The 112984-nt window shown below is 43.6% G+C and overlaps 3 protein-coding genes across 6 annotated transcripts; 1 reads left to right on the plus strand and 2 right to left on the minus strand.

Moving 5' to 3' along the window:
* Positions 1–18806: 18806 nt before the first annotated feature.
* Positions 18807–54194, plus strand: CEP41 (centrosomal protein 41). Of its 2 annotated transcripts, none has more exons than XM_019751234.2 (11): positions 18807–18928; positions 30123–30186; positions 40038–40085; positions 44278–44339; positions 45343–45412; positions 49005–49149; positions 50677–50828; positions 51230–51297; positions 52369–52483; positions 53142–53357; positions 54029–54194. In XM_019751234.2, the coding sequence occupies exons 1-11, from the start codon at positions 18896–18898 to the stop codon at positions 54175–54177; spliced, it is 1122 nt and encodes a 373-aa protein (XP_019606793.2). In that variant the 5' UTR covers positions 18807–18895; the 3' UTR covers positions 54178–54194. The 2 variants fall into 2 exon arrangements, with proteins under 2 accessions (XP_019606793.2, XP_074171704.1); XM_074315603.1 differs by lacking the exon at positions 18807–18928 and adding an exon at positions 23814–23973.
* A 9179-nt stretch (positions 54195–63373) lies between these two features.
* On the minus strand, positions 63374–69969 carry CPA1 (carboxypeptidase A1). Its single transcript, XM_019750047.2, has 10 exons — positions 69815–69969; positions 69247–69328; positions 68588–68821; positions 68257–68358; positions 67745–67846; positions 67448–67558; positions 66678–66768; positions 65959–66158; positions 65357–65441; positions 63374–63642 (listed from the first exon to the last, which is right to left on the minus strand). Exons 1-10 carry the CDS (start codon positions 69901–69903, stop codon positions 63455–63457), a joined length of 1284 nt encoding a protein of 427 aa, XP_019605606.2. The 5' UTR covers positions 69904–69969; the 3' UTR covers positions 63374–63454.
* An 8712-nt stretch (positions 69970–78681) lies between these two features.
* Positions 78682–97090, minus strand: CPA5 (carboxypeptidase A5). 3 transcript variants are annotated; one of them, XM_019750061.2, is made up of 11 exons: positions 96975–97090; positions 95703–95784; positions 94521–94655; positions 86847–86945; positions 85531–85632; positions 84271–84372; positions 83809–83919; positions 83277–83367; positions 79816–80015; positions 79444–79528; positions 78682–78964 (listed from the first exon to the last, which is right to left on the minus strand). In XM_019750061.2, the coding sequence occupies exons 1-11, from the start codon at positions 97088–97090 to the stop codon at positions 78777–78779; spliced, it is 1311 nt and encodes a 436-aa protein (XP_019605620.2). In that variant the 3' UTR covers positions 78682–78776. The 3 variants fall into 3 exon arrangements, with proteins under 3 accessions (XP_019605620.2, XP_019605629.2, XP_074172272.1); XM_019750070.2 differs by lacking the exon at positions 79444–79528; XM_074316171.1 differs by lacking the exons at positions 94521–94655; positions 95703–95784; positions 96975–97090 and adding an exon at positions 92327–92418.
* Positions 97091–112984: the final 15894 nt, after the last annotated feature.

Genomic DNA, 112984 nt, shown 5'->3' on the forward strand with positions numbered 1-112984 from the left:
TCTCCAGTACTACAACACGCTACAAGAAATATTAATGAAAAATTTCAATCTGAAGAAAACATGTTACCTGAAGGAAAATTATTCCTGAAGGAAGGAACTTCAGACACACACACGTATCAGAAGTAGCAAGGATGTGGGTAAATAAATTTTCTCACTTTTATAATTTATTTAAAGTATAATTGACTGTTTAAACTGAAATATTAGCAATGTATTGCGAGATTTATATATAGAGAGTAAAATTATGTCAACAAGAGCACAAATGACCAGCGGGTTCTATAGAAATATACAGCTGCATACTTAATATTAAATGTAATATTATTTGGAGATGCAGTGTGTGATAACTTAAAGATGGATATTGTAAGACATAGAACAACCACAGAAAAATAAAACAAAGAGCCATGACTAGTAATGCAATACAGGTAGTAAAATGAAACACTAAAAAATATTCAATTAAAGCAAAAGACAGCAGAAAAGGAGAAAATGGACAAAAATCAGATGAAAATGACAGAAAAATCATAGCAAGATGGTAGACATAAGCCAGATGATATATGTAATTAAATAAAATGAAAACACTCAATTATAAGGCAGAGATTGTCCTAGTGAATTACAAAATAAGACCCAGCTATATAATGACTACAAGAAACCTCCATTGATATATAAAGAAACAGACTAAAATAAAAAGATGGAAAGAGACATAGCATGCAAACCCCTATAATCTGGAGTGACTATATAATATCATAGAAAGTAGACTTCAGAATAAGGGATATTGCCAGAGATAAAGTAGTACTGTATTGGTTTTCTATAGCTGCATAACAAATTACCACAAGCCTGGCAGCTTAAAACAGCACCCATGGTCTAGTTCACATTCCCTGCATTAGAAGTCCGGAGTGGCATGACTGGATTCTCTAGTCAGGGCATCACAAGACTGAAATCAGCCAGATTGAGTTTTCATCTCGAAGCTCTGGGAAAATAGTTTGCTTTCAAGCCCACTCTTGTTAGAAGAATTCAATCCCTTGTGATTGAATAGCTGAATTCCCTGTTTCTTTGCTGGCTGTCAGCGCATTGAATTCTCATGCTTCAGATAGCTGACTCCCCTTCTGTGACCAGCTGGGGAAAACTCTGCTCTCATGTACTTAGGTCAGGCCGACCCAGATAATGTCCCCCGTTTAAGGTCAATAGTGCCAATACAACATAATCTAATCCTGGGAGTAAAAATCCATCATGTTAACAGTCCTGCAGATTACTCAGGTCATAGATACAAGAGGGGAAGGAAATTGTGTGGTTCGTCTTGGAATTCTTCCTGCCACAAGGACATTTCATAATGATAAAATAACCAACTCATCTAACCATAGCAAAACGAAGTGTGTTTGCATCTAATCACAGAGCTTCAAGATATATGAGGCAAAAACAAATGAAGTCAAAAGAAGAATTATTTAATTCAGTTATATTAATAGTTGGAGATTTCAGCCTTTCTTTCTTAGTAATTGATAGAAATAGACAGAAAAGTAGTTAAGAGACAGAAGACCTGAACAACACTATGAACCAAATTGACCTCGTTAACATTTGTAGAGCACTACTCCCAATGCTTTTCAAATGGCCATTCTTTTCAAGCTTATGTGGTTCAGTCACCACTGTAAACTATATATGTTGGGCCATAGAACAATTTTCAACAAATGTAAAAAGGATGGAAATCATATATTCTCTGACAGCAAAGGCATTAAACTACAACTCAATAAAACCTCGGCTATAGCAATTCCACTATGACATGGAGTAACTCCAACTTTGTTTGAATGTCAATATGACGGTAATCCTTTGGTATGATCAAAGAAATATTAATTACTCACATAAAAGTGAAAGTCCCAAAATGAGTGGTGGGGAGCATTGCTCCCTCTGGGAGAAAGTCCCTAATAAAGAGAGTGAATAGTGAGTGTGCAACATTTTATAAAGGGAAAGTCCTGCCAGTATAAGATGTGAAATAGGTTCCACCCAGCATGAAACTTCAAAGGGACAGCAAGAGGTACGTGTGCTTGTGGAGCGTGTGGGTGATGAGCTTTATCAGGATGCTGCAGGAGGAAACCAACCAGGTAGGCAATAAGGCTTAAAGTTGTCTAGCACCAAATCAAACGGCAATGGGATTTTAAGTCTCTTTGGTCAGTTGGTTATGGCCATCATAACCCCAAATCAAAGGAAATTAAACAACAAACTTACAAATAATTTATGGATCAAAAATGAAATCACAAGGGAAATGAGTAGATATTTTGAGCCGAATGACAAGCAAAATACAATATATTAAAATTTCTGGGATGCAGCTAAGGCAATGCCTATAGAAAAACTTATACCTTATTGAAAAGAGATCTGAAATCAATCACCTAGGCTTCCACCTTAAGAAACTGGAATAAGTAGAGCAAAGTAAATTCATAATCCATAAAGGAAAGAAATAATAAAGGTAAGAGTAGAAATTAACAAAAGAGAAAAGAGATAGGTAATGGAAAAATTAACAAAGGAACTTCTTTGAAAGGTTCAATAAAAATGACAGACACTTAGCTGGACTGATCCAGGAATAAATAACATCAATCACCAATATCAGGAATGACAAGTTGTTATATCACCACAGATCCTATAGACATTAAAAAGATAATAGTATTTGGAATAACTTTATGCCAATAAATTTGGCAACTTAGATGAAATGGAGAAAATTCTTTAAATATACAATTTATAATTATAAATGATACCCAAAAAGCAAATATTTATAACACATAGATCAGACAAAGGACTTGTTTCTAGAATATATAGAGAGATCTCTTACGACTCATTAATAAGAAAGCAAGCTACCCAATTTTTAAATGGGCAAAGGATTTGAAGAGATCTTCACAAAAGATGTATAATTAGCCAATCAGCACATAAAAAGATATACAATATAAATAGTCATCAGGGAATTGCAAACTAAAACTACAATAATTTATCACTACACACCCATTAGAATGATTATAATTCTAAAAAGTGACAATTCTAAGTGTTGGAGAAATTGGAACTTTCGCATATTGCAGGTGGGAATGTAAAATGGTGCAACCACTTTAGAAAACAGTTTGGCAATTCCTTATAAAGTTAAACACACACTTACTATACAACCCAGCAATTCTACTCCTATTTACCCAAGAAAAATAAAAGCATGTGTTCACACAAAGGCTTCTACATGAATATTCTTAGCAGTTTTATTCAGAATAGCTAAATCTGGAAACAACCAAATGTCAAATAACAAGTGAATGGATACACAAATTGTGGAACATCCACACTCAGCAGTAAAAAAGGAACTAAGTACTGATACAGCAACATGGATAAATCTCAAAAAACCGTATGATGGACAACAAGAAGCATGCCATATAATTCCATTTAATGAAATTCTACGAAATGCAATTCTAATCTATAGTAAAAGACGATAGATCAGAGGTAGCCTAGGGCAAGGGTAAGGTGTATGGCCTGGACGGGGGCAGAGAGGAAATTTTAAGGGTGATGAAATTGATTACCAGTGTAGTTACATGGATAGAGACATTTGTCAAAATTCACTGAATCGCATGCTTAAAATGGGTGCATTTCACTGCATGTAACTCAATAAAATTGAGTGTAAAAAAAAAACCATAAATGAGGCAGACAATTTTGTAGGTATGCTCATAGCTTTTTTTTTTTAAACTTATATTTATTTTAAGTGTGTTTTTCCAGGACCCATCAGCTCCAAGTCAAGTCACTGTTTCAATCTAGTTGTGGAGGGCGCAGCTCACAGTGGCCCATGTGGGGATCAAACCCACAACCTCGTTGTTAAGAGCACCACACTCTAACCAACTGAGCTAACCGGCTGCCCCTAATAATATCTTGTAAACAATTCTCCCTCCAGCTGAATCTTGTCCAATTTGAGGTAATATTATGTGAGTGGCATGAGCCCCACCTGCCAATTTGACCCACACCTAATCACCCACTCTCATTTGAAAAAGCTTTGCATTATCAACACCCCACGCTCATGCCTATAGGATTGCATGTAAGGGTCAGAACAGGCACGCAGACAATGACATCACCCCTGCTTCCTGACTACTATGCTGAAAGATTTCTTTCATAGAAAGTGGCAATCACACTGGATTCTGGGGCTTGTTGTATTTTATTTCCTCAGTGAGCAACATCCAGATATTTGCCCCAGACAAGGAGAATTCTTGTCTGGAATCCTCCTCTAAAAACTTAAGAAACTAGTGAAAGGTGCTGCCTGCCCTCAAATCAGAGGCATCCAAAGGAGACGTCACCGCAGATTTTGCTTTTAACAGCCACCCTGAATCCCAGGGAGCTGCTCGCACTATCCTTAGGCAGCTGAACTCAACTTCTGTGCTTCCAAACCTGGTCACTTACCTAGGTCCTTTCAGCCAAGGTGAGTGTCGTGCGGGGGACCCTGCTCGTTGCACCATTTGTCATGCGGGGAGGCCTGCGGGGTCTCTGGTCCCGCTCCCCACACAAGAGCGCAGGATATGGTGAGGCCAAAAAGGAACACCCACGGAGCCATAGGTAGGGGAGTCATACCACTATATTCTCCTGGTGGCACTATACTCTCACTGGAGGCTGGATCCACACTGTCCGCAAACCGCCATCCGCGCTTGCCAGCCCAGCCGCCATCTTCTTGCTAGCCCCCATTCAGCAGTTATATTAGTGGCCAATGGCTCACTGGTTACAGCTGACGGCCAACTAGCCACAGCTGATGGCCATCCAATCACATTGATGACCATTTACTACCTGAGCCAGCACCTGTCTATGTGAGGCTGAGAGCCTGGAAACTACTTTCTGGGGCTCTGCCCCCACAGTGAGTCTCTTTCCTTGCACTTCCAAAGAAGCATCAGCCAAGCCACTAACACCAGAAAGAACATTATAGAAGGATTTCTCAGCACCACAAATCCCAAACCAAACCTTGGCTCAAGGAGCCCGGAGAAGGACAACCATGTGGCTGCTCTCAGCAGTGATAAGTTGGAAATGGTTATAAAGGCCTGGACGTGGGCCCGAAAGCCCCGCTAGCCAAAGCAGGTGGGAGAAGATCTAGTGATTGCCTTCTTGTAACTCAGGAGGAATAGCTTGAACAAAGAACCCACCAACAATGGGATTCAAGAGGTACCTGTGAAACCGTGGTGGAAACCTCTGTGCCTTTGTTGGGGAGCCATGCTCAAGTCAACTGTTCATCCACAGGTCTATGTTGGGTACCAGACTGGCGCCCCATGTTTTCTGTTCTTGCAGCAGTCCCTGAGACATCTGCTGGCTTCCTCGTCCCCTGCTGCTGTCAGTAATTAGGGTGGCCATAAAAATCTGTCATCCAAACTGAGACACTTCTGAGCATGTAAATTGGGTGCTATTAATTATTACACTGTGACCGCAGGTATAAACTGGGATTGTCCCAGAAAAAACAGTGTGGGGGCAGAGCCCCAGAAAGTAGTTTACAGGCTCTCGGCCTCACGTGGAGGAGTGCTGGCTCGGGTAGTAGATGGCCATCAGCTGTGGCTGATTGGCCGTCAGCTGTAACCAGTGAGCCATTGGCCACAATATAACTGCTGTGGCTACGCTAGCAGAAGAGAAAGAATGGGGGCTAGCAAGAAGATGGTGGCTGGGCTGGCAAGTGTGGATGGCGGTTTGTGAACAGTGTGAATCCAGCCTCCAGTGAGAGTATAGTGCCGCCAGAGAGAATATAGTGGTATAACTCCCCTACCTATGGCTCCGTGGGTGTTCCTTTTTGGCCTCACCATATCCTGCGTTCTTGTATGGGGAGCGGGAGCAGAGACCCCGCCGGACGCCTTGCATGACAAATGGCGCAGCGAGCAGGGTCTCCCGCATGACAAACAGGATATGTGGTCACTCTAACAATGATACCCCTACCCTCATCCCAAGGAATTCTCCCCCTCAAAACTAACTGGAAAGTCACAGTCACCACACCATTCTCTTTGCTGCCCCCCAAAATGCAGATAGACTTCATTGTAAAGACTTGTTTCTAGTCATTAGCGATAAATTGACAGTGAGGGAAAGTGAAAAGAATATAAAGTTCCTAACCTCAAGGTCCCTGGTCTGAATAGTCAAATTCACTGAGATGGCAAACTAAAATTTCACGGACCTTACTTTTAGATTTTATTCTTTTTCTTTATGTAAATGGCCACTTATTAGTGCAGACACATCACATGTGTATTGTGGAAAATTTAAAAATGTAGACAAACCAAAACTACAAAATAATACAGTACATGCCCATCACCAAGAGATAACCACTGTTGAGTGATGTTAGCAAAACTAGAACCCCCAAATACTCTCCTCCATAAAAACATTGAAAAAATAGCAAAAACCCTCAGAATCAACTTCTTCAGACTCTAGAAATTAAACAGCAACCCAAAGATCATTTGTTCAAGAAAAACATCTGAATCTCAGTAAGAACTATGAGTTTTGTGATAATTGAACTTGCCCTACTTCCATGTACCTCTTCCCAGCTCCGTGTAGCCTTGAAAACCAAGAGCCCACAATTACAGTGAAAACCAGCAGCTTGGCAGCCACCAGAGAGGACAGAATGGAGTTGGAACCCCTTCAAAGCCTCATTCATAAAGAATTGTCACTATTTGACCTATCTGGTGGTTCCCTGGGAGACCCCATGTGCAAGGATGGCTTTATTTGACTGACTCAGGATTCACCCAGTGCAAAAACCTTTTCCCCAGGACATTTATCTTAAAACAATTAGAGGTAATTGTTTAACCTCAGAGATGTCTGAGTCATTGGATAATGGTTGGGGCAAATAATAGACTACCCACAAAGCTTAAAAGGAAAATCTGAGAATGAAATGTCCATAGGGACTTTAAAAAGATCTGCATATTCCTGGGACTCGAAAAGGCCACTGCATCCACGGGGCCGTGGTCCTGCCGGGGCAGTGTGTACGATCAGCTCAGACCTTCGGAGCTCATTTTACTGTCTGAGCCTCTGGACAAGCCGAAAGTAAAGGCTGAGGAAGAATTTTCAACCACAGGGCTGAGTGTTGAAGGTGTGCCCCAACTTACACACTGAACTCCTCTACAAAGATGGCGAGACTTATTGGCTCCAAGCATTTAAGGAAATCTCTATCCTATTATTAGCTGACCACTAAGCTAACAGAGCAGAGACTTCAATGGTCATATACAACAAACAGTAGAGACATTCCAGAATTTATTTAGAAAGATCGCTCAACAAACAACAAACAGCAACAGCAGTGACAAACCCTGGGGAGAGGAGACAATCTGATTTACAGATTCTATTCCAAATTGCCAACCTGAATTCTAGATTATCGTTATATTGTTTTAAATGTCCAGTTTTTTGCAAAAAAATTTTGACACATGAATAAGAAATATGAAATATGGTCAATACAAGGAGGGGGGAGCCATCACTAGAAACTCCCTGAGGAAGCCCAGATGTTAGACCGAAAGGACAAAGATTTAAATCGGCTATTATAAATATGTTCAAAGAATGAAAGGAAACCATGCTTTAAAAATGAAAGGAAAGCATGAGAGGGCACTGTCTCATCAAATGGAAAATATCCACAAAGAGATAGACATTATATTTTTTAAAAACTGAACAAAAATTCTGTAGTTGAAGAGCACTATAACAGAAATTTTAAATTCACTAGAGGGGCTCTAAAACAAATTTGAGCAGGCAGAAGAAAAATTTTCAAAATTGAGTATAGCTCAGTTGAGCATATCCAGCCTGAGGAATGGAAAAAATGAAAAGAATCTCAGAGACCTGTGGGATACCATCAACAATTCAACAATAGTTGAAAACTTCAATAACCCACTTTCTGTAATGTGTAAAACAACTAAACAGATTAGCAAGGAAATAGAAGACTTAGCACCACAAACCTACTAGATCTAAGAGACATGTGTAGAACACTCCACTCAACCTCAGAATATAAATACATTCTTCTCAAATGCACATGAAACATTCTCCAGGATAGACCATATGTTGGGCCATAAAACAAGTCTTAATAAATTTGAAAGGCTTGAAATCATGCAAAGTTTGTTACCTGACCAAAATGGACTGAAATTATACATCATTAACAGAAGGAAATTTGGGCAATTCACAAATATTTGGAAATTAAACAACATACTCCTAAATACCCACTGGGTCAAAAAATGACACAAGGGAAATTTGAATATACTTTGACATGAATGAAAATGAAAACACAACATACCAAACTTTATGAGATGCAGTGAAAGCAGTGCTCCTATGGAAAGGTACAGCTGTAAGTAGCTATATTTAAAAAGAAAAAAGTTTTCATGTCAATAATATAACCTCCCACATTAAGAAACTAGCAAAGAAGAGCAATCTAAACTCAAAGCAAATAGAAAGATAGAAATAAGATTAGGGATGAAGTAAATGAGATATAAAATAGAAAAACAATAGAGACAAATATACTAGCAATAAAAAATTCAAAAATAAAACAAGGGAAACAATTTTATTTATAATAGCATCAAAAAATACTTAGGACTGAATTTAACAAAAGAAGTGCAAGACTTGTACAGTGAAAACTACACAAATATTGTTGAAACAAATTACAGAAGACCTAAATAAATAGAGACGCATGGTGTGTTCACGAGTTGGAAGACTTATTATTAAGATGGCAGTACATTGTTAAGATAGCAGTACTCCCCAAATTGATCTACAGATTCAGGGCACTCTCTATCAAAATCGCAAAATACCTTTTTTTGCATAAATTGACAAGGTAATCCTAAAATTCAAATAGCAATGCAAAAGACCCAGAAGAGCCAATCTTGATAAAGCTGGAGGACTCACACTTCCCAATTTCAAAACTTGCGACAAAGCTACCATATTCAAGATTGTGTGATTCTGCCAAAAGGATAGACGTATAATGAATAGAAGAGAATTGAGAGTTCAGAAAAAAATCCATACGTTTGTGGTTAATTGATTTTTGACAAAGGCACCAAGGCAATTCAGTGGAGAAAAAAATAGTCCTTTCAACAAATGTTTCTGGGGCAACTGGATACCCACCTGCAAAAGAATGGAACTGAACCCTTACCTCACACTATATACATAATACATATTCACATATATACCTCATACTATATATAAAAATTAACTCAAAATGAATCAAAGGCCTAACTGTATGAACTAAACTGTAAAACTCTTAGAAGAAAATATAGGGGTAAATTTTCATGAATTTAGATTAGGCATGGTTTCTTAGATATTATACCAAAGGCACAAAAGAAAAATTAGATAAATTGAACTTTATCAAAATTTAAAACTTTTGTGCTTCAAAGCACACTATTGAGAAAGGGAAGAAAAACCACACAGAATGGGAGAAAATATTTGTAAATCACATGTATGACAAGTGTCTATTATCCAGAATGTATAAAATAACTCTTACAGCTCAACAGTAAAAGACAACCTAATTTTTAAATTGGCAAAGGACTTGAATAGATACTTATACAAAGATATGCACATAACCAATGAACACGTGAAAAGAGGCTCAACATTGTTAGCTATCAAGAAAATGAAAATCAAAACCACAATGAGATACCACCTCACACAGAGTAGACTAGCTCTAATAAAAAAGATGGATAACAGTGAGCATTGCCCAGAGTGTGGAGAAATTAGAACCTTAGTACATTGCTGGTAGGAACGTAAAATGGTACAGCCCCTTTGGAAAACAATTTAGCATTTCCTCAAAAAGTTAAACATAAAGTTACCATATGGCCAACAATTCTACTCCTAGGTATATATCAAAAAGCATGGAAAACATATGTTCACACAAAAACTTGTACACAAATGTTCACAGCAGCATTATTCACAATAGCCAACAGGTTAAAACAACCCATGTATCCATCAATTGATGAACAGATAAACAACGTGTGGCATACCCATACAATGTAATACTATTTGGCCCTAAAAAGGAGTGAAATACTGATGTAGGCTACAATATGGATGAACTTTGAAAACATTATGCTATGTGAACGAAGCCAGACACAAAAGGCCATATATCGTATGATTCCATGTGTATACACTATTCCTAATAGGCAAATCTATAGAGACAGACAGTACACATTATTGTTTGCCAGGGGTGGGGAAAAGGGGGGCATGGAGGGTGATTACTAATGGGTATGAGGCTTCTTTTTGGGGTGATGAAAATGTTTTGGATCTATATAGTGATTATAGTGGCACAACCTTGTGACTGTACTAAAATGCTCTAAATTGTACACTCTAAAAGGGTGAATTCTATGGTATGTGAATTATATCTCAAAAAAGAGATACACTACTGCTAATACCCACATTCATACCTTTTTGGAACTCTATGTTTATATGTAATATGTAATATTTTAACCAAAATGACATATAACTAAATATATGCTTTGAAACCTTCTTTTTCTTGCCATTTCTATAAGTTTCATTTCATCTAATCCATATTCAAATCTCTCCTTTGGTTTCAAAAATGTGTTTTACAGCTGGTTTTCCCAAGTCAGTGGCCAATTCCCGGTCATACATTACATCTTGTTTTTTGTTGTTGTTGGGTTTTATTTTGTTTATTTCTTTTTTAAAATTAAAGTATAACTGACATACAGTATTATATTAGTTTCAGGTGTACAACAAAGTGATTTGACATTTATGTACCTTATGATGTGATCAACATAATATGTCTAGTATACATCTTGTTTATATGTCTCTTAAGTCTCTCTTTTTTTATTTAAGTATAGTTGGTAAGCAATATTATATTAGTTATATTAGTTTCAGGTGTACAATATAGTGATTTGACATTGTTATACCTCACAATGTGATCCCCCCACTAATTCTAATAATCATCTGTCACCATCCAAACTTACCACAATACGGTATTATCGACTATATTCCCTGTCACCTTTTCCACCCATTCCCCCATCCTTCTCTGGCTACCATCACTTTGGTCTCTGTTTTTTAGGAGTCTGTTTTTGTTTTGTTTTATTTGTTCATTTTTCCCTTTTCTATCACCCTGAGTGTTGAAGAGGCCAGGTCAGCTGTCTTGCAGAATATGCTACCCTCTGGATTTGTCTGGTTGCTTCCTCATGATATTATGCAGTTTGTTCCTCCATCTCCTGTTTTTCATGTAAACTAAAGGTTATAGCTAAACGACGTATGTGAGTTAAATATATTTGGCTAGACTATATCGTAGGTTGTACTTTATACACCATGTGTGTACTTTATACACAACAGAGGACACGTGCTATCTGGCTGACTCTCTCTTAGTAGCATTAAGATTGATCCCAGGATATGAGAGATGACAGCCTGACCCCTTCACTCTATGGTTTTTCACCTCGCCACTGGAAATCTATCTGTAATGTGTTGCTTTGGCACTACCCAAATATCAGCTCCCCAATAACAATTCACCAGTGTTTCAACACCAACTGAAACGCCTTGCCTGGAGAAATATTTTCATTAGTTTCTAAGTGATTGTTTTCCTAAATGTACAATTCCTTCTACATTTATTTGCTGTCATTCTTCCGGCTGAGCGTTTCCTTATCAACTAGGGCTATTGGCTTACCCTGAAATGGGGGGAGGATACTACAAGGGGAGGATAGATGCTTAATTCTTTCCATTTAATTAAAAATTTTCAGGGTTTTTTTTTCTTAAGGTAGGGTTCACTGACCCCACCTTCCTTCTCTCCACTTTCTCTGGATCTTCCTGTCAGCCTGCAAATGTGTTCAAGGCCTCTTGCCAACCCAACATTGATCCATTTGTCATTTCCTCCCAGCAATCCCATTAACTCAGCCCCTAACTTTTCCTAGAACTCAAAATGAGCCATTAAGACCAAGCGCCCCACAGAACACTCATAGGACTACCCAAATCATTAGTTGAGGTCTTAGGGCCGACAGAAATGGTCTAAGCATCCATTTCAATAAGACTAATTCAACCAGGTAGAGGCTGGTCTTCTTCCTCTGTTCTGATTGAACCTGAGCCATTGCCAGACGCATCTCCACTCGAATCGTGGTCTCTGAAAGTGTTGTTTCTAATCCCTGACCTTTGGAAATGATTACTAAGGTAAATAAACACGTTGTCAAGTAACCATGGAATGGGAAGATGAGAACTCTATCAATAGCAGAGGCCAGATTTCTGAAAAGGAGGGAACATCCCAAGGAAAGACGCTGCACAGCAGCACCGAGCGTGGGTCCAAAGCCCTTTTCCTCTACAAGGAAGGTGCAAGTGCAAAGCAAGATGGGCTCAAATCTGGAGGAACTATGGCTGACTTGTGATACTTTGTCCTCAGCCCCTGCTGAGAGAGGGTGCAAACAAAGGCGAACAAAACCTTGCTGGCAGGCTCAGTGAGAGCTGGGAGACCGAGCACCTCAGCAGCCCCTGGGGTGTATGAACTGACTGATGTATAAAGCAGAACGCCGATGTATTCATATACAAAGAGGACACTCCTTGCCAAATGGACCAGATGTTCATGTTGACTGGTCAGCGCATTCTCTCCTGTTGGAAAATCTACATGGAAAGCCAAATTATAATCAAGAGGTTGTTTGTGAGCATGAAATCAGAACAAAGGAGCTCTGTGGCATCCATAGGGATATAGGGTGAACTGCATATTTGTGTCAATGGTCAAAAAACAACTCTTTCCCTTGACAGGGCTGGAGACATAATGACAAATGTTTGTTCCTTGGCTCCACTTTTCAGCACTCCCTACAGACCACCCCCCTTCTGCTCACATATTCTTTCTTCAGCTGTTAATGCCATTGATTAGGTTACAGCTTTCCTCCACATTCCGTCATGCCTTGATTAAATTTCCAGGCACTGCTACATCCTGTTTCTTAGGATGACATTTGCAGACATTTAATCACATCCATTGTGTGTGGATTTCACTAGTTTAACGATCATGGGATAATATTATTTATCAGTTTGGGGGATACCTCACCATTATACTCGACGTACTGATACACCAGAGAGCAGGAGGAAAAGGGTTGCAACTGACCAGTGTGATAAAGGGGGAGATTTCCCTTGTTTTAATCTCTCATGTGCCTTCGTGAGAACTGTCACAAGATTTGATTCATTTGACAAATATGTATTGTCTGCCTACCATACGCCATGCTCCATATTAGGGACTAGGAATATAAAGAATGGGATATGGTATCCCTGCCTTCACTGATAGGGCAGTGAAGGAGGCAGAAAAGAAAACCACCCATTACAATACAGGGTGGTAGACACAAGTTGCCATGGAGACATTTAGAAAGAATATCTCCAGAAGTCTGGGATGTGGGGAGGGGTTAGTTGGGGTAGGCTCCCAGAAAAGGTGATTTCCATCTTGATCTCAAAAGGTGAGTAGAAGACAGCCAAGTGAAGAGTGGGACAACAACTTTGCACCCAGAAAAAAATAGCAAGCACAGAGATTCAGAGGCAAGAGACAACATGGCGTATTTGAAGCCATTCTGTTCTTCAGAATGGCTATAGATTACTTACCATGGTAAGAGATTAAGCTGAGATGACAGGCAGAGAACAGAATTTGATAGGTTTAGTCATGCTAAAAAATATAGACTTTGACCCTAAGACTATAGAGAATCACTGAAGAGTTCTGAAGTCTTCTTTGTCTAAAATTAAGATAGCTCATCCAGCTTTTTTTGTGTGTGTGGTAAAATATACATAATGTGAAGTTTATCATTTTAAACATTTCTAAGTGTGTATATACCATATTTTGTTTATCCATTCATCAGCTGATGAACATTTAGGTGTTTCTACCTCTTGGCTAATGTGAATAACGTTGTTGTGAATATTGGTGTGTAAGTATCTGTTCAAGTCCCTGATTTCAGTTCTCATGGGTATATATCTAGGAGTGGTAATTCTATGTTTATATTTTTGAGGAAGCGCTAAACTGTTTTCCCCAGCAGCTCCACCACTTGCATTTCCTAGCAGCAATGCACCAGCGTTCCAATTTCTCCACATCTTCACTAATACTTTATTTCTAGTTGTTGTTGTTTTTACATAATAGCCGTCACACTGTGTATGAAGTGGTAGCTCATTGTAGTTTTGATTTGTATTTCTCTAATGAGCATTTTTCATGGGCTTATTGGCCATTTGTTTATCTTCTTTGGAAACATTATTATCTAAGCCCTTTGCAGATTTTTTGAATTGGTTTTTTGTTGTTGAGTTTTAGGAATTCTTTATATATTCTGAATATTAATCTCATATCAGATATATGATTTGCAGATTCTACAGGTTGTCTTTTTATTCTCACATTCTACAGGTTGTCTTTTTATTCTCTTGATAGTGTTCTTCAAAGCACAAATGTTTTTAATTTTGATGAAGTCCAATGTATTATTTTTTGTTGTTGTTGCCTAACCTTTTGTTGTTATATTTAAGAAATAATTGCCAATTCCAAAATCAAGAAGATTTATCTCTATGTTTCTCCTAAGAGTTTTATAGTTTTAGCTCTTACATTTAGGTTTTAATCCACATTGAGTTCATTTTTGTATATGGTATAAGGTCCAACTTTATTATTCCTTATATACATATCCAGTTTTCTCAACACCATTTGTTGAACAGACTTTCCTCTCCTTTGTTTCATTAGTGTTTGTATGGTATAGTTTTTTACATTCATTTGCTTTCAACCAATCAATATTTTTGTATTCAAAGTACATTTCTTGTAGATAACAAAGTTGGTTTTCTTCATCCAATCTGACAATCTTTGCCTTTTAATTGAGGTATTACCAGAGGTTGGCAACTTTTTTCTGTAGAGGGCCACATAGTAAATATTTTAGGCTTTGCAAGTTATCCAGTCTCTGTTGGAACTGCTCAATTGTGCCATTGTAGTAAGAAAGAAGCCATAGACAATACATAAATTAATAGGTATGATTGTTTCAACAAAACTTTTTTTATCTTAAAACAACTATTTTATTATTTTTCACAATTTTTCAGTTGATTGGGACTCAGCTGGATCCTTCTTCACTTTTTTTGGTTTTTCTTCTTTTTCTTTTTTTCTTAAGTTGAGATATAACTGATATATTATATTATGTTATTTTCACGTGTATAACATAATGATTCAATTCCAATACAACTTATTTTACAAAAACAGACAGCAAGCTAGATTTGAGCTGAGAGCCATAGTCTACGCTCTTGGTTTAGACCATTTATAATTAAGTATTGATATGGTTGGATGTAATCGGAATATTTGCTATTCATTTTCTATTTGTCCTATTTAGCCTTTATTCTTTTTTCTTCTACCTTCTTTGGAATAACTGAGTATTTTTATTAATCCATTTTCTCTCCATTATTGGCTTATTGGTTATGACTCTTTTTTTAAGTGCTGGGCTTTGATCAGGTAATCAGGCTGAGAGCCGAGGATGAGGGGATGGACAGCTAATCGAACGGCATGTGCTGGACAAGAAGGTGGATTCAGGATGAAGGAGGGTCCAAAGAGTTTTAGGCTCAGAAGAGGACCTGACGACTTGATACCTAAACGCTCACTGACCAAGCACAGGAACACCTAAAACACGAACTGCCCTTAAACCGGCCGCACTTACCTATGTATCGGGGACTCCCACCAACTCTGCTTTTGAGACTAAAGCTTTTTGGAACACATACAGGGTTAAAAAGAAGACAGCAAACAAATGGAAGTTCACAAGAGCACTTCTAACTTCATGAAAAATAAGATTAATCAGTGGAAGTAGGAACTTTTAAAGAAAAGAATCAGAACTTCTTCTCTTACAAACAAAGATTGAACCTCTTAGCAATTACGACTCTGATTGCAAGGATCTCACTCAAGTGCTTGGAGAGTCTTTTACTGCCAAGAACGGGAGAGCTGCAATACTTTAAATAGCAGAATTACACAGATTTCAGCTCAGGTCTAAATCAGCCCAGGCAAACACCACAGACAATTTTCAGGCTGACGTAAGAATCAGGTTTTTTGTTTCTTAGAGGACAAATGTTTTCATTAGGGTATAAAATTAATTCATAGTCACTGAAGAAAACCTGAAAAATACACAAAAGTGTAAAGAATAAAACAAATATCCATATTCCATAATCCAGAGATGGTTCACATTTTAAATATTAAAAGGAAATTTTTTCTCAATACCTATTTTTATCCCACCAAATCAGGATTAAATAAAAAATTGTTTCCAGCTCTTTCTATTTACTATATCAGCTCTCCATTGCCTTAATTACCATGTTTCCCTGAAAATAAGACCTAGCCGGACAACCAACTCTAATGCATCTTTTGGAGCAAAAATTAATATAAGACCCGGTATTATATTATATTATATTAATTATATTATATATTATAGACCCGGTCTTGCATTATAGTAAAATAAGACTGGGTCTTACATTAATTTTTCTCCAAAAGACGCATTAGAGCTGATTGTCTGGCTAGGTCTTATTTTCGGGGAAACAGGGTATTCCTTGAAACATACTTTTTTAATGGTTCCATAATATTACTTTTTATTAATATGCCATCATTTATTTTAATCATTTTTAACTGATGAACAACTGGGTTGTTTCAATTTTTCATCATTTTAAATAAGATTCCATTAAACAGCTGTGGCCGTAATCTTTGTTCATCTCTCTGATTATTTCCTTAGGAGGAATTCTCAGAATATTAAGAGCTGAGGGTTTTTCAATACTCACTTCCAAATTACTTTGCAAAATGGTCACACTTCCTTTTATTCATACTGACAATGTATGAGCATGACACTGAGCATTATCATTAAAAATGAGAGTTGTCCATTTAGTAGTTGAAAAATGGGACCTAGCTGTTTGCTTTTGTATTTCTTTCATTAGCAGTTGGGCATTTCTTCATATGTTTATCGAACAGTTTTCTTCTGCGACTTATCTTTTTGTGCTAGTTACATATTTTTCATATTGGAAGTTAAGAACCTTGTTTTAATTTTGATGCTATATAGTTTTGCTACGGCAGGATCCAAAAGGAATTCCAAAAAGAAACTCATGACATTAAAAGCCTTTTGATTTATGGCTTTAAGCTTCTGGAGGATTCCATTGAGGCAAAATGTGAAGGAAAATGGAGGCTCCTCTAGAGCACAATCTCTCAAGGTGTGCGGCCCTTGGACCTCTTGCATCAGATTCAAAGGGTTGAATCGGGCGAACCTGTATTTAAGTGACAGATTCCTGAACTCCACCCCAGACACACAGGATCGGCATCTCTGACAGCTGGACACAAGAACCCACATTTCTATAATCTCTCTGTATGCTGCATTGTTCTTTAATTTGATTGCTGCATTACCATTCATCTACTCAGTCCCCCAAGTTAGAAAAATTGTAGCTATCCTCGATGCCTTCCTATTCCTTCCACCTCTTACCTCTTCCCCTGTATGTAATAACTTCATTTTACCAACAAATGTATTTAAATCTCTTTTCCTCTCTCACCACCTCTTAGTTTAGTCCCTTATTATCTCCCTCTCTTCTTTTCTTTCTCCTGTTTATTCTACCCATAATTTCTATCATCTCCCCACCCTCACAGCTCACCCGGGTAAGCACACTTTCTACGTAGTGATGTGTCCAAAAGCTTCTCCACGCTATGTAAAAGGTTCTAGATAAATATTCTCCCCATCACTCCCATTCCAATTTTTCACAGCCCCTCAACTGTTTTTTATTCTAAAAATAAAGTGGAGGGGTGAGAAACTGGGAATTTTAGAGACTGAAGGATGGGAGAATACTAGGGAAGTTCAGACAAAACTCAGTAGGCAAAAAAGTGCAAGAGACAGCTGTGGCCAGTTGAAAGTCCTGGAGGTCAACCAGCTGTGAATGACAACAGTTCAAGGTTTGGCCCTACGGGTGGGATGCTGAAGTGTCTGAGAGGACAGGTCATGTGAGACCGTGTTGAATGGTCATCTGTGCAGACCCTAAAATCACTCACATGTATTCTACTATTCACAAGCAGAGAGCCAGCATATATGAACAGCTCAGAGTAACCTTTCTCCCTCCCTGGAAAAACAACCTAGAGCAAAGGACAAAGGGTTACTGTGTTGTTCCTCCCATGTAAAAGGAAACAATAATTTTGATGGATTTGGTGGGACATTTTGGAGCCAAGTCAAACTGTGTGTGTGATTGTTTTGTAAAGGTGCTAGGACTTAATTTTCAGATCTGGAATAAGAACAGGTGGTGGCTGATGGCAGGAGTCACAATGGTTTCCATGACAACGGGATTGGGTTTTAGTCATCTTCCCATCCTCCACAAAACCTACTGCAGCTTTTCTCATAAGGTGCTTATTAAATATTTGTTAAATGAATGATGAATCACAGAACGGTGTGTGTACTTTGCAATTAAGGCTGCCGTGCTCTAGCCAGCTAAAAGCTTTTAAAGCAACTCTAATTACTGTATTTACACATGACATTTTGCATAATTTGCATATAACTTAACCTGAAAATAATAAACTACAGATTCCCATTCTTGCTGAACAACCCTGCCCCATACCTATGCCCCATGGTCGAAGAAGTCGCCCAGATGTGTGAAATGGCCTTAAGGTGGGGGGTCGTGCGCTGTACCGCATTTGTTCTTCCACATTTGCTAGAAACACTTGCTTTTCCCTTGCTCTCGAGCCCTTCCCCCACCCCGGGCTCAGCACAGCAGCCCCAGCGCAGGCTCCAGCCTGCCCCTCCTCCGCGCCCCTCTTCCCGCGCTAAGGCTGCAGCCCGCGCGGCCCCTCGGAGAACACAAAAGGCCTCCGCAGCCGGCGTCCCGCGTTGCCCCTGGCAACCATTCAGCGGTGTCTCCTACTCCCTTGACCCAGCAGAGAAATAGTAAATGGGGTCTCTATTGGCTGGCCGGGGAAAGCAGGCCAATCGGAGAAGAGGTTATAGGGAGGCGGCTGAGCGAGGTTGTGGGGGTAGGAAGCTAAGGTTAGAGGCTCCCCGTGAGGCTAGAACCCCGAGCGTGGTCGGTTGGAGCAAATATGTCTGCCCGGAGGCACATTGGGAATCCTGAGGTGAGGGCCAGGTCCGGATCGGAAAGGCGGAGGGGAAGGGCGCACCGGAAAAGGCCCCACGTGGGCAGGGAAGAGCAGCGGGCGACTTCCGCCGGCCGGAAGGCGGGAAGCGGCCGGCCTGAGGAGGGGTCTGCCGACGGCAGGGAGGCGGGGCGGGCCTGGGGGCCGGGGCAGCCCGGCTGTTATCAGGTCCTGAGAGGCCGTCGTCCCGCACATGCTTACTGCACGCTGGCGTTTATCACTAAGAGGAGCTAAGTGTGGAAGACGCAGCCCTCCCCTCAAAGGGCTTACAGTCTAGGAGTGGCAGTTGCAAAACATAAGTAACATACGAAGGAAGCCCCTGAACACTAAAAGAACAAAAGCAAAAGGAGCCATAAATTCTATGGGGATCCAGGGAGAGCAGGGATTAAGCAGACCAAGTCCTTTGGAAGAGACACAAAATGTAACATTAGTTGTACCCCCTCCGCATAGGTCCTTTTACTTTCTTGTCTGTTTCACCCCTAGTGCCCGGCTGCATTTGTGGCCATTTAATTTCAACAGATGTTTACTGGACTCCCACCTTGCAGTGGGTGCTAGAGAATGAGCCCAGGCCTTTGTCCTTGAATAAGTTCAGTCTAGGGAAGGAGACTTGCAAACAGGAACTGTGTACAATGTGGTGGGGGGACCAGATGTTAAGAGAGCAGGGAGGAAAGATAGCACCCAGCTTATGGAGATAGCCTGAAATGGCAAGGTTATTAGCCAGGTGAAGAAGCACCCCCGGTAGAACAGCATGAATACAGTTGAGGAGGTGTGAAACATGGGAGTGGACAGTACCCTGTAGAGGCAGGAGTAAAGTCTGGAAAGGCCTTCTGTGCCTTGCTGAAGTTCCTGGGCTTTATATTGAACAGGAGTTGCAAGTTGTTTCATGTCATGGTGGATACTTATGAGCTACGCGGAGAAAGTTGTGAGGCTGTGTTTAGACTCTGCAGGAGAGTGTCACGGAAGTGGGGGACCTAAGTGTGGAGAGAGGCAGTTTGGCTGCCAGATATTTATCTTGTCTGCTGCTCAAAATTCGTGAAGCTTCTAAGGAGTTAAGTAAAGAGTGACATGGTCAGATTTGCACTGGTGGCAGACGGCCGAGGTATATTGTGGAGAATGGATTTGAGGAGCCCAAAACTGGGGATAGGGAAATTGGTTGGGTGGTTATTATGATATAGACCTAAAGTAAGACCACAGAACTAGGAACAGAATTGAGAAATATGTAGGGGATAAAAATCATCAAGACTTCATGATTAGCTTTGGGAAATGAGTAATAATGGCTTAGGTTCCCAGCTTGGGCTACTCATTGGTGCTGATGACATACTGAGTTTAGGAATATGGATAACATCGAAGGATTGTAGGGGGAGAGGAGCAGGGATGACGTGTGTGATTATAGGTTTGTGTCCTCGATGACAATATCCAACTTATTCTCTTGTTTTAGTGGAACACAATTTCCAGTAGTTTCTTGAGAAAGAGTGCATGAGAAATTTTTATTTATGTCTAAAATGTTGGCATGTCTCAAAATGCTATTACTATACCACATTTATTTGCCTGAGAGTTTGGTTGAGTATGGAATTCTTGGTTGAAAATCACCAGCATTTTGAAAACATTGTATTGTGGTCTTTCTAGCATCCACTGTTGGCTGTGGAGAAGTCCAAAACCATTCTGTTCCTTTATATGTGACTTGATTTTTTCTTTCTTGAAGCTTGTAGAATCTTCTGTTTGTTCCCAGTGTTATTTTGTTTCACAAAGACATTCGTGGCTCTGAATCTGGTTTCACTCATTTTGGTGGGCACCAGAAACTCATGCTTTCCATTCTATAAAATTTTCTTGAATTAATTTGTTGTTGACTTTCTCCCTCCCATTTTCTCCATCCTCTCTTTCTTGAATTCGTTATTATGATGTTGCTTCAATATGACCGGTTTTCTAATTTTATTAAATTTTATCTCCAGTTTTCCACTTCTTTGTCTTTTTTTTCTCTCTTTGGGGGATTTGTTTAACTTTATCTTCCAATCTTTCTATTGAGTTTTTAAATTCTGCCATCATGTTTTTCATTCTTCAGAGCTCTGTTTTGGACTCTGATGTCATTTTTAAAACTTCAATTTTGAAATAAATGCAGATTCACAGGAATGTGCAAAAATCATCCGAAGTACTCCCATGTGCCCTTCACCCGGTTTCCCCCAATGGTCGTATGTTACGTAAGTATAGTACAATATCAAAACCAGAAAATTGGTGTTTGTGCAAGGTATATATAGTTCTAGGCCTTTTAATCACATGTGTAGATTTAATATAATCGAGATTTCCAAATGTGTAGATTTGCAATTAAGATACAGAACTACAATATCTCCCTCGTACTACCCTCTCTTAGTCACATCCACTTTCTTCCTCCTCATTATCCTAACCCCTGGCAACCACTAATGTATTCTCCATTTCTGTAATTTTGTCATTTTGAAAATGTTACATAAATGGAATCATGCAGTATGTGACCTTTTGAGATTGGCTTTTTCTCACTTCGAATAACATCCTTGAGATGTATCCAAGTTGTTGCCTGTAGCAATGGTTCATTCCTTTTTATTGCTGATTAGTATTCTGTGGTGTGGCTGTCTAACAGTTTAATTAACCATTCAACTATTGTAGGATATCTTGGTTGCTTTCAGTTTGGCATTGTTCCACATAAAGATATGAACTTTTGGGTACAGTTCTTTGTGATGTTAATTTTCATTTCTCTGGAATAGATGCCCAGGAGTACAGTTGCTGGGTTGTGTAATAAGCTTACATTTAGGTTTTTTTTAGAAACTAAGTACAGAGGATGGCGGTATACCATATAGTCTGGGTATTTAGAAGGCTGTATCATCTAGATTTGTATAAGTACATTCTATGATGTTTGCACAACAATGAAATTGTCTAACGATGTCTTTCTCAGAACATATCCCTATTGTTAAGTGACACATGGCTGAACAAGATTTTGTGTGTATGTGTGTGTTCATATCTCTAATAATAGTTTTTAAAACTGTCCCCTAGTCTATTTCCTCCATATTGCTATTTTTGTTCTTGTTTTGTCGTAAATATTGGTATTAGTAAATTCGAGTTGTCTTAACCAAATACCACAGACTGGGTGGCTTAAAAAGCATATTTACTTCTCATAGTTTTGGAGGCTGGGAAGCTGAAGATCAAAGTGCTGGCCAATTTGGTTTCTGGTAAGAGGTCTCTCCTAGCTTGCAGATGGCTGCCTTCTGGCTGTGTGCTCACATGACTTCTTTCTGTGTGCACATGTGGAAAGGGACCGAGTTCTTGACTGTCTCTTTTTATAAAGGACACTAATCTTATTGGATCTGTGCCCCACCCTTACGACCTCATTTAACTTTAATGACCTCCTAAAGACCCTATCTCCAAACACAGTTGCATTGGGGATTAGGGCTTCAACACAAGAATTTTGGGGGAGGGGCTTGCTGATCCTCATCTGTACCTTTAGCTCTTTCCGCTCAGGCTGGTCATTTTCCTCAGAAACCCCACTCTCCTGAGAGTAAAAGCCTAGTTGAATTCCTGCAGGAATTGGGGATCAGGGCTAACTCTCAACATTAGTACGCATCATTTACTTACTACCTCTATTTTCAGTAATGGTATCTCCACTTTTCCCTGTGTCTGGAGACCTCCCAATCCAGAAACCCTTTCCAGGGAATAAATCTGTAGATATCTGTTATGGGAGGGGCAGAGGCAGTCACCCCGAGGTACGGGAGATCCCACTGCTGCTCACTCTGCCGTCAGCCATTCTTCCATGTTTCAGCTACTCTCCTTTTATTCCCTTCTTTGGAGGTGCCTGGGGCTCTCGATTCCTTAGACTTTTAAGAATTGTTCTTGCCTCTCCATTTGATTTTCTTGAGACCATCAAGTCATTTTTACTTGGTGTGCTTTCTAGACTTCAGAAATCCATTGCTATCACTTCTCCCACTCTACGTTTTGGGGGGCATTATGTCCTTAAAATACATTCTTTTCAATGGGGCTTCACTGGGGCTTTGGAAGGAAGTGGAATTAGGTGCACTTGTTCAATATGTTCTCTTCGCCCAGTAGATCATTATCTGTAATGATTTCATTGGCTTATTTATTTCTGGCACACTTATAGGAACATAAGATAGGGACCTTGTCTGCATTGTACTCCTGCCTGGCACACAATAGTTAGTTGTTCCTTAAATATCTGTTGAATGAGTAAAAATATATGTCTGAGCTGGGAGAAGGCAGGGCTGGAGTTCACTACTTAGAAATCAGAAGCATATAAATGGAATTAAACCTAAGTGTTTGGCCCACAGAGAACCTATAGATTGAGAAGAGGGAATCCTGGGGGATACAGTGTTTAAGGGACTGACAAGAATGATCCATGTGTCAGTGAAGAACCAGGGAGAGAGATATCACTGAAGTCAAAGGAGTGGAAACTGAAGAAGACGGGGCCATATAACAGTATCATGCAGCACAGAAACGCCAAGTAAGTTAAAGACCGAAAAGTAGCCCTTCCACTTGGCAATTAGGGGATCTCTGATGTTGGCCACAGGAGCTGTGGTAGAATGGTAGGGACAGTAGCCATCCTGCAATGGATTGAGGAGTGAGGTGCAAATACCCGGTGTAGTCCCCCACCCCCACCCCTGCCCCAAGGAGCTTAGCTAGAAAGGAAAAAGAGTGGGGATATTCCAATTACATATTGGTTTGTCATGAATCACCCCCATAGTTAGTGGCTTGAAATAGCAATAGTCATTTTATTATTATCTCTCCTGGTTCTGGAGTTGGACTAGACACAGCTAGGTAGTTCTCACTTGGGATCGCTCTCATGTGGTTTTGCAGAGAGATGGAAGCTGGGGCCCAAGTGAATTTGAAGCCTTCATCATTCACACGTCTGGTTGTTCATTCAGCCTGTTGGCTGGGACCTCCTCAGCTGGGGCCGCCAGCCGTACCACCTACCAGTGGCCTTTTCCATGTGCATTGGCCTTCCTCGCAGCAGGGTGGCTGGCTTCCAAGAACAAGTGTCCCAAGAGACCCAGGTGGGAGCTGCATTGCCTTTTATGATCTAGCCTCAGCAGTCATATCACATCACTTCCGTCATGGTCACGGGGCTGTCCAGTTTCCAGGGGAGGAAACATAAGCCCGAAACCTTGATGGGAGGAGTGCCTACATCACAGTCCAAGTGGGATGGCAAATTCTGTGTGGCCATCTTGAAAAATAAAAGAGGCCGCAAGTTGTAGCTGCTGGCAAAGTAGGGGCTGCTGTATATGTGAACACAGGTCATGGTTGGTGTTTGAGATCAATAGAATTGGACCAGATTAAAACTCCCGTAATAAAAAAAGTTCTCCTTTAAAAGACCTATTTTTAAATGTCTTTGCCTTAAATGAGGCTGTTTTTGAAATTGACACCCACTCCCTTCATTTTATGGACTTCTCTACAAAGGAGATAAGTAGAGAAATTCCGAACAAAATGTATGATGGTGTTTTTTTACATCCTTTAAATGTAAATTGTATTACACATGTTGCAATTGAAGTGCGAACAACCTTGCGAGTTTCATTGTAAGAGAGGTGGGAAGTCAGAAAAGCTCATTCATTTTTAATGATTTGTGATTCAGACAATCTCACTCATTTTTTGGTGATTTTCTTTCAGAAAAATCCTATTGTCGACTTCTCATTATTCTCCCTTCTTCTCCAACATTCATGGATTCACAAAGCCCTGTCTTACTTTGCATATGTTAGTAATCTGCCAAAATACTCTTTGATTGTGTGGCTCATAGCTCAGTATTTTTAGCACCTTCCATTGTCTTCAGGGTCTCATCCAGACATGCATTCTCCATCCGGGGTTCTCCACTTGGAGTCTGCTTATCCATGTCCAGCCTTTAGCACACAATTCCATACACCTGTGATTCTTAACCCTTTGGGGGTTATAAACTCCTTTGAAAATCTGGCGAAAGCTAAGGAGCCTTTCCCCAGAAAAATGCACATACACTCAAAAATTTGCATACAGTTTCATAGGACTCATGGACCTCCTAAGACCCATCAGCGGACCCCATATTCAGCACTCCTGCCAGAATGAGGCTGTACAGTATGGCGTTTAAGAGTGCAAGCTCTAGAGCCCGACTGCCCAGTTTAAATCCAGGTTCCACCACTGTTACCAGCTGAGTACCTTCAGGAAGTCACTCCACCTCTGTTTCCTAATATGTAAGATGAGGGTGATAATATTTACCTCACAGGTGGTTACGCGGATTACATGAGATAATGGAGGTAAAATGCTTCGGGAGTCGCCTGACAACAGAGTTCAGTGCTCAACAAATGTTAGCAGCAATTACCTTTATTATTGTTGCTGTTGTTATTGGACCTTCTCCAGCAAATCTGCTGTTCTTTACACATGCTTTTAAAGAGGCTTTGCTATTAAAATTTGCTGCACATGGAATACTTTTTCCATCTTTTCCCCCCATCTTTTTATCCACAGAAGGTCAGCCCTCAAAACAGTTCCAGTGCCATTGCTTCCACGAGTGCGGCCTTATCACCCCCGTGTGTGAGCTCTCCCTCTTTCACTTTCCTAGAGCCCTCGGTGTCTGCTGCCCACATGGCACTGGCACGCACATTGCGTGTTGCTCAGGTCTTAGAACCACCTTCATCCATTTGGCAGTCCTTACTGCTCTCCCACTAGGGCAAGGCCTTGTAGCAGGTAAAAGGTCTACAAGTACAAGGAGTGTCAATGGTACCAAGTGCTGTGATGGTGCAGGCCAGGAGGAGATTTCCATCCGACTGGGGCCGTCAGAGGAGTCTTCTGGAAGATATGTTTGTGCCGGGTCTTGAAAGCTAAGTAGTAGTTAAGTAGCTAGGATGGGGTGGGTCGTCAGGGCTTTGTCTTTTGACCCTTTCTAAGGTGTAAGCTCTCAAAGCGTCTTTGGCGTTTTTGGTTACCCACAAGCAAGCCTGTAATAATAACCACAAACATGAACTTTCTCTGCTTCTCTCTCCTGTTGGACTTCATCATGACCACCTATTTATATCTTTATCTTAAATAGTATCTCCAAAGCTGGCCCTTCCACCCGGGCACTGGGTCTCATCCTCTCCCATTCTGTTCCCATACCTTCCTGCCTCATTTTCAGTGTCTGTTGGCCAGCTCATGAAGCCTATGAACATCCTCACATCTTCCTTTCTTACAAAACAAAACAAAAACTATTCCTTAGCAACTCTCAAGGGGGAAAAAAAAAAGACCATCTGGCTACTATCCTCTTCTTTCCTTCCTCCCCTCTCCTACACCCAACCTGCTGTTTTTGCTTCTGCTCCTGTCAATTGACTGTAACCGCATCCACCAGGCTTCTCACCAATGTCCTGGTTTGCTCAATCCAAATTCATTTTTCTGTTGTTCTCTTACTTGACCTGCATTCTTGTTCGCTTGTTCATATTTGACCTCTTGTTCACTGACTTGACAGCACCCATCACTGGCGTCTACTCCCTTCTTCCTAAAACTCCAGTTTTCATGACCCACTTTCTTCTGGCCTTTTGTGAGTCTCATCCACGATGCTTTTCTCCACCTGACCCTAAATGGTAGGGTTTTTCTTCTCGGTCTGTACACTCTCCAACGATGATTTGGTCCATTCCCATGGCTTCCCCTTCTGCCCATGTGCTGACAACCCCAACTCTTGTTTTTTCTAGCCAGGATCTCTCTCCTGATCTCCAGGCCACTTCCGTTCTGGGTAACTCACAGAGGCCTTGTACTCAACATGCCCCAAACGGAGCACATCCTGTTTTTCAATATGCTCCCTCGTTGTCCCTGTTTTTGCAGAATGGCATCACTGTCCCCCCCACACACACACACACACTGTTACACCAATTTTAAATCATATTGTTTTTACATCTTATAGATTTCCTGAGACTGTCTCTTCCTCCTCATCTCTACTGCTACTTCCTTAGGACCACAGATCCCCTTCGCACAACTGCCTCTTAACTGATGTTTATGCCTGTATTCTTGATTGTGATCCTATTACAGTGCTGCCACAGTGATCTTTCTGGAATGGAAATACAATCCCAGCACTCCTCCAACTTTCTTCAGTGACTCCCCGTCATCTTCACCAGGGCGCCTCAGCTTCAGCCCTACTGACCTTTTAGGCCAACTAATTCTTTGTTGTGAGGACTCTTCTGTCGTAGGATGTTTACCACCATGCCTGGCCTGTCACCCAGTTCTAACAACCTAAAGTGTCTTCAGACATTGTCCTTTGTCCCCGGGGTTAGGGGAGAAGGAAAAGCGCCCATTTGGAACCAGTTACCTACAGGATAAAACGGAGGATCCAGTGCCCTCTGTGATCTACCCCTGTCTGCCTCTCCAACCTCGGTTGACCCCATAGGGCCCCTATGCTCCAGGTCTACCAGTTACCGGAAACCCTGGAGATCGCACCCACTAGTTTAGCTTGACTAACTTCCTCGGCCCTCGGATTTCAGCTTAGAAGTCACCCCTCAGGAAATGGCTCTTAACTCTTCTGGTCTGGATTAGGGGCCAATCTTACAAGCTCCTCTTGTGCCTTCAGCTTCCCTCTCCTTAATTATCATGCAGTGCGGCATGTGTTCGTTCACTTGTCTTTCTTCCCAGCCTCAGTGAGAGCTAGGTGACGAGGGCTGTTTTACCTCTGTGTGCTCAGCACAGTGGCTTACTCCTAGTAGGCACCTAGTAGATGTCGCCTGAGCGAATGATTGCTGCTCAGTAAGGCTTTGCAGAGTGAATGAATAATCCTCCTTTGAAACAGCTTCTTTCTCAGCTCTTTCACTTGCCACCATTCCATCCTGTTTATGTAACTGAAGAAAGCCAGTTGGTCAGTAGGTCAAGAAACAGTCACCCCCAAAGCAAGAATATTAAGGAAAAATTATGGCAATTCCATACAATCTGTGGTGCTTTGCTTTTGTGGAGCACAAATAGTTTTACATTGTGGTTGGTGCTAGAAAGTCAAGAACAAGAAGTTGGACCAAAATGGGAAAGTGGGAAAGAAATAGTACATTTTTCTACTGCAGCATATGGATTTCTCATTAGTCTATGTAAGGGAAAACCGGGGGCGGGAAGGGCTCTCTGACTGCAGCTGTCCACACTCTCCCCATCATTCTACTGCCACCACACCTGGTCCCCAGAGACACCCTCACTTCTTAGCTATGTTGGCTTAGGTATGGACAAATCCCCTTGATTCAGCAGAGACTAGCCTGGAATTTTTTCAGAAGAAGCTTTGCTAGGAAACTAGTGGGAAAAACAAAACAAAAGTAAAAATAAGAAATAGCATATAGAAATTATAAAATTACAGAGTGAAAACAAAAAAAGAAGGAAAGAAAAGAAAATATCTTAGTCTAAGATAACTGAATTCTAGTATTAGCTTTTCTTGAGTTAATTTACCAGGCACGTGTTTTCCCTGTTTTTTTGTTTGCTTTTTTTTGTTTTTTGTTTTGTTTTTTGCCATGATATTGTCTCCCTCTGAGGAACTCATCCTAAAGTCCCCTTTAGAGACTTTGAATATTTTCCTTCTCTCACTTAAGAATCTTCCCCATCTTTGTCTAGGAAGGAGCTGTAATTGGCATTAGACTCACTTTCTCTTCTAGACAGCAGGTTACTGATCTGATGGAGAAACCTTTCTCTCAAGGTAAAATAGCTCAGGGGTTCCAAGACACATCTGAGGACCAGTGCTAAGTATCCACGGTGAAGGTTTTACTTGCCTGGGGTAAAGTGAAAAATACAGGCAATGTCAATGGGTTTTTCAATAACGCTCAAGAACTGACCTTTTTATTCTAAGATTTTTTTCTCTGTTTTTTTTTTTTTTTTTTTTTTTTAGGTATTAAAATAGTAGGTGATAGTTGTAAGGAATTCAACTACGTGCTGTTGTTACCTGTGTTTTCAAGGGCAAGTGATACAGGTTTTAGAGTTTGATGTTTCCTTCTAAGAACTACCAGGTCATTGCTGTAATATGGTCCTCATTCTAGATATTCATTTATTGATTGAAGATCAATAAATGTACCTACTACGTACTAGGTCCTAGGTAAATACAAATTTGAGTAAGTTATTTCCCTGCCTTCAAGGAAATCCTAGAGGAGAGAGGAAGGTCAAGGTGTACACCATGGTATAGGGTGTCCATATGCTGGGAGCCAGGGAGAAGAAAATACCTCATTCCACCCAGGACAGCATAGAGAGGAAGTGAAGTCTTCTCCAAGGAGAAGTGGAGCAAAGGCATGCTAGGTAGACCTTTGCTGAGACTGGAGACCTGAATGAGTGTGGCACTCTTGGGAACCTGTGGGTGAGTGGCAGAAGAGGAAGCTGGAAAGGTATTACCTGGCTTTAATTTCATCTTCCACAGCTACCTGTGACTGAACATATGGTTTTCATATTTGCAGGCTAGAAACAAACCTGAGCAAGAAAGCTGTATTTTGTCATGTCTTGATTCATTAGCCTTCCCTCACTTAATGGCTTTCGAAAATGCCACTGAAATTTAATATGAGTAAATGTCTCGTGCTTAGATTCAGAGTTCACTACCAGAGGAAAGGACAGGGGAGACCCAACATAGGTCTTTTTGCTGACCAGAAACTTACCCTGAGCCCATGATGTGCCCCAGCTGTCCCGAAAGCAGATGCCATCATACTGACATCTGTGGAGGCTTAGATTCCTGGCAAGCGGTGGGAAAGGCCTGCCTAACCGGGTCCTGGCCTGACAGCATCTGGGCACTGTGCTCAATCTGGATCCACATGCCACTGTTTAGGGGAGATGTGGGTAAAATCTAGAGGGTATTCAGAGCAGATGGCCTACAAACCATCACAGAGTATAGTTAAAAAGGACAAGAGGCAGAGTAGGATGGCTTATTCTAGGTTGCAACAGTGGACTGGATAGAAATTAGAGACCAATGTGGGCTCAATGTCAGGAATAATTGTCAAGAACTTTTATCCTAGTCCTTTCGTTACATAGTGCTATGAGATTATTTTGACAAAATAGGGAAATGTTTTGATAGAAACAAGATAACCATCTTCACCTGTGGACATGTTGTTGCATGCAAAGAGTCCTCTTTTGAGGAGACAGTCTACAGTTCCTTTCATCTTTAAATTCAATGAAATTTTAGCATTTGTTCTATTTTTTATGTATCTGATTCTTTCCCCATTTTGCCACCCTTATCCTAACATTAACCCAATTAATTGTGATTTTTTTGTTTGTTTTTTAGTATCTGACCAAAAGGATCCCACAAAACCCAAAGTATCAGCATGTCAAGTCAAGACTGGACACTGGTGAGTAAAGATTAGTAAATTGAAACTTTTTTTGTTGACTCCAATAGCTAATTATTGAGAAGCAGCAGCATGTCACACCTGGTATGACAGTTTCTCACTGTCTTGTCTGATGTCTTTCTGGGCTCAAGACTTATCTTCAAAAGTTATTTTTCAGATTATCAGTAAAAATTTCTGTTTACATAATTTTGCATATTAGAAATTGATGAAAACATTGGTCAATAAGTTGCAGGGCTGAGGCTAATAAATATCAGGAGGTCAGCCTCTATTTCGCAACACCTTAAATCGGTTCTCCTCGTGCACGTTTGTTCCATTCAGTATTTGCAGAGTGCCAGCTACATGCAAAGTTACGGCCCATGGGACATATAAAGATGAGTGTGGATCGTGATTTTTGCAATCAGAGTGCTTAGATGAAGGTGGAGGCAGACAGACTTGAATGAGTAACTGAAATTCCAGACAAAATTAAATTAGTGCTGCAATTCAGGTAAAATGAAATTTAGGAGTGCATTACAGCTTATTTCCATGCTGTTAACATTTTTCAGTGTTGTGACGAATACTATTCCCCAGGCACCTACTGGATTTGCAGCCGTGGGAGATTTTGGTTGTTGATTTTTTTTATTTTTTTTTTCAAACTTTCTAAGCCTGCCGTGGGAAATCCATCCTATTAAGATGATTTTGCTGGTAGACTGGGGTGTCGCATGACTTTTTAGCAATACTGAAAATTCTGCCGGTAGGTTTCAAGACAACTGCGAAGATACAGTGGGATGTTGTCTTTGTTTCAATCTCCTTCATTTTGTCGCCCTTTCTCCAGTCTCCTTCAAAATCATTATCTTCTACTATACATGTTTCCTCATATAGAAGACTTCCATGTGTGCATTATTGCCACACTTGCAGATACTATTTCTGGGGACCTTTCTTTCAAACATTTCCGTGCTGCACAGATATTTCCTGGCAAATATCCTGTTTGATGGGAGGTAAAAAAATATTCATCTTTTTTTGACAAAGAGGAAATGGTGGCACAGAGATTGTGTGACCTACTTGAAGTTGAGTGCAGGAGCTAGAGCTGGGATTTGTATACAGGATGTGGAAGCAGAGTTGCAGAGCTGAGGCAGGTCCGGTGTACTGTCCCTTTGGCCCTGCTGTTCCAATATTTCCCCAGCCTCCTCTGCCACAGCTGCCAGCAGCTTGTCCATCTCTACCTGTCTGCCCCTTAACTGCAGCTGTGATGTGCCCTTCTGGAATAAGCTATTCTGTGAAGGAAGCACTTTGATTAAAAATGCCATATTTTCCCTAAGGAGTCCAGATCACATTTGAAGACTACTATAAAGGCATGCATTTCTTTTAGAACCTTCTTAAAATTAAAATTCTTAAGAGGTTTTTTTTCAAGTCTGTAGGTTTGTATCTTCTGATGTGTTTCTCTTGGAAGTTGCACTGGGATTTGTGAATGAACACCCATTTCTTTCTCTTTTAATTTCTCAGTTCCTAACCAAAGTTTGACTCAGTAATAGTACCTGAAATTAATTTCAGCTTTTTTCTTTTTAAATTGAGATACTTATATCTGCTTTTTATAATACTTCGTAATTACTTATGTCATCTTATATTTTGAGATTTTTAAGCCAGTGTTCTTGCAAATTAAACTGTTTATTTTGAGGTAATTGTAGATTTATGTAGAATTGTGACCATAATGCATAGAGATTCTGTGTACTCCTTACCCAGTTTTCCATAGTAACATCTTGCAAAACTATACTGAAAAATCACAACCATGATACTGGCATTGATGGATACAGTCTAAATACAGAACCATTCCGTCACCACGAGGACCCTTCATATTGTCTTGTGAAAGCCACATCCGCTTTCCAACCTCACCCCCTCCTTAACTCCTGGCAACCATTCATCTGTTCTCCATTTCTATAATTTCTCAAATGCTATGTAAATGGAATCATACAGGATGTATGATTTTTAGATTGGCTTTTTCGCTCAGCATACCGGTGATCATCCAGTTTGTTGTGTGTATTAGTAGCTTTTGTGTTTATCGGTGGTGGTGGTGGTGGTGTTACTAAGTAGTAGTCCATGCTATGCTACAGTATAACCATTTGCCTGTTGAAGGACATCTGAGTTGTTTTCACTTTTTGACTATTACAAACAAAATTGCTATAAACATTTGTGTACAGATTTTTGTATGTATAAGTCTTCATTTCTCTGGGATAAATGCCCAGTATCTTTTTCATATTGGATGAGTTGTGGTAGTTTGTTTTTTTTAAGGAATTAGTACATTTCATCCAAGTTTTCAAATTTATGTGTATAAAGGTGTTGTTAGTGTTGCCTTATTACCCTTCTGATGCCTGTAGTGCCTGAAGTGATAGTCCCTGTTTCATTCCTGGTATTGGTAGCTTGGGTCTTTTCTCTCGCTCTCGCTCTCTCTCACATCTTTTTCTTCACTACAGGTTTGTCCATCTTATTGATCCTTTCAAAGAACCAGCTCTGGCTTTTATCAATTTTTCTCTATTGTTTTTCTGTTTTAAATTTCATTGCTTTTATCTTTATCATGTCCTTCCTCTGTTTGCTTTGGGTTTATTTTGCTCTTCTGTTCCTAGATTCTCGAGGTAAGAGCTTAGATTATTAAGACTTTTCCTCTTTTTAATGCATGTAGTTAGTGCTATAAATTTCTCTTGACACTGCTTAAGCTGAATCCCACAAATTTTGCTATGTTGTGTTTTCATTTTCATTCAGTTCCGTGTATCTTTCTGTTTTCCTGAGACCTCCCTTTCGCCCATGGATTATTTAAAAGTATATTGTTTAGTTTGCAAGTATTTGGAGATTTTCCTGTTAAATTTCTGTTATTGATTTCCAGTTTGATTCCATTGTGGCTGGAGAATGCATTTTGTATATTTCAATTTTTAAAAATGTATTGGTGTTCATTTTATTACACGGGATGTAGTCTGTCTTGATATATGTTCCATGGGCATTTGAAAAGAATATATATATACCCATACTTTTGCTTACTGTATTCTTTCCTTTTCTTGATATTCTAAGGCTCTGTTTTTGTTTTCTTGTATAATCAGTGAACTTCCTTTACCCTTTTTTTAGCTAGTGACAGTCTCTTAGTTTTCCTTCATCTATGAATGTCTTGATTTCCCTTCATTCATGAAGGGTATTTTCTCTGAGTATAGGGTTCTGGGTTGGCAGTTCTTTTCTTTCAGCACTTGAAAAGCATTGTGCCCCTTCCTTCTGGCTGCCATGATTTCTGATGAGAAATCTACTGTTATACAAACTGTTTTTCCCATATAAGTAAGGTGTCATTTTTTTTCTCTTGCTGCTGTCAAGACTTTTTTTTTTTTTCCAGAAATTTAATTATGGTGTGTCTTGGTTTGGATTTCTTTGGGTTTGACCTGTTTGGAGTTCACTCAACTTCTATATAAATCTTTAGGTTTATGTCACTTACCGGATGTGGGAAGTTTTCAGCCACTATATCTTAGAATACTTTTTCAGCCCCACCCTCTTTCTCCTCTTTGTGGTACTTGGATGGCATCTCACCACAGCTCAGCAACGATGGAAATTAAAGCTCCTACTTGGCCTTTACTAGCAAGTGAGGCCACAGCTTTTCTGTGGGGTTTGGCTGGAATAAGGCAGTTATAGTCTGATGGTTTTCTGACTTGCTAGGCTGCCCGTTTTCCTGGTCCTTTGGATGGAGACAGCAGACTTTTGTCAGGGATTTTTTTTTTTTTTTATCTGTTTATTGTTATTTCTGGGTTGCTGGCTTCTTCAGCTTCAAGTCTAGAGTATATGAGGAAAAAAACAAAACAAACAAAAACCCAGGTAACTCAACTGTCATATCCTTCTTTGGCTCCTGAGGTCCCTAGGTGGGGTGCCTTCCTCTCTTCATCTATCAGAGTCTTTTTACTTTTTTTTTTTATAAACAATGTCCGTGGGTTTTTTTGTTTTTTAATTAAATCTTTTTTTCTAATTGGTGTGTTATTTTCTTAAAATTAAGATATAATTTACATACCAGAAAATTCACCCTCTTAAAGTGTACAATTCAAAGGTTTTTAGTACATTCACAAGGTGGTGAAAACATCACCACTATCTAATTGCAGCACATTTTTGTCACTCCGTAAAGAAACCCCATGCCCAGTAGCAATCACTTCCCTTTCCTTCTTTTTTCCAGTCCCTTGTAAACACTAATTTACTTTCAGTATCTATAAGTTTGCCTGTTCCTAACACTCCCTCTAAATGGAATCATACGATGTATGGGGTCTTTTGTGCCTGGCTTCTTTCACTTAGCGTAATGTTCTCAAGGTTCGTCATTGTTGCAGCGTGGGTCAGTACTTCGTTCCTTTTTATTGCCAAATAAGATTCTTTTGTGTAGCTATTCCACATTTTGTTTATCCACTCACCAGTTGATGGACATTTGGTTTGTTTACACTTTTTGGCCACAACACCGCTGTAAACATGAGTGTACAAGGTTTTGTGTGAACATATGCTTTCAATTCTCTTGGTTATATACCTAGTAGTTGAACTGTTGGTCATATGTTAGCTCTGTGTTTAATTTTTGGAAGAACTTCCAGACTGTTTTCCAAAGCAGCCACACCACCGTACATTCCCACCAGCAATGTAGGAGGGCTCTATTTTCTCCACATCCTCAACAGTGCTTTTTATTGTCCATCATTTTTATTATAGTCGTCATTGTGGGTGTGAAGTGGTATCTCATTGTGGTTTTGATTTGCATTTCCCTAATGACTAATGATGCTGAGCACCTTTTTCTATGCTTATTGGCATTTGTATATCTCTTATAGAGAAATGGCTGTTCAAACCTTTAGCCTGTTTCTTTTTTTAATTGGGTTATTTTTCTTTTTTAATGTTGAATTGTAAGACTTCTTTTATATACTCTGGATACTAGACCCTTATCAGAAATAGGATTCGCAAATATTTTCTCCCCATTTTGTGGGTTGTCCAGGGTTCTTGCTGTACTTAGCTGGAGGAGTAGAGAAAAATACATCGACCTCATCTTCCTGGAAGCAGAGGTCTCCCAGATTCGTTTTTAATTACTATGGAAGGACCAGTGTGCTTCATTGCTTAAAATTCAAAGTAAGGTCAGTGTGGGAGAGAAATTGTATTCTATTGCCTGATTTCTTTCATTGTTTCATATTAAGAAATTATTTTAAAGTCAATTTAGGGGAAAGATTTTAATGTTCTTTCTATGCATTTTTATGATGTATCTCCCTGTGCATTCAGTACAGTGGCCTATGGGCTATGTGCCAAGATACAGATCCCTTCAGCCCCTTGGGTAGCCATCAGAGCCTGGGTTCTGTCCAAATATTATCACTTACATGTGTGCCATGAGGTGAAAAGGGTGAGCAGTCCTGGTTAAGAAAACATAAGAGTGATCTTATAGCCCAAATAAGAGTAAGGAGCTCCCATCTGTGGTATGCTTTTAAGCTCTGCCGTCAGAGCAGTGGAAATAGACCCAAGAATGCGTGAGCATTTCTCATTTCTAGGCTAAATAGATGGGTCTTTAATCTTTCCTTACCAAACAGTGAACAAATCAGAGTTAATCCCAAGAAATCAAGAATTTCTCGTGGTATCGCCTGTCTTACCCAAATCACCTTCTACTGCGTTCTTCAAAGACTGATTCTCTTCTTCCTGGGTAAAGATTCGTTTTTATTTTTATGCTTCTGATTCAACTTCTCTCCTACACGCAAACACTGACATAGAGCCATGGCTGGAAGTATCAGGATTATTTTGAACTTCAGGTATTTCTTTTGTTCCATAGGTGCCTGGGTGTATCTTACCAGCTCCCCAGCATTGCCAGCCTGTGCCATGAATGGATTATGCCTCTGATGAAATCCCACCATGGGGTTCTCGTGTATTCTCAAGCACCCACTCTGGGATTCTGTTCTGCAGCACCGCAGGCTGATGAAGGAACCCTTTCCAAACCCTTTGTTAGCCTCCTACACACTTTCATTGCCCGCGTTCCCCTCTCATGTCAATCTATATTCAATCTAATTTCAAATTTCTTGAGCTTCCTAAAATTCTGTAGACTTTCTCTACTCAGTCTCATCTAGCCTTGTTTTTTTTTTAAATTCACCTTCTTTTTGTTATCTCCACCCAAACTCATCTTTTTTTTTTTTCTTCTTTAGTCTTTACTTCTCCTGAATTTTTGCTAATAGCCTTGATCTTTAGCAGTCAAACTCATTACAAACTAGGTACTCTTCATTTTTATTTGGTATTTAATTCTGTTCCTTATGTCAAAGGAAGAAATGTATGTGAAAGCCTTTTACAAACCAGAAAGCACTATACACTCGTATAACTTATTGAGATTCACAAAGGACCACTGTGCCTCTCTTTTCACGCTTTCTGCTCCTTCCGAGCCAAAAGAACTTCTCTGTAGCAGAGGGAAATATTGAAGAAAAATAAAGCAATGGAATTGTCTCTTAGCAACCGAGTTCGTGCCTTATAAATCTTACTTTAGATTACTGCTGCTCAAAATCAATTGCTTTTCTTACTGGCTCAGTACAAATAATGTTATTAAATTATAGGAAAACAAAGGAAAAAAATCTAATGATTGAGTCACTCAGTTCATCGATTGTGTTCTATCTTGGCATAGCACTGTTGACGTTGTTGGATTCTCTCTTCCTCTTGATTCAACTTGTAAAACTTTTTATATATATATATCTTTTGTTGCAACTTAAGTTATAAACTAAGTAGAAGCTAAATACCACCTTATACATTTCTAGGTTACCTGGGTCATCTGTAGGTAGTATATAACATGTACTGAATATAAATCAGGTTGTGTGTTGCTTAGAGAAAATCGGGTGTACAAAGCTCAAACCAAATTGAAGTATATTCATTTGCATCCTAAAATAATTCATTATAAGGATTCTTCAAACAGTAGATCTTCATAGTATATTTCTTTAGCAAATAGTTTTGAGGGCCTCCTATACTAGACAATGGAAGGAATAAAGAGTGTGTGTGTGTGTGTGTGTGTGTGTAAATAGTCTCGGTAGATAAGACTTGCACACAAATAAAGGCAGTACAGTGATAAGTGCCTTGTGAGTGGTAAGCCGAGTGCTGTAGCGGGAGGGAAAGGCCACTCCCAGCTGGGTGAGCTATTTTGATTACATGGGCGATGGGACATGTTAAGAGAACCGAAGAGCAGCAGAGAGTTTGTCAAGTTTAGTAATTAAGGCAAGATTGAAGAGGTAGGTAAGATGTAGGTGGCTTCAGCATTCGAGCAAGGAGTTTAAACTTTAGTCAGTAAGCAGGAGGGAGCCACTGACATTTCTTTTTAATCGAAGTCTTGTCTAGGAAAATTTATCTCGCAGTGATGTGTAATTTCAATTTTTTTTTAAAAAAAGATTGGTTCACTGATAGTCTTTTAGGCTCCTTACTTTTGTATTAAACAAAGATGTGTTTATAAATCAGTCAACTATAGAACTGATTCATTTCTAATCTCTTTAAAAGGTTGTTAAGAAAAACTGTTTTCAGACAAAATTAGACCTGGTTAAGATAAACTACTTAGTTAAGATATAAGCATTATGTGAATGGGGTAAAATACTAGATTTCATACTTTCTAAAGTCATTTTTAGGGAATTTTGTGTCGATTAGTCAGCCGCCATCTATTGTCTCATTTCTCCAACTAAAACAATGCAGCAATCCTCCATTTCCCTTTTTTTTCTCCCTACTTGGGTAGATTGAATGTCTCTACTGAAAAGCGCTTATCAGTAGCCCTCTTAGATTTTATCTCAATTTTGCCAAATATTTGTATGCCTCTGCAAAAGACGTTGTTTTCCGTGCCTTCTCCTTTAGTGGGAAAAACAAACAAGCAGTAAAAATGACAGCCTACGTCACGGGATTGTTTGAGGCCCTGCCGGGTACTAAATGAAGTGCTGTGTAAATGCTCTGAAAATGCTGATTATTGCTGAGCAATGGATTTTAGACACTTTGTTAGTGGAAACTGCTTATAGATCGGAAATGCAATGTTTTAATAATAAAGACTATACAATAAGGTTGCCTATTGTTTTCCATGAGTGATAGGCCTTGGGGAATTTAGAACATAAAATGGTTCCCACCTGCTACTATTAAGGAAGTAACACTTCATACATATTTACCTCACGGTGGAAGCGTGTTTTTAAAACAACACAACTAGAGAAGCGATGTGTTTGTGTGAGCTCTATTAGAAACCAAGAGGTTGGGAATACTACCCCCAGCTTAGTTGTTAATGTGCTGTGTCACATCACTGGACAAGTCAGTCATTTTTTTTGGACCTCGCTTTCTGATGAGACGGCCTGCAGGAAACCGCCATGTCAACAACATGCAACTGTGCGGGACTCAGGGGCATATAAGCAAAAGCTATTGTGTAAAATTTTAAGAAAAAGACAGGGCACACGGTTTGCCCTGCGTTGTTCCCCCATTGCACTAACCACCAAGTTCCCGCGTGAGTTCAGCGTTGCAGGGGAGAGGGACGTGTGTGTCTAGGAAGAATTTGTGGTTTGCACTCTGGAGAGCTGGTCACGTCTCAAGTCAATTCCAGCCTGAAGAACCAGAAAAGATTGTATTTGGTTCTAATCCTGGTCTTTGGTGCTATTTGGACCTCTTCTGAGACGTTCTCACTGTCTCTTTTGAGACGGCTTAGGCAGTTACGTCTCGCTAAGCTTTTGAAAGGATACAGCCTGGCTCTAGGACTGAATACACTGATCCAGAGTGTGTGTCTTCAGATGAAAAAAAAAAATTTAACTCCATGATGAATTTCATTCCATGATGAATTCCTGGTAGAGATTTAATAATAACAAATGACATAAGTTGTTTTCTGAAAATGCATTTTGGGTTTCAGAGCAAGACTTTTTTTCTCTGCTTCTGACTTAAACATGAAGAAAAATTTGGAATAGTCCTTAAAAACATCAGTTCATGCCATTAATTGGAAGCATTTCTTTTATCTGAATTTGGGACTGAATCTGACTAGGCTTACAAGTTAGGGGCACAATTTTAGAAATGAGAAATTACTTTGAATATTTTCCCTCTTTGCTCTACCTTTTAGGTGCCAACTAGAGCTTTGCTGTGATGAACTGGACCAAATTGAAGCATGCCCAGTAAAACATAATCGCCACTGGCTAGAGAGCTAGACTTTAGTTCATTCAGAAACCAGAATGCTCCTGGCCCAGTTTTAATGTACGAAAACTCTCCAACCCACGTTGGCTAGAACTTAGTATTGCAGAACCAGGCTATAAAACATGAGGGCTAGGGACTCCACAGTATGGGAATCTGCTGTTATTTCTCAGCAAATCCAATCCACGGTGTGACCTAGTATGCAGGCTGTGTGGTCTAGTTCGGGCTGCAACATCAGCATGAATAGTGGAAGGCCAAGTTCAGGAAAGAGGAAAACCACAAGACGAAGTGGAGAGGAAAGGATTGCTTGGATAGCCACATCGGCACATTTTAGACATTCAGAAATCATTGCTTCTTTCTTTCTCCTCTGCGCAATCTTCCCCCAAAAAGGATTATGGGTGGGGGGAATAAAAGCAGGAAAGCCTTGACTCAAAAAGAAAAAAATAATGTGTGTGTGTGTGTGTGTGTGTGTGTAAAATGATCATCTGTACTGCCTGGGATTTCTTAATGTTTATTGGGTGTGCACCCCAGCTTAAACATATTTGACCGAAATATTTCCCCTGATTCCTCATCTTTTAATGATGCTGTATAATCCAGAAGACTGTTACTATCCGTGGTCCATTTGCCTCCTGTAATCCCATCAGAACAGGACAGAAAGACTTAGGGTATCCTTGTTCTCCATTCTGTTGTCAGAGTGTTACTCTTTTTTCCTCCCGTTAAAAGCATATCTAAAATCCTTCTTCTCTTTTTAGGTAACAGTATGACTAAATACATTGAGAAGCTAGAAGAGATCAAAAAAAGTGAGTAACACTACTGGTGGGCTGGGGTAATGGAACCCTGTAGTAGTTCTGTAAGTTGGCTTATTTAGCTGCCCTTATTAATAACTACTTATTAACTGTACTCTATAGCTGACACACTCTGCCAGCTAGGGGCATCAGGTGAGCCTGGCAGGTGCCTAGAAAGATGCGGGAAACACTTCACCATCCTGGCCAGCTGCAAAGATTGTGGCTTCTGGGTCAAGTTCTGCCTGACTTAGAGCCCGTTAGAGGTGTTAATGTTGGACTGGGGAAGGAGCTCCAGTTAAGCAGTGAGAACCTGAGCTTCTAGTTTCATTGTACTACAGTCTTTATGGCCTTTTTCAAGGTATTTAGTCTTTGTTGTTTTCATATTTTCTCTATACCCTAGGCCAGAGTAATAATACCTCTCTTATTTCATCACATTCTTTTGCGAATAAATTAGACAGTATTCATGAAAGACTTAGAGATGTGAGAAAGAGCTTATTCTTAAAGTGTGGTGTTGTTACGCATTATAAATTCATTGCAGTCTGCTTTCTCTTAATTAAAAATCATATTTCATGCGCATCCTTTTTAAAAAACGAATCTTCTGCAAAGATATGCTACTAGCCATTGAGTGCATTGCCCTTGCACAAAAGCATAATTTTTCAATCTGTTGTCCAAAACGGATGTAAAATGTACACATCAAGGCCAGAATTAAAGAAGTAGAAACATCTCTTTTCTAAAATGGATTTGCTCATATCTTCAGGAGAACACAGTGTTAGGGGATATTTAGCTAGTGGCTTACTCTGGCTAGCGTACTCCCACGGCTAACAGTTCAGGTTTTGGCTCTGGTCATACACCTCTGGGAAGAGACTATTACCAATCCAGAATTCACCAGAACTTTTGTTTTTACACAGCAGTCCTTTTAATTTAAATGATAATGTTCCTGTTCCTTTTGAATTGCTGAGAAACCCCCAGATAATAGATGTGGACTCTGGAGCCACTTTCTGCTGACTGTTATTTGCCTTGTCTGACTGTAAGGGCTAATGTGATAGACAGTTGTTTTTTAATGTGTAATGTCATGGTAGCCTTCTCTTTTCTTCTTACATATTCTATATTATATTTTATACATTGCATTGCTATTTTTTATAAGTATGTATATTTTAAGTCTAGATTAACAATTGTAAACTGTGAAGAAAATCTTGTTTACTCACCTAGGCTTTGTTTTTGTCGTCCTTAAGTTCATCCACAGCAGGCAAAACTCAGCGGGCCTGCTTCACTTTTGGCTTGGAGTCTCATTCACCTCCTGTCCATTTGTCGCTGAGTGTAAGCTCACATGTCCACACCAAAATTTGTCCCCTAAAAATGTTTCGTTCCACCTACATTGCAAAAACCCCGTTTAAAACAGGTCTTAGAAGCACAATGTGGTTTCTTCAGTATCTGAACTGTCAATGGAGCTTATCTCCCCAAAGAAATACCTCTGGAATAGAGTCCTTGCAAATGCTTGCTTCCCTCTTTAGAAGTTGTGGGCTTCCTTTTAATAAGACAGGAGGTTCCTCTCACCTTGTGGCACACACTTTGTGCCGATTCCTCGACTAGAATTACTTCAGATTCTGGTTTGGGATCTACATTTTGGAAGATATTTCCTTCTCTTTTCCCATTTTCTGTTGAAGGTGTCGTTTTGGGTCAAAAGGGAGGAGAATATTGCCTTGTTTCGTGACACCCTAGACCCATCACTTTTCTCGGGTTACCTTAGATGCCATGTCTTTCTGTGAAATCACAAACCTTGTTCTGTTACTTCCTTTGATTTGTCTTCCACTGTGAGCCCAACTTCCCTTTGCTAATAACGTGTTTTAACAGTACCCTGAAAACGTAGAATTCCTTTGTAATCTGAATATTCTTTCAACTCTTCCTGGGGAAAATAGACACTCTGTGTCTATTGACCGTTTACAAAGCCTATTCTTGGTTTCTGGTGGTTAGATGACACTAGTTGGACCCAGTGTGAAACATCCTAGATAGTCAGGTCTCTGTCCTTCCAGTAACTCGAGAGAGATTGACTTAGACTCCAGACTTACTGGAGAAGCAAAACTTGATAACATTTCTGAAACTGGGGTTATTTGTCTCCATCACGGAGTTTGGGAGAAGCTACAGTAGCAGAAGCTTCCATTCTTAAAGCTCTGTTCGCCCTTGCGAGGACAGACTGACAGAGCTTTCCAAGTCATCCTTTTTATAAACTTTAAAACTTACTGTAAGACGTCTAGTTTGATCTTTTATCTCTGAGTAATAATGTCAGAAAGTCCTAATGATGGCTGTCCTTCTAAACCAGAACCAGGTATGTAGAGGTGAGGCTCAAACGAGCAGCGGGATTTCTAGTGGCTTGTGAGAGGACGCTAGAAATGCCAATCATTTGAATGTAGCGGAGCCTATTTTTTGTTTGAGGTAATTTCTACTTAGTTCAAGGCGATTTTAATGTGTACATTTTGTATTTAGAATGTGAAGTATTGGAGAAGTATTTCAAACTATGTAGCCATACCAAAGGAATATGAATGGGTAAATGGCACCCATGCAAATTACTTGAAAGCTGTTGACAGTTTTCATTGGCTGATTTATTGCCATTTTGATGTCCATAAATTATTTTCGGTGGGAGGTTGGTGGCAATTGAGGGGAATACTGTAGTTATTCAGTTGCACTTTTTATAGCTTGTGTTCAGCCTATTCGGGTCTGCATCCTGGCAGGTTTTAGAATCCTTTGCATCTAGGTGTGTGTTACCTTGTTGTATCCAGAAGAAGCTGTTGTGACAATTTTCTAGAAGTAATGGTCAGTTATTAGCCAAATTGTTCTCTTTAAGACATTTTAGGGGGAAAAAAGACATTTTAGGACAGAGATGCTTTAATTCCCTATAAGAAAGAGCCTTGATATACTTACAAGACTAATCTTTAAGGTAATATCATTTCCTGACTCTGAGTTGTAAGGTGTTTGGGAAAGCAAGCTAACATTATCCTCCAGAGTAACTATCCGGTCTATGCTGTTTTTTTTTTTTTTTTTTTTGGAAAATTCATGGAAATGATTAGTAACACCAAGTAAACAATCTTAAATACCTTTAATCCTTTCCTTTGTTGCTAGGAGTTTTGGCTTATGAGACATTTATGCTGTGCAGGCCATAGTAATTATCCAGCTATCCTTTAGTAATTCTGAAATAATGAAACAGTCTTTAAGGAGTCGTGGGTTCCAATATGAAAACCTAGAAGAGGAGGCAAGGGTAAGAGTGGGTGAGAGTTCAATGCTGAAACCTTCAGAATTGGCAGCCATCATCAGAAAACTTTAAGGAAGATAACTTTGAACATGCTTAGATGTCAGATGAGGTGAGATTGGCTAATTTTTTTTTAAACTGTGTCATGTGATATGAAGAATTAGTAACACAAAGAGTTGTAGAAGTATACTCACTGGAGTTACGTCTCAGTACTATAAAGGTAGCACTGAATAAATATTGATGTTTTAGGTTGATTTTTATTTTTTAATTGCAAAAAACATATACCATAAAAGTAACCATTTTTAAGTATACGGTTCAATAGTGTTAAGTTTTTTCACACTGTTGTACACTAGATCTCCAGAACGAAATTGAATAAGTTGATTTTTACTGAAGTGGAGTTGAAGAGAGAACACAGTGTTGTCCTGTGTCTCTAGCATAGTTTTGTAACCTCAGGAATATAACTGTTCTCTTTTCAAGGCAGGGTTTGAGTAGTGGGTGTAAATATCTTACCAGCTGTTTGATTTGGGGCAATTCAGCTTCTGGATCTCTGTCCTCATTTGCAAAATGTAGGCATTTATTCTCTGCTTTGTTCTGAAAAGGATTTAAAGCAGCTGACAAGAATCCACGCGATACAATATGGTCAAAGTGGAGACAGTAAAAGGAAAATGGTAGATTAATAAAATACAGGCAGGGGGTAAAGTCTCTAGAGACAAAAAGGTGGCTTATAAATTCAACTGTCGGTTTCCTATTGGCCAAAGCCAAGGGGGGAGGGGAGGGAAGGAAGAGATGATACAATACCTGCCACTTTCAATTTCCAGGATACCATGAGGATCAAATGAGGTAATATACGTGAAAGCATATAAAAACTTGAAAAACGTACCATAGAACCTGATGACTAGAAAGAATTAATACTTCTAAGAAAGCAAAATAAACCTAGAAAAATATTTGTCCTATCCTGCCTTTCAGATTATAGATACAAAAAAGATGAGCTTTTCAAGAGACTAAAAGTTACGACCTTTGCCCAGCTGGTAAGTTTAATGATCTGATGTTGGAGTAAAGACTGTGTGATGTGTGCTGCTTTCTGTGAGTATATCTGAATTCGACCCCAGCAAATGTTTGCAGAGGGGTTTCTTCCGGTTCTTTTTATTTCACCTGTGCAGGGATCACTTGGCATGTGGTGTGTGTTCATTCGAGGATGGTGTGAAAATGTTCTCTTCTTGGATAAGAATTTTATAAAGTAAAAAGGGCGTTCTACTTTTAAATCATCCAATGTGTGGTTTAGGGTTTTTTCTTTTCTTTTTTTCTTGTTAATTTAATTGATAATATTTAGAATCTAGAATTCTGGACTCTGGATTGTTTGGACATTTTTCTCTGTGGAAACCAGGTGATCTGTCTTCTGTCACTGAACTCTTTCTCCAAGTCTTTCTGCCATGGGTTATTTTGTTACTTTTGCAAAGTTACCTTCTTCTTTCACTTGAAAATTACGGACAAAGTGTCTCTTTGGCCCCCAAACAAGAATTCCATTGATGTAATTCAAGATGAATCTTGGGTCTTATGACCTAAAATGTGAAAAGTGCTTTAAAAACTGTATGTGACTATACATTGTTGTAGTCAGTGTACTCATAATTACATTTATTTCTTCATTGCATGAAGAATTGCTGATACAATTCCGTTATTGTAAGTATCACATTTTCAAGAAATAACATGTCATATTGGGACTAGACCATATATGGATACAGTTTTAGACTCTTATTCATGTTTCTTGTCCTATGTTACCCCTTTGGTCTTTTAAGTTTATTGTGTAATGTTTTAAATTCATCATTTCTTCTGGAATGATTGTCTGCAGTGTAATTACCACTCCCAAAGTAAGGAGACCTGAGCTTTAGTCTCCAGTTGAGGACAGTGACAGTTTCTTAAAACTAGAGATCTTTGATGTTTGATGTTTCCTCATCTTTTGTAAGACAGAATTGCCTCTGTTTAAAGACAAACAAACATACACACATCTACACGTTTCATTCTTTTTTCTCTCAGGTCATCCAAGTTGCTTCCCTATCTGATCAAACGCTGGAAGTGACAGCTGAGGAGATTCAAAGGCTAGAAGGTAATGGGAAATGAGGATGCAGGGGAAAATAACGAATTGACGGTTTGTTTGACTGACATGCTGCCCCGGTGCAGTTGTGTTCACAGGGACTTGGGACTTTGATGTATCTACTTGCAATTAGGTTGTTACTCTCTGAGAAATGCTGTCTGGTACTTTAATTGTTCATTCGTCTTTCTTTTTAAAACAGCCATCTGGATTTCTGGCTCTAACATTTGTGTTTTAAATGTTTTAGATGTGTTTAATATACTAATTACTTTTTTCAACAAATATTGTTAGTGTTTTCGAGATACGCTACAAGTCACAGAATTAGGTGCTGTGAGGCTACAAAGATGAAAAAGCACAGCTCTGTGTACGTGGAGTTTGTAGTCGTGTGTGCATGTGTACACACGTGTGCGTGTTGGGTGAGGAGAATGGTAACAAACACAGAATTACTAACATGGCAGAAATTCATAATAGAGGACTGAAAGGAAACCATCATTTGTTGAATATACAGAGGGCGCCAAAATAATGTATACACATTTTAAGAAAGGAAAAAACTGTTATTAAAATTGTAATGCTCGATATATACCGATAACAAAAGATGAATACAAGTCATGTGTATACCTGTTTTTGGCACCCCCGGTATATTGCTAGGTACTTCACATGAGTTTTCTTATTGAATCTTCTCAAAAACCCTAGAAGGAAGGTACACTTTACAGATGAGAAGAAGCCCAAGCCTCAGAGGTTGAATGACTTGCTCAAGATGATACAGCCAGTAAGGAGTGGCCCTACAATACAAATCTGTGTGCCTCCCGTAGCAACCAGTGGCTTTGCTGGGGGAGTTCTGAGGAAGGAAGATATTTTCCAGTTAGAAAACGGAGGTAGGCTTTCTTAAAGCCTGGACCTTGAGGGTGAGGCTGTTGCAGGCTGACGAGCAGCCCAAGCAGAGGCACGGAGAAGAAAAAGCTCCAAGCGTGTCTGGGGAATCACGTAATCCAGTCTGGCTATGGTCTGAGGGAGGAATAGGTGCCTGGTAGGAGATAAGGCTAGAAAGATAGTTGGCTCCAGATTTCCTTTCTTAAACACCGAGTCGAAATAAAACCCCTTGGTTGTACTCTCATGAAAAGAATACACAGAGTGAAGGTCTTTATTTTATCCTGAAGTACTCAACAATCAATGTGTGGCTGTTTATTGAAGGGGAATGTGTTTTGTTAAGGTTGATGTAGGCCAGGAATTTGACTTCTGATTTCAAGACAAGTTTCTCAGGAAGTCTGAACACTGGGTTTGTGCAACTCAACTGTCATTTCCCTGGGCTTGTTTTTGTTAGGGAGGATAAAGAGAATCTGAAAAAGCCAGGAATTTATCTTTGACAGATGCCTCTCACACAGCAGAGAAATAAGGGCTCTTTGTAACAGAGATAATTGAGTCTCCGCATACAAGTACTCCCAATTTTACCCCGGTTATATAAGTACCTGGATTGGGTCTTTTAATTCATTATAGAGATTGCAGCACCAGGACATATGGGCACAGGCAATTTTCTCTTCTGAGATGAATTTGCACAGCAAAATAGGCTCTTGTAAAATAGGACACCATAATGTGTGAGTAATATTAGTGGTTTTCTAGTGCTCTACACAGAATAATAACTCACTCAGGAATGCCTGTAGAACAGATTGTATCTGTTTGCATATTGGCTATCTTTGAAGGATTAAAAAAAAAATCTCCTCTTATAATGTTTATTGTTGTGTCCTAACTGAAAAGTATATTTTTAGAAAATCACAAAACTGCAAAAAATATATAAAGAAGAAAATTAAAGTAACTAATAATCCCTGTTAACATTTTGGTCTTTTTACCCCCCGTCTAACTCCTACCCAAATCCATACTCTTTGTATATAGTTTTGTGTTATACTGTTTTCAATTAACGTTTTATCATGCCTACTTTTCCTGTGTCATTAAATGGACTTCCAGAACTTCAGTGTAAAGGCTGTGTGCTCATATAATGTCTATCCTTTGGATATACCATAATTTATTTTATTTAATTATCATTTATAATTTATCACTGCTGGGCATTACAGTTTTTCTAAGGTCTCCCTTTTATAAAATACTGCTGCAATATAAATACATAAGTGTTTGTGTGGCTCTGATTATTTCCGGAAGGTAAGTCGCTGCGGGTGGACAAAGGGTGGAACCATTTTGAGACACTCAGTGTTGACTCCACATTATCTCCAGAATGGTTCCACTTGTGTGCATTCCCACCTAGTGAATAACTAGACCTGTTTCTCCCTGTCCTAGCCAATGCTGAATAATTACCATTTTTGTAAATAGTCACCAATTTGATAAATGAAAAATACTATCCGCTAGTTTTATTTTGAATTTCTCTGATAGTGAGATTGAGCTTTGTGGACGTGTGTGTTTATTGGCCATACATATTTCTTCTTTTCAGGACATTACAGGTCCTTTCCCTTTTTTTTTTTTTTCTCCTGATGGAATGTTCACCTTTTGCTTACTGAATTATGAAAGCTGTATATAGTTATATCTTTTTACTTTGGGAACCATTACAACCTTGGAAATAAATGAGAAAAATCTTTACTTGATGATTTGAAACAGTTGCCAAGCTGTATTAAGTAAAAATTAAACAACAAAACAAGAAAAACTAAAAGTATAGAGCAGTATGAATGGTATTCCCCTGGATATATAAAAAAGGGAGGAAGTGAAATATATGCAAAAGTATGTAGTTGTTTTATTTCTGGAAGGAGACATAAATATCTGAAACTGGTTCCCTGAGGGCCTGCGGGTCTGGAGTGGAAAGAAGACTTCCTTTCCATATTAATTTATCTTGTTTGCAGTTTTCCCTTGTACACATGATCCTTTTTCAATTAAAGAGCTGGTTAACTTTAAAAATCTATAAAGTAAGTATATTAACCTATTCTCATCCACATATGTCACAGATATTTTTCCTAGTTTGTTACTCACCTTTTAATATTCTTTGTGTTGTTTTTTTTGACATATATGAGGTTTGCATTTTTACATTATTAAATCTATTAGCCTTTCATGCTGTGTTTCGTTTTATGGCTTTAGACTCATAAACTCCAAAATAAGATAAATTGTTTACCTCTGTTTTCCTGTTAGCTTGCTCAGTTTTTGTTTTGTTTTTTTAGAAAGTGTGTACTTAAGGGTGAGATTTATTAATAAAATCATTCATTGTGACTGCTTCCTCAGGGTTGTTTTTTAGTGAGAATACCATGTTTATTAACCAATTGAGTGTTGGTGAAAACTAGAATGATTACTAATGAAACTTGATGCCACTACCCTGAGTCGTGCTAAGACGCTAGCAATGTTATCCGCCATTAGTGCCATTGTCAACACAGTAAAAAAGACAACATCCGAGTATTATTACGAAAGCAGTTTTCACCCTGCAGCTCCCCTGAAAAGGGCCTTCGGGACTCCTGAGGCCCGCAGACGACATTTCGAGAACATCTATCCATTAGAATTTATAGAACAATTTAATTATGGTGATGGGATTTCCTTTTCTTGACCTGATTTCAATGACACTGCCTAACAAGTAAATATGTACTCTGCAGTTCAATTTACTTATCTCTTCATCTGCAAAATTTAGACAATGATTCTGCCACTTCAGACCCTGATGCTGAAATCACCGCCAGGACCAACGGGAAGGGGAGCCCCGGGGAGCAGTCACCGAGCCCCGTCCAGTTCATAAATAGCATGGGAGCTGGGGACTCCAGTCGCTCGACTCTCCAGAGGTACTGTAATCGGACTCCTGTTTTCACTGCATTTTACCTTCACGTTAGTCTAGTGACCGATTTCCGGGACATAGCTGGTGGTAGTGAAGTCCAGCATTTTCATCCCAGCCCTTCTCCTTTCTCTTGGTATCAGTGCCACCTCCTGAATCTTTTCACAGCATTCTTTGTCAATCAGTGTAAGAGTCTATTACTAGGGAGGCATTACTTTTCACTCCTCACTGCCCTCCCCACAGTGTGCTGACATTAAGTAGGTAGGGAGCTACATAAAAGACGGAGCACAGCCCTCGGCAGATTCCCATGCTGCACGTGGCTGGGTCTTCTTGTTCCTTTCTCTCAAATAGTAACTGTTGATTCCAAGACAGTGCTGATTTTCAGTACATACTCATATCCATCCCTTCTACTGGTAAAACAATTCGACTAGAGAAAGAATTGCTATCATCTCTACCACTGTTACTATTTTTATAACTTCTTTGGTGCAAAGACTAAAATTGCGTTCAAAACAAGTTAGACCAACAGGACTTCCACGGAGGATGCAATTTTCATAAGAAATAGAATTTCTTCTTCTTTGGCTCACCAACAGGAGCCCAAGGTGCCATATAGTTCTAGTGTTTCTCAGACTTAAATGCAGAGTTTGATTTGCTGGGATGGGAGAGGAACTGTGCTAAGTGCCAATCGCTGGTTTGGCACATACGTCTTCATATTTGCCTCGGAAAGTCATCATCTTCTTATTCTAGCGATATGTCACTAACTGCCATTTTGTTCATAACATATAATCTTCTTTATTCTTTCGATTCATGTTTTCACCACATTTTGCCTGTAGTGTTAACATGGCAACAAGTTGCAGTCATTTTATGACCCTAGAAATGGAACTGTCAGTGATGAAGTCCCTCATTTGAATCCTAGCTTTTCCTCTGTCTCGTTATATGAGTGCCACCAACTCTAAACGCCTCTTCTACCTCAACATTATTGTAACCTATAAAATCGAAGTAAGTTCAGGTAACTGCTGAAAACATTAAGGTTCAAAATCCATATTGGATAGGTTACTGTATGAAATACATTATAACATTGTTGTTACTTTATATTACATATAATACACACAGAAGCACTTCATTTTTCCTGTGCTAGCAACCTTATTCTTTCCCGTTTTGCTCCGCTTTCTTACATCCCTCAAAATTGCATTGGATGAACTGTTCGCCCATTTCTCTCTCTGATTGTGGCTCTTGCTGCTGGAGGCTGCATGCACCCTATGGTCTGTGCCCTCTCAGCCATACAAATGACGCCATATGCATTCTCTGAAAGTAAGTGTGGACCTGTGCATCCCCTCCTTGGGGTCCAGTGAGATAGAATAGGAATCCAGAGGATCTTACATTCTGAGGCCGAACTGAGACACTATATCCATTTCCCATTTTCTTTGAAGTGTCTTTTGAAAAGCCACTGAGCTCTCTTTCGCTATTCTGAAGAAACGCGTTTGACCTTTAAGCCACCAACCCCTGACTAGTTTCTGCTGACCTACTTTTTCACTTGCAGCGTCATCAGTGGTGTTGGGGAACTGGATCTAGACAAAGGGCTAGTGAAGAAAGCAGAGCCCAACACCAAAGACAAACCTTATCCCGACTGCCCCTTCCTGCTACTAGATGTGCGAGATAGAGATTCTTACCAGCAGTGCCACATTGTTGGAGGTAAGAGAGAGAAGGCTTTATAGTGTCTCACTCGCCAAAACAGAGTCCATTCTTGAGTCCCAGCAGGACTGAACCATGTCCTATGGTCAACAACTAAGGAAACCATGTGAGCTGAACCCATTATGGGAACCTGTGAGTTGGCTTTACCATAATGCTCTGCGAGAGGCTGGGGAGCTTCTCACGTGGCCCTGGTGCCCAGTGCTAAATGTCAGACAGTCAAGTGAAGCTTCATATTCAGTTCATAGTGTCCTGTTTTCTCTTTCACGAAAGTATTTAGGTTTATGGCTTGTTGATTTTGAAAATACATTTCTTTTAATTCTTAGATTTTTCACCAGCTGGGAATTGGGGCCAAGTCCTACTACGAGAACTACAAACTACCTACGTGTTTCTTCTCTTTGCAGCTTACAGTTACCCAATTGCGACTCTGTCTAGAACAATGAACCCTTATTCAAATGATATTCTTGAATATGTATCCTTTGTTGCATTTTAAGGAGTTGGGTCATAATGAGGATTTTAAGAATCAGTCTTACCATGAATGTGTAAGTGCTCCTAGTAAGGAAACTCTGAGAAGGACTTTTGATAATAATCAGCTTACTTAGCATGTCATGGAATTTGAATTCTTAACTGTTGCTGAGTATCCTGACTATTATAGCAGAAGCTTCCCGACTATGTTGCAACTGGGCTCAAAAACATCAGGTGAAAGGTTATGTTCCAGTAAGAGTCAGTACTAAGACTTTTTTTCCCCCCAGAAAGATTTCCCAAGTAAAACTTAAAAAGTAAGTTTTCTTCTATTTTAACTTATTTCTTCTTAAAATTTTAATTTTCTTGCTCAAAAAATCATACAAGGAGAAAATAATTTAAATACTGAAATATGTAAGAAATCTCCAATAATCACTCATTTGAATGACTCTTACTATGTTTTTGTATATTTTATTCCAGATTGTCTTCTATGTATTTTTTTAACAAAGTAGAAATTATACTGTATATATAATTTACTATCTTGTTTTTCCCTGCTTCATATTACAATGTATTAAGTATTTCCTCACATTAACACAAGCTCTTTTCAAACTCTTCTTTTGATGCAGTATAATATCTTCAGATTTACTATAATTTACTAAACTTCTCTATTGTACTTTTAGTTGATTCCCTTTTTTTTTCAATATTACAAATAAGGCTGCAGTAATATTACAAATGAGGCTAACTTTAAGTGGACATTAAAGTTTTTCTATTTCCTTGCCTGTACAATGGAGCTTGTAATACTTACTTTCCAGGGTTGTAAGGATAACAGAGTTAAAGAGTGCATAGTGTATAATGCGTGCTGTCTTGGACCATCATAATATTAATTTAGAAAAGAACACCAGCTTGTGTGGTTTCCATGACAGGAAGAAATCCAGTAACTGCTGGTGTGATGGGGAAAGAGCAAGGTTGTCTGATGTCCCCCTGAATTCAGAACTCTGACAGCTCTTTGTTCCTTGGGGGTTTCTTATAGTCTAAGAGCATTAACTCAGTGTGGTCGAACCTTAACTCATCTGCCTCTTAGAAAAATGCCCATGGCAAGATCATCATTCTCTATGACGACGATGAGAGGCTGGCCAGCCAGGCGGCCACCACCATGTGTGAGCGGGGGTTTGAAAACCTCTTCATGCTTTCCGGAGGTGAGCGGGGCTGTATTCCCCTTAGGAACGAAAAGACAGATACCTGGATTCACAATCCTTCAACCCTCCCTCATCACCTTTTTCCTCTGAGTGGTCATAATTTAGTACAGACATAACCTCGGAGATACTGCTGGTTGGGTTCCAGACCACTGCAATAAAGCCAGTATCACAATCAAGCAAGTCATAAGCTCTTTGCTGGGGGAGGGTCTTGCCTTCAGTTTGTAAAGATAACATCTGTAAGGTGCAGCCAAGTGAAGCGCAGTTAAACGAGCTGTGCCTGTATTCTGGAAAGAGAGAAAGCCGTGCTGGCTGAAAGGGGGAGGCTGGGGTTCTGGGAAGCTTCCGTTAGCTTTATCAGCACATGTTTTAAATTCCTGAAATACTGACGTTGCTTCAGGGCACTGTAAGAAAGCCTCAATACTGAAGACTTGAGCGAAAGGATTTCTGGTGGAATTCTCAGAATCCCACGTAACAGCTGACATTAGTCGGGTGTATTTTACTTCATGGGGAAGCAGTTAAGTCAGAAAGATTTCACGTCCGTCCTTGTGTTGGCCTCAACTTGGAGACCAAAGAAGAGGAGACATGCGGGCTCCTTGTCAGAGTTTGCCTTGGCCTGCCCATGTTAATGCTGCTTTTTCTGATGGTCTTCCACACCTAGGTCTAAAGGTCTTAGCTCAGAAATTCCCAGAAGGACTGATTACGGGTTCCCTGCCAGCGTCTTGCCAGCAAGCCGTTCCTCCTGGTTCTGCCCGGAAACGATCCAGCCCCAAAGTGCCACTCCCACTGGCCGAGAATAAGTGGCGATTTACCCCAGAAGACCTAAAAAAGATAGAATATTACCTGGAAGAGGATCAAGGTCCTGCAGACGATCCCAGTAAGATATTTTAAGCTTTAGAGATAATGTTTCCTGTAGAGTTTGAGATCTGCAGCTTTGAACATCACCTCATCATATGAAAAACTTGACCTCTTGTAATATATTCAGTCTTAAAATATTTGGTACAGGGTGGTACAGGGTGTGGGGGGCAAGTGGAGGTGATCCCAGGTTGTGGCGAGAATTAGGTATTGTGCACAGACATAGAAGAAAATGTATCAGTCAAATAAAGCATGTATCTGAGGCAGAGACGAGAGGTTAGGTAAGCTAAGGCGTTAGATCCCTTCTTGGATAGTTTTCGTTTCCTCCTGTTGCTGCTAGGTACACTTAAACCTCTTCTGACCTTTCCGTTGCACTCTACTTCCTCTTGTCTGTCTGTCCTCTAATGGCTCCTGTCTCCTTCTCTACCAAGAAGGCTAGGTTGATTAGGGATCATGGAGAGGAAGGAAGGAAGAAAAGCTGTCTGGGTTTCCTTTCATTCCTGCCCCCTTCCCCACCTTCAAGTTAATCTCAGGGATAAAGAGTAGGTTTTCGCCTTAAGTAAATGCTGAATAGGACTTCATTAGCTCAAAAGTGGTTGTAGCCTAAGACTTCATTAGCTTAAAAGTGTACTTGGCAGATTGTCCCTGGAATCATTCTTGCAGCTCAGCTCCCTGCTTTCTTGCTCCTTTCAGGCCGGCTGAGCCAAGCTAATGCCTCCGGGAGAGACTCCAAGGTTTCAGGCAGCCGCAGCGGTCAGAGCCTGCCCACCGGGGGCCCTGCTGGCCACCCGAGCCCCCGCTCGCTCGTCAGTGGCCACCTGCAAGGCAAACCCTGGAAGTAAAGACTTTGTCTGTCTTAGTTGAGTACATGTTTTGTCTCCTTCCGGAACCCCTGCACAGTTCCCCAGTTGGTCATTTCCAGAAACTGCTGCAGAGGAAAGACCACGACCTGTGTGATAGGCCCTTCTCCCTCTTCCTGTCTCCTGCTCCTCTCCCACCTCCAACTCGGGAAGGAGTTTTACAAAAGCCAGAGGCATGACAGGCTCTAGTGTCCTCCCTATGGTTTACAGAATACTTCAGTCTCTGAAACGGAGTAGGAAAAAAAGAGTCTAATTTTTTTTTAGGCTTTAATGTTTTTAAATCAGGTCCAGCTTGTTTCGGTCTGTATCCTGCATTGTTTTGTCAGGGCTTCCGTCCCATCCGGTATGCGTTTCCCAACCAGTTCCTTCTCACTCACTGTTCTTGGTTTCACGAAGGTTCTCCAGGTAGGCTTTGCGGCCTGAGGAGCTGGCCCTGGGGGCGCAGGGGATTCTTAGCTTTCGGCCTTCCCAGGTGCCCCCCCATCAGGTGTGGGCCCACCGGCCATGGCGTTCTTCCCAGCACACACTGCAGGCTCGGCCGTGAGTTGGGAGCATCGCTCAGTTTTAAGATTCAGTAGAACAGCTCTCACACTTCCCGAACATTCCTCCTTAGTAGCCGCTTTCCTGGAGCCAGCTCAGGCCATGAAGTGTGCTCAGCTCACCTTCACACAGGGTTCGGGCCCCTCCCAGGAAAGCCCCGTCCATTGTACAGAGCTGTGTCAAGAGCCACTGAAGCCCCTCCAAGCTGTCCCTCATTTGCAGGTGGTGGGTCAGTTATGAATTTCCATTACCCAGCTCGGGCCTGTCCATCGGAGATGGGTAAAAATGATCAGCTTCGGGTGGGCCACAGCGGGCACACAGGTGAGGACGCCTCTATGGTCCTTTGTCAGAGCTGACAGCCCCTTAAGCCCTTGCTCAAAATACAGTATTAGTCTAATTGAGTAATTAATGCAATTTCCTGCTTACTTTTCATTCTCATGACTGAGCTGTGATTAGGAGGTTGTGATTATAGATTCTGGTTTGGGCCAGAATTTTGAATCAGCATTAATTGAATTGCTAGATGACTGACATCCATTCCATTTAATTGGGGGAACAAAAGACCTCAGGTAAGGATGAGGAACTCTGAAATCCTCAGGAAAAGGAAAAGAGCCGTGTTCATTTTTATGGTCTGTGATCTGTAGCTGTGATAAGGGACTGAGGAATAAATTTGCTCTTTGTCATGGCAACCAGCTTCTGAAAAGCCAACTGAAAATTGCCTATCCTTAGGTGGTTACTGCTGCTGGGTAAGATTTGCCTTAATGGTACTATTTCCTCACCATCAAAAAACAAAACAAAACAAAAAAGTACCACAGTATTTCCAGCATGGGGGGGGGGGGGGGCGGGCTGTGTTTGTAAGAGAAATAATGGTAGTAAATATCTCGTGGAGGCATATGGAAAAAGAACTTTCAGATTCAGCCCAGTTCTGTTTTAGTGTTTATTCCTCTCTACTTGATTTCCAAAGTACAACATTTTCCGATGCTTTAGAAGTCAAACAAACCAGCGACATTGTTCAGATGTCAAGCCGTGCCCAATTTTCCACAAGATTCAAGAATCTTGTATAAAATTCAGCCAACGTACACATAGCTGTAATGAGGAGCCTGTCATGTTTCCCCATAAATTTATTGCCTGAGAACTTAGTTCAGCCTTTTGCTAATGCCAAAACGCCCTGGCTTTTTATTTTCTTTACAGCATAGATTTTTTCAAATGCAAATTTTTCCACACTCAACTTTCCCCTAGCATGGACAAGATTTTCAGCCATTTCTGACACATATACATTTTTAAGGGGGAAAAAAAAATGTTTTCTCTGTAACAAAGTTCTGGTTATGCCATTTTAAAGTTGGCTAGTCAGGAGTTTAGATTTCCCCACTCGTTCTATTTGGAGAGTACGTGGTGGGCCCCCTTTCTTCCTGTTCTGCACCCTCACCACGAAACAACACCCGAGTGTCAGAAACTACTGTGGATATGTGCAAAGTCAGGTTAGCCAGACCTGTTAGCATTGCTGCGTGTTTAGCCGAGCGATCTGGCAGGATGAGTATGTTTATGTGGTTTCCCCAGAGTGCTTTGTCCTCTTGGTAAGGCTTTTAAACAACTACTCCTCAAAGACCTGCTCCAATTCTGCACTCTGGGTGTTAAATGTCACTCGCAGATAGTTTTTATATGCTCAAGGCACTGCTTTGAGTGTTCTCCTTTACTCGTTTCTTCATTGGGTTAACTGACGTGTATTATTTAAGTGACCGGTGATACTTTGTGCAATTGTGAAGAGTAGAGATTAAAGTCCATAGTTGTTGTTTGCTATTAATAATAATGCTGAGATCTGCCAACTCCTCTCTTCCTCTCTGTTGAGATGATTTGGGGGAGCCACGTGAGACAGGGATGATTTGAAAGAGTACCTCTTTTTGCTGCATCTCCCAGGAAGGCATATATTCTTTATATAAATAAATCAGGAAATCATTTCAGTTAGGGCCAGGGACCTCCGCTCTCTAGTCAGAGGTCTGGGTTTCTCTTCATGCTGAGGCAGGGACTAATTGCCATTTTAAACACATGGCAGCAGGACTTCCCTGACAATGTTTCAGGGGGTGATGAGCTGTCCTTGCCTTGTAACCCCTCAGATGGAAGGTGATTTATCGATGGACAGCTTCAGCTCCATCTGAGCCGTGGTGATGGCCAAACTCTAAATAATACAGTCAGTGCTTTAAAGAGGTAGGTATTTAAGAAAAAAAGGAGGGAAGGCAAGGGAGAGGCAAGGAAACAAGAAGTAGCGAGGGAGGGAAAAGCTACATTACATGTTTGAAAATAAAAAGAACATCTTGAGCTGTAATAATGTCCGCTTTAATCTACTGAAAGGTAAAGAATGATTCAAATGGCCTAAAAGTCATTTTGTTTTTTACCTTGACTGGAAAACCAGAACCAGCACAATCATAGGACTTGGTGTAAAACAGAATTAGAAGAGAACAAATAATGTTCATTAGTTACTGAGAGATTTTTCCTGTGGTGCTATGGAGATTATACAAACCTTCTTAAGGTTTTCGGCGGCTCACCAAGAACACAGAACAAAACAAAAACCTTCTTTTCTCTAACTCCCTTGTGGAATATAAGTGAAATAAGTCCTAGACTAGGAATAAATATGTAGGTAATTTTTCTTGTGTTGGTTTTGGTTTCTGTGATGTTATATATTGGTTATTATATATATTTTTTATGTTATCTGACTTTTTAAAGGGGGATAGTTAATGTCTGTCCACCTGGATTTAAATCCACAACTGCCTTCTTGCTTTACTCTGAAGATAATCAAGAACCCACTTTCTCCAGTTCCAAAATGTTCTGTGTCTTTAATGTACGTTTATTTTCTTCACAATTCTTTCAAAGATGTAACTCCCATAATACTTTTCTTTTTTTTAAGAAACATGGATTCTAATTCATCAGTGTAATTATGTGAGCATGGTGACATGCTTATATGCAGTTCAATTAATTTTTTGATTAACAAATAACATTTCCCTGTAAAAACACTAAATAAGACGCTGTGCTTCCAAAGCGTTCAGTATACATTTGAATAGTAGTACTTGCCCAGAATTGTAGTAATTATTGAAGCTGTCTATTGTGGTATCCTTAAATTGGTTCACAGGTCAAGTGTAGCATAAAATACGTTAACGGTAGAAATGTGTCCGCGTTGCATTCTGACAGAACGGGTTTCGGTGCATGATTTTATGTGTGTTTGCAAAACTGTGTTTGTCACCCCGCGATCCCCTTGTGATCTCTCACTCTCCGATGCTGACGCCTTTGTTCTGAAGGCAGAAGCAGATTCTCGTGGCTGGTGTAACATCCTGAAGGCCCAGGATAAAATGCGGGACAAACAGAAGTCATTGACGGACTACAGTTTGTAAATTATTTGAAATTATTTTGACTATATATAAGCTCCTAGAGGGTGAAAATCAACGACATAACCATGGCCCTTAATAAGGGTGTGTGACTCAGTGAATTAATCCTGGCAAGACTGAAGTCTGGGACGTAATGCCGTTGCGGTGGCCCCTCAACACCGGGCTGCCATCCTGGAGATTTGGAAAGCTCTGCATCTTTTCTCCCCTTGTGCTACATCCTGTTTTTGCAGGAGAGGCATTCACAACCGGAGGTTTTTAGATTGCCCCTGCAGGAAGCTCCCAGAGAGCTGTTAGGGGCCTCGTCATTCAACCAGGCCTGTTTTCATGGTCCCTTCAGGCTGAAAGTGACCTTCAGAATTCATCAGTGTAATTCATCACCATCCCCATCTGAGAGTGGGGTATTTTCTGTCTCTCGTTTCAAATCTTGACGATTTCCAGATAATAGACATTTATGGAGAGCTGACTGTTAGGCAAGGTTCCTAGATTGTTTGTTTTATGTTTAGACTCATTTAATTCTCAAACAACAGTCCTGCGAGGTAGGCTCCCCATTCTCAGGTGAGGAGGCTGAGGGTCCAGTGGAGATTAACCAACTTGCCCTGAGTCACCGAGCTAGAAGGTGGAGACGCCAAGATCCAGCTTGAGAACTATAGCTCCTGAGCAAGTTCATTCAGCCACTCGGCTGCATGCTTCCCACCCTGCATAGGTACAGCCATGCTCTCCCTCGGCATGCCGCCAATGTACCAACGAAAATGTAACTTTCCCTTGGCTGTTGGCTTCCCTCCTCGTCACCTGAAATTCCACTGAGAGCTTTCCTCCTCTGCCTGCACGAAAGGTGTTGGAAATTGAGGGACTGAAATGTCTGCCCCTGACACTACGTATTTCCACATTTCCACAGTCTCTGTCTGGGGGCCTACCTTGAAGACAGGTGTTCCAAGGTTTCTACGGTTTGTTTCTTAGTCATACCTACTGAGGTATCACTTAAGGAATGAGAGTTACAAACTCTCCATTAGACTGTGGGAACAAAGTAAGCTGTTTCCCTGAGAGGTTGAACTATCCATTCAATAAACCATATTGATATGACTTGGCGTCTGGTCTCTTCTCTCCTTTGTGGTGACGTTTCTGATTTAGGCTGAGACAGAAATTCCATGAATTGGCTCACAGTCACAGGCCTGGGTTTCACGGGAGGAAGCTGCAGCCACCCTCTGTGCCTCAGTTGGTGTTAGCAGAGCTCCTGTTCCACTGCAATCTAGAATGTCACCGAACACTACTACTATGGCTAAGCAAGAGACTTTTCGTTTGCTTCTTTTAGTTTGGCAAGCAACATTTGGCAGTCTCGGTCTCTGGGGTTGTTAGATGATGTTCACAGTTTGAGTTGCCAAATGAATGCAGATCGTGAAAGCTTTGGGGAGAATTCATTACCCTTTGACAGTTTTTCAGAGTTGACGGGGGCTCTGTGCTTTTTTTCTCAGAGCTCTTCCTTCATCTGGCCAATTTGAATGTTACGGTTGGTCATATCAATTTCCTGAAAGTAGCCTCTGGGTCTCAGTATGTTCACAGAGTGACGTTTCTGTCCTTAGAGTCCTCAGAACGTGAGTCCATCTGCATCTCCAAATCCACCTACTCCCACCTCGCCCTTGCAAAACAATTGCTGAGATGATGAATAGCCAGCCCTGCACCAGATGAGGGACCACTGAGGTCATATCTGGATTGTATTCAATGACAGTTCAGTTTTAACTTCAAGCCAAAGCCAGAAAGCTAGATGTGCATATCTCAGTGTTAATTCAAGAGACCACCCAAAGGATTCTTGTGGACCACCAATGGCCCACAGGCCACATTGAGAGCCATATATAATGGTCTAAGGAAAAGGTAAAATGAGTCCATTTAAAAATAAGGAGTTTTGAAAGCCCTGGAGAATAGGCATCACAATTAGCATAATCAATCCCCAGATTGCTATGGGAACTGAATGTGAGCAGAAAGGCTCTTGGGAATTTTCATCGGAGCTATAGCAGAGTCCTTGGGGAATGGTCCCCAGCTGGGGGACACGAGTAACCCTTTCCCTTGGTAGAGACACTGCTGCTTCCAGCTCTATCTGGAGTGTAAATTTTTCCAAAGATAAGACAAGTGCATTGTTCTGGGCAAGAAGGTAAAATATGATGCCAGAACAAAAGACATGAGTTGAGACAAATTATAAAAAAGAATCTGGGCACAAATTAAGATGGCCATTTAGATGCTTGATGTTGATAATAAGCTGATACTCCATAACTTTACCCACGGGTTATCTGGGGTGTTTGAAAGAGCTTCCCCACCCCACCCCACCCGACCCCCAATTAGAAAAGCTCACTGCAAGAAATTCAGAAAAGTATAAAGAGGAAAACCACCCAGAGTAACCACAATTATTGGGGACTAGATCCTTCCAGGCATAGTGTGTAGTGCGTGTGTCTGTATGTTTCAAACAAAATTGATATTCATACTCATACTATTTTGTAACCAGCTTTTTTTTTAACTGTATGGAAGCATAAATCACATGCCATAAAATTCACCCATTCTAAACATACAATTCAGTGATTTTCAGTAAATTTGCAGTGTTGTGCAACCGTCACCACAATCCTGTTTTAGAACATTTCCATCATAGGGGCCAGCGTTTTTCACTTCGTCTGTTGTGCCCATTTTTCCATGTCAGCGCAAACCAAGTGGCTTCATGACCCTCTGCTGTGTAAACGTGTCAGATCAGTGTCAATACTGGTGTATATTTAGGTTCTTCTGCTTTTTATTTAAATTTTTATAGTTACAACCACGTACATACATACGTTTGAATTTGTCTAAATATTTTTACAAAATACATTCTTACGAGTGGACTTTCTGGGTCAAAGAAGCAATACATTGCAAATTTTCATTTATATTGCCAAAAAGCCCTCAGGGAAGGTGGCGTAAATTTATCCTCCCACCAGTAGGATATGACAGGTCTGACTTCTTTGTACCCTTGATAACGGTCTTTTTATTCTTTGTCAATCTGATGGGAGAAAAAAACGATATATTTGTTTTTCTTTAGTGTGAAAAGATCACTCAGAGAATCAGTATCTTTCATACATTTATTGGCTTTTTGTGTGTTCTTCTTTTGGGAATTTCCTGTTTTTCTTTTGAAATGTTAGTCCTTTTTTTTTTTTTTTTTTAACCCCATTTACTTATAAGAGATCTTTTCCCCTCAAGGTTATTAATACCTTTTCACATATGCTGCAATATTTTCTAAAATTATTGCTTCTCTTTTAGTTTTTTTGTTTGTATGTATAACATAAAAATTCTTTACCCATAGGTTTGTAACACTATGTATCTGCCAACAAAATGTAAAGCACTTTGAAAATACAAAAAAAAAAAAAAAAAACAACATTATTAATGACTTTCTTGTCTCCATGTAACAAGCATTTATAAAGTGCCAACTGCCTGCCATGTATCTGGCCGGCCAGTACGGATCAAGTGTTGAACAGAACAATGCAGTTCCTGCCCTCATGGAATTTTCATTCTGGTGCTTCATTCCTTCTCCTTTCTTAAGACTTTTACTGGCTCAGAGCCTTACTTTCTAAACTACAACTCAGGGAATTCAAAGTAACTTGCAAGCCTAGAATATACAAATTACAAAATTTATGCGTTCGTTAGTAAAAGTGGAGAACATTCAACAAATATTTAGTGGGCATCTCCATGTCTGGTACTATTGATGGTTTTGGAGATTGAATGCCAAACAAAGTGGTCCCCACTCTTGGAGCAGAGTTTATTTTAAATTAAGGAGTTCAACCCCTTGAAGCCTAAGTAATCCAATTTTGTGAAATGATATATTGTCTTGCTAATGTAGTATTTTTTCACTTACCGGTCTTTATTAAACAAAAAAGATCAGTTTTTCACTTGCCCAAATTGAGCTTATCTTCCTAGATAGGAGGAAAACGTTTCCCAAAAGATAACTTGAAGGAAGTGTTTTAAAATCTATAAAGACTAAAACACTAGTTTATCTTGCCTCATAAACTAAGTTTATGTATATACATGTGTAGGCAGCTTCGTTCTTTTCATTTTTTAAAATGTTTGGTAACAAAAGCAATTGTTTTAAACTTCAAGATGAAAATTCCCCAATGGTCCCTTTAAAAAAAAAAAAAGGGCATTTGATCTTCAGGCCATTCTATGTGGAAAAGACAAGACTTTTAAGTCAGTGGAGCTGGATGCATTGTGACACGCCACCTGGCTACCACAGGGAGAGGCTGCCATCCTTACTCCCACAACCTCTGTTTAGGGGGCTGCAATCTACCCCACCCCCTTCCCAGTGACTTCTGTGGAAGTCCATCTTAGATGGGTAGAAATTATGACCACTTCAAAGCATCGGCTTCAGTTGGGATATGCAGGTAATTCCATGCTCTACAGTCACATTAAGAGATTTGGAAGAAACAGAAGGTAGATTCTTGCTTTGAGAACAGTTGAGATGCCCTCTGTATTGTGACGCTAGCCACGAAGGGTGATAGCACAGCCACCAGAATCGCCGAGCCAGGAGGGAAGAAGGCAAACTCTAGGCTCTTTGGAGGGTCATAAGAGGAGAGCCTCATGTTTGGGAAATTCTGCAAATGATAAGGAGTGGTGGTGGGTGGAATAGGAGAGGGAACAGAGACACCGTCCGGAAAAAACGCTTGAAAGAATGTGCAAATGTTAAGTAAACCACTTCCATCCCTAAAGACAAAGACTTCGTGATAAACTACAATTAATAAAATGTCCCAGGATTGATGTTTGTTCTTTGTCTTCAACAAATGATTCCCTTTAACCTAATTGCTCTCTTCCAATTTAATTCAGGAGTGGGAGACCATACTTGCTTTATAGAAATTGGCTTTGCCTGGCCGCAACATCTGTTTGGGACAGCGGTGGCCACCACGATTATTCTATTTCATACTCAAAGTTATTGCTGTTGTAGATGAATGGGCCCAACCAGCATAGACTATTGTACAAGCTGAATTCCTCACCACCGCGGGGTGCCAGGCATTTGGTTAGCAGCTGTGGCTGCTGCTTGCTGCTAAGGTATGAACAAATCACCCCACTGACGAGCTGAGCTCAGGGTGGTCTAATTAAAACAGACACCACTTGGATGCGACTTCACAGGACCTTGGAATGCAGAGGGATTTAGGGGTCATCTAGTCCAACCACCCACACATTTCCAGGGAGGCCTGCAGGAACTAAATCACTCCTGTCCCAGCCTGAAAAGACAGACACACCACATGCGTTCCCACACGCACGTCCCAAGATTCTGTTCCATACACTCAAACTTTATTTGGTTGCTTGGGTGGGGCTAGAGAGGAGAAAGAGGAGAGAGGCGAAGGGCCGGTTCAGTAGGGGTGGTTCATGGTGTGCTCCATGATGGTCTTCAGCGCCAGCCATGTCTCCTGGGCCGTGGGGATGATCTGGGAAGCTGGCAGCAGGAAGCCATAGCGCCCGGTGTCCCGGAGCTCGAAGGTGTAGGAGTACTTGATGCCCTGGTTGTAGGTCCAGTCAATGGTGCCTCCACTGGCTCGGTCTGGGGCAGAAGCAGAAACGGGAACGCAAAGGTCCATCATTTTGAAACATTTCCGTGGGCCGGGCTGATGGTCCAGAGCCCAGAGCCTCTGCACTGTTCATAGGAGTCAGCGTCTACGCAGTGTTTGCTGTTGACCAAGCAGCCTGACTTCCTCCCAAGACCTCCCCCGAAGGGTCTCAGCCCAAGGGGCCAAGAGAGGCAGACCAGCAATGGTTCTCTCACTGAGGGATGCAGGCGAGTTCCTACGATTGCAAAAGCCCCACTGAAAGCTGCCTCCATCCTCTAGTAACCACTTTGTTCAAAACTCCAAATATACCAGAGTTACCGGCTTGGATAACCAGGATTTGTCCCCCAGGGCTGTGGTCTCCAGGGGAGAGTGCAAAGGGCCAGTCAAAGCAAAAGCCCCTTGTCTGTCTTTTCAGAGGAAACTTCGCCCAGATTTGCAGTTACCAATTATGAAGCTGCTTTCAAATTGAGCAGGCAGTAACCTCCTGCTCTATAGTCACATTTAAAGAAATTTGGAAGGAACAGAAGGTAGCATGTCAGAATTTAACTTAACAACATTGAATGAAGCAAAATCCTTTTGACTAAGGGTTAAAAGAGTTTCCAAAGAGGGCCTGGAGTTCAAAATCAAGGCCAGCCCTAAGGAGAATTGTGACCCACTCACCCACCAAAACCTGGGCACTCCAGGCAGGAAGTATGTGAGAAGTGTGTGCCATCCTCCTAGCTCTGTCCCTGCCCCCTGCTTCTTCAGCGCTCCTGCCTTCTGTCAGCTGATAAACTTGGTGGATCCCTCAGGGCCCCACGGGACCTGCCCGCACCCCACCTGTCGCTACAATCCTGTGCGGTTATTCGGCTGCAACCATAAGGGTCTCCATGCTATTCTCACTATTCCTACTCCAGGCCAGACCACACGGTAGGACCTCTGTTCTAGCTCCTCTGTCTGGAAGCTCTCCCCCAGATAGATAGCCTCTTGGCTCCCTCGCTCATTTCCTTTAACACTTGCCCAAATTTCACTCTCAATGAGGCCTCCCCTTCAAACCCCGGCCTGCTCCACCCCCAGTATTCCTGAGTCCCCTCACCCAGTTCTAGTTTTCCTTTTGCCCCTGGCATTTATCACCTAACAGACTGTATCATTTACTCCTTCGAGTGTAGTGTCAGTCTCCTTGTCTAGAATGTAAGTTTTCTGGTCTCCGCTTGTTTGATTTCCAAGCAAACAAAACAAGGCCTGGTGGCTACAGGTGCTCAATAAACATTTGTTGACCTAATTCCATTTTCATGTAGCAGTGCGCCTTCCAGGGGCACGGTATGTATAAGTAAGCTGGGAAAAGAGAGAATATATTCCCTAACGGAAGGACATTGGAAGAGGAGGATTTTGTAAGTTGAGTTTCTTGGTGAGGTCAAGATGCCAGCAGAACTCTCCGCCCTCTCCATGCCTGAAGCTGGACTTAACCCCAAGACAAAGGGACAAGAGTTCTCAGAGGAACTAACATATTGGTGTGACGGTATCACAGAAGGCCAGTTCACATCAGGAAAAGCCACTGCTGCCCCCCAAGCCAGCAGTGGTAGGCATGGCTGGGGGCCGTTCTCCTCTCCCATGCTCCCAGACTTGGGCACCCTCGGCTACTTCCTCCAGGAGGGACGCTCCCTGGGGCAGGAAGAGCCAGCGGGGCTTCCTCCCGAGGGCACCCGCAGAGACCATGCACCCACTTACAGATTGCTTTGATGATGCTGCCGTACTTGAACTTGGTGCCATACAGAGAGGCCAGGGCGGTCACAGCAGACTTGGCCAGCTCATCCTGGAGAAAACACCAAGCAAGACCAGCTGTCATGGCCAGCAATACTGGGCCCCCAGCATAGCAGGACCAGGCAGGGTGACCCGGGAGCATGCACCCTGTAGCATCGGGTCCCCAGAAGAGAGCACAGGGCCTGGTAGGGCCTGCAGGATCACCCCTGTAGCTCAGTAGCCCCACAATCCTCCGACTCTGTAGGGTGTCTGGCTGGTGCTTCCCTGCCCTTCAGTCAAACTGCAGCTCCCAGGGTGAACTTGTGGTACAAGCTCAAAGTCTAGCCCTGCCCCTCACTCTGTCATGTGATGGAAGTAACTCCACCACTCTGTGCCTCAGTTTCCCAGACAAAAAGGGAGGTTAGTCTGCCTTGCCCCAAGGCTAGACATCCCAAGCCCTCAGGTGTCCGGGAGAAAGAGGTGCTTGGCACTGTGCAGGCTCTGGCACCTTAAGCAGGTCTGATGGATGAAACCCCAGGCCCGCCCAAAGCTGCCTTGGGGAGGGGCGGGCAAGCAGGGTCAGCACACACCAGCTCATTGTGGTCAGGGGCTGGGTCTGTTGTGTAGCCGTAGGGATACAGGAGGAGCTGGGAGTAGCTGTGGATGGAGATGAAGGCCTTGATGTTCCCGTGGCTCTTCACAAAGTCCACGATGGACTTGACCTCCGTTTCAGAATTGGCAAACTTGCCATGGTAAGTCTCTGAGCAGGGGTTGTTGCTGGCTCCCGCCTCTGTGGGAGAAGAAAGGGGGCAGTTGGTATTCCTTCCAGCCAAGTGGTGTGGCTTCCACAGCTTCCCGTTCGTTGCATGGAGATAGGGGTGAGGTGAGATGCAAGAGGGCTCACCGCCACCCCCAGATTAAAGAAAGACCAGGGGCCTTCTGTAACCTGAGGGTCCCACCTCCCTCCCCAGCCAGGCTTGAGCAGACGTGATGAACAAGCCAGGGAGGTGAGAAGGGCTCCTCAAGCAACACTGGTTCTTGCAGTGAAGTGACAAAGGGAAGGAGCTGAGGTTGTGCTAGAAAACCCCTCGGTAGGTTTCAGACTTGAATTCCATGGGGAGGAACTTTCTTGTTACAGACAAGGGACCAGTAAGCCTCAGAGTGCCACCTTCCTCGCTGGGGGTGACATTCCCACCACCCCCACCACCCACCAACCGCTGCCCTCGCTGCAGGGGCAACAGGACAAAGGAGGGTGAGAAGTCATTCTGGGTTGTCCCATCCCTGATCCCCAGATCACACTGGGCCTTACTCCCAAAGCCGGCATCCCAGTTCCGGTTGGGGTCCACGCCGATACAGGAGGAGCCAGGTGTGATCGATCGAGTCTTGCGCCACAGGCGGTTCTGAGGAAGGAATCAGACACTTGTCTGTCACTGTCGCCATGCTAGGCTGGGGTTCAGAGTCCACAGGGAGCAGTGTGGGCTGCAAGAGGCCTCCATCAACACAAAGCACCCCAGCCCGAGCTTGGCTGTGGACACAGCTTGGGTGTGGACACAGCATGGAATCACAAACCATTTTCAACTGGTTGTCAGAGGGGAAGGTCTTGGTTGGAGGAGAATGGAGGAGACAATGGATGCTGGTGGAAAGTGAAGAAGGCACAAGGTGCACCCCCTCCCCCATTTGATTGGTAGCAGGCTGTACCTGCCATAAAAATCAAATAGAACCAGGACGTAAGGTCTGGGGCAGTGGGTCTCCACTGGGGACAATTTTGTCCCCCCACACCTGGACATTTGGCAATGTCTGAAGATGTTTCTGGTGGTCTCAGTGGTGGGGGGATTGCTATTGGCATCTAGTGAGAGTCAGGAGGCTGCGAAACACTCTGAATGCACAGGGCAGCCCCCACACCAAGAATTATCTGCCCACGCTGTCAAGAACGCCAAGGTAGAGAACCCTGGTCTAGGGGGACAGGCCTGTTCGCCCTTCCCCTGACTTCCGAAGGTTGAGATTAGGGGTGAGTAGCTTGTAGGGCTCAGAGGCCAGAGGCCCACCCTGCTTTCCCCAAGAACAGGAGAAGGTATATACCTTGGTATGGGTGAAGACAAAGCCATCAGGGTTGGTGACAATCTCCAGGAAGATGTCCATGTTGTCAAGAATGGAGGTGAGAGCGGGGTCCTGGCCATAGTCTTGTGTGATCTAGTTGAGGGTAAGAGGGTAGAGGGGCAGAGTGAGCCAGGCTGGGCATCTGCCATACTAGAGCAATGGACGCCTGCCCTCGGCCTCCCTCTGCAGTCAACAATTCTGAATGGGAAGGGGAGGCTTCTGTGGGTCTTGGACACCCATTGGGCCAGAGCCCCCCCACCACCACCACCCCATGCTTACCTTCTTTGCAAACCAGATCCCACTGGCCTGGGTGACCCACTCCCGGGAATGAATGCCTGTGTCGATCCAGATGGCAGGACGGTTATTTCCCCCAGTGCTGAACTGGATGAGAAGAACAGGGAAACGGTGTCATCATTGAAGGGGAACATACCCCGGGCCAGAGGCCGCCTGCTGTCTGGGTATCTCAGGTGGAGGCTCTGTTTGTGGAGCCATCATTCAGGTGGGGTGACCAGTTCTCTGTCGGAGGTCATAAACAAACTGATTTATTTATCTGGATTACCCCAACCCCAGAATGCTTTCCATAATGTGACACTGGATTGGAAACATTTGGGTCACTTAAACATTTAAATTGTGTGTACGGGTATGCCTGGACATTCATCCCTTTCCCCGCGCTGGCATGGGAAGTTCGTATAACGGTGTCTTCCCTGTGACCGTGAGCTCACCTACACACAGACATAGGTGCCCATTTTTGCACCTATGCCCGAGTGTACCCACACGCAGGCACCCATTACCTTCAGCACGTAGATAGGACGGCCTTCGTAGGTGCTGCCAATCTTGAGCTTGCTGACAAGCTGTGGGTGCTCAGCCACTAGCATGTCCATGAAGCCATAGATCTGAGAAGGGAGGGTGGGGAAGGCCGATTGTAATGGCTTCCGGGCACCTGGATGCCTCCCTCAGCAGCTCCATTAGCTGGCCAGCTGTGAGCCGTGGGCCAGGCCACCCCGGCCACGTAGACACAGAGCAGGTGTCACACACAGCCAGGCCGGCCCTGGCTCTGGCTACATTTCACCAGCGCGATGAAGAGCTTGGTGACAGTGGGACATGGCCCCAGGGCTTCCTCACCTCATCCAGGGGGTGGTAAGTGGCATAGCTGAAGGTGTCGGTGGAGCTGGCCCGAGCCTGGAAGGCGAACATCTGCTCCTGCTCCTCGTCCAGCAGTGACTGCAAATCCTCAATCATGATCGTGTAGTCGATGCCATGGGCCTCCAGGAAGACTTTAACGGCCTGGACGCTGGAGAACGGCACTCGGACATCGATGGGGGAGTCAGGCTGGGCAGGGCCCCTCCAGAAGTCCAGCTGGGGGGGACAAGAACTGGCATTGTCACAGCAGACCGGGAAGGGCCAGCCTGGTGGCAGGGCCTGTGGGCTCCCGAGTTGGGTGTGCGGCATGGATGTTGGGGCAGAGACAAAGGGAAACCCTGGGCACTGGACAAAGTCCATTGTGGTCAAGGAAATGGCCCAGGAAGCAGAATAGGGGTGCTTTGAGACAGCAAAGCGCGTATTGAAACAGGGGTCCCCACTTTGCTCAGAAGCTCGAGGACACCAAGATTCAGGACCTGGGGAGTTGAACTGCTTTCTAACAGGCATCAGTCCCATGACTCCTTTCTGGGTGTCTGGGGAGAGAAAGCCCAAGACCCAGGGGTTGCTGGGGGGCTAGGGTGGGTCCAGCTGGCCTGAGAGGTACCCTGGGACCGCAGGATAGGCTCCCCCGATCGTCTGACCTGCAGGTGCTCCAGATACTCCAGTTCCGTCACCTTCTGGACCTGGGCTTCATCAGCAGCAGAGATGCGGAGCACCTGGTGCCTGGGCAGAGTGGGGGGAGGATGAGGGTGTGAGCAGCCCCTTCCGGCCATGCACACTCCCCACGGAGGAGGGTGGCAGGTGGTCTAGAAACCCCAGGCTGGGCCTCCGTGCTCTGGACTGAGTAGGGGGAGGCAAAGGGGTCTTAGCAATAAATGGTCTGGGCTCTTTAGATCGTTCTGGACGCTGCTGCGGTCCCCACTCCCAGTTTAGACTTTATTTCTCTCTCCAAAGCCAGCGAGGCCTCCTCCGGTTTCCTCTCCTGGAAATTCCTCGTCAGAGCTCAGTTTCTCCAGGGCTCAAGAGGCTGTCCTGAGACACTAGACCCCTTCTCCGCCCTGGTCCCTGGTCAGCCTGCCTCCCAGGCTGTGCTAGTCTGCTCCTTTCTGGCCATCTCCCCATGGGACTGTCTGTCCGTCTCCTCCAGACTCTGGCTGGAGGCTGAGCCCTCCCTATCTCCCCTCTGAGCACCCCCCCTCTACACCTTACCCCACAAAGTCCTCTTTGCCAAGGACGGCCCCCAGCAGCACACTCAAAATCAGTAGCCCCCTCATGCTGCAGCTAGTTGGGAAGGTCATCTGAGACTGGGAGAAGGTCCTGGGGCCTTTTAAACTCTCCCAGGACAGAGATCTCCGGGCTGTGCCCAAGGGTTGTCCTTCCCCTTGCACCTGGGCCCTGTCCCACGGGGAAGGGGGGGTGGGAGTGCTGAGCTCTGATACCTCACCCTCCCTGATAAAGTGACAGGGAGCAGGGCAGCTGGAGAGATAAGCTGGGCCTCAACCCCTTGGCCATGAGGGGCCAGCTTGGGCCTGAAGGTCAGCTGCATCATAAGGTCTTCCAGTGGGCACCCAGCTCAACCACAGCCCACAGCCCTGAAGCCTACGACCCCGGGCACCCACGGCTGGCCCCGAGAGTGGAGACAGAGCCAGGACTCTGGAGTGGCCACAACAGCTGGGGCCTTGTGTGAGAAATACCCTTCTCCCACATGCCTCGGTGCCAGCTCTTTTGTTCTTGTGACAGAGCAAGCCTGGACCCTCGGGCCCACCCAGCTTCTGTACGTGCTGGCTCTTCGCCACACTGGCTTTGTCCAGGACTGCCCCTGCCCTGTGTGTGGCACACCCCCATCTAGGGGAAAACCCCTTCAAGGACACTTCCCAGCCCCTGTCCTACAGTGTCAGCAGCCTGTGGGAGTCCGGCCAGGGCAGCAGCAGCTGGGCCAAGAGCCCACCTTTCGCCAGCCTTTCCCTCCACCCCCATTGCTGGGATCAGGGTTCCCCTCGATGGGAACGGTAAACAGCCGTCATCTGAGTAGACAGTGTGGTGGTGGGAACAGGGCCAGACCCTGCTGGGACTGCACAGCGTACAGGAGAAACTGGAGCTCACAAGGGGAATTTGCTCTGGCTCTGGATGCTGACCTCACTGAAGAGACATCTAACGCAAATACACCCTGATCCCTAGGGGCCCCCCAGGGCTCCTAGCACAATCTGGGGCCCCTACTCCGTGTCAGGGCCTCAGGCTTGGGCGCTGACAACAGCCGAGGCAGCCCTTTCTGGTTTCTGTCTGTCCCATCTGCCTCCCTCCCCCAACCTCTAACTGGCTAACCCTTCTATGGCAGGACAGAGTGACCCTGTCATATTCATCCACAAGTCTCTCCTATAAATTTCCTTAACCAGGAACCCTCTTACCCGTTCCTCATATTCTCCTCATCTCTTAGAGCTTTGCAGTCTTCTCAAGCTTTTTAATCTATTCCCCACCAGGAAAAAAAGGTTTTGTAGAGCTTTCTTTAGTTTGCATTCTGAAAACAATATTTATTTTTCTATGTCTAAATCTAAAGCTGTCCTATCATTTTGACTCTGTTTCATGTACACTACACATATTGGGGGTCGGGGGTGTTGACTAATTCTTGGGCCTTCTGTGAATCCCTTCCACTAAAGACAAACCCATGAGAAAAGGGAGGAAGGGTGGGGAAAGGGCAGCCTCCTGAGAGGGCTGCTTGCAGCCTCCAACCAACCATCTAAGGTGTCCAAGTCATATAATCCATGTTCTTGAAAAGTTGGAAAAGGTTAATTCAGGGCTACACACTGAAATCAGGGCCAGTGCTGGCAGGAAACTGAAAGCACAGGGACGGAGGAATTTAGGTCTCAGGTAGAGGCTAAGCCTAATGTTCCAGGTTTCTCCAAAGCACTTTAGGAAGGTGAAAATGGCCTGTTGGTAAAGACCAGTTTGCTAGAATGGAACCTGGGGCAGAGAGCCACAGCTCTGCCTTCCCACCCAATGGGCTTGTCTCACAATGGTCCAACGCAAGGGCAAAGATGAAGGCCCTGAGGCTGAGAGCTGGGGGAATCAGCAGAGCACCAAGACCTATTAGCCTGAGAAAGAAACCACCAGGCTGGCATGTAGATTCAAGGACAGATGACCGGCTAAGTGCCCGGAGGCAAATACACGGAGGCCTGCTGTAGCCACGCTGACTAGTGCTCACAGCGGCCCTCCCCCTTCCTGGTTGAAGAAACCCAGATTGCGTGCAGACGTCACCCCTCAGGAAAGTCACCCCATTCCCAGCTCAGGGCCTAAGTCTAAGACTAAGATAGCCCGGTTGCCAGAGAATGCCCAAGCATGGTAAACAGAGGCTCTAAGACAATGCTCAGAGACACCCCCCCCCCAACCAAAACCTAGAAAATGGGTTGTTAAAGAGGCAGAAGAACCAATCCCCCATGTCCATCGTAGGGACCAAAGTGAGATGGTTGCAGAGAGCGCAAACAGATGCAATCAGAATGGCTGGATCCAGTAGCTGAGTGAGACCAGCTGTCTCCCTTTGGCAAGTGTGTTTAAGGTTGTATGTGACACAGTCGTGTTCCTGGGAAGCAACGTCTATGAGAATTTAGGGCCGCTCTCATGTTCGCCGCCCAGTGTCCTCCTCCTGCTTATCACAGCACCTCTATTTTCCCTCAGTGACCACCTTTCCCAACTCAGGCCATGCGATTAAAGAGAATCTCCTCCCCCACCCTCACTCCGGCTCCCGGGACGAGCCAACAAATTCCATTTCTTTTTTCCCCTCAAGCTTTTCCAAGTTGGTTTTTGTGTCACATGTGACTGAAAAAATGCACAGCTAATGCAGACCTTCTCTAACTTCAGAAGAGAACAAAGTGGGAGAGGAATGCCTTCTAAAAGTAGATTGCCACAAAGCTGTTATAAGATTTCAGGCAGGTCACTGCATATCCCTGGGCGTCCGTTTCCTTGTATATGAAATGAGGAAGTTGGTCAGAACCATCTCCAGGGTCCCTTCCAGCTGTGACACTCTCTGATTCCAGGACATTTGTATTTTTCACCCCCAAACAAATCACAGCTGTGTTGACCTGTCTAAGCAAAGGGGAGAGAAAGGCTTTCCAGGGTTGTGGGGAGATCAGAATAGAGCCACAGGGGCACTGTGGCTTGGAATGGGTAAGTGTTCCCAGGGCAGTGAAGGTCAAAAGGGGCCACATCCTGCTGAGGCTGCAATGGCGGGTGGCAGGGCTTGGGGGTGGTTTGGAAGGCTGGGAGGAGGAAGTTCTGACAGGGGCCTCTTTGAGTTTTGTTTTCATAACTGAGTGCCCAGAGCCTGTTTGTTTGCTTTGAAGCTGCAGACCTGTCACTTCAAAGTTGGCAGTGGTGCTTGTCTCAAGTGGAGGCAGAATTTTTCTCTGGAGAAAGTCACCTGAAGAGAGACGTGCTGCAATGGGTCTTTAAGGAATGTCAAGTCAGAGCCCAAATCCCAGAACAGAGACAGGGAAGAGAGAGGAACGAAGCAGGAACGGCCCACAATGTCAACGGAAAAGGGGGGAAGGGGAGGTTTGCTTCTGACTGAGCCTGAGAGAGGAGCTGGGGAGCCCTTAGAGGGGCGTTCCTGCACTTGGGGTGCAGGTTGGGCTGCCCCTGCTTCGGCCAGGGAGCAGGCAGAGGATCAAAGAGAGCAAAGGCTGTAGGGAGGGAGGGGTTGCTTCACAAAAGGACACGAACCAACTCCCATGCCAGCATCCAGTTGAGGTGTTTTATTGTCTACATTGTCTTTCCTTTCTGTATGCCCAAGTGAAATTTTGTGAAATGTGACCCTGAGGCCTGAGCTATGCTTTGGGGAATCGAGGGAGGTGAGCTGAGGGGCAGGAGGCTGAATGGACAGCCACAGGCCTTGGTGAAGCTGATTAGGGGAGAGCGAGAGGCCAATTGCAGACCCAGGGGCAAGAGGCCAGCACGGACAAGCCACAAGAATGGATTTGCAAACATGCCCTCACTCCTGAGGATTGTCCCAAATACTTGAGGAAGGAGAGTCTCTGAAGGCTGAACAGATTGGAGTTGTCCTTCAGGACACCCCTCCTCCTCCCCCAGAAGACAGTTATTTGCCCCCCACCAGTGCCTTCACCAGTGTGTGATGCACTGACAGGCCCAAAGCTCGCCGGATTCTATCTCCGTTTGTACTAAGTGGCTGCCTGGGCCTTCTTATGTTTCTAAAGAAGCTTTTTTAAATGTGATTTTTTTTATTTTTTTTTTTGTCGAGTCCTTTTCTCTCTGGCCCTGTGTGCAGCTGTCAGCGGGGAGACAGAGGAGGATGGCGGAAGCACCCCGACCCCGGCCATTAGCCCATCACCCCGGGCCGCTGCCTCCCACCCTGCCCTCACACAGGACTCTTTCACATTCCAAACTGCCTGCCTGGTTTGTTTTTTTAAGAAAGCAATAACCGCAGCACATTCACTGTGGTTCTTTATGGCTTTCCATATGTATAATCGCTCTTTCTCTCTTCAGTTTTTCCAATGTTTTTTTCTTTTAAATAAATGCTCATAAATTTTACTGGTGAAAAGGATGAAAAAACATACCTAAAAAGAGCAGTTTGTTGGGAGAAAAAAAAATAAAAACCAAGCCGAATGTAGAAAAACTAAACTCCTGTTTAGCATTATATACCTAAGATATAAAAATTAAAAAAAAAAAAGTTCAGGTTTTATGAAAAAGAGAGTATTCTGTAATATCTAAAACTTGCATGTCTAAGTCTTGAGCTTTTATTTGATAAACGTAACCCCCCAGCCATCACCTCCGGTGGCTTACTGAGAGACCCCATCCATCGTAGGAGGAAGACCCTGGCTTTAGTCCCCTCTCAGCCATTAGGTTGATGTGGGACCTTCCGTTGGATGATCCAGAGACCCCAGTCTTTATAACTGCAAAATGAGGGGTTTGGATTAGAAGCATTTAAAGGACGCTTTTATCTGGAAAGTTCTATGGTTTTATGATTAAGTCAGTGTGGGGACAGAGTCCCAGAGACCAGATTCCAGGCTCTCGGCCTCGGCCTCACGTGGAAAGGTGCTGGCTCGGGTAGTAGATGGCCATCAGCTGTAACTAGTTAACCACTGGCGACTAACTGCCGTGGCTGAGCTAGCAAGTGCAGATTGCAGGTAGCAAGGGGTTGGTTGGTTGGTTGGTTGGCAGAGAAGCAGACGGCGGATTGCGGATTGTGTTGATCCTAGTTCCTGGGTCTCCAACCCGGCCACCAGCGAGAATATAGTGGTATGAACACCCTATTCATGGCTCCGTTGTTCCTTTTTGACCTCCCCCTACCCTGCGTTCTTATGCGTGGAGAGGGACCTGAGTCCCTGCATGCCAGTCAGTCACTTGATAAACTAGAGTGAAGAAATGGATTTGGAACCCGCTTCAGATCCTCTCTCCCCTCAGACAAGCTGCAGCAGATTCTGCAGGCTGCCTTCGCAATATCGATTCTCCCCTTCCTCCTTACCAAGAGAGCTCCCAAGTGCCCGGCTATAACGTGATTTCCCAGCCTTCCTTGCAGCTGAGCATGGCCACCCGACACAATCCTCGCCAATAAGATACAAATTTAAGTCCATGGTTGGGCCAACTCAGCTGGCTCACATTTTTTGTGCCTTGCCTTTCCTGCCGGGAATTCAGTCAGTTGATGGAGATAGACGAGGGGTCCAAATGACGGCAGTGGCAAAACAGAACAAACCAGAGGAGCGTAGGTCCCCAATGCATCAAGGAGTCACCGAACTAGACTGGGACTGCCCACCTCAGACAACTTCTTATGTGACAAAAATAAAACCCCAATCTGGTTAAGCCACCATAAAGTGGGTTTCTGTCACATGCTAATCCTAGTCCTAATTTGTACTAGGCTGAGGAGGAGAAACGATCTTTCAACAAATATTGAGCACCTCCTGTGTGCATGACAGGAAACGAATGAGGATGAATAACCCAGACATGGCCCTTACCCTCACAGCTCTCAAACTAGTGGCCGAGACTAACAACAAATAAAGTCAATTGATTATTATCATTGCTATCAAGGAACTAAGGCTTTGGAAAAGAAAATCTACATCCAGTGGATGGGCCTAGAAGGGCTAGTGAGGAAATGATATGGAAGAGGAAAATTTAAGGAGTGGACCGTTTGAAGGGAGAAGAAAGAGTATTCCAGACAAGGAGTAGCTACACATGCAAAGGCCTCTAATGGGGAAGGAAGTGGGAGGAAGCTGGTGAGATTGGGGCTGATGAGCAAGGGATGGAAACAACACAAGAGAGGTAAGTAGGGCTGGCCACGCAGCACCCTGGGCTGGTTTTTATTTTCAGTCATTGATTTTTAAGGAGGATGGGTGTAACAAGGCACCCATCTGAAAAGCAGTTTCAGCCCCAATTTTTGTGGACCTGTTGACTGCGCAGAGATCTGGCCAATGTGGCTGTAAGAACAAGTTCCTGGCCCATCATCCTCAGGGGTTTGGGCACATGACGCAGGTTCACCTGAAGGTCAGTCCCAGGCTTGCCACTCAGTCGCTGCGTGCCCTTTAACCACTATCCTCTCTGAGACTCCTCATCTGAAAACAAGGACAGTAAGAGTCCTATGTCTTAGAGCTGTGAGGAGGCAATGTGTTGGACCCTGTAACTCATTTAGAACCATGCCTGGCACATACTAAGTACGATTAGGTTGATGCAAACGTAATTGCAGGCTTTGCCTTTATGTTTAACCTTTTAAACTGCAATTACCTTTGCACCAACCTAGTAGACAAGATTTTATTATTTTCAGTGTCCCTGGGCACCCCCCACCCCCCCGGGGTCCAGATAATCCTGCCTCTAGGGCAATGCTTCTCCAACTTAGCATTAGCATCACCCAGGTCCCATCCCCAGAGATTCGGATTCCATAGGCCTGAGATGGCCTGAGAATCTGCATTTCCAATGAGCTCCCAGGTGATGCTGACGGTCTCACAGACCACACCGCTTTAGTCCAGGGCCAAGGCAGCCCTTTGGGAATATTTTGGAGAAGGATGATGGGCTTCTCGTTATTGTAACCACCTTCAGCCCTAATGGACCATGGCAGAAGGTCCCAAAGCCCCAACTCCCCCTGAGAGACTCGAACATGTTCCTTCTGGGTGGCAGGAGAGCAGGGATCAGTGGTCCTCCGCCTTCAAGAGATCTCAGAACTCCTGAGGCAGATAGTAAAAACGCAGATTTGAGGGGTCCACCCCAGAGATTTTGTTTCAGCCTAGGGGTGGAACCCCAAAATCTTCACGTTAAATGACTCCCCATGGATTCTGCTGCAGGTGTGGCCACAAACCATATTTGGATAAATGGTAACATAGTGGTTTTGGAGTTAGACAAACTCAAGTTCAAAAGTACTTCTATAACTTTCCATCTATGTGGCGTTGCCTAGCCTTTAAAACCTCTCCAAACTGCTTTCCTTATCTGAAGAATGAGCATATTAATACAAGTGATATCCTCCCCATGAGGATGAAATAAAAATATTGTGCAGAGGACCTAAAAGTTATAATCACAGGCTTTAGTGTGCAGAGGTATAAAGTGCTTCATTTATCTACGGCTTATATTAACTTAACCCATAACCTCGTATTTCCGCTAATAGAAAAATTCAGCTTAGAAATTCTAGCTCACTCACACCACTTCCATCTTAAAAACAAAAAAACCTCAGTCTTCTTGGGGAAACTGCAGACTGAATTGGGATTCTCTCCTCCTCTGTTGCTGGCTCTTCCCCAAGATGAATCGGGGTTCTTTAGGGGTTCATTACTCTGACTTCCTCAGGCCTGGTCCTGGGCATTGGCATCTCGTCAATGCCCACTGTGTCATCATGGTCGCTGGCCGAATGACCCCCCGGCCTTGGCCTTCTTACCTCTATCTCCTCACCTGCAACCTCATTTATTTGCTCAGAGTTCTCAACAGCTGTACCCAGCCATACAGTTGCTTCTAAATCACCTGTCCAGACCCCTTACTCAGCCATTGTTCATCTGCTGCCAGGTACTATGTTGGGCATGGGCCTTACCTAGAGTTTTGATCACCACTGACCCCCTCCTTCCACTAACGGGTCCAACATGTGTGTTCTTGTACAAGTTGGATGGAAAGGGGAAACTTGTTCTTATTTCATCCTGCTTTTTTTCCCTGTCTGTGATTTGTAGTAAAACCCTGTATTCTGTAGCCTGCAGGGGCCAATTCACAGGTACCCACAATCCTTTTCTTTTACAGCAACAACAAACGGCTGGCCCTTGCAAATGAAAGTCTTGCTTTCTGCTTCAGACCCATTCAGTTCTCCCGTTGCCTTCTTGCTTCTTGGGGGTATCTGCCTTTCTCTAGAGTATGGCAATTAGACCTACTATTATTGCTTCCGATGGTGGGGGAAGGCAGACGGTACAAGGAAGCTTGAGTATGATGGAAGACAGCTCATCTGCATTTCAAAATATTACCCCTTCCTCTCCCTTAGATAAAGTTCTCATTCAGCACATGGCCTGAACTAACTGCTCAGTGCATGACAGCCATGATGACGATGGTGAAGAGGAGGAGAAAGATTCCTTCTCCCTGGATGTGTGGTGCTTTGCTGGCTTGGCTCTGACTGGCTCTGACTCTGCTCCCAAGACCAGCAGAGCCTATGAGCGCGCCCAGGAAGAACAGGTCACAAACCAGCGAACTGTTCGCTTTCATTGATGGGATGAGTGGGATCTTCTGAGCGGGGGGCCCTCTGAAATGTGCCCCTGCACCCAACCCAGCAGGGGAAGTGAAGCAGGAAGAAGAGGAGGCTGATCTCTATGCTAACCTTTCCCTCAAAATGCCAGAAACGCCACCATTCCTTTAGGTCAAACATTGTCCCCTTGGGTCAAAAAATGTAAATACCACCAAGGGGACGATGCGTATATTGGTAGCTTCCAGGGGGTGTTACATGTTCTGGGCCCCGAGAACTCCACAAGAGGAGAAAAGGTAAGTCCTGTTGGCCCTTCATCCTCCTAAATACCTGGAGAGTGAAGTTAAGCTGCCCTGTCCCCTCCTCAGTGCTGAGCCCAAGGGGCCAGTGCAAAAGACCACCAAGCCTGTTCAAACTTGCTTTTATTGTCTAAGGCAAGGGTGTAGGGGGTAGGGTACATAATTTGGGGTTTAGGAGGAGCCCCAGGCCTTGGGGAAGAGGACGAACCCTCCTGCTCTGCCCTTGGCCGTGTTGCTAATAGGGGTGATTCAGGGTGTGCTTCATGATGGTCTGAATGGCCATCCACATCTCCTGGGCCGTGGGGATGATCTCTGTGGCCGGCAGCAGGAAGCCATAGCGCCCGGTGTCCCGGAGCTCGAAGCTGAAGGCATACTTGATGCCGCTGTCATAGGCCCAGTCGACGGTGATCCCGCTGGCCACATCTGGGGACCAAAAGGGAAAGAAACGCCCCCCAAAGGAAGACCAGGTTGTGGCCACAAGGTACGGAGGTATCCTGAGTGGAAAGTGGGCCCTGGAGGCCAAACCCCATCCACCCCAGAACAGGCGAAGCTTCCTGACCCAGGACTCAACCTGGGCCCACCCAGCCCATTTTCTGCCCCGGCAAAAAGAAAGCTCTTTGAGGCCACCAGACTTAGGACCTTCCCCTTCCAGGAACATCCCAATAAGCCAGGCATTGGGAGCTGTGCATTAACTGATGCTGCAAAGAAACAGCTCCCTATTTCTGGGTACCACCATTCACCCTTGTATCCAAGCGTGCAAATCAGCTCTGGGCCAGCCCAGCTAGATCTATGGCACTGCCCTGTGGCCAATCAGGCCTGCCAGTCAACAAAGAGCCTGCACGTGCCCCACCCCAGGTGGACGTGTTGCCTGAAGCAGCAGCCAGGGGAAGGGACTCACTCACAGAGGGTGGTGCTGACGCTGCCATAAATGTACTTGATCCCATGGACCTTGTACAGGGCTTGCACTGCGTCCTTGGCGAGGTTGTACTGCAAGATGACATCCAGAGGATGAGAGGCCAGGGCTCCCCACACCCCACACCCTCACCGGCTGCTAAGGGCAGGAAGGTAGGTGTCCTGGAAGTTGAACGTGTAAATGGTTCTCATGAGAAGGAATCACAGCACCTCCAGCTTTGAACAGGATCACAGGTGAAAACAAGCTCCCCCTCCTCCCTACCATGGGGTTGATTGGTCCACATCCTTGTTTCTGAGTGAGGGCCTGAACCCTCGGGGAGTCTACTGGGTGCCTCCCCCAACCTCTAAGCAGCCAATCTCACCAACTCCTCCTGGTTTGAAACAGGCTCCAACAAGTGGCCATAAGGGTACATGAGCATCTGAGAGTAGCTATGGATGGAGATCAGAGCCTTGATGTTCCCATGGGCCGTGATGAAGTCCACAATGGCAGCCACCTCTGGCTCTGAGTGAGGATAAGGCCCCCGGTAAGTCTCTGAGCAGGGATTGTCGTTAGAACCATTTCCTGGAAGTAAAAGAAAAAAACACCCAAAGGGTTTGAATTCCTAGGCTTGGGAAAGACGGTGCTCACAAAATATCCATGTATTCCTTTACATTTCCCAGCCTCCGTTGCAGTTTGGTTGAGACCATGTGACTACTTCTGACCAATGAGAATGTGAGCAGTAATGGTATGTCACCTCTAGTTCAAGGCTGTTAAGAGCAAGCATGACTTCTCCACACTCTCTTCTGTCTGTGTGGTTGGAAGCAAAAAACTCTAGATGGAGGAAGCTACCATAGAGTTAGTCACCATTGGAAGAGAACTGCCAAGGACGGTCCCCTACCCACATTGGACTTCAGGTGCATGAAAAACAAACGTGTGTTGTGTTTAACCACTGAGATTTGGAGGAATATTTGTTACTGCTGCCTACCCTAGCTAATAATATCAGAAGGTTGTAGCCACACTACAACTCAACAACTCTGTGGCCCTGTAGGGAGCTCACTTGGCTTGTCCTTTGGTTGAGTCCTGACTGTGGTTCCATTAGAAAGGCGGGCCTGCCTCAGCAGTTGTCCCAGAATTATCTAGGTCTCCAACCCGAGCTTCCCCTATGAGCAGCAACTCCTTCAAGCTGACCCTTCTCTGCTGACCCTTCACCGCCCTGGGGAAGGCTTGGAGCAGTTGAATGCACAGACTTGGTGTCTACTCAAGCTTTGCCACAACCACTGCCCCAGAAGCATCATGGACCTGGGGGCCAGGAAAAAGAGACTAGATCCCCATAGTTGCCCAAGGCTGGTCTGGGAACCACAGATGCAATGAGCCTTTGAAAATTCTTCTTGGGGACCTGATTTGGGGGAGAGGGCAAAGAAAAACTGTTTCTATTTTTGTTCACAAATTTAATTTGTTCCCATCTCCTAGATTCTTTGCTCCCCATCTCTTTTATCCCCTTTCCCTCCTATTCTGCTTTCCTCCCCTCCTGAAGGGCCATGGCAGGGGGGACTGGGCTGGGCTGGTAAGATTTGTGGGTTAAGGACACATTTGGAAAGAGCCATCCCAGTTCTTCCTCTTGATCCTCCTCCCCCCAAAAAATGCCTGCACACAAGCCTGGTCCAGGGGCCAGGGATTGCCCCAACTTCTGAAGCCTCCTGAGGAAGCCAGAGCACCTCTATCGACCCCCAGGGCAGTGGGCTGGCGGGAGAGCTGAGCGACTGGCCCAAGGACCAGTTTAGATGCTGCTCGAGGACTGTGGCAAACTGGCTCCTCCTCAAGGGTGCAGGTGAGGGCGGCGTGGGTGGGAGGGATGATGTACAGATTACTCATTACGCAGCAATTAAATTAAAGCAATAATAAAACCATAAACAAAATCTTCCTGCCTGAGTCACCAACCCAGACACACGCTATTTCTAGCCAGAGGCAATTCTGTCACCCGGGAGTACATATCCTCTTAGTCTGCAGGTCCTCACCTGGGGTAGGGACCCTGGTTAGAAGGGGATGTGCCTGCAGGGCGGTGTGGGGGGGGTGGCGTGGGGGGGTGAGGTGCAGCCCGAGTCTGGAGGCAGCCCAGCTAACAGTGGCCCTGATTGTTGTGTCTGCCGGGAGCTGCTGCACCTGCTACACTTGATGAATGACAAATAGCAACAGATGAGCTGAGCGGGGGAGGCTGAAAGCTTTGTCTGCGTTTGCAGCCCACGCATGGAAAGCAGTTCCCCTGCCAACGACCAGGTGGCTTTGCCCAAATATGGAGAAACACTTCAGGCCATTAGTTCTGGTTTGAGCTAAGCAGAATAAACTAATCTTCCCCTGACCAAATGGGAATTAGCTGCCTGCCTCTCTCTGACTTCACCAAGTCCTCTGAGCCTGCCTGTTTCACAACTACCTGCTAATGGATTCATTAGCTATTTATTTTTTCTTCTCTAAAAATGTAATTTGTAGCAAGGGGAAATCTCTGGAAGGACATGGTAAATTATTAAAAGCAGTAATCTTTGGGTAGTGGGATTATGGGAGCTTTTTGTCCCCTCTGGGCTTTTTTTTTTTTTTTTCCATATATATACTTTTTTTTTTTTTCACATTGTGTATATACTGATTTTTTTTCCTGTGGTGAAACCACAAAAGTTATTTTCTTTAAGAGGTGATTTATCTTTCTACTAGTCAGTCCATCTCAGCGTCTGCAGGTACTCATTTCGGCCTGTCTGGATGACCTCTTAGGACAAGTGTTTGGTCATTTAGAGGTGGAAATGCCTAATTTTACATGGCTGTGTTCCCTTACACAAGCAGTTACACACAGAGACCCAGAATCTTGAGAAACCCCCACACTCTGGGTTGGCGGGGGGTGCAGGGAGAGCTTTCTAGATGCTTCAGAGCTGTCCTTATTTTTCAATGAGAAAAGAGTCAAAGAAGTCAGATTTTCGAAGTGAGGGGCATCCAGCTCTGGAATGTTCTATGTCGTTGGTTTAGCCACCCATCTGTGAATCGACTTTTCAGCAGCAATGGCACTGTCATCTGTGGTGCCAAACCCTGATCCCCCAGTATAGTGTGGGTGGCACAGCTGGGGGCGGGAGGCTGTGCCCACGCAACCCTCCACTCTGGACACTGTCCTAGGTAGACCCAGCATCCTACCCATCACACTGCTGCCTCCCCAGGTCCACATACTCATCTCTGGGCTTTCTGGAGGCCTCAGTTTCCTCATCTAATCCCCATGCCCCTGACATGGTAAAGGAGAGAATCAGGAAGAACACCAAGGAACTTGGGGGGGAAGCTGCCCTCTCCTCCCTGGAATCACACAGCCCATCAGTCCAGGGTTTCAAAGGCATCAGGTCAAAACTGAAAACCAGGGTGAAGTCAGTGTTGATAAGGTTTGGCTTATTCTAGATTTGAACTATTGTCCTGGCCTCCCCAGAGGGCAAACTTCAGGTCACAACTCTCAGGAAGGGAGTTGGGAGGCATTTCGCTGTGGCATGCTCCCGTTAAGGAAGGACGGGAGGCATTGGAGGAGCACCATGATGTCTGGGTCTTCAACAAACGGCAAGGCCCCCTTGTGCCTCCTTAAGCCCTTCTCTGCCATAGTTAGTGAGCCCCCATGCAGGATGCGTATACATGTCACACACAGGGGTAACCTCTCCCCATACCCCATGGCCAGTCCTAGGCACATGCTTGCCTGTCCCTGGCCATGAGTCACTTGCATGAGCCAACTATGACGTTGCCTCCCAAGTCAGGAGTCAAGATAATCTGTGCGGAGACATGCCAAGGACCACGTCCTCCTGCAGCCCTGCCCCCAGGCCCAGAGGGCCATACCTCCAAAGCCTGACCTCCAGTTCCGGTTAAGATCCACACCAATGCAGAAGACTCCGGGTCTGTTGCACTTGTTCTTCCGCCACAAGCGATTCTGAGACAGCCCAGGGCAGATAACGTCATTCATGGGGGCCCATTCTCAGGGGTGGGAGACCCTGACATCCTGGCCTAGGAAGGGGGGAGTCTGGTGGGACAGGGAGGAGCAAAGGGAAGGAATGGCTAGGGCAGGATGGGATGGGCATGCAACTGGGCCAAGACTACAGATCAGATTCTTTGTGGTTAAAGCCGGGGTGTGGGCAGAGGCCTGAGCACAGGCTGCCAACAGTGTGGCTTTCCCTGGGCAGCAGGAGTGAGGTCAGAGGGCACGAGCCACAGCTACAGTACCGAGCAGCCCACCTGCCCCAGTGAGACCCCGTGAAAGGATCCCCTGAAGAGCCAGCCCCCAGGGAACCTCAGCCCAGCTTCCTGAAGCCAAAACAACCTTTGCTCTCTCCTCCCCAAGCTGACCCGACCCCTCCTTCCCAGATGCCCTCACCATGCTGTGGGTAAAAGCAAACCCATCGGGGTTGGAGACAATCTCCACGAAGATGTCCATGGACTTCAGTATGTTGGTCAGGATGCGGTCTTTGCCATATTCATTGACAATCTGCAGGAAAGGACAGAGTGGGCACAGGGGGAGGCATGGGAGGCTGTGATGGGCTCTCATACAAGGTAGAGCAGGACATTTGCACAGCCAGGGACCACAGGCCGGTGTGGCATCAGGCCATCTGATCCATCCTTCAGGCAGAACCAAAGGCTTGGAGTTTACACAACCAGAAGGCAGGGGATAGGTGTGGGCTCTGTGCTGCCAAAGGCCAGCTGGCAGCTGTTCCTAAGGGCAGGAGGGTCGAGTGCACCCTGAGTTTAAAAAAACCAAGTATAATATTTCAAGTGGAGGTGCCCTTAAATAGTTGAGCAGCCGTGGCCCTTTGCCCCAGCCCCCACCACCCATGCTGACCTTCTTGGCAGTCCAGATGCCGGTGGCATGGGTAATCCACTCCCGGGAGTGAATTCCAGTGTCCATCCAGATGGCCGGGCGCTGAGAACCTCCAGTGCTGAACTGGGAAAAAGCACCAGCCCCAAGCACATGTGAACAAAGACACCTACAGGGTGTCCCTAGGCTGCCTGCTAGGAGGCCTTGGATGTGTCCTCACTGCCTGGCGGGGGGCTGTAGGTGCAGGTACCTGCACGTGAGCCCCTGAAGTGCACAGGTGTGGGGGCCCTGGCAATGGAGTGGTACCCCTGGAAAGCAAAGTGATCCAGCCAGAAGCACAGAACTTCCCAGCTTTGAAAGTAGCTTAGAAATGTGGAGTGCTTCTCAAACTTTAAAGGGTGCGAGAATCAGTCCCCCAGGGATCTTACTAAAATGCAGATTCTGACTCAGTAGGTCTGGGGAGGGGTCTGAGGCTGGGCATTTCAACCAAGCTCGTGGGGAAGCTGCTGCTGAGCGTGCACGGACCACACGGAGTAGCCAGGTCTCAGACATATTAAAGAGAGAACACAGCCCCTGGGGAAAATCGAAGCAAGGACAGGCGAAGTCAGGGCCCAAGTTCTGAGACCACTTGACCCTTCAGAAGAGTTCCCCAGGGCATTGCAGAGAGCAGCAGCGCCTGTCTTCTCTGGGCTGGACATTAAGTGCCCTGCGTGGTACACGCTCCTACATGCCCTTCAGGACACTTCCTAAGAATTGTTTTCTGGTGGGCTCGACATTCTTCTCTACCCTGCCTCCTCCGTGACCAAGGGCACGAATTTGCCAATTTGCTCCAACTCTGTTTCCAGTGGCCCCTGTGAAGGGCTGGGAGGTCTCCCCATAGACCCAGGCCTATCTTTGGGGCTGCCTGAGCCAGATGACCTCAGTTATTTGTAAATGAGGCCTCTATGTACCCCATTTAACCGATAAAGCGACTGAGAAAACAGGAAGAATGCTGACTCACCCATACTCACACCCCAAGTCCAGGGTGACAACTGCCACTCTGCCATTCCATCTTCTTAGCAACCCTCCCACCTACTTCCTGACCCAGCACATGCCATGTTAGTGCACTGTCACCTGTCCATACCTACAAGGGTGGGTCCCTGAATACCACAAACCCAAAGCTTATGGGTCACCTCAGGACAGAAATATACACAAACTCCCTCCCAGCCATGACCCCACATGAGCTCAATCTTATGTCAGACGCTCTCGCTGGAGAGTTTAGTGGTCAACAGTGCTAGCTTTTACCTTTAGGACAAGAATGGACCGATTTTCAAAGCTGTGGCCAATCTGAATTTTTGAGACAATATCCGAATGCTCAGTTACCAAGTTGTCCATCCAGCTATATATCTGAAAGGAACGAAGTTTACTAGACAGGCAGTTAAGCAAGGAGGAGGTGAACCCCAGGGTATCTCCAAATATTCTCCTTCCCCCATCCCATCCTTCTTAATGCTTTCCCACCTCGCTTGAGTATCTGAAAGAACCCAGATCAAAAGTGCAAGATGCCCTCCAGGCCTAAAGCAACGAGCTGTGGTTGGCGTGGATTCCCAGGCCTCACGCCACAGTGCAGGGCTAAGCCTTTGCCTGGAAGAACAGCATGTGCTGAGCCTACCCAGTGCCTAGATCAGCCTGCAAGACTCTCTCTGGTTGGATGTTCCTCTTGCTTCCGTTCTCTTGGCCCATTCAATCCACTTGACAGGCCTCAGACCTCACAGTGTTGTTTTTGGTCTTCTCTCCCCTTTTAGATTCTAAGCCACTTGAAGGCAGTGTTATTTATCTCTGACATCAATAAATACTGGCAGGTTAATTCATTCTCTTATTTTTTCAGTACATAGCACTGAATTAACAAATATATAAAAGAAAATGGTTTCCCTATCATAAGCCTTATGACATGAGAAGAGTGAAGATGATAATGACAGAGTGGACTCTACCAATAATGTCACATCCTTTACATGGAAACGGGGCCTGTCCTTGCGTTTCATTCTGAACTGGGCATCTCTAAGTTCTCCTTGCATATTTCCCTTTATAAACAACTCACAGGATGTCATGTCTGCCCTACCTGGCTGCAACAGTGATGATGAATTTTGTCCAACTGAAGGTCATTCTGTTTTTTCTACAAAATGGCCATCTAATGTCCCTGGTTACCTGCCCCTTCTACATTCCAGTACATACAGCTGGGGCCACTTACCCCCAGGAATGGTCATGGAGAGGTCAAGACCCCTGGATCCCTAGCCAGTGTGTTGGATATGAGATGCCTCTACCAGCTTCGTTCTGGCCACTGATGGATCCCTGCCTTTGTGTTCTGCCTGTAGCCCCATTTCATCACTCTGGTCCCGTACCTGCCATGGGCTGTACTGTTGAGCCACGGTCCCGTCTATCTGAATCCTGGCTTCTGGACCTCTGAAGCTGACGGTCAACCTAACAGACCTTCCCCCAATGTCTGCTCTGTACTCCCCACGTGTCAGTTCACGATCTCCCATAGAACCCAGAGTCCTTCCCTAGTCTGCACCTGCGTCTGGAGACCCTGAGGGCCCAAAGGGACAACAGAGACCACGCAGACCCACCTCCTCCAGGGTGTGGTAAGAGGAGTAACTGAAGCTACTTGTGCTGCGCTCCAGCCGGCGGGACTTCGCCATGGCTTCTCTCTCCTGATCCAGCAGCACCTAAGGGACAGGAGCGCACGTCGGAAGGAGAGAAGAGGGCTGGGCCAGGCCTGCCTCTTCCAAGCCCTGTGTGCACAAAGACGGCACGAACACAGGAGAACGAGCTACCAGGAGCCCGAGCTTCTCAAGAGGAGGAGATGCCGGGTTTCTGGGTGATTCTTCAGCTTGAGAAGCTAGCATTCATGCCATTTGCCAAATAAGCATAGGGCAGGGAGTCTGGAGAGCTGTGTTCTAAGTCTGCCACTGCCACTAACGTGCTGTGGAAACTTGGCCTTTGTTTCCTCGGCTTGAAAACTAAGCCAGCAGGACCTACCTGCCTTGCCCATCTCACAGGATAAAATGTAGTAATGGATTATGAAAGTGTTTCGGAAAAAGTGCTCATGGTCTACTGTCAACGTTGCTTTTGCCACTCGAGACACTCTGTTGAGTCAAGGCCCACAATGAGTCATGAATACTGACCAACCCCTGCCCGGGAGAACAGAGGGCGCCCAGACCCACCACATCTACCCTCCCCCCTGGAAGTGGCCTGGACAATTGTGTCCAAGCCACTTGGAAAGTCAGTCCAAATCATTCGGATTAAAGTGCCAACAGACATTCACTCACCATCTTAACTGCCCTTTAAGCACAAACATGGGTGAGCCAAAAGCAATGTCCCTGGGTGTCAATTTAGATTTGGCACTTACTCCTCACGTGGTACTTCCCGCTGATGGTAGAGAGGGCAGGATAGGGTCTGGGTTGGGTTGAGCTCCCACATCATCCTGGGACATTTTTCCCATCTTGGGACTCAGTGAGGTGGGCAGGTACCCTTCACCCTAAGCTCATATACACTTCCAATGAGCATCCAGGGCACTGACTATGCAGCATGGGGTGTACCTGGGCCCCTCTGCCACAAAAGGGTGCTGAGAAAACAGAAGACCCAAACCCCAAGTTGCCCTGGTTTGCAGCTCTCTGAGTCACAAGTCAGTCTTTGATGATGCCTTGCTTCAGGCCAGAGCCTTTTAATTTCCCAGGCATCTTTCTCTTCATTATGTCATTTGATCTGATCAGATGACCAGATGACAGGGCAGGAATTAACCATTCATGTTTTAGAGATTAGCAGATTAGAGAGGTGAAGGGACTTAATGGCAAAGTTAAGAAGGGACAGAGTTGAGATAAGAACCCAGATATCTTCGTGCTTAGCCTTGGGTTTCTTGAGGCTAGCTAGCTAGCTATTAAAATGAACAGGAATAACAAACAGACGTGTGTGCGCGTGTGTGTGTACACACACACAGAGAGCAAACAAATGTTCAAAATGTTAACAGGTGAAAAGTCCATTTTACTATTTTCGCAATTAAATAGTGTTTTAAAATAATGGAAGAACAATACCCTAAGGACAGAACAAGACACTAAAATGCCAAAAACATACCAAAATGCTAGCAATGCCTGTTAGGATCGAAGGATTACGATTTTAAACAATTGCTTTCTTTTCTCTGTTTCTACATTTTGGCAATGTCTTTCTACTGCTTCAGTAAGTAAAGTCTTCCAAATGAATAAATAATGCTAAAACTAAAACAAAAAGCCCTGGTGGCTAAAATACAGACGCAGCCATGGAGTCTTCAGTCCTGGGCCGGAAGTGAGCCCCTCCCCACCCCCATCTGCTGCAGACCAGGCAGCACACTCACCAGCTTGCTCAAGTTCACAGATTTAAAAATAGGACTGGCAATCCATGTTTGGGGCTCATTTCATTCTATTTGATTTTAATTTTTGAGCGCCGACTACACGCTAGGCAATTGTACCTGCAATGTTTTCTGGCTGAACTGGCTGGGCTGGGCTGTCCCACTGGACAGCACTGGGGTTGCTGGTTGATTTAGAGATGGCTGGGGGAGGCTTGATCCTTGCCGGCACAAAGCACCACCCTGGGAAGCTCTCACAAGAATGAAATTAAAGGGTCCATATGGCTAACTTCCTGGGGCGGGTGGGTGAAGGTGCAGAACAGGCAGGAGAAAGGAAGAAGAAGGGGAGAAGGCCCGGCTCTTCCCACACAGCCCAGGGACACCGCCAAGAAGCCAGCTCTCATAAGGCTGTCCTTTGCTCCACACAACAGCTTGGAGGCAAATGGGAAATCAGCACCACACTGCAAATATCTTTCCAAACACCCTCACAGGCTTGTGAATGGATATGACACTGGCTTACAGATTGGGAATGCTCAGCTCTCACAGCTGGGCCCTAACTCCAGGAACATTAATCTACCCTGGCCTGAAAAAGACACAGATGTTTGCTCCCTTCACAGGTCTGAAGGAAGGGGGTGGGAGAACTAAGAATGCAGTCTTGTCACAGGCTGAAGAATGCCTAATTACAGCCCTGTCAGGCTTCTCAGAGAGGAAAAAAAAGAAAACCCTCAGAAGTAAGCCATTTGCCTCTCTGGAAGCCATAACCTGACAGGAAAGCAATACCTGGGTGTAAATTAATTTATGACAGGGGTAAGGAAGGATGGGGGCATTAAGCAAAGAATAGCACCTCCAGGAAGGGGGAAGGGAAGAGACCGAGGGCCCCAAAAGGAGAAGTTGACACCTGAAGGGAATTGACACTGGGCAGCTGAACTCCAACCACAGACATAAAATGGACACAGCTCATAGGAACTGTGACAGAGCATATCTCCTGAGCCCCACTCACATCTCCTCGTATATCCCTGGCCTTCTTTTCCGGGCCCAATGTTTGCAACTATATGGCAGTTGCACGGCTGGTGGCAACTCTAGTCCATGCCTACAGGGGGGTTGGGAGGTAGCTGCAGATCTGGGGGTGTTAGAATGAACCCCGTGAGATGTCAAGGCTGACCTGCGGCTTCACTGCCCAAAAGGCGAAATCAAAACACCACACAAATAACAATGACAACCTCTGAGGAGGCAGATGGCACAAGAGCAGAGAGTGTCAGGCCTAGAGCCAGACTGTGTCTGATGAAATCCTGACACTGTCACTAACTTGGGCAAATTACTCATGTCTCTGTGCCTCAGTTTACTAAATTACTCATTTCTCTGTGTCTTGGGGATCGTGTCATCACATACTTGAGCACATACTTCAAAGTGTTCTCGTGTGGCTGAGAAGGGTTAATACACGTAAAATGCTTGGAATGACATGTAAAATGCTAAGCACGTCGCCTGGCATATAGTGAATACTAGCTATGATGATGATGATGATGATGGTGACAGTGGCAGTGAGAGGGCAACAATAGTCATGCCTGGGGTGACTCCAGGACTCTGGGATGGAACAATCATGGGAAGGCATGACCAGGCCGTCTGGATTCCTCCAGAGGGAAGTGGTGTGTATAGGACTTGGGATGGCAGAGTGCCCTCACTGATGGTCACTTGGTGAGTCAGTCAGCACCTGCTCTTTCCAAGGACCAACAGAGGGGCCAGTCCTTCTTCTGTCCCTGCCCACTTGGTGCAGCCACACTCTGCCTCTCCCTCAGGGCCCTGTCCATGATGGCTTCCTCCTTCTCCTGCACTCATACCTACCTTTCCTCCTCTTCTCTAGAGCTGCCTCCCACCCCCACCCCAGCCAGACAAGCGTTTGTTGAGCACACACTGGCCACTAAGCACTTGGCAGCCAGCTAAACAAAACTGCCTGTCCTCATGGAGCTTACAGTCTGGTAGGGGAGACAAGAAACAACATAAGGAAATCACATAGGCTATTAGAAGGCGGTAAGTGCCAAGGAGAAAAGTGATGCAGCCCAAAGAGGAAGGGAATTGGGGGAGGAAGGAGAAGAGTACAATTTAAAATAAGGTGAAAAGGTGACATGTGAATAAGGTTTTGAAAGCAGTGAAGAAGCCACGCAGATATCTGCAGAAATAACATTCCCGTTATAAGGACCAGCACATGCAAAGGCCTGAGGTATGAATCTAGTCAAGGGCCCTGAAGCAGGAATGGGTTAGGCAAGTTTGAGGCACATCAAGGAGGTCCAAGCGTCTGAAGCAGAGTGAGCAAGGGGACACTAGTCAGTGACATGGGGTGGGACGTAGATCATGTAGAGCCTTATAGCCATTTGGAGGACTTTTGGCTTTTACTCCCAGAGAGTCGGGAAGTCATTGGTGGTTTTAAGCACAAGAATGACATAACCAGACTTGCATATTTTTAAAGGACCCTCTGGTTGCTATTTTGAGAGAAGGCAATTGGGAGGTAAGGGTGGAATCAAGGAGAGCAGTTAGAAAACTACTGGAATAATCCAGGTGGGGGCTGCTGGAGTTTTAGCCCAGGTGGTAACAGAGGATATGGTAAGATATAATTTTGGTTGGGATGTGCTGATGGGTTGGATGTGGGATGTGAGAAAGGAGTCAAAGGTGATGCTAGGTTTCTTGCCTGAGGGACCGGAAGAATGGCACGGCCATTTCCTGAGATGGGGAAGGCCAGGGAAGAAGTGGGACGGGGGTCCTGTGAGGTTTGAGATGCCCATTAGACACCTCGTAGGCAGTCAGGTATATGAGTCTGGAGTTCAGGTCGAATATATGAGTCGGGCTGGAGCTATAAATACGGGAGTATTCGGGGCATTGAAGGTATTCAACGCCATGATCCTGGATGAGGGGGCAGAGGAGAGGTCAAAGGACAGAGCTGAGAAACAGGAAAACAGCATGCAAAGGAGAAGCCAGTAAGATGGAATAGCCCAGAAGATTTCTAGGTTTGCTCTACAGGGAAGTGGAGAAATGGGGTGATAGCTGTAGGTGGGGGGAAGGGATCAAGAGAGGATTTTTTTTTAAGATGAGAGAAATAATTCTATATTTGTATGCTAATGGGAGTGATTCAGTAGAGAGGGGGAAAATTGGCGAAGCAATATTTACACTAAATTGTATTCTGCTCTAGCTGCTGGGAGCATGGGTGATTTTTGTTTTCTCCTTTGTGCTTTCCCCCTATTTTCCAAATTACCTAACATGAATATTTATTAATTTTGTAATCAGAAAAAAAAAACATTAAAATCCACAGAGCTGATTGCTCAAGTGAAGCTTTTCCACAGTGACTCATCCTAGGGAAAGCTGAAAAAAAAAAAGAAAAAGAAAAGAAAAAAAACCAAAGGGCTTAAAAGAACGAGGAGGTAAAGAAAAATGAAATGCAAATAGCGCTCACTCAGAACCTGATCATTTCTTGCCTGGCCCACTGCAATTTCCTCACCACCTTCCTGCCCGTCCGTTTCTCTGGCTCCCATCAACATGGTCAGGGTCACAGGGATTTTTCTTAAATGCAAATCTGATCAGTCGGACATGGCCCTTAGCTCCTCCGTGGTTTGGGGGATACAATCTCGCCCTCTTCACCAGGCAGAGGATGCCCTTTGTGATCTGGATTGTTCTCATCGCCAATCGGGGGCCCCCTTCCCCTCCCAGTCCCCCTCCTGGGCTCTTCAGCCACACCGTAATTACCCGCCTTTTCAGAGCGACTTGCCGGGCCTCTTGTCCTCGCTCCCATAGCAACCTGCTCCTCTCCATCAGTGCACTCATCCACTCCTTTGTCATCACTGATTTACTCCCTCTGCCCCCCGCCCCTATGACACGCCAGCTCCCCTGGATACAGGGACCGGATTTCTTATCTTTGCATTTCCAGCCCCTTGCCCAGCACACAGTAGGCATCTCTGTATCTGTGGGTAGAACGAATGAGCGAAGGAGCCTACCTCTTCTATCTCAAGCGTCCCTCTGATCATGGGGGTGGGGGGGCGGGGTGGGGGGGGCTTCACTCCTCAAAACTCTCCAGTGCCTCTGGCCAAAATGAAAGCCACATCAAGGCTTTTTACGCCCCTCAGCCTAGGGCTATGGAGCAAACACACCCTCTTCGTCCTTTCCTTCTCACATCCACTGATTCAACTAACATTTATGAAGCTCCAGCTAAGTGGCAGGTCCTATAGTAGGCGCAGGAGTATAAAGATGAATAAGGGACATGGTCCTGGACCTTGAGGGACTCAAAGGAAGGGGCTTTGGAGACAAAGACCAGCACATATTAATATGGGCCCTCCCTGGGCATGCTCTTCCGGAACTTGCCACTAGAGCAATTCAGCAGATAGTTGTTAAGGGCACACCACGCAGGTGACACTATGCCAAAAACAGGTTGAGAAGATCCAGAAGACAGGGAGAAATCAGGCCTATGCATCAATAGCTAAAACATAAGCCTGGAGCCAACAACCTGCACGGTGCAAAGCCCTTCCTCTCCTGTTAGCACCTCTGAGCTTTCCTCCTCCTGGACACCTTCCCCCATCATCACCACAAATCAACTCAATACAGCAGTCTCCCCCCTCCCGCCTCCCCCAGCTCCCTCTAAGCCAAAAATCTGATCTCAAGTCTGACAATCAAAGCTTGATGTGTTGCAGAAAGTGCGAGTTAATGAAAATCCTGCCCGGATGGGTTGGGACCCAGAGTCCGGGGCATTTTACGGAGAGGGAATAAAAAGCCCCCCCCCCACCTCCAGGGATTCCAAAAGTGGGGACCCCGGAAAAGGGCAGGCAGATGAGAATGAGGACTACTAGCTCCAGAGGAGCCAGTGAGGAGGCTTGGAGGGGCCTCGGGGGCCATTCCTGATGTGCGGAAATCAACAGAAACATTGTAGAGCCCTCTTCGTATCTGTTTGCCAAATGCTGCAGGGTTTCCAGGGGGGAGCGGGAGCAGGGAAATGCAAACTTCGAAATGCAGGCATGGGCTCCAATGAGAACTGAGTGCTATTCTTTTGATGTGGTGGCCTCTCTCGTCTGTGGGAGTTTCCCCATTTTTGTTTGTGGGGATTTAATTAGAGAAATAGCCCACCCCCACATGTTGAGCGGGAAACAGATGTGCCTGATGAGGATAAAGGTCTTTGAATGGACCTGAGTGCCCCAGCCCTGTGCTTGCATGGGAAAGGAATGCTGCCTAATGCGTTTATCCCTTGGCATGTGGTGTCAAGTGTGTGCGCTCCGGGAGACTCTGTTCCCACCCTCCCAGCCCTGAGAAGAGATTAGCTGTAGCACAACGAGGTCGGGAATGAATCTCTGAGGATACAATTCCACAGGTACACAGCAGCCATCGGCAGAGGGGTGCAGCAGGAGGCCTAACCAACGAGTGATGCTCCCCCAAAATATCGCTGAAGGAAGGAGGCTCCTTGCTATATCCTTGAAGACAGAACAATTGAAATAGGATTTCATAGTGTTCAGAAAAGACGCTGTAAGGAGCAGCAACAAGTGGGGGTGGGGAGATTGGGGTGCCCAGGATGAAGTCTCCCTTCGCCCTACCAAGGGGTGTTCCTCTGGGAGAATCCTGCCTGGGAGAGGTGCCTAGTAGGAGAGGCCTGTGGTGAAGGTGGGGGCAGGGGACAGGCAGGTCTGCAGCAGGGCTGCACTGGCTCCTCTGGAATGAAGAAATTCTCTGGTATTGGATAGCTGACACACAACAGGGAGAGCAGGGAGCTGTCAGAAATGCAAAGGGAGCCCTCCAGAGCTGCCTCCCCCACGGGGCCTGAAAAAAAAAAAGGCCGGAGCTATTTCCTGTCTCCGTTGTCCACTTTTAGCTCTGGATGTTTTTCCTCCATGTTGGGCCCCAACCAGAAAGGCATGTGGAAGGTGAGCCCCCAGCTGCAGGGCTGGGGACGGGGCCTCACCTGGATGTCCTTAATCATGATTCTGTAAGCAAGACCGTGAGCCTCCAGGTAAGCTTTGACATCTTTCAGTTCAGAGAAAGGAACTCTCATGTCCACGGGAAGGCTGGGTCTGGCGGGGCCACGCCAGAAGTCCACCTTGCTCACAAAAGAAAGAAAAATAGGCAGGTTTATCGTCGGTCCTTGCACACAGTCCTGGGGGCACCCTGGAGAACCAGGGGATCTTCTCTTATACAGATCAAAGGGCCCCAGTGCCACCGTGAAAACCCTAAGGCCCAGGAGAAAGACTGGCACACACAAACAAAATCCCCAAGTCACTGAGTTTCTGTCCCTAATTTCAAGCATCTTCATCTCACAGCCTCACTCAAACATTGCAACTTCGCTCAGATCCAAAGAGCCATAAACCGTTGCTAAAGGTGACAGATCAACATCTGGAACATTAACGGGGACAAAGAACCCTGGTCAGAAGAGAAAGATGTCACTGCCCCCAAACCTGGAGAGTCAGGAAAGGCCTAGCCTGGATCCCCAGGTCATCTGAACGCTACATCTGGTTTTCAACTTATAAAATGGAGAGAACTTTTATAAGGTGTGATGAGCCCTGGTTGATAGGGGCACTTGTACAAATCAGAACAAGGACTTTGGGCCACATCCAGATATATCTGGTTGTTTCAAAGGCCCTCAAACAAAACCCAATTATTAATAGTTGAAACAAAGGTTTTCCATTGTGGAATACTTGCAGAAGACAAATGTTCTCGGAAACAAATGTTCAGGCTGACAGGGACGAGCCCACATAAAACACAGGTTTGCCAAGCGAAGCCCTTTGAATTGACAAACAGATGTGCCCAGTCTGCGTGCTGCATGGCACCCTACCCAGAGACATATGTACCCCCTATGTGGCTTCAGGACATTCCGGCTGTTTTCAGAGCAGCCCCTGACAGAGTCTGCTCAGCAGCCCCCCAACCCAGGACACAGGGTAAAGCCAACGAGAGCCACCCAACCTTCTGGCCAAGTGTTCCCAACCTTTCCTGAAGAGGAGCCACAGTTGGTTTTTCCACAATGCTGTGATCTTTGGCAGAGCCATCGGTGGGCAGGTTTGGGTGGGGGGTAACAAGACAGGGAGCCAAAGGAGCAAACCATGAGAGGGAGGGAGGTGGGATCGTGTTCCAAGCCCCGAGAGATCCTCACCTTCTGGGGCTTCAGGCCCTCCAGGTCCCTGAGAAGTGAAAGCTGCTTCTCATTTTTAGCCAGGATTCGAAGAACCTGGTGTCTGGAAAGACACAGGGAGGGGCAGAAGGAGCTGCTGAGAGGGATTCCTTGGAAGGCTGTGCTGCTTGCAGGAGGCAGCATGGGGAGGAGACCCTGCCACAGGGACCTGGCACGATGGCTGGGAGGCACTTTGTCACCGGGAGGTGGAAGGACTCCCAAGCAGAAGAACTCGTAGCTCTGGAAAGCACTCAAGTCCTTCCGCCCAGGACCAGAATCCCTCCAGCCCCAAGGACAGACCACCCAGGAGACTAAATAAAACCTGTCAGTGCTACTGACGAACCAAATGTTCATCAGGGGAAGAAAGATGGGGAAGGAATGTGAGTGACGGAGGAGCATGCGAGAACAAGAGGAATGAAGGGGAGAAAGGCACAGACCTGGGGTGATAGGGACCAGTGGTGGCCCCAAGGACTCTTCATACATGGGTCCCAAGGCCAAGGTCTGTCCAAACCCCATGCCCCCACCTGCCTTCTCCCAAGAGCTTGAGGACATAGAAGGGAGATCAGCCTCACTCTGCCTTCCAGAAGCTGAGCTCCTTCCTGGGAATGAGAGATGGTGTAACTGAACATCCTGCAGTGTGACCTCTGGGGTCTGATGGCCGGGATGGCGTTGGCTCCCTCCAAGACCGGCTCTGAGACCGTCACAGTGAACCCACTCTCTAAGCTTGTGTCCCCTCTTCTCTACTATGGAGCTGCTACAGAATATCTACCCTATGGGACCTTTGGGACACTGAGAAATCATGTCCACAGGTGGCCTGGTGTATAATACTGGGGCTTGTTGTTGTTAGAAGGAAGAAAATGTCGTGTCAATCTATGGCAGTGTGCATAGTATTTTGGGGGTTACTAACTCCTTTCAGTATCTGAGGAAAGCTATGAATCCTTGCCCCAGAAAAAAGTACATATACAAAAAATTTTACATATGATTTCAGAGAATTCTTAGAGCCCTAACACTTACCACCGACCCCAGATGAAGATCTCTAGGTTTGGGGAAGGTGAGTCATACAGCTGTATGTCCTGTCCTGCCCTTGAGCACAAGAGTGGGGAGGTTATGGAGCTGGGAGTGGGTTCAGGATGGAAACGGAAGTCCTGACTCTGCTCCCTGATCAGGTCCCAGCAGGACAGTGACCTCCCCATTGGGACACCCCGATCCCCTAGCTCCCAACAGTCCTCCCTCTTTCTATGGAGCAGCACTCACCCTGTGAAATTCATTTGGCCCAAAGCTGCTGCCAGGATAAAGCTGCAGACCAGGAGCATCCGCCTGTCCACAGGGGACAGCCCAGGGCCCATGCCTCCTCCAGGGGCGCCCTGCATGCTTCTTCCTCCAGGAGAGCTTCAGGGGCTTTCCTCACCCACGGGCATGGCCCAGGTCTCAGGACAGCACAGCACCTAAAGGCCGGCAGGCCCAGCCTGAGAATGGGCTTGTTAGGCTCTCTCCAGGGAGACCCAGCCTGTGGCTCCCACACGCTGGGCTTTGGGAGAGCCAGGGTCACCCCTCCCCCACTTCTAGGCAAATCATCTTCTGGTCAGGGGAGAGGAAAGAGGGAAAGAGGAAGACAAAGCCCATAGCTTTCTGTCCTCCCTGGAGTTTTGCTGGGCCCGCTTCTTGTGAACACCAAATCCTGCATCTCCGGAGAAAGATGAGAGCAGCTAGAGGCCCAAGGAAACTACACTTTGCCTCCCTCCTCATTTAATTCTTTCCTTTTTGCCATCCTTCTCCTTCCCTATCTACTCACACTTTCCCTGGGGTAGGGGTGGGGGTTTAGAGAAAGAATTGGGTGCTCGCTTCCTCTCTAAAAGATCTGAGACCTAATCTCGCTAACTCTCAGTTTACCCATCAGTCAAATGGGGTTAATAACACCTCATCTCCCTACCTCACAAGGTTTGGGGGCGGGGGGGGGGTATTAGATGAGACAACTTTGGTAACTTGGCTCGGCAAAGCCTGCAAAGTGTAATGTATTATTATTTCAAAGGTGTTAACTCTTAGTCATAGCTGCACCTTAGGTCAGAACTCCAATTGTAATGGGAAGAAGGGGGAGAGAAAAGAATGGAGAGGGGAACAAAGGAAATAAATACGGTAGGAGAAGGCATTCAGTGAAAATTCCCTTTTCTCTAGCTTCAGGTGGTCACCATTATGCCAAGACAGGTAGTGCATTTTCTGCTGGACGGGAAGGTCCCTGCCGTCTTTATTATAGCTCTCAACAGACCCCAGAGTCAATTTCTTCGTCCTGCTAAAGCCCCACACACCCCTCTTTATGGTCTGGGAATAGTAAGACTACAGCAGAGACCAGCACACAAAGCAGTCATATTGGAAGGAGAAACTGAAAGCTGATGCCTGAATAGTAAATGATGAATCTGACAGACAATCCATGGGAGGTGGAGGAAAGGGAGAGATTAAATCCAACAAAGTTGAACAGCAGAGGATGTCAACAAAAGGCCACTTAGCTGTCACCGTCGTGGATTCTCGGAAGCCCCCCCGCCCCATCCATACCTTCCCAGAATGGCCAATTAACTGGCCGTGTGTGCAGAGAGGGGAGGTCTTTTATTACCAGGTTGCCCTGCTCCCACACCCCACCAGACCTACTCCATTATTTCGTGGTTCAGCTGTTCAGATATGCCAAACTCTCCTAGAACCCTGGCTGTGGGAACTCTCAGACAGAAACCTTAGCAAAGGGTTTAAGGACCTTCAAAAGAAGGCAAATACGCTTTCCACCCAAGTAACATTCAGCATTAGTAGAAATAGGAATAAAAGAATGTATTAGTAAATAATAGCGCAGAGATTTAAAAGAAAAAAAGTGGGGATGGTGCTCGTCACCAAAAGTACCCAGCATCTTCTTGTTCAAAAGCATCATTTTAAGTCACTAATAATAAGACAACTATCCCTGTGCTTGGTTTAGGGGTGGGGGAGAGAGAGAGAGAGAGAAAGCAAGAGCAAGAGAGAAAGAGAGAGGAGCAGTTAAGAATTCTCAAGAATTCTATTGCAGCACTTCTAATAGAACTTGCTATAATAATGGAAATGTTCTAGGTCTGCACTGTCCAATAGGATAGCCACTAGCCTTGAAATGCGGCTAGTGTGACTAAGGAACTGAAATTTTAATTTAGTTTAATTAAATAGCCACAGGTGGCTAATGGCTACCGTTTTCACAGCATAATTATATGTGAATTTATCAGCCTTAAAGCATTGCCTCCAACGGCTGGATCTGAAGCAGAGACACACAGCTATGCTTAATCTAATACCTAATATTGGCTTCCCCTTGAAATTAATGACTCATCTAGTGATTTATTCAATAAATGTCTACTGAATACCTACTATGTACCAGGCACTTGCTAAGGTCTGGGAATAAAACAGTGATACAGATCAAGCCCTTAGATTTCTTAATGGGGTAAGTAAACAATTTAAAGAACATATAAATAAGTGTAAAAATATAACTAGTGTGTGTGCTACAAGGAAAAGGTCCGATGAAGACAGGTGACATGGACTCCATATAGACCAAAGACACAGGGAAGAGTTTCCCTAAATAAATTTTGTTGGAGAACTTTCATCTCCTACAGGTGAGTGGATTAGATACCTAAATGATCCTGCTCAAATGAAGCAAGTAAAATGATGGATAAAATATTTCTGATAACTTTTTAAATGTATCTCTTGGTTAGCATGAAAGGAAGACTCTACAGATTCCAAAAAGGAGGAAAAGCCAGACACCAGAGAAGCAAATTTCCCCAGAAGAGTTCCCTGAACACCAGACAGCATTTTGCTCTTCTTCCTAGAAAAGTACACCTTGTATGTATGTACGATCATTTGCCATCTGCTTGAAGTGTACCTTTTAAAACATTCCTTTAGTGAAGGTGTCTGTTTTTATTTGTTTGAAAATTATTTTGCTTTAATTCTTGAACGAGTTTTACTGGGTTTAAATTCTATGTTGATTATTGTTTTCCTCTCAGCATGTTGAAAACTACCACCATCGCCCACCCCCACCCCCACCCCTACCCCCATCTTCTGGCTTCCATTTTTACCATTTAAAGGTAACCGATTAGTCCTTTTATTGTTCTTTAGTAGGTGATCTTTTCTTATACCCGGTTACTTTGAAGATCTTCCTTTGTCTTTGATGTTCTGCAGTTTTACCTTCATGTATTCAGATATACTTCAGTGTGTCTAGGTCAGGGGTGTCCAAACTTTTTTCAACGTTTTTTACCAAGGGCCATATGCAGTAAAATACACAAACAGCCGGGCCACTCACTCGAGGTGAAGTACGTATTGCCTCACCTGGTTTATTTAAGTAAACTAAATATATTTTGGGAATTTGCTGCGGGCCAATTAACAATGGCCTTTTTTCCATTCATTCTATTACCTTCCAGAAATTTTCATTAGCTACATTAGGCCTTCTCATTCTATCCTCCAACTTTTAATCATTCTGCTATATTTCCCTTTCATCGCCTCTCTAGGTTACATCTTGGAGCATCTATTTGTGTCAAATATTTGTTCCTTTCTTCCAGTTAACTGAGTTTATCATCCACTGAGTTTAATCTGTAATTTAACCAATCTGCTAAATTTTAAATTTCTATTTCTATAGATAATCAATTCTGAAACATTTTTTTTCCCCTCACATTTAAATACCTCTGAAATCAGGGTGCATCTTACAATCAGTGGCATCTTGCCGTGTTTCTGATGACACAACATTATGGTGCATCTTACAATCAATCATGTTTTATAGTCAACACAACATGGTATTCATTTTTCATTTTTAAAAGTTCTATTGGATTCTTTTTCAAGCCCAAATGACTTGAATTTCTTATCTATTTTAGAGCTCCCTGTTTGTTTCCTTAAATCTATGAAATATAATTGTTTCATATTCTATGTCAGATAATTACAATAGCTGAAGACTTTGTAAGTCTATTTCTGCTGCGTATTGTTTCTGCTGGTTCTCACCCATGGTGCCTTGTTTTCTTGTGTCATTTATCTATGAGCCAATCATTTCCTTTGGACCTTTATCTGTGGAAATCCTTGCGGCCTAGATTGAAGCTGAGTTCCTTCAGAGAAGCATTTACTTTTCTGAGTTGCCTGGTGGGGGAGGCACTACCTGAGACTACTCTACATTAAATTATTTGCTTGAGTTTTTTGGACTGCATAGCTAGCATAAATTCAGACCACAAACTCATGTGTGGGCTTACTTGTGGTTATGAATTCTCAGAGGACAGTTTCCCCCAGATCACCTAACACAGAGATTTTAAATCTTGGACAATAATAGCATATTATTTAAAAGTGGATAAACAGAGTTAGTGTTTTAAGGTCCTGTAGTTGTTGGCACAAAAGTCAGATATTGATAATTTTCTAGACTTTGGTAAGTGTGCAATATTTAAATTGCTAGAATTACAGCTAAAAGATTAGGCATAAAGCATATAACTTCCAAACAGGTAGAAAGGGAGAAATAAGAAAAAGGGAGGAAAATACAGTAAAAGAAAATGAGAAAGTAAGGTTAAAAAAAAAAGTAATTTTTAAAAGTAGGACAAGTAGAAAGGACATAACAAGAAGAAACTCATTGTGCTAAATGTAAATGGGTTTAGCTCTTCAGTAAAAGACAAAAATTATCAGAATACATTTTTTTTAAAACCTAGCTATATGTACTCACAAGACAGATATTTAAAGTATAAAAACAAAGAGAAACTAAAAGTCAAAGAGAAAAAAAAGATATTACAGGTAAATGCTGATCAAAAGATAGCATCTGTAGGGTTATTAATAATATAAGATAAAATAAACTTTAAGGCAAAAAAATATTATCAAAAATAAGAGGGTCACTACATAACAATACTACGTTCAATTTCCCAAGGATATTTAACATATAAAAATATTTGAGAATAATTCTAACAAATAAAGTGCAATTTTTCCTGGAGACAATTATAAAACTTTATTGAAAAATGTTAAGGTTCTAAACAAATCTAAAGATATACTGCATTTTTGGATGAGAAAACTCATGTCATAAAATTATCCATTCTCCCCAAATAGATCTAGAGATTCGATGTAATTCCAGTCAAAAGCCCAGCAGTTCTACAAAACTTCATAAGCTGATAAAAACATATATGCAAACACAGAGATCCTAAAAAGAGCCAAGATAATCCTGAAGAAGAAAACTTTCTACGCCGGACATTAAGGTGTATTATAAAGCTAGAGTAATTGAGACAGTAGCTCATTGGCACAGATAGACAAACGGAACATAACACAGAAACAAACACAAATATACTGGAAACTTCATTTTGTGCAGACTTGGCACAGCAGATCATTGTGAAACAAACTATTCAATAAATGTTGCTGGGACAATTATAGATCTATATGGGAAAAATGGAATCCCTATCACACCACATACCAAAATCATTTCCAGGTAGATTAAAATAATTAAATGTATAAGGCAAAAAACTATAACACACTTAGAAGACAATATAGAGAATATTTTTATGACATTGGGCTAGGTCATCATTTTTCTAAATAAGACACGAAAGGGAAAAAAAGAAAAAACATAAATGTTCCCATAAAGGGAAAGATGGATAAAATCAACTACATTAAAATTAAGAACTTCTGTCCTTAAGACTCTTTACAAAGAGAAGAAAGCAGACCTCAAACTGAGAGGATATATTTATAACATATAAAACTGGTCAACAATTAATATCCATGACATACAAAGAACATCTGTGAATTAATTTTTTAATGAGCAAAAAACATGAAAGGCCATTTCACAGAAGAGGACTCACAAATGATCTATAAACATGAAAGTTAGTAATCAGGGAAAAGCAAATTAAAACCACAATGAAATTATGTCACACCACCAAGTTGGCAAAAGTCAGTCTATATCCAGTGTTCCCAAGGATGGGGGGGCAATAGAATCTCTCATCCACCCCGGTGGAGCTACAAATTGGTAAAATCACTTTGGAAAACAGTTGCTACCTCGTAAAGTTAAAAAAATATACTGCACACCCTATGCCCTGACAATTCCACTCCCAGCTATATGGCCTGGAGGAAGTCTTGCACATGTGCAACAAGATACATGAACAAGACTGCATAAATGGAGACAGAGTTGAACACACAGACAGAGATAGAGCACAACAGAACAGAGAAAATCAATCAACTCCAGCTGCATGCATCCCGTGGAATGAAGCTTAAAACTGCAATGTTGAGTGAAAGAAACAAAATCAGAACATGCATTGTATGTTTCCATTGATATATGTTCACAGACAGGTAAGACTAAACAATATATTGTTTAGGAATGTGTACACACACGATACATATGAGGAAAAGGAAGGAAAGTATTAGCAGTTTCATCTGGAGATGGGAAGGATGGGAATTGAAGAGTACATGCAGGCAGAATTCTAAGGCCGTGTTAGCTGCTTGTTCTTACGCTGAATGGTGGGGAAAGGGTGTTAGCTTTATTTTTAACAGGCTATGGAAGTTTTATACAGGCTCTTCTATATATAATATACTTCACAATAAAACATACTTTAAAGAAAATGTAGGGAAGCTAAATTTGTACTTTTCATAGTGAAAAATCAATAGGAAATGCCTAAACCTGAAAAATCAAGTAGCAACAGAAACACCTTATCTAGGTTTATGGACGTGAATATCCGAGCTGCAAGAATTCAGTATGGTTATTGCTGGAGAGCAAGACAGGGGAGCAAAGAAGGGGGAGCAGAACTCAGCTGCTTTTTATGACAAGTCTTGGAGAAATACATGACTCTTTAAACAATTTCTTTAATGGTATAACTGATGAAAATAAAAGCGAAATTTAAAAAGTGGCATTTGATGCCTAGAGTAGTCAAATGCATAGAGATAGCAAGTAGAATGGTGGCCAGAGGCTGATGGGCAAAGGGAAAAATGGGGGGTGAGTGTTTAATGGAGACAGAGTTTCAGTTGGGGACAATGAGAAAGTTCTGGAGGTGAATGGTGCTGATAGTTGTACAACAATCATAATGTAATTAACATCACTAAACTGTACACTTAAAATAATTAAAGCAGTAAAGTTTCTGTTACACTTATTTTACCACACACAAAAAAATTAAAGCTCCAAAACAGAAAAAAAGAGTGACATTTGAGCCGAGTTAGGTAAGGTACGAAGGAGTTAATTAGCTGAAGCAGGGTGAGGAGGTTACAGGAAATCTGATTCTTGCCCTGAATCCCTTCTTTATTAAAGGTATTAATTCCCACTGCTGGTTGGGAACCACCTTGAGGGTCTCCAGAGATTGCATGAGGTGCTTCAATATTTGCAAATAAAACTCCCAAACTAAATTATGTTTAATTTCTGAAGGTCCCCTTTGGGTGCTTAATGGAAATAAATATATCAAGTGTAATCTTTAAAAAAAAAAAAAAAAAAAAAAAGCCAGGAGTGTTCTCATTCACATTACAAAAGGACTCTTTGATTAACAAGAGGGTTTATGTAGTCAGCTCCCACGGTACACTCAAAATGTGATTTAATTAACAAAAGAACAGGCTTATCCCACCTTCCAGAAATATGCCAAACGGGTTCTTTTAAAGGAAATTGGGTACTGAAAATCCAAAACAATAGTGACCCACCAAAAGGTGACATAAACTCTAAACTAGAGTTTCTAAATCTACTTCGTCATTCAAAAGCCCCCATCCTAGAAGCCATACTAAACATATCTTACCTAATCAGACCTTGCGCCCCCTCTACCATCACACATCATATAGATTCTAAGTCTTTACAAGCATCACTCTAACATGAAACAAACTCCTCGTGGACTGGGGCTGTGCTTTTCAGCTATGTGACCCCAGGGACTCTGCATACAGTCTAGGCCACTGCCCAGGCCTACACAATGATTGATGATTCACTCATTCAAATGACTGCCATAAGCTTAGGGAACAAACCCTTGCTTCCTAGGCCTTCACCCTTGCCTGTTCTACCAGCTCGGCATCCATCAGCTCAGAGCTAAATCTTTCCTCTGTCCTGCTTCCCCGTTTTAGTTACCGGACCCCATTCTCACCACCCAAAGCCAGAGACCTCACCTGGTGTCATCCTTAAGTGCAGCCCTCTAACCCAATGTAAGATCTTGACTTCCTCTCCTCCAGGACTGGCGTCCATCCTCAGGCCTAGTCCCAGTGGTTGATAACAGACTCTTAGGCCACCCTTCTGTCACATGGCTGCCTCTACCTGAGCACCCAGCAGGCCTCCTCCCAACTGCAGAACACCCACCCCCCCTTTACCCACTCACTGGTCTAGCCACCCACCAAGGGAACCCCCCAGCTCCAGCCCACCTCCACCCGGCTTCTGAGGAGAAGAGGGTTTGCCCAGCGACATGCTCTGCCCAGCCTTCAGCCCACAGCTCACCACTCTATGGCGGAGGGTCTGACCACTCAGGACCACCCAGCTGACGACAGCTGAGAGGTGCCCAAGTCTAACAGCCTGCTCCCAGGGAGGCAGAGGGTTGGCAGCCACCATTCAAAAGGCCACTTCCTACTCTTTGGAGGAAGAGCAGCTACAGGCCAAGGGGTATAGCTACTGCCAGGGCCAACTGTGGACTGGAGAGCCACCTGTGACGAGCCTAGGAAGACCCTCCTGTGTGGAGGGAAAGGCACTTTCCATGTGCAGGGTCCAGCAAACTCCTTCTGGAAGGAGCCTAATAGTACATATTTGAAGCTTTGGGGGCCACAAGCTAAGATAGAGTAAGTCTTTCTTATATTTAAAAACATAAAAACCATTCTTAGCTTTCAGGCTATACAAAAATAGGTAGAGACTAGATTCGACCTGCAGGCTGTAGTTTGCCTATCCCTGGTCTAGTTGAAGAGACAGGCATTCATTCACAAGTCTATTAGAAACTATTAGAAAGCTCGAGGTAAATCAGAGGTGAGTGAGAAGCATCCTCCGTCAGATCCAGTGAGGTATTCACTCTTATTGGGAATAAGGGAAGAGATGATTGAGACTTTTGTATATTTTTATCTCATCCTTTTTTTATTTCAAGTTTTGTTTGTGTTTTATAAAATACATGAGTACAGTGATATTTACGCAGAATTTATAAATACATAATGATATATGCTGGGTGTGACATGCTCAGTGTTTTTTAATTATAGGGGCGCAGTATGAAAATAATTTGAAGAATACTGGCTTGATGGTCTGGTGCCAATTATGTTGAAAAGCCATACACTGTCGTGCCTTTGTTTCTGTAAGTACCTCTTCTCTCACAGCGTGTTGGGTGGCAAAATCTGATTTTTCAAATGAAAATTTATTTAAATCAATGTTGACAGATATAGGAGAAGTTCACTGTCCTTGAAATCAATGTATTATGAAAAAGAAAAGATATTTAAGCTCTGCTATGAGCATGGCTCTGCCTTTGGAAACTGATGTCTGGTTGGGATTTTGATACTTTGCGACTCCTTTTTTCCACATACAGTCAGAACCATTTTCCCCCATGGCAGGCCTTTGGGATCAAGAATTTTAAGACTATGGATTACTGAAGCTATGTTTATTATACTTGAGGCTCTCCTTGACTTGCACCAGTTACATAGTAACACCCCCTATATATACTGAACTCAGTCTCTTACAACAGCAGACTTGTGCAACGGTGGAAGGACAAGTACGTGGGTGGTGGTGGAGGCTGCCTGCCAATTTAGCTCCTCGTCTTACTTGATTTCATCCAGACAGCAGTGTTTGTGCGTTTCGCCCGCCTTTTGTAAAAATTCGTGGAAAATGGAAGCTGAATTTAATAATGCCAGTGATTAAACAACTGAGATAAACTTGATGCAACTGAGATAGAGATGGAAGTAAACATTCTGGAAGCAAACAGTTAGCCTCACTTGGACATTCATTGGATGAACCTAGGTGGCTAGGTATTGATTTGGGCTGGAAAAGAGTAAAACTATAACAGATGTTGTCAAGAACTCTGAAAAGTCAAAGATTTTACCCTGCCTTCAAGCTAACAAGTTAGCTCGCCCCAGTTTCGTGTATGTCAGCAGAAGACACAAAACTCCTGGGTCACCGACAAAGGACTTTATTACTTATGGCAATATCAGCATTTGTGCCAGTTCCGTGAGCCCCACAAACAGGTGAAACCTGCCCAGGCAGTAGGTCTATCTTAGTGAAAGTTCCGTGAGAACATGAGAAGAACATATAATCTACTGCCATTGGATAGAGTGTTGCATGAATGTCAATCAGACCAAGTTGATTGACGGTGCTTCTCAGGTCAACTACATTCTTACTGATTTTCCGCTTGCTTGACCTATAAATTACTGAAAGAAGGGTGTTCAAGTCTCCAACCAGATAGTGGATTTGTCTATTACTCCCTGCAGTTCTATCAGTTTTTGCCTCATGTATTGTGACACTCTGTTGTTAAGTGCGTACATGTTAAGAATTGTTATATCTTCTTGGAGAATTAAATTCTTTTTTGTTATATAATGGCCCTCTTTATCCCTGATAATTTTCCTTTTTCTGAAGTCTACGTTGCCTGAAATTAAGATAGCTACGATAATTTTCTTTTGATTAGCGTTAACATGGAATAGCTTTCCCCAGCCCTTCACTTTTAACATAACTGAATCTTTAGATTTAAACTGGGTTTCCTGTAGACAGTTTAATAGTTGGGTCATGTTTCTTTATCCAGTCTGACAATCTCTGTCTTTTGGTTGGTGTGTTTAGACCATTCATATTTAAATTTATTACTGATATAGTTAGAGTAATTGCTACTGTGTTTGTAACTGTTTTCTGTTTGTTATACTTGTTCTTTGTTTCTTTGGTTCCTCCCCTTTTCCTGTCTTCTCTGCTTTTAATTGAGCATTTCATACAATTAATTCCATTTCATCTTCTATCTTGACACATCAAGTAGACATATGTCTTTTAAAAATTATTTTAGTAATTGCCTTAGAGTTTGCCATCTACACTTTTAACTATGTCTACCTTTAAATAACACGCCGTGCAGGTACCTTTTAACAGAGTATTCCCAATTCTTTCCTCCTATCCTTTATGATATTGCTGAACTATGTTTCACTTATCCATAAGCTATAATCACATAATACATTGTTACTATTATGACTTTAAACAGTTATCTTTTAGATCAGTTAAAAATAAGAAAAATAAAATACTTTATTTTACCTTCATTTATTTCTTTTCCTTCTCTTTCTTTATGTAGATATGAATTTCTGACCTATATCATTTTCCTACTCTCCAAAGAACATCTCTGAATGCTGGTGATGAATTTTCCTCAGTGTCTGTTTGTCTGAGAAAGTATTTCTCCATCACTCTTGAAGGATAATCTCTCGGGATAAGAATTCTAGATTGGTGGGTTTTTTCTTTCAATACTTTAAGTATTTCATTCCACTATCTTCTTTCTTGCATGGTTTTTGACAAGAAGCCCCCCCGTAATTCTTATTCTTGTTTCTGTATAGGTGAGGTGATTTCCCTTACCACCACCCTGGGTTTTTTCCCATATTTTCTCCGTCTTTATTTTCCTGCAGTTTGAATATGGTGATTATTTTTATTATATGGGACAGTAAACAAATCTACCCTTCATTCCAGAGGGAAACATTATCTCTGTCTCCCAGTGCTGTTTGCTATTTTAACTTCCTTGAAAAGATAATCTGAAATAATCTAGATGCACAGAAATGTAAGTGATCCATGGACAATTGTCTCCCAACTGATGTATAAAACATTGGGAAATGGCAATGGAAATTGGGTCTAAAACAGTGGCCTTCAGCCTTGGTGGCCCATTAGCATCACCTGAGCAGATATTTACAAAACCAATGTCCAGAGATTCTGTTTTAATTGGTCTGGGATGGAACACAAGCATCAGTAGTTTGCAAAAGCCCCCAGGAGATTCTAATGTATGGCCGGGTAGGGAACCTGCCTAAAAGATAATGCGATAAGGTATAATTAGTTATATATATTTTAAGCTCACTGCTTCCCAAACTTTGCTGGGCATGTGAATTACCTGGGAATCATGTTCAATGCACATTCTGATTCAGTAGGTCTGGAGTAAGGCCAGAGATTCTGTCTCTGACAAACTCCCTTGTATAGCCTGATATTGTCATTGAACTTAGTAGAAAGGTTTTGGCTCACTGGGAATCCACTTCTCATCATACTCTGTGTCCACTGCTAGACTTCACACTTTAGGCTTTATAAATATACATGTTCAGGAATGTATCACGCATAAAAGGAGAAGGCAGCCTGACTCTGGAAGACGGTTCTTACAATCAGAGTGAAGTCCACCCTTTCCTGGGACTCTGGGTGTTGAGATCATGAGAAATTTGGAAGACACTTCAGGGTGTCGAAAAACAGAGATTTGGAACCCCGGGCCATTAAGTCCTAAGCAACAACTTTACTCTGAATCCTACATGGCTCACATATTGATAATGGTAGCAGGTGCGGAAGGGTCTAAAAATTTGGATCTAAGTGTCAGAGAAACAAAAAGTAAAGTCCTGATGTTGCTGGAGCAAAAAATCTATCAGGTTCGAGCAACTTAGGAAAACATTGATCAACTGGTTATTATTTCTCCTTCTGTTGGGAGTAAGATGGTCATCTCTGGGACCACCTCCTCCCAATCTCCTGGCTTAATTTCCAAAGGCCATGATACCATTGGCCCCTGCAACTCTGGCAGGAGTGGGAGGGGAACATCGTCTTCCAGGGCCAGTGCTATTCATTGCCAGGTCTTCCCCAGCCTAGCAATTTGTTCCCTTTCCAGCTCGAACAAGTATCTTTCTGGCTACACAATTTCTGTATTTGTTTTCCAGAGTAACTGGAAGGCTCCTAGACCCCCTGCCAGGCACTAGGGAGCCCCGAGGACATAGAGAAACATGCCAGTTAAATATTGATCCTCCTGAAGGCCCCAGAGCAGGAGGGAGGAAGAGACAGAGGGAGGGAGATCTGGTGCCTTCTTCTTCGAAATGCCTCCTTAACAAGTTAATACCTGTCCACCCCCCGGCTGCCTCTGGAAGCATTTTAGAAATACCACTTCAGGATGATGAGATAGGTCACCCTTCCTGAGCTTTCTAATACTGATTTGCTGAAATTGGGGCAGAAGGTCTTTGCTTTCCATAACGTCTGTTTTTCATGTCCATCAGAAAACAACAATGCCAGGGCAAGGTACTCAGAGCTGAGGAAGGAGACTGCCTCAGCCAGTTAGGTGGAAAGAAGGCCCTGGGCTTCTTTGGGGTCAGATGTGAAACTGGCACTGCTGAAGGTGTTCATTTAATGCCTGCACGATGCACTATTATGATGTGCCCCTGGGTGCTTAGGTGCTGGGGATCCAAGATAAATAAAACTTTGGCTCTGCCCTTGAGGGAATTGTAAGCCAAAAACTTGGGTTAATGGTTTGCTAAGGTTAGGCCACATTGTTTAAATACTCAAACAGAACATATCTTGTCAAAACACGTGGACATTTTGTCATCCAAGGTTTCGAGAGGCTAATAGTTAAAGATGGGGTTTGTGGTTCTAGGGACTGTCTAATCCCAACGAAAGGGCATAAAGTACCTAAAGGATGGAAATAGTGTCATTGGTCCATTCTGGATGTTTCCTAATAATTAAAACATTACCCTAAATTCTCCCTGGATGACAATCTTGAGCACAGAAACAAAGAGGGGGCCGACCCATAGGAACCATGCAGCACCCTTCAATTAGTGGTTGTCATCTGCCATCAACAGCAGCCAGAGAGGGTGGCCCAGCCCCTGTTTCCTCCCTAAATTCTCTCTCATCGCTGCAAAACTGGGAACACCAAGGATTCAGGAGCCAGAGAGATAATACAGGGCTGTGAAATCAGAGGGGCAGGAGGAACTCCGTGCATTTGAAAGGCATTCAGATTCAAACACAAAGTCAGCAAAATAGTGGCCTCTTTGCTTTCTCAGCAATAATCTGAAAGAGACGTCCTGAGAATCTGCGTCACCTTTTCCATCTGTGTACGGGCATGTTACTTCTCTTTAAGACTTTGATTCCTCTTCATTTCAGTAGGGATAATAATACCCATCCTGCATTTATCACCAGGTGGTTGTGATAATTTAATTATCCGATATCTATAAAAGCTTTTTCAAGCTATAAATCATTACAAAAATGCAAGCAATTTAACCAATATCAAATCTTCCTTATCTCTGAAAGTGTAATTTATGCTCTGTCTTTTTTAGAACCTAGAGACGTACATTCCAATCTATTTTCCAGAAATCCCCTGATGATATTTGCTGGGAAAAGTACTCTTTTCCTGCTGCCCTAACATGTTGAGGGTATGGCTTATGTGACTGTTAACTCGCTGCCCTGCAGCAAATCGAATCAACAAATATTTACTAGCTGCTGAGCTTGGCCTTATGGGAGATACAGAAAATGATGAGATTCACTTTCTGCATTAAAGGAGCAAGTTGCCCAGCTGCCCCATTGCACCCCTATATTCTAGAGGAGGAAAGAACTGCCTATGTTCTCTGGATGCCCCCAAAACACCTGGAGCTTTACTTCAAATACAAGAAACAGCTGGTGTTCATAATTTAAGGCTCCATACAAATAGAGAGAATTTCTTTTACAAGCTGTCTGGTTTGGCAAAATTCCAGGGTTCATCAAACGGAAAGATAAGAATGGTGATGATAAAAGTGATTCTTCATAGTTGGCCTTAATACAGTGACATAAAAGAAGTGTGATCTACATAGGACATTCCAGAGCTGGAACAGAACCTCAACTTCACCAGAAATTGACTTAGGCCAGGGCCTTCCCAGCACCTGTAAAAATCAAAGGTGACCCCATATGCTTGACACGGTTGTACTTGGAAGGTGGACCTGGGAAGCTTTCAGGCAATGATTCTTTATATGATTCCAGTAAAAGGGCATCCATTTCTATTTAACATACGAAAGCTCTCAGAGAAAGAACCCCAGTATTTCCAAACCCAAATACTAAAAATGACTTAACATCCAACTAATGATTTTCTGTGAACTGTTGAGATCTTTGTCATTAAGTCTCATGAAAACCCTGAAGAGAAGAAGTCTTCCAGTTAGGGACAATGCCAATTGCCTAATTCACAAATAAATTTGCACCACTTGCTGAGGATGATAATTCCAGCTAACACACACTGAGTGCTTTCACTGCCAGTAGAGTGCTCAGCACAGTAGCTGACTGAATTCTCTTAATAAATGATTATAAATAATATCATTATTCTCATTTTAAAGATGAGGAAACTGAGGCTCGCAGAGGTTTACATCATGGCCCAAGGTCACGTAGCTAAGTGAGGGAGTTGGGCTATTCTGCTTTCCTCACCATCTGTAACCTAGAAGACAGAAATTGATGCCTTTTAGTAGGCAGGTCAATGAATGGCTCCAGTTTCAGTGGGCAGCGCGTGGATGACAGCTAATCCATCCATAGCCATGGACGGTATCCTTCACCCTGTCAAGATCTCCTTTTGGTCCCCAACAGGATTGGGTGTAAGGCCTGGAGCTGGCTTAGCAAATCCCCTCCCCAGTACTGCAAAAAAAAAACAAAAAAAACAACCCTCAAAATACTTTTTCCATTATCAATGCTCACTGGTGTCCTTAATAGTGGAAAATTCCGTGGAGACGGATTTCATACAAAAGCCTTTTGAACTTAAATGTGTTTCAGAAATTTAAGTCATGTCCATGAATGTTTAGGTTTTCTCTTTTCCAGTGGGGTCCTCACTTACAAAACAGAACATATTAATTATTCGTCTTGGGAAAGAAACATATTGCTCTTAAATTTTTCCACCCGTAAAATGTGGATAATAACATCTAGTCTGCCTTTTTCACGTGGTTTTGGGTAGTACAAAAAGAATACAAAGACAAAAGTTAAGAACAATTTTATAATACAAGCCCAAATGCCATCTTCTCTAACTTTCCCAGCCTACAGGCCCCCCACCATCACCCATCACTCTCCTTACAGCTGCCAGGTTTTTTGTTTTGTTTTGTTTTTTACTTAAAGCAGCTCTCATTACCCAAATTAAATTTATAAATTTAATTGTTTACTTGAGTATTTCCTGTCTCTCCAACTACAATAAAATTCCACGCAAGAAGGGATTTTGTCTTCTTTCTTGTCATTGTATTGCCAGCATCTAAACCTGTCCCCAGCACACACTAGACACTCAACAAATGCATGTTGAAGATCAACACCTTTATGTGTTAAAATCTATACCTTTATAAACATTTTAAAAGTTGAATTTCAGGTCCATAGCACTAGAATCGTCACCATCCTTGGTTAATGGCACACTCATTGTTGATGCATGCATGGCCCTCTTTTATTATTTATTTAGCTA

The sequence above is a fragment of the Rhinolophus sinicus genome, linkage group LG11 (assembly GCF_036562045.2).
Source record: "Rhinolophus sinicus isolate RSC01 linkage group LG11, ASM3656204v1, whole genome shotgun sequence".
Classification (NCBI taxonomy): domain Eukaryota; kingdom Metazoa; phylum Chordata; class Mammalia; order Chiroptera; family Rhinolophidae; genus Rhinolophus; species Rhinolophus sinicus.

Coding starts and splice junctions, on each gene's coding strand:
- CPA5 (XM_019750061.2), bottom strand. CDS start 97,090: ATGCAGGGCGCCCCTGGAGGAGGCATGGGCCCTGGGCTGTCCCCTGTG. Junction 94,656..95,702: donor AGGGCCTGAAGCCCCAGAAG/GTGAGGATCTCT, acceptor TTTGTGAGCAAG/GTGGACTTCTGGCGTGGCCC. Junction 80,016..83,276: donor CTGGAGGTCAGGCTTTGGAG/GTATGGCCCTCT, acceptor TTTTACTTCCAG/GAAATGGTTCTAACGACAAT.
- CPA1 (XM_019750047.2), bottom strand. CDS start 69,903: ATGACCTTCCCAACTAGCTGCAGCATGAGGGGGCTACTGATTTTGAGT. Junction 68,822..69,246: donor AGTATCTGGAGCACCTGCAG/GTCAGACGATCG, acceptor TGTCCCCCCCAG/CTGGACTTCTGGAGGGGCCC. Junction 66,769..67,447: donor TTGTCTTCACCCATACCAAG/GTATATACCTTC, acceptor TTCCTTCCTCAG/AACCGCCTGTGGCGCAAGAC.
- CEP41 (XM_074315603.1), top strand. CDS start 23,908: ATGTGCATTGGCCTTCCTCGCAGCAGGGTGGCTGGCTTCCAAGAACAA. Junction 44,340..45,342: donor TTACGACCTTTGCCCAGCTG/GTAAGTTTAATG, acceptor TTTTTCTCTCAG/GTCATCCAAGTTGCTTCCCT. Junction 52,484..53,141: donor CCTCTTCATGCTTTCCGGAG/GTGAGCGGGGCT, acceptor TTCCACACCTAG/GTCTAAAGGTCTTAGCTCAG.